At 32.4% G+C, this 140,266-nt stretch overlaps 19 protein-coding genes, 1 long non-coding RNA gene and 1 pseudogene across 29 annotated transcripts; 8 read left to right on the top strand and 13 right to left on the bottom strand.

The window, feature by feature from the left end:
• Window positions 1-2,079: 2,079 nt before the first annotated feature.
• On the top strand, window positions 2,080-7,653 carry LOC100776184 (vacuolar-sorting receptor 1). Its single transcript, XM_003555944.3, has 12 exons — window positions 2,080-2,766; window positions 3,468-4,160; window positions 4,267-4,355; window positions 4,459-4,528; window positions 4,602-4,685; window positions 4,787-4,863; window positions 4,958-5,039; window positions 6,096-6,178; window positions 6,286-6,352; window positions 6,722-6,850; window positions 6,936-7,048; window positions 7,247-7,653. Exons 1-12 carry the CDS (start codon window positions 2,457-2,459, stop codon window positions 7,343-7,345), a joined length of 1,896 nt encoding a protein of 631 aa, XP_003555992.1. The 5' UTR covers window positions 2,080-2,456; the 3' UTR covers window positions 7,346-7,653.
• Window positions 7,654-11,287: 3,634 nt separating this feature from the next.
• Window positions 11,288-14,089, top strand: LOC121174295 (uncharacterized). Of its 2 annotated transcripts, XR_005890284.1 has the most exons (3): window positions 11,288-11,809; window positions 12,725-13,529; window positions 13,656-14,089. It is a non-coding gene; the product is annotated as an uncharacterized lncRNA (long non-coding RNA). The 2 variants fall into 2 exon arrangements; XR_005890283.1 differs by having other exon boundaries at window positions 11,412-11,809; window positions 12,725-14,089.
• Window positions 11,300-12,936, bottom strand: LOC100817334 (transcription factor bHLH84). The gene is made up of 5 exons (XM_003555245.3): window positions 12,306-12,936; window positions 11,870-12,124; window positions 11,683-11,748; window positions 11,530-11,595; window positions 11,300-11,430 (listed from the first exon to the last, which is right to left on the bottom strand). The coding sequence occupies exons 1-5, from the start codon at window positions 12,879-12,881 to the stop codon at window positions 11,332-11,334; spliced, it is 1,062 nt and encodes a 353-aa protein (XP_003555293.1). The 5' UTR covers window positions 12,882-12,936; the 3' UTR covers window positions 11,300-11,331.
• A 1,429-nt stretch (window positions 14,090-15,518) lies between the features above and the next one.
• On the bottom strand, window positions 15,519-17,488 carry LOC100816788 (transcription factor bHLH84). Its single transcript, XM_003555244.4, has 5 exons — window positions 16,814-17,488; window positions 16,373-16,621; window positions 15,982-16,047; window positions 15,824-15,889; window positions 15,519-15,702 (listed from the first exon to the last, which is right to left on the bottom strand). The coding sequence occupies exons 1-5, from the start codon at window positions 17,402-17,404 to the stop codon at window positions 15,598-15,600; spliced, it is 1,077 nt and encodes a 358-aa protein (XP_003555292.1). The 5' UTR covers window positions 17,405-17,488; the 3' UTR covers window positions 15,519-15,597.
• A 10,393-nt stretch (window positions 17,489-27,881) lies between these two features.
• LOC100775639 (uncharacterized) lies at window positions 27,882-32,331 on the bottom strand. The gene is given in 9 exon segments (NM_001255820.2): window positions 27,882-28,306; window positions 28,639-28,828; window positions 28,924-29,032; window positions 29,202-29,444; window positions 30,214-30,285; window positions 31,054-31,148; window positions 31,237-31,357; window positions 31,632-31,712; window positions 32,101-32,331. Coding segments are annotated over 9 exon segments (1,017 nt in total). The 5' UTR covers window positions 32,125-32,331; the 3' UTR covers window positions 27,882-28,224.
• A 1,484-nt stretch (window positions 32,332-33,815) lies between these two features.
• Window positions 33,816-36,715, top strand: LOC100820541 (mitotic checkpoint protein BUB3-like). Its single transcript, NM_001253045.2, is given in 9 exon segments — window positions 33,816-34,016; window positions 34,099-34,229; window positions 34,700-34,782; window positions 34,886-35,152; window positions 35,296-35,371; window positions 35,537-35,617; window positions 36,122-36,200; window positions 36,291-36,403; window positions 36,482-36,715. Coding segments are annotated over 9 exon segments (1,035 nt in total). The 5' UTR covers window positions 33,816-33,899; the 3' UTR covers window positions 36,570-36,715.
• A 248-nt stretch (window positions 36,716-36,963) lies between these two features.
• LOC100820008 (ATP-dependent Clp protease proteolytic subunit-related protein 1, chloroplastic) lies at window positions 36,964-41,291 on the bottom strand. The gene is made up of 9 exons (XM_003555941.5): window positions 40,834-41,291; window positions 39,685-39,800; window positions 39,312-39,512; window positions 39,088-39,192; window positions 38,928-38,990; window positions 38,698-38,809; window positions 37,800-37,861; window positions 37,513-37,701; window positions 36,964-37,420 (listed from the first exon to the last, which is right to left on the bottom strand). Exons 1-9 carry the CDS (start codon window positions 41,015-41,017, stop codon window positions 37,334-37,336), a joined length of 1,119 nt encoding a protein of 372 aa, XP_003555989.1. The 5' UTR covers window positions 41,018-41,291; the 3' UTR covers window positions 36,964-37,333.
• An 8,422-nt stretch (window positions 41,292-49,713) lies between these two features.
• LOC100819484 (zinc finger protein ZAT10) lies at window positions 49,714-51,196 on the top strand. The gene has a single exon (XM_003555940.5). It carries the CDS (start codon window positions 50,182-50,184, stop codon window positions 50,962-50,964), a length of 783 nt encoding a protein of 260 aa, XP_003555988.1. The 5' UTR covers window positions 49,714-50,181; the 3' UTR covers window positions 50,965-51,196.
• Window positions 51,197-68,027: 16,831 nt separating this feature from the next.
• On the top strand, window positions 68,028-74,507 carry LOC100818944 (BTB/POZ domain-containing protein NPY2). Of its 5 annotated transcripts, none has more exons than XM_041013285.1 (6): window positions 68,028-68,249; window positions 68,502-68,690; window positions 69,932-70,047; window positions 71,537-71,606; window positions 72,304-73,476; window positions 73,716-74,507. In XM_041013285.1, exons 3-6 carry the CDS (start codon window positions 69,986-69,988, stop codon window positions 74,280-74,282), a joined length of 1,872 nt encoding a protein of 623 aa, XP_040869219.1. In that variant the 5' UTR covers window positions 68,028-68,249; window positions 68,502-68,690; window positions 69,932-69,985; the 3' UTR covers window positions 74,283-74,507. The 5 variants fall into 5 exon arrangements, with proteins under 5 accessions (XP_040869219.1, XP_040869218.1, XP_003555987.1 ...); XM_041013284.1 differs by having other exon boundaries at window positions 68,028-68,304; window positions 69,273-70,047; XM_003555939.5 differs by having other exon boundaries at window positions 68,028-68,690.
• A 2,607-nt stretch (window positions 74,508-77,114) lies between these two features.
• On the bottom strand, window positions 77,115-83,240 carry LOC100815733 (pentatricopeptide repeat-containing protein At5g43790-like; annotated as a pseudogene).
• LOC100816269 (LOB domain-containing protein 38) lies at window positions 77,248-78,906 on the top strand. The gene is made up of 2 exons (XM_003555243.5): window positions 77,248-77,431; window positions 78,160-78,906. The coding sequence occupies exons 1-2, from the start codon at window positions 77,248-77,250 to the stop codon at window positions 78,489-78,491; spliced, it is 516 nt and encodes a 171-aa protein (XP_003555291.1). The 3' UTR covers window positions 78,492-78,906.
• A 3,593-nt stretch (window positions 83,241-86,833) lies between the features above and the next one.
• LOC100818414 (mitotic checkpoint protein BUB3.1) lies at window positions 86,834-90,456 on the top strand. 2 transcript variants are annotated; one of them, XM_003555938.5, is made up of 9 exons: window positions 86,834-87,104; window positions 87,202-87,332; window positions 88,316-88,398; window positions 88,529-88,795; window positions 88,920-88,995; window positions 89,169-89,249; window positions 89,881-89,959; window positions 90,051-90,151; window positions 90,232-90,456. In XM_003555938.5, the coding sequence occupies exons 1-9, from the start codon at window positions 86,988-86,990 to the stop codon at window positions 90,317-90,319; spliced, it is 1,023 nt and encodes a 340-aa protein (XP_003555986.1). In that variant the 5' UTR covers window positions 86,834-86,987; the 3' UTR covers window positions 90,320-90,456. The 2 variants fall into 2 exon arrangements, with proteins under 2 accessions (XP_003555986.1, XP_040869220.1); XM_041013286.1 differs by having other exon boundaries at window positions 86,837-87,112.
• A 1,175-nt stretch (window positions 90,457-91,631) lies between these two features.
• Window positions 91,632-96,667, bottom strand: LOC100815206 (QWRF motif-containing protein 2). The gene is made up of 6 exons (XM_003555241.4): window positions 94,943-96,667; window positions 93,492-93,611; window positions 93,063-93,179; window positions 92,882-92,971; window positions 92,128-92,235; window positions 91,632-92,042 (listed from the first exon to the last, which is right to left on the bottom strand). The coding sequence occupies exons 1-6, from the start codon at window positions 96,302-96,304 to the stop codon at window positions 91,962-91,964; spliced, it is 1,878 nt and encodes a 625-aa protein (XP_003555289.1). The 5' UTR covers window positions 96,305-96,667; the 3' UTR covers window positions 91,632-91,961.
• Window positions 96,668-103,325: 6,658 nt separating this feature from the next.
• On the bottom strand, window positions 103,326-104,479 carry LOC100817876 (40S ribosomal protein S29). The gene is made up of 3 exons (XM_003555937.5): window positions 104,318-104,479; window positions 103,614-103,713; window positions 103,326-103,494 (listed from the first exon to the last, which is right to left on the bottom strand). The coding sequence occupies exons 1-3, from the start codon at window positions 104,377-104,379 to the stop codon at window positions 103,486-103,488; spliced, it is 171 nt and encodes a 56-aa protein (XP_003555985.1). The 5' UTR covers window positions 104,380-104,479; the 3' UTR covers window positions 103,326-103,485.
• Window positions 104,480-106,524: 2,045 nt separating this feature from the next.
• Window positions 106,525-108,817, top strand: LOC100817344 (uncharacterized). The gene is made up of 2 exons (XM_003555936.5): window positions 106,525-106,980; window positions 107,218-108,817. The coding sequence occupies exon 2, from the start codon at window positions 107,348-107,350 to the stop codon at window positions 108,416-108,418; it is 1,071 nt and encodes a 356-aa protein (XP_003555984.1). The 5' UTR covers window positions 106,525-106,980; window positions 107,218-107,347; the 3' UTR covers window positions 108,419-108,817.
• A 1,330-nt stretch (window positions 108,818-110,147) lies between these two features.
• Window positions 110,148-114,454, bottom strand: LOC100816797 (PXMP2/4 family protein 4). Its single transcript, XM_003555935.5, has 4 exons — window positions 113,864-114,454; window positions 112,151-112,379; window positions 110,642-110,766; window positions 110,148-110,471 (listed from the first exon to the last, which is right to left on the bottom strand). The coding sequence occupies exons 1-4, from the start codon at window positions 114,182-114,184 to the stop codon at window positions 110,394-110,396; spliced, it is 753 nt and encodes a 250-aa protein (XP_003555983.1). The 5' UTR covers window positions 114,185-114,454; the 3' UTR covers window positions 110,148-110,393.
• Window positions 114,455-115,579: 1,125 nt separating this feature from the next.
• On the bottom strand, window positions 115,580-118,375 carry LOC100816279 (somatic embryogenesis receptor kinase 1-like). Its single transcript, NM_001254120.2, has 7 exons — window positions 118,145-118,375; window positions 117,714-117,846; window positions 117,518-117,589; window positions 116,896-117,039; window positions 116,710-116,781; window positions 116,550-116,621; window positions 115,580-115,996 (listed from the first exon to the last, which is right to left on the bottom strand). Exons 1-7 carry the CDS (start codon window positions 118,221-118,223, stop codon window positions 115,930-115,932), a joined length of 639 nt encoding a protein of 212 aa, NP_001241049.1. The 5' UTR covers window positions 118,224-118,375; the 3' UTR covers window positions 115,580-115,929.
• A 2,582-nt stretch (window positions 118,376-120,957) lies between these two features.
• Window positions 120,958-121,708, bottom strand: LOC100527537 (uncharacterized). The gene is made up of 3 exons (NM_001370838.1): window positions 121,495-121,708; window positions 121,372-121,412; window positions 120,958-121,268 (listed from the first exon to the last, which is right to left on the bottom strand). Exons 1-3 carry the CDS (start codon window positions 121,565-121,567, stop codon window positions 121,149-121,151), a joined length of 234 nt encoding a protein of 77 aa, NP_001357767.1. The 5' UTR covers window positions 121,568-121,708; the 3' UTR covers window positions 120,958-121,148.
• A 2,113-nt stretch (window positions 121,709-123,821) lies between these two features.
• Window positions 123,822-127,633, bottom strand: LOC100814684 (uncharacterized). The gene is made up of 5 exons (XM_003555240.5): window positions 127,402-127,633; window positions 126,498-126,647; window positions 126,239-126,411; window positions 124,157-126,071; window positions 123,822-123,979 (listed from the first exon to the last, which is right to left on the bottom strand). The coding sequence occupies exons 1-5, from the start codon at window positions 127,501-127,503 to the stop codon at window positions 123,923-123,925; spliced, it is 2,397 nt and encodes a 798-aa protein (XP_003555288.2). The 5' UTR covers window positions 127,504-127,633; the 3' UTR covers window positions 123,822-123,922.
• Window positions 127,634-129,373: 1,740 nt separating this feature from the next.
• LOC100814153 (protein FAR-RED IMPAIRED RESPONSE 1) lies at window positions 129,374-134,506 on the bottom strand. 3 transcript variants are annotated; one of them, XM_006605933.4, is made up of 8 exons: window positions 134,102-134,506; window positions 131,045-133,182; window positions 130,895-130,951; window positions 130,655-130,723; window positions 130,495-130,563; window positions 130,330-130,398; window positions 130,173-130,223; window positions 129,374-130,074 (listed from the first exon to the last, which is right to left on the bottom strand). In XM_006605933.4, the coding sequence occupies exons 2-8, from the start codon at window positions 133,106-133,108 to the stop codon at window positions 130,027-130,029; spliced, it is 2,427 nt and encodes an 808-aa protein (XP_006605996.1). In that variant the 5' UTR covers window positions 133,109-133,182; window positions 134,102-134,506; the 3' UTR covers window positions 129,374-130,026. The 3 variants fall into 3 exon arrangements, with proteins under 3 accessions (XP_006605996.1, XP_006605993.1, XP_006605994.1); XM_006605930.4 differs by having other exon boundaries at window positions 130,495-130,566; window positions 134,102-134,503; XM_006605931.4 differs by having other exon boundaries at window positions 130,495-130,566; window positions 131,045-133,149; window positions 134,102-134,503.
• Window positions 134,507-136,409: 1,903 nt separating this feature from the next.
• On the bottom strand, window positions 136,410-139,794 carry LOC100813618 (probable prolyl 4-hydroxylase 9). 2 transcript variants are annotated; one of them, XM_003555238.5, is made up of 8 exons: window positions 139,499-139,794; window positions 139,170-139,286; window positions 138,262-138,419; window positions 137,636-137,738; window positions 137,447-137,542; window positions 137,134-137,199; window positions 136,920-137,042; window positions 136,410-136,728 (listed from the first exon to the last, which is right to left on the bottom strand). In XM_003555238.5, exons 1-8 carry the CDS (start codon window positions 139,607-139,609, stop codon window positions 136,630-136,632), a joined length of 873 nt encoding a protein of 290 aa, XP_003555286.1. In that variant the 5' UTR covers window positions 139,610-139,794; the 3' UTR covers window positions 136,410-136,629. The 2 variants fall into 2 exon arrangements, with proteins under 2 accessions (XP_003555286.1, XP_014627826.1); XM_014772340.3 differs by having other exon boundaries at window positions 136,920-136,985.
• Window positions 139,795-140,266: the final 472 nt, after the last annotated feature.

The following is a 140,266-nucleotide window of genomic DNA, read 5'->3' as shown; positions in this document are numbered from 1 at the left end:
TATTAGTCTGAAAAAAAATTCACACTTGTATGTAACTTAAATATATACATAATTTTAACAAGAAATGTTAATAATTAAAAATTACATTAAATTATATTTCATAGTTATTGGTGCTTATTTAAAATATATTTTTCATCATAAAGGAAAAAAGTGAATAACATTTACTAAAAAGTAGACTTTTGGCTATTTGAATTTAAAGATAATAAATAAATAAAAATACAAAATGATGGTGCATAATAACTTTTGTTGATCTTAGTTTAGTTTGACTTATAACCACACACGTGAAATAAAATTCTGTCAACTTTTCTATTGAGTTATATTCTCTTCTATCTCACAGTTATTTATCTTATATTTTCTTTAACTTAATCTATTTTCTTTAGTTATTCACTAGAATAATTATGATCTTAAGTTAAAAAAAGAATTCTCCTACTTAATTATTAAAACAAGTCTCCCAAATAACTTAAAGTGAAGATTTTGTTTTCTTAAACCCTCCATTCTTTATGAAAAATAGACCTTCTGATTAATTTTGAGTTTGGTAAGAAAGTAAATATAGTTCGATTAATATTTATTATTTTTTTTAAATCAAACTCAAATATTATACAAATGATTCAATTTTAACTACTTGTTACTAATTACTTGATTTAAAGTGAAAGGCTTAATTGAATAAATTTAACTATATTGACTTAACTTATATTAAGGTTTATGGTAAAAAATCATACCTGCTAATTTTCTTAGGTTTATTTTTGCCGGAAAGCTTTCTTACAGGGTTTTCCACAATTTATAACTGATTTTATTATCGTTTTTTAACCTTATTTATTCCGATGACCTAGTTAACTATTTTTTACTATCATAATTTGGCGACTCGAATTTACCCAATTCAATATTAATTGGTTTGATGATTTGGATTAATCCAAAAAAATCCAAACCAAAGCAACCTAGCTACTTAAATAGGATTTGTTTTTAATTTTATTTTTTTCTAAATCTGAATCTCATGAACAATCTAATTAAAGGCATTGGCATTCAAGGTTTAAAATTCATATAAGTAAAATTATAAAAACTGACGTTAGATACAAAATTATAAAAAAAATTAAGAGTGTTTTTAAATGAATTTAAAAATTAATGATATATTTTATTTCAAAATTTATTCCTTTCCTCTTAAGGGAAAATAATTATTTTCAAATATTTATTGTTCTTAGAACGGTATATAATTAACATAAAATGATAAAAAAAAATAGTTTTTATCTTATAAAACAACAATTAAATAGACTCTACTTAAGATAAAATTAGGACTAGTGATTTATTTTAGTCATCCTTTCTTTTTATAAATTAGAATAATTATATTGAATTAGAGTGTTTTTGTTAGGAGCTATTTTTCAATGAAAGCGTTTTTAAAAATTTTCTTCAACAAGAAATCAAAAGTATTTTCAGATGTTTTTTAATCTATCATTTTCATCTTTATTTTAAAAATTATCAATAATTAAAAATAACTTTGTATAAGTTGTATGATAATATAAATTATTTATTATAAATCTAAAATAATTTATATATTTAAAATATTTATTTATTATAAATTTTAACTATAACATAATTTACATATTAAAAATATTTATTTTATATTTTAATTATATCAAATAAATAGTTATCATGTGCATTCTAAGATAAAATACTAGTTAAAATAAAATAAGATATAATATGCCTCTAGATAAATAAAAAAGTCTTTGAGTTATTATTTAGGAATTTCACCTTCTTTTTTATATCAAATTATATTAAACCTATTTTTTTTATTATAATTTATCTAATGATGATTAAGTTTATAATCTTATTTTTTGCTATTTTTTTAAGCACAAACAACCTCTTTGGGTGTTGATATACGGGGGTATCTATCCTGTACACGGTATGTTTTCTTTTTTTGAATGGACGCTGTATACGGTACGTAGATAAGATTAATAGTGGAATAAGATTATGTAAAAGAAAAAAAAAAAAAAACAGTGGGATAAGATTTAAGAAAACCTAATCCTCAAAACTTCAACCTCATCAACTCTATATATTTTGTTTATTTTTTCCTTTAATATTCAAGTAAGAAAATAAATAAGTTTAGTATATGCTTAATGGTTAAGACTTAAGAAGAATTGTTGTCTCCTTGGACTCAACACAGAGAGAACGATCTTTGCGTTTCCGAGTCTCCAAGTCCTCTGTTTTACACTGCTGCGCGAGACTTCATTTCATTTTGTGATTATAAATACGCAACTCAATTACCCAACCCAACTTTCTTTTCTTTAACAGCAACAACATCAAAATTCCCACTTCCTTTTTCTTTTTTTTCTTTAATAAGAAACCTCGAGAAGAAAGTAAAAGGTTCGTTTTTACCCTTCTTTCTTCCCAGAAGCGATCTCTAAAGCCGACCCATTTCGGAATTCGGAAAACCCAGTGCTGATCGCTCTCTGGGTGTTCCCAAAATGAAGCTTCGGAGATCTTCGCTGTGCGTCTTTCTAGGGTTTCTGGCGCTGTTCCTTTCGCCGCCGCCGTCAATGGCGAAATTCGTGGTGGAGAAGAACAGCTTGACGGTGACGTCGCCGGACAACATCAAGGGCACGCACGATAGCGCGATTGGGAACTTCGGGATACCCCAATACGGAGGCAGCATGGCTGGGAACGTGTTGTACCCAAAGGACAACAAAAAGGGTTGCAAGGAGTTCGATGAGTATGGGATTTCCTTCAAATCCAAACCCGGTGCTCTTCCCACTATCGTTTTGCTCGATCGAGGAAGTAAGATTCTCTTACCTCTACTCTTTTCGTGTCTGATTTCAAGGTTTCTGGTTCTGCTGGTCTGATTTTAGGTTGTAATTTTGTTTTTGTGGTTGTGAGGTTTTGCAGCTGGTTTTGCTTTGCTTGAGAAGTGTTTTTGGTTCCTTGGTTGCATGTTTCGCTTCTTCTTTTGTCGGCTTAGGTGCACTGCCTTGATGTTTGGTTCATGGGGTTTTGCTATTGCTTGTTCATGTATCTTTGGGTAGAATAATTGATAGATAAACACGGGTCTTAGGTTTTATTTCGGAAGTTTGAATTCATGTTTGATCGTGCAAAATTACGTAAAAATAGCGACTAACGTGATTTTAGGTAAATGCTCATACATTTGGTTCTGTGTTGAGGAATTGATTCTCAGTCTAGAATTGGTTATGAGTTGAAACAATCTAGGTAGCATTATACTGAGTTTTATTGCTAACCTGCTTTTAGAATAAAAACATCCAAACGTTAATCACTTCACCTTAAAATCAATTTTAACCAAAATTAATCACTTCAAAATTAATTCCATTCAAAGGTAATTTTACAAACACTCGTCCCAACACACAGTTATCTATGAGTTCAAATTTGTGGTGTGCTTTTGCACAAGTGACATGCTGTAAGTATGAACAGGTCTCAATATGTTGCTTGGGTGTATTCTAAGTGTTTTTTATGTGTTCCTTTTGCAGATTGCTTCTTTGCTTTGAAGGTATGGAATGCACAGAAGGCTGGAGCTTCTGCTGTTCTTGTTGCGGATGATATTGTGGAAAAGTTGATAACCATGGACACTCCTGAGGAGGATGTGTCATCTGCAAAATACATAGAGAACATAACAATACCTTCTGCTCTCATTGAGAAAAGTTTTGGTGAAAAGTTGAAAGATGCCATAAGTAATGGGGATATGGTCAATGTCAATCTTGATTGGAGAGAGGCTGTCCCCCACCCGGATGACCGTGTGGAGTATGAATTGTGGACCAACAGCAATGACGAGTGTGGAGTTAAATGTGATATGTTGATGGAATTTGTGAAAGATTTTAAAGGTGCAGCACAGATATTGGAGAAAGGTGGTTATACTCAATTCACACCCCATTATATAACTTGGTACTGTCCTCAGGCATTCACAATGAGCAAACAGTGCAAGTCCCAGTGCATAAATCATGGAAGATATTGTGCTCCGGATCCTGAGCAAGATTTCAGCACTGGTTATGATGGGAAAGATGTGGTTATTGAAAATTTAAGGCAGCTATGTGTTTTCAAGGTGGCAAATGAAACCAAAAAGCCTTGGGTGTGGTGGGACTATGTCACTGATTTTCAAATTAGATGCCCAATGAAGGAGAAAAAATATAACAAGAAATGTGCTGATGCTGTCATTGAATCACTTGGCAAGTGAATCTGTTATTTGCTTATTATGTTTTCTGTTAGTAGTTGATGATGACTTCTCAAATATGATTATTCAGTATCTCAAATATGATTATTCAATATCTGCAGGCCTTGATATTAAAAAAATTGAAAGGTGCATGGGAGACCCAAATGCTGATTCTGAAAATCCTGTCTTGAAAGAAGAGCAAGATGCCCAAGTACTCCTCTATTTCATTAATTAGTTTTTTATTTTATGTTACCATTTAATTGGTTGCACATCAGATTGTTATATATAGATTTTTAACAAACTAGTGTTTGTAGGTTGGTAAGGGGTCACGAGGTGATGTTACCATATTGCCTACTCTAGTTGTCAATAATAGACAGTATCGAGGTTTGTACTGTGTGCTTCTCTGATAGATATTGATCTGGATTTCCAATTCTTAAGCATTCATTTTTTGTTCCAGGAAAATTGGAGAAAGGTGCTGTTATGAAAGCTATCTGTGCTGGTTTTGAAGAAACTACTGAACCAGCTGTTTGTTTGAGCAGTGGTAAATGCTGACTTTCTTTTGGTTGTGGGGGGATCTATTTTTGTTTACTTGTTAGTTTTGAACCTGAATTGTTTTTTGGGTTGCAAATCTTCTCTTGGCAGATGTGGAGACAAATGAGTGTTTGGAGAATAATGGTGGTTGTTGGCAGGATAAAGTAGCTAACATCACCGCATGCAAGGTATTTGTACTTCAATAAAATAATTATATAGCAAAAGAGCATTCCTGGTTCCATTTTTCTGTATTTCTGATTATATATGTGAATAATTTCTCAGGATACGTTCCGTGGGAGAGTATGTGAATGCCCCCTGGTGGATGGTGTGCAATTTAAAGGAGATGGTTATACAATCTGTGCAGGTTAAAATATAAACATATCTATTTTCATAAATTTCATTTAAGCTATATCTAATTTCGTGCATGTTATTTGTAATTGAAAAAAAAGGATGAAATTATAAGGATGCATATTTAACATTATGAACAGTAATCCATGATCACCCTGTGCATAAAAGTCACTGTCATAATTTTTTATTTTGAAAATGTTATGCTTAATGAAATTTAGTGGTTCCTGAGTTAAATGTTTACTTATTGCCATCAATTAGGTGCATTGGGTAAAACGGTGTGATGATAATTTAGTTTTAGTAGGGGTTATAAGGTTGGCTTGGTGGTAAAGGGAGAAGGTGGGGTGGTGGGGGGGGAGGTCGTGGTTTCGAATTTTCCCACTAACAAAAAACTAACAATTACTTGTCTTTTAAGCCTGTTCAAATAAGCCCACCTATTAATTGTTGTCGGTTACTTTTTCCAATTTTTTTTAAACTTCTTTTAAACTGTTTTAATCTTTTATGCCTGTTTGATTAAGCCCACTTTTCGCTCACTTTTTCCTATTCTATTTGTTTTTACCTTTATTTTATTTTTTTAATCTTTTAAGCCATTTCAATTAAGTTCCCCATTTGTCGCTAATGCTTTTCCTATTATAAGGGTTTTACTTAACTGCCCCTAATAATGCTTCTTTCTTCCCACTTTAATTCTCCACTTTTTTGCCAAAATGTAATATGTCCCCCCTATTAAGTTCCTCTTTTTTATAAGACATGAAAACTTCGTGTTCCCCTTTCTTCTTTTATATCTTCTTGGTTCTTCACTATGAATATTGTTTTTTAGAGTTCACAATAGCGGCCATCCCACTATCTGCTATAATTTTTGGGGGTGGTTGCTCCACGCTACTATCCAGGATTGACTACTTAGTTTTTACACATGTTGGGATACTGTTGGAAGCTTTTAGCTTTACATTATAGGGACCTGGTTTAAAATTTAATAAAATTATAAGTACCTATAATATAGACTAGAGAATAATTTAACCTTCCTTTTTTTTTTATGTATTCATAGTTTTTATTCAACTAGTGTCTTCTGGGTTTGCAGCTAGTGGACCTGGGCGTTGCAAGATAAACAATGGAGGTTGTTGGCATGAAGCTAGGAATGGACATGCATATTCTGCTTGTTCGGTTAGTAATTACTAAGTTCTTGAAATGTTGACACTTTACTCTGCATGGTTTGTAAATCTATAATGGAAACTGAACTGTGACATAAATTGCCATTGCTTCATGGACAGGATGATGGAGGGGTTAAATGCCAGTGTCCTGCAGGCTTTAAAGGTGATGGTGTCAAAAACTGTGAAGGTGAGATATATTTATGTTGTCTTACATTATTATTTTTTCCCCAGATTGAATCCTGGATCCTGTTTTTAATATTGTTGTACATGCACATACATACATAAACTTCTAGTGTAAAACATTTTGAACTAAATCAAGACCTGAGGATGATAAAAATGTCTCAAAATAGGAAGACGTATAGCTGTCTCAGTAATTGAAACTGGCTTTTATGTAAATTATACTCAGATACTTCATATTTTAACTTCATCTCACTGTTAAAGTAGTTGTGTACTTGTATTAATCCTTTGCCTTGGCATTGTTAATTGATGATATCTTTGAATGTTTTCATCATAACTAAAAGCCAAATATCTGAACTCCTTTTGCTTCACCTTTCAGACATTGATGAATGCAAAGAGAAGAAAGCTTGTCAGTGCCCTGAATGTAGCTGCAAGAATACTTGGGGAAGCTATGACTGCACTTGCAGTGGGGATCTTTTGTATATAAGGGACCACGATACTTGCATAAGTGAGTTAAATACACTTGATATCCTTTTACTTGCATGGCATTTGAATTGCTTGGTTTCATTTATTTCCAACTGGGTATCCTGCAGGTAAAACTGCCAGTCAGGAGGGAAGATCAGCCTGGGCTGCTTTTTGGGTTATTTTAGTTGGCTTAGTTGTGGCTGCTGCAGGGGCATACCTTGTGTACAAATACAGAATAAGGGTAAGCTTTGTCACATTTTCAGTTTGGTGATGCTATTAGATATTTAGATGCCTTTTTTTATTCAATTCTAAATTTTATATAGCATTGTGGCATGCAACGAGAAGCATTAAATTCGGTATCATCTGAGACTTGTTAGAAACTCAAATATGAGAACATGAAATTTGCAATTTACCGGTATTTTTGTTGGTGTTTTTGCAGTCATATATGGATTCTGAAATCAGAGCCATCATGGCACAGTATATGCCCTTGGACAGCCAAGGAGAAGTTGTAAATCACGTGCACGAAGAAAGAGCGTGAATTGTCAGTCTCTTTGGATATTGTGTGTGAAGCCTGGGTGTGGCTTACCCTGTGTACCCTTTTGAGTTCAGATTCTGAGCATTTGAATTTGATAGACTCTGTATCATATGGACAATAAAAGGTTCAGAATTAGATAGTTATCCTACGCTTTTTATTGGGGATGTAGCAAATTGTATACTTAATTTAGGCCAGACTTTTTTAAGTTATTTCATTTCACTAGATTCTAGGATTTCTGTTTATGTGACTTCTTGAGTTCCACACTTGTGATTGTAACCTATCGTGTTTTTTTTAGTACAGGCTTAAGTTAACATTGTTGTTCTTCTTCTCCCATTGATTGGCGGGGTGTTCTTCCTCTCCCCTCTTAATTTGTTTGTTGGTTCTTTCTAATCAGCATGACATCCATGGTCTAAAACTGGGACAAATATGCGCTTGTCATCATTTGATTTGAGTAAATGATGACAAGGAACATAATTAATTCTAGTTTTGTCCTCTAATGTGAGAAGGCTTCATGAAATTGCATTCCCATTATGAGAATGGTAATGAATTTAGGAATTAGTGATTTTATGTCTGGTTTATACATGAACATCAGCTTTGCTGACTTATGCTGAATTTATAGGGAAAAATACTTTTTTTAGTAGGAACGAGCATACTTTCTCTTATTCTTTTACTCTTCTTAATGATTATTAGGTCAAGCTGTAAGATGGAAATGATTTTCGTAGCATGTGGCATGAAATTTGTAGTAGTCGACTAGTCTTACTATTAGTCACGAGACAACTTCCTCCTTTTCTTATTTGGATTAACTTATTTTGCATTTCAGTCTTCGTAGAATATTTTTCAGTAATATATATTTCTGATAATCCAAGTTAAATCAATGGTGCTATAAGACATTAAGACTTGATATTTTCATCCAACTTGTTTTTGGGAATTAAGGTACGCCAAGTATCACTATCAATATCAACTTGACAATGTTTTTTGTTTACTGAAGCAAAATTAGTTATTTGGTTTAAGATTTTTTTTATTTTTTAATTTAAGAATATTCTTACTTTCAGTTTATTTCCTACTTCTATGAATTTGAACAGAAAACAGTAAAAATTATTTTCAAGGTTTTGTATATAATTTTTTAAACGAAAAATAAAATAAAATTGAGAAAAAAATTGTACCTGAAAGAAAAAATAAAATCACAATTAACTTCAAGTGTATATCATGTTAAATTAATTAGATAATGCCTACAACATTCAAGGTACTTTGTTTTAATTGCACAACGGAATTTCAAAGTGAAAACTCAAAGCAAAGAAAAAATAAATAAAGAAAACGAATTGCGCTTTTGTGTTACATAACATTCTTATATAGCCATCTTCTCCTCAATTTGGTCCATAAGAATTTTTCACTATCCAATGGTTTAACCATCTTCAGTTCCATATCCCACTGATGTAATAGCATGGCTGAGTGTCCCATATATTTGTTTTTTGAATATTCCCCGCTAAAATTGAGACAAATATTAGTTAGATTTAGTTTAAATACTAACTTCACTTTTAAAGAAATTGAATTTTAGGAACTTACCGATTTATATCTATCAAACTTCTTTTTCAAGGTTAATCATTGCAAATAGGAACAATCTCATAGTCATTAATGGTAACGACATTAGCATTTTTCTATAAAGAAAAAAATTAACACTAAAACCAGCAATAAGCCAATAATTAAAATTATCTAAAACTGACCTTAGGATTACATGCACGCTAAAGAAGAACTCAGTACGTGTAATCCTTATCCGTGTTGATGTCATTGTTGATTATGTACTCATAAGCGAGCTCTATTAGTCCTCCCTTGCATCCACAACATTCTTTGACAAAATCCACTAACTCTTGGTTTGGTAGCTCAATTAACTTGCCTATTTTTATTTGGGTGATTCCTTACACTGTGCCGTTGTTGTTGCAAATGCCCTACAACTCCCTATGATAATAATAAATTAAAAAAAAAACATAACAATACTTTTAAATAAAGTATTATTTTAAACATAATAATTAGAATTTAATTTTAATATATTATTAATGTTTCAAGGCATGTTAAGCAAAAATGAATTTTGTGATTTGGTTGACATTTGGGACAATTGGAGAATTAGGAATTATGGTATCCAATTTTGAATGTTGTTTTATAGTAAAATGGTAGAAATGTATCAAAACTAGAAAATAGAAAATCACATGAAATAAATACAAGTACTTACAGCAATGGTATCTTTTTCATCTCTGACTCTCGTGACAGCACTAATTTCCTCCTCAAGTCGATGGATTCGAGTATAGAGAAAGGATGACCACTCTATTATAATATGTCCTCCCAAATGAGGAAAAAGAAGCGTGCAAAAAGAATTTGTGGATGCACAAGTTTTACTCATGCATGCAGGTATATCAAAAAGTAACAATAGCATTTTTTTTTTATCGTCTCAGCATAAATCAAAAGGCGCTTTTAATTCCATCATAAAGAACAATATGTCTATTCATATACAGTATCTTAATCCACGTATAATATCTTAATTTTTAATTATAAAAATATTATTTTATTTTCTACTTCTATGAATTTGAACAGAAAATAGTAAAAATTATTTTTAAGGTTTAGTATATAAATTTTTTAAACAAAAAATAAAGTAAAATTGAGAAAATATTTTTGTAACTGAAAGAAAAAATAAACGCACGGTAGAAGATCTCAAGTCACAATTAATTTCTAGTGTACATCATGTTATATTAATTAGATAATGCCAACAACATTCAAGGTTCATTCACAATAAATTAACAAAATCATATACACCTCCAAACCTCAATGTATCGTCTTATTCATTTGCTTGATCTGGCTAGCTACTTATCATGGCTGGAAAAGGAAAATTCCAATCCTTAGTATTTGTTGTTATTATTCTGTGTCATGCTCGTTTTGGCTGAACATCCAAGATGGGATGACACAACCACTTAACACTCTAAAATAAAATCTTAAAAAGTATAAAAATAATTAATCGTGATTTATTAGATGTTAAGGATATAATTTGAAAAATGATTTAATGCATCTAGAAGGAAGGAATAAATCATAAAATGCAGATTAATAAGCCAAAAAATAATAAAAGAAACAAATTAGTTAATTCAATTTTGGAGATTTGGTAAGAAGAGAAGTATTGATACCTTTTAAAATACTATTTTAACATAAAAAAAAATCTGTAAATTTTGAAATTTTTTGTAAGAATAGGATGATTTTTAAGATTTTTTTTTGAAAAAATATGATTAAGATGTTATAATTTGGATTTTTAATGTATTTATAACATAAAATTTGAAAGTATTTTATTGATGTACAAGATTTTTATATAGATTCTTTTAAAAAAAATATTCAAATTTTAACAAATAAATGATAAGTTTTGGAGAATTAATAGATTTTGTTAAAATCTTGTAAATTGATAACATGCTTCCAGATAGCAAGTTAAGTTAAATTTAATGTAACGTAGTGTTTTTTCTTCTTTTTTTTTTTTTTTTGCGTAAAATACATCTCATTCAAGTTGCTTCCAACGTGGAAAAATAAGGAATCGTCTACTTTTATCTGGGACAATCCCTTAATTTTTCCAAACAACTTGCCGTGACAAATACTCCACATTGAAATTCAGTTAACTATCATTCCATTCTGGATGAATGTCATTGCTCTAGAATCTAGATAACTCCAATACACTATAAGGTAAGACCAAGATGAAAATGATTCGAGGAGGCTATTAAAACGGTGGAAACAAACATAATATATATATAATAAAATCATGAGTAAACAGCCAATAAATCAACTGAAATTGATGACTCATAGTTAAAATAATACACAAGGGTTGCTTAATTGATTAATTAATCTCATACTTCCTTACAATTAAATGCCAGTTAATACATAATAGAACATAAACATCACAAAAGGGCACCCTCAGCTCTCAAATTGCTGCATTCCCTTTCATTGCTATGCAGCCAAAGGCAATATATTTATGGTTGTTTGGTTGGGGTAATATTGAGGTCTAGTCCAATGTTCATTCCATTGTAAGCAATGGGAGCGTACATCCAGAGATCATCTGAGCTCAGAAGCTGTTAAATTCGATGAAACATGAATGAGTCTCACAATATTTCTTATAGTATAAAATATATTTTACACTGAACGAAGGAGGATCCTCAAGTTGTTGTTACCTTAATTTGGAGTTGCAAAAACTTCACATATTTGACAGCTTCCTCCAGCATGGTGCTTATATCGACCTGCAATTTCATGAGGAAGCAAAATTCTGCATCTTAACCACTTGTTTGACTTTGACAGTAGTTGGATATTGTTATTGAGAGAGCTACCTTGGTTCCATTGGGGACAAGGTGTTGTAGGATTCTCAACCTTTCATTTATTCTTTCTCTTCTTCTCTGCATTGTACAAAAGGAAAAACCTCTTGAGATCTAATCCTTCCACACTTCACAGTACAAGGTAATCATAAAATTATTGGCAAGGATTAGTTTGATAAAATGCACTTGGCAAAGGACATACCCTTGCATATACACTCTGTGGATCAGTAGCAGAACCTCTATTAGCTGTTGATTTTTTCCCCTTTAACTTAAGAGATGTAGAATCCTCGAGGCTCAAACTTGAAGATCCTCCTCCATTTAGCTCCTGAGAAGCATTGGAGTCATCATCCTCTGAGCAGAAACCCTGAAGATCAGGACTTCTACCCTCCTCAGAGTTACTTATAGAATCAGATTTTGGTTTCTTCATAGATTTAACATTTTTCTTGCTCTTTCGTACCTATGAAATCATTAAATCAAAATTATCAAATCATGATAAGAAGAACCACACAAAATCAAACACATGCCATAAATTCTGCCGAAAAAGGAAATTCTTATGTAACTACATTACTATAGGACTAAGAAACAGGAGTAGTAAGTGATTTACTTAGAAAAGAATATCATAATTTATGTTATTCTACCTGCATTGAGCCCCTAGATCTTTTTCCTGACTTCTCCAGATTGGTGTTTATATCCTCTTGTGCAGCTTCAGAAACTAGTACTTCACATTCCTGGTGATCCTGCAATTTCTTGTCAGCAATAACCTCTAGACCTAACTCTTCATCAGTGTTTTCATTTATCTGTTGGCTGTCACTCCCTTGAACATTATATGGGCTAAACTTGGCATCCCCCAAGGGAAAACCCACAGACATGTAGCCAATGTTGGCTACTGGATCACACTTATTACCACTTGTAGTAGGAAAAATATTGCTACTATCAGCAGTGAAGCTACTTCCTTGTGAAAAACATAAATAATTAGTATTACTATTATCAGCATTTGCATGAAAATATGGACTTTCATTGATTCCTGTCACGCTCACTATTGTTGATTCATGGCCAGGCCATATTGCAGATGGAATTCCCAAATTGAAGTTTCCACACAGGTTCTCAGGGAGTGAACAGTTACCAAGCAACTGGCTCATAAAGTCAGCTTCCTCAGCTGTGTAGAATCCACTAAGAGAACTCCACTCTTCAGAAATTTGCTCAACAGGATCCATTTTTTCTTCTTCTTTGGTGTGGCTCGTCTTTTTCTATTGCTGATGTAGAAGAAGCCCACTTTTAGAATGAGAACAGTGCTCTATTTATACCCAACAAGCAGAAAACCATATACCACTAAGGATTGACTTCATCCATATAAAATGATCTCAATTCATAATTGGCAATAATTAGCATCTGACAAAGTCCTACACCCTTAAATCAATATGCAAAAGTCCTTGGTGGGACCACTTATAACTGAAGAGGTCCCAGTTCCAAGTATTTGGTTTTTATTAGAATATCAACATATCATTATTAACCTGGGGAAATATAAGGTGGGTGGAATGGTGAAGGGAGAAGTGAAGGGAAAAAAGATCATGGATTTGATCTCCTCTGCGAACAAAATTAACATTCTAACAACTAATATTTACCGATAAAAAATCATTATTAACCCCTATACGGATTTCCTAGACCTGAAAACTCCTCCGACAGATGAGAGAGAAGCACAATATTTAAGTATTTGTGAGTGAGAATTAGGAGATTTGGAGGGTTTTATAAATAGAATTACACCTGTTAAATTGTGAGATAGACGTGGTATGATATTTATATGAATTATGTTTTAGACAAAATAAAAATGACGTATGCAAGAAGGACGGCTTGAGATCGTGGGGGTAAGTCTTGACATTCTAAAACTGTTTTCAAATCTAGACAGCATTATCTGCTAACTGTGTTTTTGTTCCCTCTAGAGCTGTTAAAAACCTACCACATTCTGTTCATGATTTCAACTCATTTTTCAGTTACAGATTTTGCATACATTACGTGGATGGATATAATGCGAGATTCTCCTAACCGAGTTTAGCATTTTATGTTAATGCTGAGTTGGGAAGCTGAGATCTAATCCAGAAGTGAAGTAGGCTAGAAAACAAAGGCAAAAATTAAGCATTTATATATGAAGATTAGTTCTGGTTTCAGGGCATTGTTCTATATTCTCGATTGTATTTTATGTTTATGGTATTGGAATGTATGGACAACAATATATTCCTTCTGAGATATCGATTAAGAAGATTTGTTGTATTTTAGTATATCCTTGGTGAGTACGTGAGTGCCCGTTTGATTAGATGAGAGATTCTACCTGCAGTAAGATTCCTCTTACACTCAAATTTAAGAATGTTCTGTGTAAGATCAGTGATGCTACAAGCCTTAGCTAGGAATTACAGTGCTATTACTTCAATGCTAGTACTTTTATTTTGTATTACATTGCTCTATTTTTTTATTTTTTTTACCAGTTGAATCCGGTTCATTATGGAACAGACTTCCATCAACTATCATACGAACCAGGAATCCTACGATTACATTGTTCTAATTTTCACGTATCTTATGTTTTAGGATTTTTTTTATTTAATTGTAATTAATTAATTAATTATGATTTAGTATTAATATGAACAAAGATTAGAGTTTAATGTTTATGTGTATAATACTATTATTCAATTATAAATCATAGTTGATATGATTTTAAAAATTAATAAATAAACTTATCATACATACAGTGAAAAACTATCTTATCTGTGCATAATCTTCTTTTTCTAAATATTAATACATTTTCTTTTTATTTTACAATTAACACATCGTATCATATTAAGTTATCAAATATTTTAGATTCAATGTATATTGTCTCCTCAATATCTCTAAATCTTCAGTAGAACTTGTTGGAACATGTTTGTATATAAGGTTGTCTCAACACCTTCGACGGTTTATCATTCGTAGCCATTAAGTGTAATTATGTAATTTAAATATATTTTTTGTTTTCATAATTTATTTAGTTTAATTATATTTTTAGTCTATAAGTTGTTTTATTTTAACTTTGATCTCAATAGTTTATAGGAACAAAATGTATTTAAATTTAATTTGTTTTTTTTTTGTTAATGAATAAGCTTAATAATATAGTTACATTCCAATAAATGAATAGGGTAGCACGGATGGTACAAGCATAAAAAAAGCATCACCCTATAACGACGTGTGTTTGTATCCTCAAGTAGTTGGTAACTTGGTATAACATTTAATTAAATTACCTGAAAAAAACATTTAATTAAATCTATTCATGGTGGCTAAGTTGTCCTGGAGCCAGGGGATCAATAAATTAATTCTTAAAGTTAAATAAGGGCTGGAGATATATACAGCATGTTTCGATAAATTAGTATTTTAGACAGCTCAATACATAAACTATAAATATGTGCATCTGGTACGTACGCCACAGAAAATAAACATGTAAATAAATCATATACAAGCAAAATTGTCATGATCCCCGTTATTAAATAAAAACGAAATAGAAGTAGACAAATTTTAGTTTCACCATGCCACGTGATCCAAATTTATATTCATCGTTAATACCCAGTTAACTCAAATTATTGATTTATATCTAAACTTTCTCGGCAACTTTGCAGAAAATTTAAGTAAGTGAAAAGTAAATGTAATTAACTTAAAAGTCATTGATATATGACATATTGCGAAAGAAGTAAAAGACTGAAATGTGTGGATATTCTACTCCTCCAAATTGTTTGCTTAAGGAATTACCAAGTTAACTCAAATTAATGTCCCGTTTCTCGAAAGGGCTTGTTTGATTAATTAATCCCGACTACAGTTTGCAGGATTCAACCCTATTATATAAATGAATTAACAAAAACATCATAAAGTGGCAATTTAAGTTAATGAAATATTATATCCTCTTTAATTGCTATGCTATCACATTGATCTTCCTTTGGTTGGAGAAATACCGAGGTCTAGTCCAATGTTTATTCCATTGTAAACAATTGGAGCATACATCCACAAATCTTCAGAGCTCAGAAGCTGTTTCATCCAAATAAAAAATGTTAGAAAAAAAATGAATTAATAATCACTATCTTTTGCAAAATGGAAAATATCTTTGCAATCTGCTAAATTTATATGGGAAGGTTTTCCAAGTTGTTACCTTAATTTGGAGCTGTAAAAACTTAACGTATTGGACAGCTTCTTCAAGCATGGTGCTGATATCCACCTACAATTAACGAAGAAAGAGCTTGAGAATTTGAACACCTTCACCAATTGTTAAGCAATAGTTCAATTGCCACTGACTCCTGAGAGAGTTACCTTAGTTCCGTTGGGGACAAGATTTTGCAGTATTCTCAGCCTTTCATTTATTCTTTCTCTTCTCTTCTGCACAACACGAGAGGAAGAACCCTTTAGGCATAATGAAAGATGTTTATTTGAGGACAAAGACAGTATTGCTATCAAGGTTTTAAATTACGGTCACAATCATGTTGTAGTGTTATTGTAATCTTCGATATTGTGAAAAATTGCTGACAAATAGAACTGATATTGTAAATGTAAAGGTTTTTACAGTAGTGAAAACTCTAAAAACCTTGACCTTCAGCCGAAATCATGGTGGTGGACCATATTTTAAAACCTTATTAAGTGATCATACATGTGCAGTTGTCATTGTGATTTTATTGAAGAAATGTCCTTCAAAAGGGTGACTTACTCTTGCATAGAGGCTCTGTGGATCAGCGGCGGCACTGGTAGTTGCTCTTGATTTTCTATCCAAATTAGGAGGTGCAGGATCTTTTGATGCCCCTCCATTTGGCTCAAGATAAGCATTAGAGTCACTCTGTGAAAAACAGCTATTATTCCTTTGGACTTGGAGGCTCAAGCTTCTATCATCTTCATCGTTGCTAGTTGAAGCAGATTTTGAATTTTTCCTTGATTTAGCATTCCTCGATGTTTTTGGGACCTACATAATAAAATCATGATCATAATCCAACATAAGTAAACAACATAACTCAAACATTCTGAAGAAAAAAAAAAATACATATATATATATATATATATATATATATATATATATATATATATATATATATATAAATACACATAATGATAGCACTAGCTAGCTAGCAGAATTTTTAACTTGGTATCATTCTACCTCTATTGAGCTCTTTAGTCTTTTTGGTAGGTTCTCCAGGTTTCTGCTTCTATCTTCCTCTACAGGTTCAGAAACCATCATTTCATACTCTCTCTTAGCCTGCAAATTGTTGTCAGCAATAGCCAATTTCCATGGGTCAAGACTTGACTCTTCATCAGTGTTTTCATTTATCTGTTGGCTTAAGTAGTCATCACATTGAAAACTATGGGGACTAAATTTGGCATCTCCAAGGCACAAAACCATGGGCACAGAATCAAAGTTTGTTTCTGGATCACAGGAGTAGGTTCCACTACTTGTAGTGGAAAAGATATTATTACCACTATTATCAGTGCTGGAGCTACTCCCTTGTGAGAAACACAAAAAATTAGTATCTGTAAAATTTGGAGGAAGGTATGAGTTGCTATTAGTGTCAGTTATGGCCACTATTGTGGACTCATGGCCAGGCCAAAAGCCAAAAGTGGTATTTCCACTGTGCTTTTCAGTGACTGAAGTGTTACCACCAAACAACTGAACCATGAAGTCGGCTTCTTCAGTTGTGTGAAATCCACAAAGAGAACCCCATTCTTCAGAAACCAATTGAACAGGTTCCATTTTTTTCTTCTTTCTTTTAAAACCTGTGAGAAGAAAGGGTTCTCTTCTTTTAGGGTGATAGTATGTAACTGAACTTAAGAAACTTGGTTTGTTTCTAATGATAGGAAAGTGAGAGCATTACTGGTACATATATACTCAACAACCTAACTACCTAAGGTAATGCCAAAAAGGGATTGGATTCATGTATGGAAAAAGATCCCATTCATCATTGGAAAGAATTAAGCGCTGACAAATTACTAATACCCAAAAATTAATTTCCATTAGCCTTGATGGGACCCGTTATAACTTAGAAGACTCTGCTCATTGACTTTATTTTTGTTAAAATAATAATAAATAATAATCCTCGAATGGGGCTTATAATTCCCCTCTCAGGTGAGAAAGAAATACAATGATCAAGTATTATTGCTGAAAGAGACACTAGTGTGGGACTTGGTACATTATTAGAGACAAATAAAGAGAATGAAAAAATGTCAATTTTGAGACTTTGAGGCTGGCCATGAATATGATATTAATATAACAAGCATTATTTGTGTTAGACAGAACGAACGAAAATGACATTGACATGGAAAATTGAAGGAATTGAGCTCTAGGCGTGGTGGTGTCTCATATCTGTCAGACATTCTAAATACCTAATTTAATTTGAATCGGACAGTGACTGTGTTGTCTGCCAATTTGATTCATGTACCCTCCCAAGCAGTCTAAAACCCATCGAGTTCCCTCAACTCATGACTCTGTTTTGCTAATCTTTTTTAACCTATATTTATCTAACATGTTCTGTGTTGAGGTCATTTTATTGATTTGTCTCAAAGCATTTTTATTTACAAATTTTCCCAGTAATTTTGATAATAAGTCTGTAGATAAGTTATATTTGATAAAAATAGCTGATGAGTTTTTAAGTTGAAAAATCATAGACTAATTTTTAATTATAAGATGTTTAGTTAGTTTTTTGAATTAAACATTATCAATAAAATTAAAATTTAAACCAATTATTAAATAAAAAAAATAACATACAAAGACATGTTTATATAATTTTATATTTGCACCAAAAAAATATAATTTTATATTTTGATGAAATACCTTATAAAATAATCAAATGAATTTTAAGTTGTCTAAAATAACTTGTCGCTCACACTCTAACTCAAAATGTTTTTTTGAAAAAAAAATTGGGGGAATATGCGATGGAAATCGCAATGCCCCTATTTCGAAATAGAATGGACCTACGTACCATGTTAAACGCCTCGCGAAGAACTGCAGATACTAATAGCTATGGAAGAAAAGAAGTTGGCTTTTTGGAATGGCAGATATAGAAAACCGATGGCTATGGAAAGAAAAGTGGTTTTCTGCAGATATAGGATGAAATTGGTATAAAAAAAAAACACTTTTCAATATAGTATTATAAGGTTATCACATTTCCTTTCTATCTTTTTGTTCACATTTTTGTAATCATTTATTTAACCTTGTACTTAAAATTATATTCATCCATCTCTGTCAAATCTTTTACCAATTTTGTACACTTGAACATACATTTTCTATTGGACCAAACCTAGAAACCAATAGAAAACAGTGTTGTAACGTTCAAAGCAATGGTGATAACTTAGACAAAAATTAATTAATATAACTTAAGTAGAAGGTTTGATCAGAGAAATATGGAATAAAAGGGGGGAAAAGGAGTTAGCTTAGCAGAAGAAATTGAATTTTTATTTTATAGGATTAAACAAGAGGTAGACATGTAATTATCTTTAGTTTAGTGATTGTAGCAATGGAAATTGCATTTTCCTTTTGATATACGGCATGTAATATGATGAAATGTAGTTGTTCAGGGTTGATTCTATATTTGGCAATAACTATGTGTTTATAATTTTTCATACTTGATTTTTTTGTCTTTGAATTGATGTAAAAAGTAACCAACTTTTTTATATTTTTTGTTTTACATTCACACACAAGAATAATCTAAAATGTCAAAAATAATTATTCACAAAAAAAATTATACAAGACTGAACTTCAAATGTTACTCTAATTAGAGGGGTTTTTTTTTTTTACAGAACTAATTAAGTTAAAGGTTTTTGTGACGTAAAATTAGGGAAGCACTTGGGTTTGAAATACTAATTACAATAGGTTTGTTGTACTGTAAGGATGACAAATTTTTTGGGATTAAACATGTGTTGAATGTCTGATCTAGGACCCTAAGCTAAGAAAGACAATTTATATAAAAAAAATTAAAAAATAATAATTAATATTATGAAAGGGATAGCAAAATTAGGAGCAAGGTATCAAATACACAAAATCTATAGACTCAACATATTTATATGTAATTTTAAAAAAATAGTAGTGCACTATCATATGGATCCGAAACTGCATGTGCTTATATTTTAAGTGGCAAATAATGGGGAGAAGCTCCAATGATAAGAAAGTAAGGATGTAAAATAAATTGAGAGAAAATTAATTTATACACTTAATTTTTATAGAAGCTTTTTAATTTAACTTCTAGAAAAGATAAGATGAATAAGTTAATTTTAGTTTATATTAGAATTTTAGTTTATTTTATTCATTTTTTTTCCTCCTATAAATACCTGTGGAGAAGTTTATTTAAATAAAGCTTTAATTTATTCGAAAAATAGTTGTGTCGTTATGCCACCAATCACCGTTGTCCCCGCCGGTTTCTACGCTTGAGTTTACGCGTAGTTCATGCATAGGATAGGAGGAAGTGTGACATTGTCCCAAACACATGATACGGACAAATTAATAATTTGGGTCTCATCTAGGAAGTAATACTATATTCAACCAAAAACAAATTGAAAAATATTATGATCATTTAACACTTTGGTACTAGACTTGTGCCATTGAATTCTAAATTATATATCTAAATAAAAATACCTTTTTGTTTCAACAAAATAAAATAATTGGCAATTTTTAACGCAAGTTCGTAAAATTTTTACTCTACAGAATCAGAAATAAAAAAAAAATACACACTACATCTTGCAATTCACAGCTATCACTTACAAATGTGTATTTTTGTTGTATACATACTTTTTCTTTATAAATTCTTCATAAACATTGAGGTGATTACATAATAAATATGACTTTTACGAGAATTTGTGAATAGTTTGTAAACGTAAATTCTATATAATTTACTGCTATATATCCAAATAAAATATTTGGCCATTTTTCCTATTTAATTTTTAAAGTATGCATGATAAATTGGTAATATTACCATTAGGTGTTTAAAACGATATTATGCTACACATTAAAATAATAAAATCTAAACTAAACCCAAATTATATATCTACCAAGAATTGGATGCAATGGCAAGTTAACTTCTCAAGAGGCTGCAAAAGTTTTTGGGCAGAAGATTTGTTAAATTGTACTAACTTATTTTTAGGTTGAGTATTATAGCAAATTATAAATAGATATTATTTTAAAATATATTGACGGTTTAGGTTTAATTTGTTAATGTATTGTAACTAAAAATAAATATGCGTGCGTTAGTAAATATTTGTGAGAATAATATATTTAGGGAGAAATCAAATTATAATAGTATAATTCTAAAATTGTTACAAGTATTTTTCATTTTTTGATTTATTATTATCTATTGACTTTAAACTTTGATACCAAAATTTATTCATATATTTTTATTTAATCTAAAGATTAATATCAATGTTAACTCTTTATTTAATCTATAGATGTTATCATCACGATTATTATCATTATTATAATAATCAATAATATTATCATCGTTGTCATCACTTATACCAATAACTATTTATTGTCGTCGTCATGAAAGTATTATCAATTACGATGACAATAGTGATAAATTAAATAAAGGTTTAAATTTGATATTCTCCTTTGGACTAAATAAAAATAGATGAATAGAATTTGGTGTCAAAGTTTATTAGGATTATTACATGACAAAAAAAAGTCAATAGTGAAAATGAGTGTAACACTACTAAAGTTAGATTAGTCTAATTTGATATTTAATCCTACTCAAACTAAGTAAAATGACTATATATAGCAATTTTTTTCTTGAGTATCAATTCAAAAAACGATATGTATTATAAAATTTATAATAATTTACAAATTCTACTAAACCAATTAAGCTAGAATCCCTTAATATAAAAGATGATAAAATGTGAATTTTATTGATTTAATTGTTGAGTTCTAACTATATATTATATTGATTGTCCTTGTCCAACTCTTTAAAAATCGAACAATAAAAAGTAAATCATTTTTTCCTATTTTTATATTTTAAAAGCATATATTAATCTATTTTTTTGGCATGATAATATTATTTTTGACTCACTCAATACTCCAATAATGTTGTTTCCCAAACGAAGATATTATTCTTCCTGTATCATTAAAATTATCTTTGAATCGGTTGAAGAATAAATTAATACTTTTCTATTCAAATTCATACTATTTTCCTACTAATAATCTGGTTGACAAGGTTGTTCTCAACAAATGATAATAGAAATGGGTATATGTGTCTATTCATTATTGTATTTAGACTCGGCCGTTGGAATATTAGAGTATTAGACAATACACACTCCGTGCAGAAGTACGACCTCAAAGAAAGGAATAAAATCTTGCCACTCCAGGACACCTTCTTATAACCGTTTCTAAAGTTAAAATCAAGTAATATATCTTGGTTTTAGGAGAAGTTAAACCAGAAACTTATATAAAAAAAAATGAAGTATAAAAATTGATTTTAACTAAATAAAAAATTACAGTAAAAAAACTTACAAAAAAAATGATTGATTTTTTGTATATTCTGTGTTCTAATTGAGAAGTGTATTGAAATAAAATATAAATAACTTATCATTGTGAATTTCTTCTGGTTTTATTTATTTATATACATGGATGGCCTTAAAAAATGAGATTCTGTTTCTGGCATTGCATGCGTCTGCATTTTAGATCGAGAAAAAAAATAATAATGTGTATTCGCCTGTATAATTGATCATTTGGGACTACATATATAAATTTTATAAACCAGCAGGCACGACTTTAATTAAAAGGCATTTGTGCGCGTGTATGTGTATTTATTTGTTGCCAGATTGATATTATGAAACAGCTGGCATTTGGTTACTTATTCACCTATTTCTGACCACTACTAGTTTCTCTTTATTATGTGTCCTGTTCCTTCTAAAAAAAATAATATTAGAATTAAAATGCAAATATATGTTATGATCGGTAATTTTTGGGTGAAACAAAGAAAATGAAAGGGATATCCTCCCAACAATAAAGTAATTTTACTTTTATAATAATAATAATTTAATTGATTGACAATGTAAGTTTTTACATAAAAAGTGTATGGTTATTAGATTTATATTTTTAAGTAGGGAATAATTAATGTTGAATCATTGAATTTTTTTTTACATAATGTTATTGGCATATATGTTTAAATTAATAAATAAAATAAAATAAAAATTATCTACAAAAAATTATATGTTTAAGTTAATTCAATTCCAATCGTATATTTATATTTGAACACGTGCTTTTATTAACAAAATTAAGGATCAATTTTCTAACAACTAAACAAATGAAAGTTTGTTTACGGGGTACTGGGTAGTCATATTTTTGTTTAAATTAAATCATATTTGAATTATCATTAGGGCTGAAAATAGTACAAGTGAAGTTAGACTTGATTTATTATCTCTCGTTAATGTCTGATTTGTTAACGTGTTATAGAATTTTTCTTTACATTTAACATCATAAACTTACAGACTAGTACTTTATACAAGTCTGATTTGAGCCGTCATTCGGTGTAAAAGCTTATTTCATATTAAGAATTTAAATAGATGAATTAATGAACCTATCCAAACAAGCCTGGGCTTACGGGCTAATGCGTTTATAAAAAAGGACTAATAGATAATAGATTTATGAGCTAACAAACAAGTCAAATGGTTAAAGAAATTTACTTCAATCGAATAAGATACATGAGTTATTACATATTTTTAACACTATCTTTGATTTCATGAATTAAAAAAAGAAAAGCCAATAAACTTAAAGACTAAGATAAGAGACTATCACACTAAAAATTGTTAAAATCATAAAATAAATTCCATTTGTTAACCATTAAAATAATTCTAAGTCACAAAATAATATTCTAATTGTTAAAATAATAATATAATATTAAATATTAATACTTTTATTAAAATAATATTATATATAAATAAGTTGGTTTGTCTAGTACAATAGGTTCTTCTAAAAGTTACGGACAGTGGTTTATAATTTTCAAAACATATAAATTTTTTACATGTATATGTTACATTATTAATAGTGTGACATAATTGATAAATAAATATGTGTCTATATAATAAAGGTTTAATTCATGATATGTATATATAAAAAATATATTAAAATTTTATTTTTTAAAAGAAATTTTCATACTTTTGAAAGATTAGTCTCTAAGGTTGATCGGAGGATAATGTCCTAGACAATAAAAAATCAAGAGTAATGTCAAACAATATTACAAGTTAAAAATTCTTATTTCTAAATAAAGAGAAACATAATGACTAGACTGAAAATATACAAGCAAAATTTAAATGTAGTTCTTTAAGTATTTTTAGTGGTATTTTCATTTAGATTTAAAGTTTTACTTCAATAGCCTGTGAATAACAAAAGTTTGTATTAAAGGACAATATAAATTGCTGAAGTAAAATGTCAATTTTAAATAGTGAATAACAACAATAACCACTAAGAAACTACTTACAACTCTTGTCTAAATATATGCAATTTAAGATATTTAATCAACTTTCTAGACATAATTCTTTCAAAAAAAATATTATACACATAATTACTTTGAAATATTTTATTTTCAACGATAAAATCATCAAAAGAATTGAAAATTTATATTTTTTTAGTACAACAAAAAATATTTATATTACACTAAAAATTTGTCTATATAAATATTTAATAACTATAAATTAATTAAAAAAACATTTCCTATCATATTCTTCACATATTTAAAATATAATAAATTTCACATATTTTGCCACAAATTAGTCTTATAATATGAAATGTAAATAAACCCGTGTAACATAGGAGCATTTATTTATACTATCATTATTAAATGAAAATTGATTACTATAATAATATTAAATGTTGTATCTATTAAATTTACGATGTAATTAACTTGAAATTTTCTATTTATATTTATTAAATTAAATATAATATTTATCAAATGTATATAGTTTATTAAATGTATATATATAGTAAAATTATATACTTGGTAATAAACCCCAACCTAAATTAGTTTAGCATTGAAAGAAAGCGCGTGGAAACATGGATAAATATGGGAACGTGCTGTCCACTGCTAAGTCGTGGTTTCTCCAAACGATAATCTCGAAGAGACTAGACCACTAAATTATTACTTGATACACCCATTTTTTTTTTTTTTGACAGATGATACACCCATTTTATTATTTAAGCAACTACTAGAATAATGTAATTTGTAATTGTACGGAGACGAGAATCACGTGTGAATATAAATTTTATTGAAAAATTTCACACATTTCCAAACACTAACCGTGACTGTATAAAATTGAAGCTTTTGCATTGAACGGATTCTAACACTTATCCAAACACATCCTTAGCAACTATTCCAAATTTTATTAGTTAATGTATAATAGGCTAGTTTGTCCATTGGATTATATAACAAAATGACAAACGAGGGATAAACATTAAGTTAAAATAAATATTTTCTAAGATTTTTTATCCAATTAATTTTGGGAGAGAAATATTAATAAATTTCTCGGTTTCCACCTCCTATCCTACCATAGCTTCTTTTTTTTCTTTTCTTTTGCTGGAGGCGGTTTCCTTTTTACTGATATACTTGCCCTAATATTACACATTGGCGCCCTTGTTTTTCAAAATTGTAAAGTATGTTCATATTACCCAACTACAAGTGAAAACCAATCCCAATGCAATTTGAATGAACAAACACTTCCTTTGATTTGATCTTTTGTTGGGGTTGAGAGTGAATGGTGCATAATATCAACCAAGAAAAACCTCCTTGCCGAAGGCCATGCATGCAAGTCAATGAAGGCAGAAATTATATTAATTTTGATCTAAATATGATGTTTGACTTCAATAGCTTGAAATAATAGAACTCTTTGTTTTTTTTTAATTGACTTTTGATTTGTCTACCATTTAACTCTAGATAATTGGATGATTTCAACTACTACAATGAACAGTAAGTCAAAAAGGAAGAAGTCTAGCCCGAATATCCAATTTAATATCGGATTGAGTTTGATGAGCTCTTCTCTGCTCCTTTCTTTCTTTCTTTTTATTTGACTTCTGGAATGTAAACTAAGCATCATATTTGGTCGGAATTTTTAAAGGCATTATTGAATTACAAGGCGAAGTAATACTACAATTTAGTATTTGATTTGACTTTTGAAATTGAAGTTCGTAGCTTTGATTATGGATTTTCGCACATGTTATTATACAAGGTATTATGTATGAAACTGAAACGTGATACCAATGGTCCGATCAACAAACATATCTGTTAGTTATCGGTGTGTCAATTTTGAGAGTTTTTTTTTTTAAAAAAAAAAAAAATTGACATCCAAAGAGGTCGAAAGGTTGTACAAAAGTGAGCCAATACTTATTTTAAGATATATAGCATATGACTAAAAGAAACACTTGTTGTAATTTTCCTTGGGTCCTCTCGTATGCACATTATCTTAGCTTTAATACTACCTTATAAAATAAAAAATGTCACGGGCAATATTCTTTCTAAGCCTTTTATTATCCCTTCTGCTAACCGTTAAGAATCAGGAAATAGTTTTTCTTTTGAAGCCTTGAAGTATAAGTATAACACTTATAGTGTGTTTGGATAGAGGATTTTAACTGAGGAAAATAATTTATCAGAGAATTTGAATTTCTGTAATTTAGAATTCATTGTTTGGATACTTTTTATGAAAAATTTAAAATTTTGAAATTTTAAAACAGAATTTTAAACAACTAAAAATTTGGAATTTCAATTTCTTTCTAAAAGGTGAAAAATTAAAATTCTCTTCCTTCTCCAAGAAACACCGTATGAACTTCTAAAATATCGATGTGAGCATAGAGGAACACGTATAACTAATACACCAATCATATTTTTTCTTTTTTTTTCATCCTCATAATTTTAACTTTTTTTTATCCAAACACAAAAATTTTGAAAATAAAAGAATTTTAATTGAAGTATTTAAAATTCTTAAAATTTAAAATTTCTCAAAATTTTAAATTTCTCTATCCAAACACACTTTTAAGAAAAGTAACCTATTAAGGTCGATCTAACGGTGAAAGATTAGAATATATATGACAACTTATATTTTATTATTAGGGTTATTATTGTACACCAGAAAAAACATTAGTATAAAAAGCTTTACTTTAGACTTTAAAAAAAAATATTTTTCATTCGGTAACCATTAGACCGAAACTGTTTCATTATTAGTACTCAGTATGATGCTATTATGATTGTTATAGTTGTTGCTTCAAAAAAGAAAAATGATTGTTATAGTTGTGCTGTAACAACCCCCTACGTCGTTCATTATTAGTATTTTTATGACAAATTCATCCAAATTAAATAACATATTAATTAATCAATTGATTGTATACGAAAAGAAAGAATGCGCGAGATTCCAATAAGCAAAACAAGATTCTAAGCCAGCTTATAAGTTTTAACATGTGGGCTACGATGGTAATATTAGTCGTAGCAAAATAATATTAGAGGACGTACACATATACATTATTTAGTGCGTGTTTGAATCAAAAGATGCATCTTCTGCTGGTTCTACACCAACTAGTAAACCAACGTGTTACCAAACATATGGTTATAGCCAGACTGATTTCCTGGTTATAAACGATACTTGAATGTTGACCTCACAACATTCCTATTCGTATTACTTTATCTCATTGTTTCATATGATTAGGGGGGGCTCAAATGAATCGTCCAACCTAAGCATATTTTAGCAGCAGAGCTTTAGCATTGCTTTGCTTAACCAAATCAAACCAAAAAGTTAAGGTCGTTAGCATCCCATATCCCTGTTGCAGGAACAGTTGTTAAGTAGTTCTAAACTACCATCATCACATTGCAGGGGATCCGAATCCTTTTGTCAAGTCCCTATCAAAAAGATGTTGTAAATGCAAACATAACAACTTGCATGAGCTTGTTTTGTACACCCTTCATTTCATAATGCTTGATGTTTATGGTTTATTTTACACATGATTAAGAAAAACATATATTCAAAGACAATAGTATTTATTAGGAAACAATTTTACTAAAATATCCTTACTCTATTTCAATTTTGATAAATGTATTATTAACTCTTTGAAGACAACAATATTTATTAGAAGATAAAATTGGAATGGATATTTTAATATCTCATTGAAAACTGAAAATATCAGTCACTAGAGTTTTTTTTTTTTATGTTAAAACATCTGTTAATTTGGAATGGAGGGAGAATAAAACAACCACAGATAAACACGGGCCGGCTAACAATGTCTTTAATTGATTTTTGAAATGGTGGAGACAACTAATCCAATTAAGAGAACAATATTAAAATCTGAATATGATGCAATTTCATTCCAAGTGGACACCAAAACTGAGGGCAAAGAGCAAAGATGGCTGACTAGGATTTTATGTAACACGTCACTGTCATAGGCATTCCAGATGAAAAATTATCAACAAACTACTACTTGTATGTTTGCCAAGACTGCGACTGGTCCAAATAAAGAAGGCAAACGGATTTAAGAAGCAACAGTAACCAGCAATATGGAAAATGGGAGCCGCTGAACATCTCCGGACTTTAAGAGCACTCACTCAATGGCAGACAAATTTATTCATCATTAAGAAGCTCATCCCCTGGACCCCGTTGCGCTAGTCTGTAATACAGTATACCCATAGTTGCCATGCAAGCCCTGCAAATGGATCATAATAACTTCATTAGTTAAAAGACTAGCACTATATACCACCACTGGTACTCCATATAATTGAATTTATAAACACGGCAGATGAATTAGAGCAACAACATTAACTTGCCTTAAAACTGACTACAAGTTACTTATATACTTACTACTTGTTGCAATATAATCCCAACTCACTAACCCAGTTGTTCCCCACTTTCCTCATTAGGAACCACCAGTGACTCAAACATAACTTCAATTGCGCAAATTTCACTTCCAACTTTGGTTTGGATTATTATTTTATATATTAATATATAATATATAATGAAGAGAATCAAGAGCTATACATAATTGCAATCAGGAGAAGAATTTTTCTGGGGTCCATCCTTGATGATCTTTGATGCCGTGTACGGCCTTCCGAGGTTTCGGCTGCTGCATTTGATGCATCTTTCCTTGGAGGTGCAGTCACTGGTAGAGTAGGTAAAGCAGTAGACCAGAAAGGAAGCAAAGCTCTAAGAAACTTATGGTGGAATGGACCTACACTTTCAAAGATGAAAGTTTGAATTAACAATATGTCAAGTATTAATCACAATTTTAAAATATTAAAAAACCATTCAAAAAGACAATATCACCTCGTTTTGTGTACTTTTTACGATTTGCATCTTCATCATCAGCATAGTAAGAAATTTCAGAATTCTGTCGTTCAACATGGACTGGGCCCTTCCTTGTGGTGGCACCAGGCTAAATTGTTTGCAATAAGAACAAAACTATATAAGATAAAATACCAAATGCATGAAAGAATATACAACTCGCATTGTAATAAAACAAGAAAAATCAGGCCTGTTTATTAAAGTTTAAGTGGACAGAAAAATCCAAACACAATAAAAGTGCACTGAAAATATCCTCTTACACCAACAGGACTTGAGTTTTTCATGAAATTTCCTGCTGGATTAGCACCATCTATCTCCACAATATCTGTCACTGAAAGTTTAGGTAGTTCTGACCCAGTTGCAGGTGAGTATCCATCAACTGAGTCTGAGTTTCCATGATTTTCCCTAATAATCAATGGGTCTGAAGCAAAAGCAGGTGGAGGACTTCGTGATTCTGTCACTGATACAGGATGATTTCCAAAAACATTCTTCTCCATACCAGACTGCACAAAAACAGATTAAAACTAATTAAAACTTTATATAATGAGAAAACAGACAAGCAAAATAACTTTAGGTGCCAAGATAATATCACCCACAAAAAAAAGAAAAGAAATGGAAGTGTGCATTTATATGATTTTTAAAAAAAGCCTTTTTTTCAGCAGTACCAACGAACAATTTACCACCATCATTATCGATCAGTGGTACAGTGCAAGTATTCAGTACTGTCCATTTAATAAAGAATCAGACATGATGTCTTGAATGAGTTTTCCAGATGGTAGCTCATAACCCTTAGCATCATCCCTTCCACAGTGACCATGAAGTCGCTGAACAAAAATTAGATGGGCATGAAAGAGAAACAAGTAATATTAAAGTATATGCATGCTCAAAGCATTTTACAAGCAACAAATTCTTGTGATTGCCTGATTAGTTCAATTAGTCTTGACACCAAAGAATGTGATATTCCATATAATTTCCGGAGGGTATTTCACTGTCCTCGGCTAAGAATAGACCTAGGACAACAGGGATTCTCTTAACAATAAAGTTTTTACCAATATAATTTTCAAGTCCCAATTCATTCATAATCCAATACTTGATGACCAATAACTGTCACTGTGGCAATGGAACTTTCATTCTCAAAAAAATAGCTATAAAAAAAATTGGTTGATGACAGCAAACTTGTTCTAGTTTTTGTATGTCAAGATATATACCATACTATAATCTCAAACTAGTATAAAAGTGAGCCCACCATATACAGCCCATTTCAAAAATCACCTGCATGATAGCTTCCTTCAACTTGGAATGAAGACGTGATCCTGAATCTTTCACACTTTTAGGAGGCCATATCTGTATGAGGTATTTCATCAAATGAGACAGAAAAAAAAAGGGAGAATTTTTCCATACCAGAGTCTTGAAGAAAGTTTTAAAAGGTAAAACATATTTACAATAATAGTTGAACAAGTCACATGCATGTAGCTAATACATAATAGAGCATCTATTTCCAAAACATATTATAATTCTACTCCACTAAGCAACTACTTTCATGACAACTGACAAGGTCCCTAAGACAAGACACTAAATAGAAATTTTTAAAAAAACTAATAATCGTTACCTTTCTGGAGTTTCTATCTACATCTCAAAAATTAAGAAATTTTGTTCAAAAAAAGAATAAATAACAAGGAGAGAAAAAAAGTTGGGAATAGCATGTCATTTTCTTTTCCCTGTTAGTACACATGGTTCTAGGCATCTAAAACACCATGAATCAAACTCAAATTTTTCACATAGCTCGGCAAAATCAACAGACAATTTCAATTCTAAGATTAGTTTAAGGTTATATAGGAGACACTAACAATCACCTCTATGGAATTCCTATATTCTCTCTGATTATGAAAATCAAAAGGAAAGAAAGAAAAGAAAAACATGTAGCTTTTCTTTCCCTGTTTCTACATAATGCTCACAGAATAGAACACTGAACCATATTTTGAAGTTTGAACATAACTAGACAGAAACCACATGCTGGCTTTCAGTCAAAAACATATACATTAATAAACTACTTTCAATCAAAAATCTTTTTTTTATTATAGAAGAAAGAAATCATTTGAAGGTAAATCTTACCGTAGTAGAACATGAAGGACACACATATCCTGCTGGGGCAGTATGTGGAGGAAAACTCTTGATATGCGAGACCAAGCAATTTGTGTGGATAACATCTATATACAAAATTTAAATTTAAAATATGTAACCAGTGCAAGCTCAGCCGAATTTATTTCAAAGGAATAGATAAGTAAAATCGCATACGCAAACAACCCAGTCGAGTTGTTTGAGATCCATCCCCCTCTTCTAAAACAGACTGGCATTGGCAGCATTTCGGAGGCCAATCATACTCCCCATCTATAACCCATTCGGAATAAGTCCGGACCTGTGATAATGACAAAACAGACAAAACTTAACCCTGGAAACTCTATAGCTTCACACATCAATATTTGGACAAATTACAAAACCGCATGATCCCCAATAAAACTCAAGCCAAAACAAGAATCTGAAGTATCGGACCAAGAAACAATGACAAAAAGTAAGATTAAATGAAAAACAAAAATCAATAACACTGGAAGAGGAAATGAAGAAGGAAAGGTTAGCATCATAAATTGAAAGTGATAATAATAAAAGATACGAATTGAAGAGAAACAAATTACCACGCAGATTTGGTGCTCCGGGAAGCAGATACATTCCCCACAGACAGGAACTTTGTGCACGAAGCAATATAACTTAGTAGCCTAAAACACCATACAAAGCACACAACACAGCATTAGCTCCAATTCAAATCAATAAAATGGGAAACAACTAGCATAGCTCCCCAAGATAATCAAGAAACAAAAATCACATGCAACAACACGCCAAGACTAATAACTTGTATCAATTCTATGCTCAAGTTCAAGAACTTGTTTCCATCACCCATATGCATAAGAAAATGAAAATAAAAAACAAATCAGGCAAAATGCAAGAGCACGTAGATTACCCACGGTTGATCTGAATAGACAAAACCAATCCGATCTACATACCCAGTTAACAAATCAAGCGTGATTGGGCAAACGAAAATCAGGGTTTTGGAAAGAAAAAGAAAAAGGCGCGAACTGTAAGAGAGGAAAGAGAAAAGAGCAGAACCTTGCGACATTTGCAGACCACCATTGCATTGAGGGGGTATAATTCAATTGAATCTGATGTGATTCAGAAAGAAAAAAAATTCAGGGGGATTTGAAAAGGAAAATTGAAGCGAAGAGCATGATCCAAATAATAATAATCACGAAGACAAAAAAAATAAAAAATTGTGCTGATTCACTGAAATTGTTTGTGTTGAATGTTGATGTTGATAATAGGCTCAGCTCACTGCGAAACAAAAACCCCTATCCTACGTTTGCAATTGAGATCCGTTTGAGTTTTTCTTTTTTCTTTTTTTCTTTTTTCTTCTGTTAATTAATTATTTCCAGAACAGTTGTAGAAAAAAAATCCAAAAAAGAAAATCTACGGGCCGGGTTAGAAACATGGGCCGAAGTATTCGCTACTGGGCTAGCAAATTTTTTGCATGTAGACCAACAATGGACGACCACAGAATTTAATTTTAAGATTCGTAGAATAAGACGATAGTTGAGTATGAATTATAAAGAAATGTTTTATTTTTCTATAATTCTTAAACATTGTAGTTACGATTAAAAACTGTTACTATGTTATTCAAAAATGTGAAAATACGTCCAAGCTAATAAGTCTTAATATTACTTTGTGAGGCTTTTTATGTTATAATTATTATTAAAGATTAATTCTAAAACGAGGGAAGAACCAAACTTATCCAAATTTAAAAAACTAAATTAAAACTTTTTATAACATAAAGAACAAAATTAATTTTTTTAAAAATAAGATAAATGGTCAAATGATTTCTATATAAAAAAATATTTATATTGATCATTTATGTTGCACAATATTAAAAAAAATACAGGGTTACACAATATCAAATACTAATTTATAAGATAAGTTAATTAGAATTTTACACGTGTAAATGCATATTCTTTATAAATGTAGGTGGTAAATACCCCTACCCTCCCTTTTACCCAGTAATTCATTGTTAATTTGGTCCATGTATTAAAATTTTAAAAATGTTTTGACCATACAATTTACTATCACTTTTTTTTGGTGAAGTCGAAAACACAAGACAACCTACAAAAACGAAATATCAAAATATAAGGTGAATGTGGTGTTTGACTTGAATATTTTTATTTTTATTTTTAAAGAAAATGGAAAACAATAGTGAAAATACCCTTGTTTGAAATTTAAAAAATATTTTAAAAAACAGAAAAAAACTGAAAATAACAAATCAACCTTTTCTTAATAAATGAAAAATACAATGATATCTTAAACTATTTTTTTCTTGATACATGTTTGTTAAATCTTTAAAATTTAAAAATAAAAATTATTTTCAGAAAATAAAATAAAAAATAATAATCACTTAAATCAAGCCTGACGTGAAAGAGCTAAAACTCCAACATGAATAGTAGCCCAACTACCCAAATTAGGAGGCACCTTTATTGATGCAAATTAGAAGCATAAATTACATTGGTTGCTATGATTTGATCCACTTTATTAGAGAACCTCTCAATCAATCCAACAGTTATTTAAAAAATTAATAGATTTTTGTTAAAGATAACGTATACAAAAATAGTATGTCACATAAACCCAAAATTAATTTAATTAAAGACATTTTTCATTATTATTAGTTAAGAACATTTAATAACAAGAGATAAATTACACTTTAGATAACAAAAATGTAGGTGGGTTAATAACTCCCTCATATTTGTATTTATTTTTTGCTTTAAAATATTTATAAGAATGAGTCACTCCCCTGTTTTGAAATTTGAATATAGGGTTATAGTCTCTGCTCCTCTCTCACTTTCAAATTTCAACAAATCGAAGACATGGCTACGGCGGTGCTCACGACGGGGCGAGAGTTGTCGAACCCTCCATCCGACGGCATCACCAATCTTCGATTCTCCAACCACAGCGATCATCTTTTGGTGTCCTCATGGGACAAGGTATGTATGTATCATATGCTCCTCTTTCTTACTATGCTATGCTATCAATTCCATTCATTGGTGTGATCACGATTCTATTTAGAGCGTGCGCTTGTATGATGCGAGTGCCAATGTGTTGAGAGGAGAGTTTATGCACGCTGGCCCCGTCCTCGATTGCTGCTTCCACGACGATTCCTCCGGCTTCAGTGCCGCCGCCGACAACACTGTTAGACGGTCACTTACTCTACTCCATTTCCTCTTCAAATACTAAGTTGCTTTAGTTCTCTTCTTGTTTAGCCTGTAACCTAGATGTTTTAAGTTCCAGAATTATGTGTGTATAAAACATCATTTTATCTTCTAGATTCCAAAATTCGATGATCCAAAGTTCTAAATTATTTGTTAGCCACATTAGAGGTTGCAGAGAAAAAAAAATGCCCCTTGCCAGAGGCTTGTTTATAGTTGCTGGTTACGTGTAGAAAAAAAAATGGTGGATTATAATGTAACGCATTCTAAGAATGAAGTGTAATTTTCAAAATAAGAGTAGAGAATGTGCTATTTAAGCATTTATGAGCAGAGATATATAGGTCATTCTTTTCTGAGTGGAAGAGGAGAGAGTGTGTTCTCCCTCTCCCCTTTATATTATCATGTTTAAACTTTAAAATACATGATAGAGTAATTCACCCTTTTATATTATCATTCTCCAGGCTTGTCTTCAGCTCTAATAAAGAGGATATTCTGGGAAGGCATGATGCACCCGTTCGTTGCATTGAGTATTCATATGCTGCAGGTCTCTCTTTTCTATCTCATCTTCGTCCCCATGGCACTTAATTCCTGAACTAAAGAAATTACTCTTAAAAGGATATTTACTTCTATCTTGTCTGTCACAATAGGGCAATTGATCACTGGTAGTTGGGACAAAACCCTAAAATGTTGGGACCCTAGAGGTGCAAGTGGCCAAGAGCGCACACTTGTTGGGACATATCCACAACCTGAGCGTGTCTACTCTCTCTCACTGGTTGGACATCGCCTGGTTGTAGCAACAGCTGGAAGACATGTTAATATCTATGATTTGAGAAACATGTCTCAACCGGAACAAAGAAGAGAATCCTCACTGAAATACCAAACCAGATGTGTGCGCTGTTACCCAAATGGAACAGGTGAACTTTAACTAATAGTTATAACTCAACCATTGATTTTCCAAGGATGAGACTCTGAACTTCAACTATAATGATTAACAAGGCATTCTATCATGTTTCTTAGCCAAGATTTCCCTTCATACTTGTATAACTACTTTATGCAGGATATGCACTTAGTTCTGTTGAAGGGCGGGTTGCTATGGAATTCTTCGACCTCTCAGAGGCTAGCCAAGCAAAAAAGTAAAAATTTCTGTCTATCACTATCTCTATGTTTTCCATTCTTAATACTACTGTGATGTGGATATTTGAACTTCTCGTCCATGCATATAACAGTGTTTCAGTCCATATGAAAATAGCATATATTCATCGACTTCTAGCTGTTAATGATTTCTGACCTTTGTGCAGATATGCTTTTAAGTGTCACAGAAAATCAGAGGCTGGAAGGGACATAGTCTATCCTGTGAATGCAATTGCTTTCCACCCCATGTAAGTGTTTTAGAAATGCTGTGTCACCTTGAGTATATCATCTCAAATAAAAAGGCACTCTGTGAAGAAGATTTTGAATTGCTTGCTTAATTGTTTCCCCACGATTTACAGTGTCAATAGCTGTAGTTTGTACCATTCGAGGATCCAGTTGAGAAATATAAATATAAATTATTATTAAGAAAGTTTTCTTGGTAAAGTACATATTGTCATCCAAAATAGAGGAATAGATGTTTTTTCACAGTTTGAGTATATAAACACATGGAGGTTGTAGATGAGGGTTCTGTATTACAACTACCCAGAATTTTAGTAAATTACACTTGTGTTCCCTCTCTATTCCTCGTTTGCTCTTATCCCTACATTTTCAAGAGCTTCAAAGATGAAATGCTATGATTAATTACCTTCTAAATGAAATTTGGAATTAGATGTTGTACATGTTAGGGTTACTAACACATGTCGATGACTTAATTGTGACCATCAAAATGCTTTATAAAAATTTGTCTGCAGATATGGAACATTTGCCACAGGAGGTTGTGACGGGTATGTTAACGTGTGGGACGGAAACAATAAGAAGAGGCTATACCAGGTTTTTATTTCGTTTTTGCATTGAGTAGTGACCAGAATTTTCATATGGTAAATTCAATTGCTAATTTGCCGTTTTCTATCTCTCTTTCAGTACTCAAAATATCCTACCAGCATTGCTGCACTGTCGTTTAGCAGAGATGGACGCCTCTTGGCTGTTGCATCAAGTTACACATTCGAAGAAGGGCCTAAAGCAGGAACTAAAGCGTAAGCTCTCTCTCACTGTTTAGTGTTTATCTGTGGAATACTTGCTAGTTTCATATAACTTGCTCTTTTCTTATACAGCGACGAACAAGATGCTATCTACGTACGCAGTGTAAACGAGATTGAGGTCAAGCCGAAGCCCAAAGTATATCCCAATCCTCCAGCTTGATTCCTGATGGTGGCCTTTTAGAAAATAGGGATTTCTTCGTTTATTGTTTCTACTGTTTCACTTCCTCTCGTGAACACCAAAAACATGTGTACTATTGTTGTGAAGCACTAGCTTATTTTCTAGATAAAAAATGTTAGTTCAGATTTCCTTCAAGTTGTGCACTGCGTGCAAGTAGGTCTATTATTGTAAAGTATAAATGAAACTGATAATATAACATCAAGTGTTGTGCCTCTCCTACAATTTTTCAACTCATCACTGGAAAAAGCTTGTCATCTCATCATCCAGTTAATTTTTTGTAGCTTAAGGGCCATAGTTGCATTCAATTAATTGTAAAACAAGTACTGCATAATTTTAAATGTTAAGGAAAAAAGTCGACTACTGTGCAAACATGATGTTTCTCTGAATAGCATATTTCCATCGGAAGACCATCCAATATTATTGGGTTACAAAGAAAATCTCATTCAAAATGAAATGAAACATTTGAAGAGAATGCAGCCATCAGATTGCTAATGGTTCGATATTTACAACTTAAGAAACCAGGTCATTTTCTTTAGTTGTTGAAACTAAGCTAGGTATTTCAAATATAAGTATTGAACACGTCGCCACACAGCCAAGATACGGATTTCATACACTATCCAGAGAAAATTTCCATATGGCCTTGATGTGAGAAAATTTCCATACTAGGCATCAACTTAAATTTAACCCGCGAGCATCCTTTGAAGGCATTGGATTAGGAGCCGAATAAGTGGCCTTATGCTGTTTGATTACCTAAATCCTGAAGGAGCCGCTTGAGGATTGCCACCACCTTGTCTCCTCTTAGCTCTTGATTGAGCAAGCATTTCATCATAATTCTGATCCATACAGTAATCATAAGTATATTATATATTACGCATGTTTAACGAGAATATCAGAATAACCACTAATAAATAGCACTAATTATTACCCTCTTCTCAAATGCAACATCCCTTGAACTTGAATCAATTATTTTGTCGGCAATTCCATAGTCTATAGCATCCTGTGCTTGAAGATACTTAGGCCTCTGGACATCTTTAGCAATTTCTTCCTTTGATTTCCCTGTCCCTTTTGCCAACAGCTCAATGTAATACTCAGTATTTGCCTCTAGCTCTTTTGCCTGTATGTGTTTTGCCAACATACTTGATATGAATATAATGGCTAAATAATTGAGAGAACATAGAGAACTAGAGTAGAGAACAAACAGGTAGAGAGTACCTTAATCCACATATCTATAACAGCACCACTAGATCTATTGACTTTTGGGAGATATAATTTTGCTGCAATAGTAAAAAGTTTAAAATCCATGTTAAGAGAGAAGGCAATGCTAAAAAATCATAGTTTATGTATCCCTCTATTCCACATAATTTATACAAAACATATGACCAGTTATCTTTCTACCTTTTCAATTGATCAAAACTATCAACTGACAAGGAAGAAATATCCCTAACTATGTAGAAATTTCTGGCCACGAAATAAAAATACCATCAGCAATTCAGCATTGAAGGGGGGCAACCGGGCAAGAAACTCTAGCCAATAAAGAATGCTTAGTAATGCCAATTGCACCAAAAAAAAAATATAATTGTGCTCTGGAAATAAATAATATGAAACCCACACATAAACACAAAAAACCATAACTAATAAGTGGGTCTCATGTGGTTTTTTGTGCATATGTAGGCCATGTTTGTGCACAAAGTATTGCAGAAGCATTCCATAAAGACCAAATTCTTTCATTTGCTCCTTGAAAATTGGGATTTCTTTTAATCAAAACTATGGCTACCCAACAGAGCAATGGTCTCAGTTCACACAGATCATAACTCTACCATCCTTGCCCTAGGGATCAAGAAGAACTAGAATTTGATAAATTGATCTTCCAGAAAATACTTCTTAGCAAGCATATTAGTAGCCATTTGATCAAAAAGTGTAATATGTGATGACAAAAGATATAATTGGAAAATTATAAATCAGTAATTCATTGTCCATTCTTCAAATATACTCATGAATCAGATACTAAGTACAGGCTCTTGAAGGAAGCATTTGTCAGAAGTTCCAAAAAGCCACAAGAAGCAATCAAGCACTTTTTTTCTCCAAAAGTTTGCATAGATATGATTCATACTAGATGAATTTGGCTGTACAGCACGATAGCCCTTTGTTCCAAGCGACAGAAGCATTGCTGCTTGACCAAATGCCATGCCACAATTCACAGTATAGACATCTGCTTTGACATACTTCAGGAAGAAAGAAAAAAGATTAATTAAAAGCAAGAGTTTAAAAAGATTAGTTCAAAGAGATAAGCCATATTCCAGGCTTAAGGTGGGATAGGCAGGATTCATGATAAAAACTTACAGACATCATATCAGCTATGGAATATGCCTCAGTTTCTGAACCCACGGTCTCATTCTTCTCATTCTAAACAACAAAAAAGGGAAAGAAAAGCAATCATATAAATCAACAGCTCATACATTACAAGAGAAAATTTTAGAAAAAAAATTGTCATAACACTTACCAGAGTTCCTGATGAATTAATATACAAGTAAATAGGTTTGGTAGGGTTATCATAATCCAACCACATAAATTGAGCAACAATAAGTTCTGTCACAGCTGGTACAATCTGTACAAATCATAAAGACTTAATAAGGAACATCAAAATTGGGATAAAAGATAGCAGGTAGATACCTATATACAGAAGCTAGTCAGGGGAAAAACATGAGTCATTGGGGTGATGCTTACCGGCATACCCAGATAGCATATTCGAGCATCCAAGAGCAAAGAAGGCAGATCTGGTGGAGCAGTTTTTGGCCTTCCGGTTCCCCTACCTCCTCGATACATACTAACACTCATGCTGTATTTTGAAGCATCATTTTTTCCCATGCCAGATAGACTCCACATTCCACCATTATCCATATAATTCTTGGCAGATGAAATGCTTTCCTGTCACAATGATTAAAATTAAGAGCACTTTTGAACAGTCAAATATGCTGTGATAAAATTTGGGTGCTTTGCAAAATCAACTCCACAATCAATAATTAGATTATAGATAGGCAACTTTGATTTTATAACATCACAACCAGTTAGATAGTAGCAAGGATATATGTGGTGAGACCTCTGTAACTCTTTCAGATTGCTGACGGATAGGATTATCTTCTGTCATGAACATGTCCATTTGTGAAGGAGAAAGGCCATATAGAGATTGAGGTGCATTCTTGTAGTTTTCCATCACTGCATATAATAGAGAAAATAAAAATTGCGGTTAGGCACCCAATTTTTAAACTTTTCAACTGAACTCGAATAAGAACCTTTTTAAGATTTTATATTTGGGAAAGTTGTACTCAACCTCCAAAAACTTTCATCCAAATTAATTTAAGAGCTCCAATCTGAAGCCTTATGTTTCATAAACAACTTTACCCCTTTGTTTTCTTAGAACATTTAGAAACACCAAGAGTGTAAATAAATCAGTCAAAACTGAAAACTAAGATGCATATTGCTATTTTTCTAGTGTTTACTAACAGAATTCATAGTGTCTCTTCATTTTATTTTCCTACAATTTATGCACATAATTCACAATCTCTCCTACTAATACATTTCAAAAGACAAATGTATATGCATCTTGTCAAAAATCATTTCAATTTAGGCGAAAAATAATTCTCACTTGCATTGTTACTCAAAATTGAAGGACCTGAGATATTCATGCTTTTGAAACTTGACCGGCATAAATTATAAAATTCAGACGTTGATGCACTAAATTTGGTTTGGGCTTTGGACAAAAACTTCAAGAAGGTAAAGTGTTACTCAACTTAAGTTTTTAAACCTTTCAAAGGAAGCAAATAACCAAACGCATACACTCACTCAACAAGAAATGCCGGAAAGCAAAACAAGTCCACAACAAAACTCATGGGAACAAAAACAATGATTATGAGAAAAGCAAACAGTAAACAGTAAAAAAAAAACACTACGTATGTTCCATGCCCTTCTTCTGCCACTTCAATTTCAAACATATGAAAAACATAATTGAAAAGACTCTGCAGCCCAAAAAATTAGACAGTATAGTCCTCAATCAAATAAAAAGCACTAAAATCATTCATACCCAGATTACAAAATTTCATCTTGTTTCATTTTTCTGCTCTAAATTTTCACAGAAACCACATAATTAAGTGTTTTTCATTAATTTATTTGGCCTAAACTAAACCGAACAGAGTAAATAAGCATTAGGCAAGACATAAAAGAGAAGGAAGGAAAGGTGAAAAAAACTAACATCCATCTTTGAGATTTTCCTTTCGGAACTGTTTGGGGATGTGGTCGAGGGAGCACTTGGCAGAGAAAGAATTGAAGCGGCGTGGTGCCACTCTTCGAGAAAAGGGAAAGAGCTTTGTTCCATGGAGGAAGGAAGAATCGTGGATGGAGGGAGCAGAGAGCGATAAGGAAAGAGAAGAGGACATGGGTGCACGCAATTGGAAACAAAGTTGCAAAATTTGATGTGAATGGATGAAGGGTACGATACGAGGAATGTGGTTTTGGTTCCTACGGCGAGGAAGATAGGAGTGCAGGAAGCTACTATCCAGTTTCTTGTGGTAAGCGGGTTCGGGTATGGTATGGTATTGGAGCTTATTGAGTTTATATGCACAACAAATTGAAGGATTTAATTAAAATATATTGTTAGGATAAATGCATAATACCAGCAAGCACATGCAGGATACTTGTTGAATGAGCACCAGAAAAGTGTTAGTGACACATTTTTCTTAACATATACTTTATTAAAAATTATAAGAGAAAGTCATTATGTAAGATTTATTATTTTTAATTTTTTTTAATAAATTAATAAAAAAAAATATGTTCAAAATCGTGTTTGGTTATCATTTCTCCTTTTGTGATTATCATTTCTCCTTGTAATATAGACAAAAAAATACATGCATAGGGTAATACATGTATTATGTATGATAAATTTTTTTTATTTATAAATGGGTTCAATTTAATATGAGTCATACAAATGAATAAAAAATAAAAATATCAAATAATATGAAATAATTCTCCTAAAAGCAATATGAAATGATTAAATTTCTTATTTAATTGGATATGATTTTAGAGTTTAATTTTTGTACATTGTTAATGTAAAAAAAAAAACATACACGGTCAATTAATTGGTATGAATTTTAAGATAATTATTATAAAAGTTAACATTATAAATATTTAAATGAATATTTAAGAAAATATTATAAATAAATAATACTTTTTTATTTTTTGTTTTAAATTAATATTATTAATAAAGTATTTAAATGTTAAAAAATGATTTTAAACAATATAACTCTAATAAAGTTTATTAAATTTTATTTCACTTTTCCAAAACAAATGAAATTTTAATTTTATCATTTTTAATATAAAATTTAAAAATTTATTATCCTACTTTTTAATATGATAAGTTATTAGAAATAAAATTCAAAAATTAGAAATATAAAATATATATTTTGATGTCATTTGACGTTTATCAGTTAACTTATCGATTAATCTTATTAAAACACACTTTCAGTTAAATTAATTATCTTTTAACTTTTCAGCTCCTAACTGTTTATGAGTTTTTTGTTTCTAACTGTTTATAAGTTTTTTGTTAGCTTATAAGTTTTCCACTAACTTATTAACTAATTTTATCAAATATTATATTTATGCATAATAATTTGAAGAGTTTAATTAAAATATTATTAGAATGCATGCATAATAATAATGTAGTGTTATACATTATTATGTATAGATAGATAGATTGGCATGTATTATAAATTATTTTTTAATTTTTATTTATAAATGGGTTCGATCAGTTTAATATAAGTCATAAATTTGGATAAGAAATAAAAAAAATAAAAATATCAAACAATATAAAATTATTAAATTTATTATTTAATTGGATATGATTTTAGAGTTTAATTTTTGTACAGTATAAAAAATATACTATCAACTAATTAAAAATCATGATTAAATATAAATTTAAAGATAATTATGATAAAAATTAACAAATTTATTATAAGTGACCATTTGTTACTGAATAATCATGAGAAAACTCTTTGTATTGTGAGTGAGTAAACTATTTTTATCATGCAGCAAAAAGATAAACTTTTTTCTGATGATTTTATATATAATTATGAAATAAATTCAAAATAATCTGAAATAAATTCATATGTACGTATATGTAATTTATGAAATCATTATACTAATCATATTTATTTCACTAAATATTTAAAAGGTGCTATACTATTTTTTATAATCTTAATATTTAAATTACATCTTATTCTTCTACTTTTATAAGCTTATTAATATAGTTAGTTTGAAACTATGTTTATATCTAATTTTTATTATTGTATTTTTTTGTTTTATATCCTAAAATATTTTTTTTAAAATAAAATACACCTCAAGGCTAAGTTTGTGAGGAATTGTAATTTGTTAGAAACTTAGAATTCATATATGAACATGTATTTTTACTTTTAAAAAAAATCAGTACTGTATCCGCTACACCTAGTCTTGAGTTGTTACACATGCCCAAAGTCTATGTGCAAAACCGTTCTAGAGTTGTATAAATGCTTAAATTAAACTTTATAATACAATGAAATTACATTTCACCAAGAATGCTAGAGTAGAGATAAAACCAACATAAATTGCACAACATTGGCCATCAAAGACACAGTTGCATACATGACCATTTCATCAATATAATATTAATTATTCTCATATTCTCACTCCAAAATATATATATATATATATGTTCTAAAATATCTACTGGTATGATTGTTTTTCTTTCTATTTTAAATTTTGTGATAGGGCTGATGATTAGTAGTGACGAACAATAGAAAAGAGGGATAGGCCAGGTTGACCGATAAATGATAATCATCCACTCGAATAAAGAAGAGTCTGAAGCATGTGAAAAACCCTTTCTTTCTTTCCAAACCTTGGTACTGCCAAAGCCATGCATTCTGTTCAAAAGACATAATTTACACGTGTTCCCAATCTTCATTCTGCAAATATCTTCTGCATGCGTGTTTTAAAGGCCAAGACTGAAATATGATATATCATCAATATTATTGTTAACTTTTATTAACAAAAATCATAATCACTCGATTCGGAATTGAATTATACTTAAATAACTCTTCATCTCTCAGAGAATCTTCAAAGAATCTACATGTGAAAATAAAAAATTCTTGTCACAAACTTAAACGTATATTACTAATTGAGTTACATTCGTTAATCTTCATCTTTTCTTTTTCAATGAAAATAAAATACCAAATCAAATATTCCTTGGTTGCATTTCCGTTGGGACCATAACACTCAGGGCTCGTGGCCAACCTTCATGTCAATTCAAGGCACATAACCTGCCAAGTGTAACCAAACCTTTCAGACCCCACCGCTGATAGTTCCACCTGTGCACACACTTGTTCAAACTAGCCTATACAAGACAATATAGGACATTACCTCATTCATAAGCAAATTCTCTACCACTAGCATTTTTTATATCTTAAAAATATAAAATAGATTTATTCTTTTTCCATTCAGTAAGTAAAAAGAAAAATAAGAAGATTTCAAATTACTATTTACTACTCTACCAAAAAAAAATTACTATTTACTATCGATATCTTGCTTAGCTAATGCTGGCTTATTTCAAAGTTTTTGTTTCTTCTTAAAAGCGCATTTAACTATGAATAAAAGAATATAACTTTTGAGCATTTAATTATTAATTTATATATCTTGGTAATAAGCATTCTTGGAACATTAGTTATAAAATTAAATTGAGAAAATATTTATTATATAAATCATAAAAAAATATAAAAAAAGATCACAAGGCAGTATAACTTTTTATCTCCCAATAAAAACATTTATATTTTAAGTTTTTTAATCAATGTCCTTATAATACCTCTTAACATTTTCCTTAATTTATTATAAGTGAAAAACGTACGTAACTTTCAAACTCAAATTCAATTGAAATTTAGTTTGCAAACCAAACAAACTAAAATATTTTAAAGTCAGATGTAGATTTACCCTTTTAACCAAATACAGACACAAAATCTCTATCTCAATTTTATCCAAAAAAAAATCTCTATCTCAGTCTCTCGTAGAAGTCCACCAATGTTTGTCTTATCTTATTGGCAAAATTACATATTTTGTTTCTCAATTTGTCTCCAATTTTAATTTTGGTCCCTTTTTAAAGTTATTGACGAATTTTGTCCTCCTATTTTATGCAATTACGTAATCTTAGTCCTCCAGTCCAGAATTAGACGTTGACTGTTATAAAGGAATGTTGATTGTCATGTGTCACGTTCTTATTGAATGATGACTGACACGTGTCATGTTCTGATTGAATGTTGAATTCATTGAAGATGAAATGGATTGTTGTTGTCATTCGTCAATCAGAATATGACAGGTGTCAATTATCATAACATGACTGACACGTGAACAAAATTCGTCAATAATTTTAAAAGGGGACCAAAATAAAAAATGGAGACAAATTTGGAGACCAAAAATACAATTTTACCTATCTTATTTTTGGTTGGTAGGAATCACCGATGTTGGGTTACATATCAAACGAAGCCCAATGGGATAGGGAGTCTAAGTTTGCAAGCCCATCTAGAATTTTTTTTCCTAATTGATGCATGAGTAATTTAAATCTTGTATAATAAAAAATATATTTTAAAGAGAAAATTAAAATATAAATTATAAATAATTAAGTAACAAAATCTATATATGTATAATAAATTATAGAATTATTTAAATTTTAACTATTACTTCTTACCAAGTGATGTAATTTTGCATTTTTATTCTCATATTTTCTTCAGATAAAAGGTGTTAAAACTTGTATATTTAATATTCATATGTGCTTAATATATATTATGTATATCAATTATTTGATATTACTTTAGTACAAATTAGTGTATGTTAAAAAACTATTGTTATAATCTATTATTATTTGCTATACAGTGACATATTTTTTATTTATTTTAACCGGCCTATTCAAATATTATATTTTATTTTAGCCTTTTTTACTAACTTCATATACTTTAAAATATTTTGTCAAAATTTGTAAAATTATATATTTATGCTTTAATTGTTTTTTTATTATGTGACACTACGAGAAATGTGCATATTAGAGTCAAAAGGTTAGGGTTTACCACAACATTGATTATACTAATGTCGTTCTAGCTGACGCTACGTGGATGCAAACTTTTAAATCTCATTTTATTTAATTTTCTAATATTAAAATACATAGCATTAACTAGGCCGACATTAAATTTGAAAATAGTGTCAGCTCAAAGCCCATGTTGAATCTAATCAAGGTATTTAAGTTAGTGTTGGTCTTGTTCATCATGCTAATTTTAATGGTACAATAAAATGCATTAAAAATAGTAAAGAATATTGAGGTTAATGCTAGAGAGATTCACACTAAGTTGACTCTAACAAAACATTTTGCTTAATATTAATCTTTTTGAGTTAATTATAGTTAATTAGCATTAACTAGACTGACACTAAGTTTGAATATTATGTTTCCCGTGTCAAGTTTTTCCATTTTTTTTATTTCTTTCCTCGACCCTCATCTTTTGTGTACAAAATATTGTCGTCATGATATCTTATTATTAATTCCATTACTATATATAATCCTCTTTGTCTCTCTCATTCTTTGTGTTTCTCTTCTTCTCTCACATTCTTTGTGTCTTTTTTCCTCTTTCCTCATCCCCTTCCTACACATATAGAACCCCCCACCCCTCAATTGCCATGAGTCTTATTATCGTTGTGAGAGTTCACTGCTAAATAAGTAGTTAACAAGTGTTAGATATTAATAGGTATCATTTTTGGAATGTTCACTTAACTTTCTATCAAACACGGAAGTAGTTATATAACAAATGCCACATAATAGTAGAGAAATAGAATAATTATTTTTAATTTTTTATAATTTATAAAGACTATGATTAAATTTATAGCTAGTTTATTTTATAGAGACTTAAAAATATGTTTAAGTTTAAATATCAAAATAAAAAATATGATGTAGTACATTTCTTTTTCGATCGTGATAATACAAGTGTTTGGTTTGGTGTTGTGTTAGGCATGGTATAGTCAATTCTTCTTCATCCCACTTCCACCTGTTTTCAGTACTCAGTGGTTCATATCCGTGGGGTTTAGGAGAGCTTTCAGCAGCTCTTGTCAGTGAACGATGCCAAGTGTAAAAGAACAGTATTGATGCAATACATATGCAATGCAACAAAAGGAAAACAGTATGCCAATGCAAGTAGTAACCATTCATCCATCCCCACTCACGACAATGCATATATTCAATCTAATCTTTAAAAATCGTAAACTGTAACACCCCAATAACAAGTACAACATTAATATTAATATATTATGTGTAACCAAAAACAAAATCTAATCAGTTAGTTATAAATAAATGGTATTATTTTTTTATTTATTCTATATTAGCTCACTCTTCTATGGGCGCAGTTGAAATACATTAAACAACGACAGTGCTTAGTATTTGGTGATTAGTATGAATGATATGATGATGTTTGTCGGTTATCCAGAACACGTGGAAGCAAGCTATTGAGACTTGAAGGTGCAACGTGTCACCAATTGGAAGAACTTATATGCGTTGCGTGTCAATATACCAAACGCTTTTTTGTTGCGTCGGTGAAGCAGCTACTCTCTCTCTCACCATATGCCACACTCCAGTCTTCACTCACTCTCTCGCTTGACACGTTAAAATAAATCACACACACACACGCCTTTCCATATTTTTCCGTTATCGTTCTAGAATGCACACAATCAATTTTATAATGTACGTAAATTCTAATAATGGAAAATATATATGATGTGATATTTTTCTTTTCCAACCTGATGATGTGATAATTGTTTAATCATATGTAGTCATTAGCTACTGGTGAGAACTGAGAATTTAACCGATGCAGTTCATATAGACACGAGTTTTTGTTAAAGTAAACTTATATATATATATAGGAACCAGTATTTAATATTAACTCTCTCATTTGTATTTAATATTAAGAATTATTATTTAATTCTCTTACTTCTCATAATAAAATACTCTTTTTCACCTGATATGTCTATATATATATGACATGAAATTAAATATAACACATTATATAATATATGATATATTTAATTGTTACTAGTAATCATGTTAAAATTAATACCTTATAAAATCTGTATTTATTATTTTAATGATCATTCTAACTTTTAAAATATTAATACTTACCATTTGTTTCAAGTTTTTATCAGTTGAATATATATTTTCATTTTATAAAAAAATGAAAAACATTTTTAAAACGAAAACTCCATCGTTAGTCAAAAGTTTTAAAAACTAAACTCCCATTGAAGTTTAAATTTTAAAACAAGAGTCATTAATAAAAAGTCTAATTATGTTTTCTTCCACGTAAATTTCACTCAAACGGCACTTCTGTTTGTCATGAAAAGGAGTTGCACATATTAATATGCATAAAATGTGTGTCAACTGTAAATATTTTTATAAAATAGTTATTAATTAAAAATCTAAAATATAAAATTGTGATTTGGCAGAATCACGTTGATCTCATTTTGACAAAATCGGTTTCACAACATTTATGATTCTCCTCATCCATAGTAGTTCATTATTAGGAAGTGTTGTATATCTTTTTTAATTTGACTTTAATTATTTAATATTTACAATTAACCTCAAATTAAATGAGACAATAGATAAAATAATTAAGAAAAATAGCAAAGAAAGAATTAAGGTTCTATTATTCTAAAATTACTTTAAATACGTCTTCTAACTGATCTTCTCATCTGTTAATAACAATTTTGATATTTTTTATGAGTTTATTGGAATATACTGTTATTGTAAAATGTTCCCGTATTTTATAATTTTTAGATTAAAATATTTCAGATACCTTCAAAATTTTAATTTTTGAATACTTCCGAAAAAAATATTTTATATATAAAAAATATGTTTCTTATTCTCATTCTTAGTCAATAAAAAAAAGAATTGATAAATATTTCTTCCATCACAAAATAATTAACATTTCATCATACAATAAATAAATAAAAGAGAATGATAATGTTATAAAATTAACTTTACATTATTAATAATTTATTTATAAATTTTATTGTTTATTATTAAAATTATAAGAGATATAAATAAAAAATGATTTATATTATATTAAAAAATTAAAGTGATAATTATTTTAAGATAAATTATTACAAGAGAGTATTAAATTCAAGCGATCACGGAAATAAAAGTACTTGAAAAGTCATAGATAGAGGTGGCACGTGGTGGTGGTGTAGTTGTTTGCTTAGTTGTAGTTGTAGTTGTAGTGTGCCAACTAACGTATAAACGATCACTGATAGCATTAGCATAGCAGTGGAAGTGGTTGCCTAAACCACGAAAGTCTAAAGGCACCACAGTGATCAAAGCCATGACGCCAAGGCCCAAGGGAAGGAGACCTTTCCATTTATCGCCACGAGGCGTCTAAATCTACCTCCCAGTTCACATCTTCAATTTTTCTTTTTCAAAAACAAACAGTTAAATATCTAATTTAGCATGGTTCCTTTATAATGTTCTACCTACATCAAATAGGATATAAGGATGCAAAACTCATGCGTAAAGAGAATTCATACATCAATTTAATAAATATTTTAAACGTTTTCTTAGTTATTGAAAATTGAATATAAAAGGGTTACCAGAATAAAATAAATAATTTTACTGACGGTTACCACTTACCAGAATAATTAAAATCTTAAATGATTCACAATTGACCAAAAACATTATTGTGAATAAAGAAAGATATTGCACGAATAAAATGTCTAAAGAGGTTTAAAAAAACAACAAATTTATTTTTAACAAGATTAAACATGGCCGCGTTACCATTTATGTGCAAATAATAATAATAATATGTTAAAAGAAGTAAATACTAAATCACTAACTAGTATTCTTCTTCTGAATAAGTCATGACGCATTTGGTTGACATTCAAAAGACCAAGCTGGCATTATAATCCCGGACAACTTGGTTTTTTTTTAATAAGAAAAAAAAAGGTACTAATTCCAATCCAAAGCTCCAATCTAAAGAAGGGTAAAAGAGCACGCCCCAAGATTGACACGTTTTATAAATTATAATCCAAATTGAGGGAAGAAAATTCGAGTTACATTACAGCATCTCATAATAAAAATGAATATCGTGTTTTACACGCAGGGCAACGAGAAAACTATGACTGGCACAACCACACCCACACCCACACACACGATGATTTAGATTCCCTCAATTTCAGTCTTCATAACCACAACCATTACCTAGGTGTGGCGTGGGGTTAATTGATGTACATACATATAGAGAGAGAGAGAGAAAAAAAAGGGTAAAGATAGGGCAGACGTACTTACGTAACGTAGTTTTGACTTTTTCTAAGTCATCCATTTCATTCACTCGCTCTTTAGTTGACCGACTTCACTCTTTTCATCATAACATCCCTATATAAAGGCTCTATGCTCACATCCACTAACTCCACACAAGACACTCAAATTACATGGTCATAGTGTACACCTAGTTAGGCAAACACACCAAACACCAAACACCAAACTAGTTGGCTCAATTCTCTTTGAATGGCTTTGGAGGCTTTGAATTCACCAACAGCAGCCACCACTCCGTTCCGTGGCTACCAAGAAGAGGAGGAGGACGAGGAGGCTGACCTTCACTTACGTGAGCCTTGGGCTAAAAGGAAACGCTCCAAACGACCGCGTTTTGAGACGGAGGAAGAGTACCTCGCTCTTTGCCTCATCATGCTCGCACAAAGCGGTAACACCAGAAACATCCACAACAACAACACCCAATTACCGTCTTCTTCACTGTCAGACAAAGAAGCGTCGCCGCCGGTGAAACTAACACACAGGTGCACCGTTTGCAACAAGGCCTTTGGTTCTTATCAAGCACTCGGTGGACACAAGGCCAGCCACCGCAAGGCCTCGTCGGAATCCAACCCCACCGCCTCCGTCTCTGCCCTAGCCAACGACAGCGTTTCTGCTTCCACCGTCGGCGGCGGAAGGATGCACGAGTGTTCCATCTGTCACAAGAGTTTCCCTACCGGTCAGGCCCTGGGTGGCCACAAGCGCTGCCACTACGACGGCGGGAACAACCACAGTAACAGCAACGCCAACGGAAACAACAGCAGCGGCGCCACTACCTCCGACGGCGGCGCTGCCTCCTCCTCCCACACGCTCCGTGGGTTTGACCTGAACCTTCCGGCGCCGCTGACGGAGTTCTGGTCGCCGATGGGGTTTGATTTCGGGAAGAAGAAGGTAGGCGGTGAACAAGAGGTGGAAAGCCCGTTGCCGGTAACCGCCAAGAGGCCGCGTTTGTTTACAGGGGAAGATGATGAAACCGCGTAGATTTGTTTGCAGAATTTTATTTTAAATTGATTGAAATTGAATTTGTTGCTGGTATATCGCGAATATGATTATGAATTCAAACCAGTTAGTTTAATTTTCATTTTATGTTTTTTTTTAGTATATAGGTGGGATTGGGATTTTGTTTCTGCTACTCTGTACAGACAAATTTTGTTCATTGCTTTTGGACTCTTCTTTGTCATTGATTCAATCTAACAATTGCTTTCATCAGTAATGTTTATGCCAAAGATAAATATAAGTTAATTCCCATCATATACAGATTCCTATATAAATTTATTTCTTGGCTTGTTCAGAACTTGGTGCGTGAATTTAATTTATATATTATCTTTAAATTTAAATTGTTTTTTTTTTTTATCAACCATTCAAATATTGATCATTAAAATTTACTGATTTATGGTTTCGGATTTAACTAATGATTTTTTTTACGTGAAAAGGAAAGTATATCTGAAATTAAATATTTTTTATTTCTTGTATTAATTACAAGGAAAATTATTAATCTATTTTTTACTCAATTGAACTTGATTGTCTCTCTTTTACTGGTCATATGTATGTTACTTTGAGTAATAAGAAAATTAATAAGATTCTTCATTAAATTGGTTTCGCTTTCTAGTGGTCAGATTCAAGTACAAGTTGCAGAATACATACAATTCCGAAGGAAATGAGAGAAAGCAAAAAAAAAAACAAATGGAAAACTGAATTTAGACCACGTTAAATGTGGTAAAAGACACGTGTCTGAATTTAAAATTTTGACATCTTCTACACAATTTTTGTTTTTCCAATTCATATATTTAGAATGGATTATGATTATATTACCAATTTGCACCTTAAAAGAGAGTCGAATCTAATACTACCAAATAACCCACCATCATAAAACATATAATTAATATATGAGAAGTCTATTAATAATGGTGGGTGGTATACTGAGACCCAAATTAATTGACCACTTAAGGATGGATTAAGTCAAGGTCTTTCTCCAATAAAAATAATCAGCATGGTGGGGTTTTACTTGGGCCCAAAAACATCCACTGCATGCCGCGTGAACAACGCAGGGACAGCAGGAACAAAATTTGCTTGCTTAATTATTATTGTTTAATTAGGTTATTTTTTGACAGCTTAAATGAACTGTATTCATTAATGGAGTTTATTAAAAAAATTTCAGCATATTTGAAAGTCCCACTGATTGTTATTTTTAATTTTTGATAATTAATCCGTTGCAAGTCCACTATATCTCGCATAAAGATCTAGAATTTAAATGAGAGAAAAAAAAAAGTGCTAATGAAAGGCTACACACAATTAGTTGTGCAATGTCATGTTAGGGCAATGGGTAATTAAGGTGGGTTGAACCGAAATCCTTGCCATGTGGTTCCTGCCTTTAATGCACATGTTGGTATCATTATACCAAATTTGCAACCGCTTTATTTTGTGGCTAAGGACACTTGTTATTGGGTTGGCAAATCTATCTACCCACTAATTAATAACAAGTCTTTGTACGTATCCACTATCCAGAATCTTGTATTAGACAAGAGATGTTAATTTTTACCACAGCCTTGTAAGTAACAGGGAAAAGTACTTACCCCTAAACTCTACTTTCTAATTCTTTTATAATTAATACTATAAGGTTTGAGATATCAAAGTTAGGGTGGATCCAAATACTCCTTTACTTTTTCTTTTTTTTTTAAAAGTCAATGCAAAAATCCCAAATCTTTCTCAGTTTTTTACAGGTCCGTAACTTTTCTTTCATTCTTAAATATAATTTAGTGCTAGTAATAATGTATTAATTAACTAAAAAGTAATCCTAATATTCAACCAAATGTAGCCAGATCACCACTCTTGATCTGTTTGGCCGGGTGGGTACGTTATTAATTAACACTTTACGAAGGAATGAGTACAATAAGCTCTTCTAGCTAAATTGTAAGTAGTTATCTCATGACCGAGTTGCATCTGGCAAGACGTGTGGGGAATGCTTCAACAACGCGCGTGTGGTACAGTGTACTAATAATGCATTCAACTAAGCTACGTTAATTGAGTTGTGAGCAAGTATATATATAATTTTCCAAAGCTTTTGGATGAGAAAGTAGCCTTATGCGTTATTCTATATGCGGTTATAACAGTTTTCAAATATTAGAGTTAAACTTGAATAGAATATGAATCACATCAGAAACAGATTTTTCACATGATACTAACTAAATATTCACATAATAAATTACATATGCTTATTATGAAGACATGGGATACTTATAAAATTGTGAAAAAACTAACATTAAGAAGTTTGTGACTTGAAGGAGTGTGAATCCTATGCCATGCGTGTCGTGTTGTCAAGGTCGGTTCCTCCAAACACGGTCTTCTTTCTCTAACATATTTTATACTGTATGCTAGTCCAGACACATACGTTATTGAGCCTTCCATAAGTAAATTTGCATGCAAATTAATTGAAGTAGAATGTCCTTAATCGTTTATGCGAAGAAGCTTGAGTGCACATTAGTAGTACTGCTTTTGACACTCAATTTTTATTTTATTTTATTGTTCTGAAAGCTTTTGAACGAAGGAAAGGAGATTGAGAGATTAATTGTTTTAATCGAAATTTTAAAAATATAGAGCTACAGAATTATGCTCCTGTTAATCAAAATAATGTAAAAATAAAATAGAAAAGTAATTAAGAAAAAATTACAAAATTAAATCCTTACAATAATTAATTGTTTTATCTATTGTAATTTTATAATGCTTATAAATATAACTTGCAAATTTTAATTTAAAATAAACACGTTCTCTTAATTAGTTTATACCCTTCCAATTGGAATGGGAGAAGACTTTTAAGGGTTGACATAACCCTTCAAAAATCCTAAATAAATTAAATCTCATCCAAATAGCAATTGAAAATAAAATTCAGGAAAACGGAGCAATCTCTTTGTGACGAAATTTTTTAAAAGGTTGCTTTCTTTTTCTTATTTCGTTTCTTTTCTTTTGTTTTAGAATAAAAGAGTAAATAAATAATATATAGGATCATTATAAAGGCTGCCAATGTATTTAAAGGAAGAAAGTTTCAAAAGCAACATGTATAATATTCCTTATCATAGTGGATATACCAGAGGGTATACATGAACATGACAAAACTTGAAGGATAACCTTGTTGCATGGATTAAGTAGCGCATGTTAATTTGAATATTATATATAATTTGCATATCCTGAAATTATTTTGGGGAATAAAAACCGAGTTTCTTGCATAAATAACATATTTGACAAAGTCAAGTTAATTTGCATTTGAAAATGATTTTAATTAAGTCTTAAATCATGATTTGAGTATAAATAAATTAAACTGCTTTCCCATTGTGTGAAGCCACATTAACTACAAGGCATGATCCACGTACACCTTTACAAAATCTGAGGGGAAGAAACTCAAGAAAGATGCAGAGGCTTCGATAAGATCAAAGGAATTTGTGTCCTTTGCGTACGGGAGGTAAATATGGATGAATTAGCTCTTTCTTGCGTTTGCTTTGCCTTTTTAGAATGGAAAAGCAGCATAAGTCAGTTTCTTCAATATTGTACCACTACTACCTTCCCAAGAAACAAACTAATTAATGATTTAAGTAATCTCCAAAGAAAAAACTCATGGGAAATAATTTAAGATGTACGTGGATCTCAAGAAGACTTAAAAACGTTCAAGAAAGGCATGAGAAACGTGAAAGAAACACCATTTTGTTGTGCATTCATTAATTTGTTTCTGTTAGTCCACTTCTTTAGTTCTATCTCAGTCAATTAATTTTATGACAATAACTCAAACAACACTTGTGTATGTTTTTTTTATCAATAAATATTAATTTATTAATTTTGTTAAAAATATCAGTTGAAAAAATTCAAGTTCATAATATCTACTTATGCGTGTTATTAAAAAAATAATATCACTTTTTTGCGGAAAAAAAATCATTCTCTTCGACATTTAGCAATACTTCCAACCCATTAGGATCGGTGTAGTGTGTTGAATACATAAGATCATATATTTAAATCTCAATGCAATCATTATAAAAAAAAATTGAAATACTTTTTATGTATAGTTAATTCATCAATTAATTAGAAGAGACGTTTCTTGATTTTGCATATTAGTATTAATTAATGTTTCTTAATTCTTAAGTGAAGTGAAAACTCTTGTATTAACGGAAGAGGGTCCTTAATTATAATGATGTGTTGCTTTCGTCACTTACTGACTATTATTTAAATTAATTAATGATTAACATGATAATCATGGATATATGTTAGTATGTTTGTAATTGTAGGTGATATGCGTAGTCGGAGTTTTCTGACTATATTGTCACGTATATTGACTTTTGAAATATATAGTGACAGGAGTAAGAAACATTAAATTCAGTGAGCTGCCTCTCCCAAAGTAATACATCTGGTAGCAGCCTAGTAGGTGGCAGACAGAGTGAAGACTGAGGACTGATGAATCAGTGTTGTATTCCGAAATGTTTTTTTTTTAAAAAAAATTTATTTAAGATTTAATAGATTAATCACGATTTAACGATAATAACTAAATAAAATGATGTTATTTTAATTTAAAGCATATATTAAATAAAATTAAATAAAAATAATGTAATATTTTATATTTTCATAATATTAAAAACTAAATTCTTAAAATTTAGTCAAATACAATGTTTTTTTTTCTTTCAAATTTTTAGTGTATTTAACCTTTGACTCTTCGATTAGGATAATTTTGTTTGTAGTTTACATTTATATATATTTTGATCAGATTATTAACTCCTTTAATAGATTTTAAGTTAAAGAGTGTTTTTTTTAAAGAGAAATTAAAGAGTGGTTTAAACTATATTTTAAGGGCTAAAAAATTTATTTTTTAAAGAAAAAATAATTTAGATAAACACACTAAAAAAATATAAAATCATTTATTTTATTAGAATAGACACTTATTTACGGGGCTAGTTTATGTTAATAAATAATATCTATTTTAATAAATAAATTTAAACAAACTGGTTGATATTATGTCTGTCTTTATATGATGTATGGAATTGATATGTTACTTAAGGTCCAACGTCATATTAATTAAATAGGTATATTTGGGAGCATTCTTAAATGTAAATAAAATACTAAAAATGGAAATTTTAAAAATGGTTAATTGAATTGAATTAATAAATATGAGAGAAATCAAAGTTATTTTAAGAGCAATTTTTCCTTTAATGATTCCTTCTACCAATTGAATTTTATTAAAACAGCCATTAAATACTTTGATATTAACTCAACAATAATTTACACAAATTTAAAATAAAATAGATTTAATAATAAAATGCAGATTAAAAAGGTAAAAGTATATGTAGGTAAAATTTTGTTTTAAAATATCTTAAAAGTTGATTTAATTGATAAAGGAATATTTTATATGTAATTTTTCAAATATATCATTATGTTTATTATCATTGAATTAAAAAAAACAAGCATTAACTAAAAAATTAAAGAAAGAAAACTTCTTTTATTAAATTACTATTTAATTAATAAAAAGAATGTTAATTTGATATGAAAGGTAAAGATATGTATCACAAAATAAAAAATAAAATACATCTTTCTACACGAGAAAGAGAACTCAAATATAAACTATCCTTACTTTCAGTTAAGTTTTAAGAACGAGCATGCAAACTTACAGTGAAAGAGTGAATTTATCAGGAAAGCAATGACATAATCTTCAACTTTTTGCTTACTTTTCCAACCTCTACTAAGTTGCCACGGGCAATGGCTTGTTTGGGACGGAGGCGATGATCAAAAATAAAAACACCCATTTGTTCATTCAATCATATGAACCAAATTCTATCCAGGGATTAATTAAATTGAATAACTATATTTGGCCAAATGGCAAAACCAAACGGTTATTAAGTCAAATAAGACGAATATGAGATTTAATAGATTTAGAGTCTATGCCAGACAGTTTAGGTTCATCGTCAATTGCTATGTGCTTAATGACCTTTATTTTCTCTTTTTAACGAAAATACAGATAACACGGTTTTATCAACTAGTGGCTCGATTTGATATGATTTATTAGGGCTTGCTTTTGCTGGAAAGAAGATTATGTGTTTATCATCCTTACGGGGAAAGGGTGTGTCACTGCATTTGGTAATCAGAGAATTTTGAGGCCAATACAATTCAGTTATGCCTACTTATTTCAATTAAATGTCATTAATTCGTTTATGGTTAAGGTCACCAATGCATCCATAAACATTTATTTTACTGGCTGTAAATAATTTATCTAAGGTAGACATTTAACGATGATGCAGTAATAAATATTCCTCAAGCAGATATTTCTTTTTAATTATATTAAACAGTAACATTTTTTTATAAAGGCATATTAAACACTAACTTAAACCGATTAATTATGCAAAGTAACAAATAAAGAATTATTGCATATATATCTCTGTTTGATATAAGTATATATACTTCCTCAAATACTGTTTCTTCTACAATTTTAATTTGATAGTCATCATAGTCTCCGAGCGAGTTTCATACAAAAGGTTAATAGGATTATGAAGTATCATCTGATCTGCATAATTATTTTTGCTATTGAAGTATTGATTAAATAGAGCTCAACACCACATGTACACTTTTATATATGAAATTTTTTGGTTCTTACCAATTCACGTGACAAAACACTATTGGTTACTTGTGTGAAGGTGTTTTTACAATGCACGTGTATTTTTTTCATAGTAACCTATATACACGTACAGTTGTTTTCTATATCATTCCTCTTTTACCTCAATCTTTGCTCGTCTCTGTTTTTTATTTTTCATTCTATGTATCTATCTTTGAAAACTAATTTCCAGTATTTTTTATTTTATTTCATTACAAATTTATTTTTCTTCCTTTTCTTCTTCATAAAAACAATGCCTAATCTAGTATACGAGCATGACTCATAAATTTAAATTTAAAAATTATATTTCTGGAAAAACAAAAGGAGTTCAACAATGAACAAAAGAATTGAAAAAAAATTGTTTTCGGAAGAGAGAGGTTAGAGAAATAGAGGGAAATAAATTTTATGGAAGAAAAAAGGTATCCTGATGAAAAATGGAATTAATTGAAAAATGAATAAAAGAGAAAGATAATTAAGTAAATTTATATACAAAACAAAGGAGAAGAGGAGCTTACTTAGTAATATTAGAGGTTTAGATAACAAAAAGGCTAAGACAGACTGTGTACTTAGCCCACACATGAACATGGAGAGGCAAAGCGTTGATCTTGTTGGGCTTAAGACATAGGCTCGTTAAGAATGTGGAATTGTGTTTTTGTATAATCAATTTCTGCTAGTTATACTGCATTTTAATTTTTTTCTTTTATTTTAAAAGTATTATTATGTATAATAAAATGTTTAAATATAAATAATAGAATTTCAATAATTTAAAAGTACTAAACAAAACATTCTGAAACTACGTTTGCCTAATATATTCAAAATACTTCCAGAAATTTAATTATGCAACAATACATTGAAAAAGTATTTTATAAAACAATTTTTTTTCAATGTATTAATTTTTTTAAAAAAAAATTGGATATATAAAAAATTTAAATTTCTATTTTACAAATTTAATTTTGAAACATGTTAAATACTCTTAAAATAATTTCATTTTATAACATTAAAAATATCTTTAAAAAATTTAATTCCAAAGTAGATTGAACACTCTGTAAGAAATGTAATTTTAAAATATTTTTTAAGAAACATATACACGTATATTTTATTGACAATGTTGAAGTTTTTTTTTACACTGTAATCTTACTAATATAATTGAAAAGTATAAACCTTTATAGTAATTAATTAAAAATTCCTATTTACAGTAATTTGTAACTGATTGATGCTGTAAACTATTTGTATTGGCTATATATCAAAATTAAACTTACTTAAAATGAGATAATTTTGAAAAAAAAAAAGACACCATTAAAATATTTTGTTTTGGGCATAGCCTAGACTAAAATGGAAACAACTTGGAGGCCCAAAATTAAAAGAATTCATAAATTAGTAAGTGGTCAGGGAATTGCTATGTCCACTCACTCTCCTTTTATCGAATACACTCCCCTTTTAATGAAAATATTAGGTTGCGACTGCCTATGATATCGCCGCACATACTTCCGCGGCAAAGACATTGTCATCATCACAAGGATATTCAATGTTTACTGTATTTTATCTTTACAATGTATCAAATTTGCAGCTTAGTTCACCTGTTAGGAATTTTGATTTTGCTTTAGCTTTCATCTTGATTCTCTTGATGGCGGATGCTTCTGGCATAGTCTTCCATGAATAGTTTTGTTTCTATTTTGGCCTACTAGCCCTTTGTTTAACGCATGAAAAATATGAAATTTGCAGCAAGGTAGTGATGTTGAATCAAAACAATGTTTATAAAACAGAACATTGCTTTAAAAGATCGAAGTAACAGGAAAATATATGCTCGCATAACAATCCTCGGTTTAATGGACTTGCAGAGGAATTGGGCACAAATAGAGACTCTCTTCTTGCGAAGATTGAGCCCTCAAAGTCAATGCTATTTGCACCCATGATTCACGAGCTGTGGTATCCTGGTATATGAAGTCAAAAAACAAATGAAGCATTGGGCCTTGTGATGGTGCCAACATCCGTAGAGAAGGCCTAGTCTTTTTTGACAGTGGTGGAGATTGGAGAAGGCAATGGGAGAGATTTGTGGAGAGTGAAAGGGAGTGTGTTTTCAGGGATATTTTTGGAAAATAAAATCAAATGGGGAGTGTACTAATAAAACTAATAAAAAGGATAAGTGTATATAATAATGCCAGTAATTATATGTGAGTATATAAGTAGTTCAGCCTATTTAAGCACCGTACTTAATAGGCTGGGTCACCTTGGTACATAATAAAAATGAGCTCTTATTTTCTTGACTTGCGTATGACTTAGGGCATTTATATCTTGCATTTTCCAAAAGCCTATAGCGGACAAAAATATCTCTTTATTAGACACCTTCATTCCGAAATGCTTATTCCAAAATAGGATACTCTTTAGGAATATAATTTTTATATATTGGAATATTTATTACGAAGTAAGTTTTCAAAGTGTTTATTTTATTATGAAATAATTATTCCAAAATGTAGGTTTGTTTATTTTAGAATAACTATTCTGAAAACATATTCTATTTCAGAATAGACATTCCAAAATAGGTGACAAGACCCCTCTTTTCTTTTTCAAACTTGAATGTGCCAATGTATAAGCCCCCCCCCCCCCCCATTATTGTCCTTCTTCTAACTTTGTTCTCAACAAGTCCAACCACCACCATCGACAAGGCAGCATCACTGCCAAGAGGATGACAGCACATGAATTGGATACCTGAACCTTGGGTGGCGATACGTTCATATTCTAGAAGATAGGTTGCTTGGATGGCGCAGGAAAGAGGGAGAATAGGTGTTAAGGTTGAGGGTATTTTTTATTATTGAGATTTTTGGGGAGGTGTAGGATACTAATGCCCTTGCTTAGCTAGTAGTTAAATAGAGCGACTTGTAAAAATAAGAATAAGAAATTAAAAAAAAACTGAAAAATATATTTTTCTCTTTTGTGGATTTTAACTTGTTAATAATTCATTGCATTTATAATATGATATTACAAAACGAACAATTAATAAAAAAAATAATTGACCACGTATCGTTATGCTAAGTGTTAAACTGCTTACATAACCTGTTTAACTCATTGGTTAAGTTTTATAGATTGATAAAAGTGGTGCATTGAAATGAACTACTTATTTTTGGGGTTCACAACCGGCATGTATTTGTGGTATGTGGAACCACCAAACCACCCTCCGTTTGGTAGGGTAGAAATAAAAGGTGGGGAATGAAAAAGTTACCAATTAGTAACATTTTAAATATTTTATTTTAATTTAAATATTTTATTTTATTTTATTTTTATTTTATCTACCCAACAGAATATAAAATCGAGTCATGTGTAATTTTTTCTTTTAAATTTTTTTCAATGATACTTTTGAAGAGTAACTAAACATGATTTCAAAGACTTAAATTGATTTTAGTCTCAAACATACTTTTTGACTTTTTCACCAAAAATTCAAACATAAGTCTTCAACACTACACTTGAGTTTAACGTCACGGTTGGATGCTTAAATAACACAGTAGGAATTCAAAGGGATACAATAAGAGAATATAAGAAACATTTGTAGCAAAAGAAAGAAGATAAAACACCAAAAAAAGGAAAAAGGTAGCGTACGTAAGAAAGAAAGAGATGAGCGTATAAAATGAGGGCAATTTGATAAGAGATTGACGTGGACGAAAGTTTGTGTGTTTTAATTTGGTAAGTTTCTCTCTTCTATCGCAAGTGATTATTTAGAGAAGCAACTCCAAAAAAGCATAAGCTGATTATTTTCTTATTCTGGTTCTTGAATTATTTTTTTTATACAAACATCTAAAAATTTGCTACAGTTGATTTTTTCATAAAAAAACTGATTCCTTTCAGAAATAATTGTAAACAAACGCAGTCTAAAAAATTGTAACCATATTATCACAATATAATAAAAAGCTGAGAGGAAACGAGTAATTAAAGTTGTTTCATATGCATTGAATCTTGATACCTTTATTTATTGAGAAGTATACTATAAATGGTTTCTAAGCTCTATATTTTATTTTTTTGTTTTATATATTCGACCTCATCAATGCCATGAATCATGATAAACATGGTTCGTAAATTGTACTAACAGCACCATATGCATTCGCAGTTTTTGATATCGTACGACTTTTTTCATTTTCTTATTGCTGTCAAAAGCAGAAATAATTAATGGAGATGGTGCTTAAAGCTAAACTTAATGTAGTGCTCCGTACCACCGCACATATTGACACGTTATACATTCAATTCACTTTGTGCAAACACGTTCAGTGTAGGAACTATCTAGGAACGATGAACGTCATATGCAAAAGGCAACGCATGCTACCATCCAATGATGCTTATAAAGTCATTATGTGGCAAGATCTCTCAACAATTTGAAGATGATACCCATAATTAGAGTATCATTTCATGGCACAAGTTTGTATGATTATGCATATTTTGAAGCTATCTGACATCGTCTAAAACTTTAAAAGCTGTTGCTTTAATTAACATGTCTATTTTATATTAATGCCAAATATATTACTATCTATCATATATGTATTACTCTAAGTCTCTTTCAATACGTGGGATTTAAGTCTAAAGTTTTGTTTTCACTTTTAAGATTATGCTTTAATAAATTTAACATTTATAATTATGTGTTCTACCTAACGGTATGATTCTTCTTATGGTTTTTTTTCCCCTTTCAACTGGCACAGTTGCAGCAAATGTTATTATAAGCCATGTGAATTCTAGTACGCAGAGATCACCAATTAAATTTCCGTACTAATTTCTTTAACTGGCTAGTTTGTGCATGATGAGTTCTGAATGCAATTGTTGTTTTTAATTAGTCTGAAAATAAATCAAGTAGTACCATTTGCATTGCTAGCTATGATCTCAAAGTTTATGCGCAAAATCTGCAGCATTAAACCGTTACAGGTTTCTCACACACTATTATGATTACGCTGTTCCCTACCCTACAAATCCCTTTCTCTCTGTGATATCGTGATCCAAAGAAACTAGAGTAGCTAGGTTGATATAGAAATTGACATTTTCTAGAGATATATAATGGTAGCCCTATATCACAGTCCCAAATCAAGTTATTTTTTCTTTGTTTATTTTGTCTAAACATTAGTCTCAAAGATACAAATTTTGGCAAAGATGGGTGAGCCAAGGTCAACATTAATAGAGATGGACATGCATCATAAGAGGGTTATATTCTTTTGAGATTCTAACGGTGAAAATTAAGCAATGTCGGGTACTTATTTATAGGAACAAAAACTGCTTTGCCGTGACCACTTCTACTGGGTATTATCCAAAATAAAAGGTGTTAGTACCATATATAAAGGCTTAGTAATTCCTAAACCCAAATTAAAGTGAGTAATGTGACTTGATATTATTCCAACACCTTTTTGGCACTCGGCGTGACCACGAGCCGTTGACTAATCCTTATTGGGAATCTCACAAGAATACGATGAGTTTGGACTATTTCACCACAATACCATTTTTGAATTTGAACCAGCTAGAGCTAGCCCAATCTCAAACTCAAAGTTGAAGGAATCAAGTGTTGCCGAAGGAATATACTGAAAAAAAGGATTTGAAGGTGGAATATTTAGTATTTGTAGTCATACAGTCAGCACCATGTGTAAGAGTTTAGGCACCTTATCAAGAGACTTTATGGAAAAACAGGGAATGGGGGGGACCTAAACATGTGCATGAGTGAGGTGAGATAATTGTTTAAACAAATCTGGCAGACTAGCACTATTATGGGGATGTGTTCAAATGGGAATATGATATATTCTTGAGTGGTTCTATAATACAATGTGCTTTCTTAATGTGTCTGTTGGATGGGAAGAGGTTTTTATTAGTAGTAGCATTTATATGGTCAACAGGTTCTGAACTAGGCCACTGTAATATGTTGTAAAGTTAGGTAAATATGTTGGACTCGAAAAATCAATGAGCGAATAATTAATTACTACTAAACAGTTTTCTTAAAGTTTAGTCCTTTAGTATATCAGCATATTGACTTCACTTTTTGAAACCAAAAAAAAGTTTGACTGAACCTTTCAACAATAATTTCTTCATTTACAAGTTACGTGTTGTATCTGTCTGGATCAATATGTGAAATTTTAGCCTTGTGCCATTGGACATTCAATTTTTTCGTAAATAAATTTAAAAAACTTTTTATTAAAAATAAATAAATAAATAAATATAGAGTAAATAATGGGTTGAGTACCCTAGGTATAAATAATCATGTTAAGTCAGGTGTCTATTCTTCGTCTCATTTTCGTTTTTCTCTTTTCTCTTCTCAAAATCTTTTCTTTTTTCCATAGATCATCAAATCTGTCTTAGAAAAACGACGATCTCAGACTCATTCACCGTTGAATCGTCGTGAAATTTAAGCACCAGGTTCACAACCCGATTCCGAGCATCCTCACCATCGTTGAAAAAAAGTGTTGATGCACAATGTTAAAGAGAATTTGTAGGTTTCCTATTTAGGAACCAATGTTAAATTGTAGCGTGATGTGTTAAACGTGTTTGAAAACACGAGTGTGAGTTCGTGGGCATTGTATAATTCATGAGCAGTGTCTATGAATGAAATATGTGATGAATTGTGGAATAACATGTTGCTTTGAGATTATAATATTGTTATTGAGATTATACCATTGTGATTGAGATCAAGTGTATGTGATAAACTGAGTATGCATGTGATTGAGATGTTGTGTGCATTGAATTATGAACTATGAATTGTACAATCGCACAACTATAAGTCTCTTTAAGGGCGATGAGTTAATGTTAAGTTCCTTTTTTAGGGCGACGAGTTAATGTTAAGTCCCTTTTAGGGTGACGAGTTAATGTTAAGTCCCTTTTAGGGCGACGAGTTAAAGTTAAGTCCCTTTAAGGGTGACGAGTTAATGCTAAGACCCTTAAAGGGTGACGAGTTAAAACTATTTTGAGAACAATTGAGGAGTCGTGTGTTTTGTACAGTTCATAGATAGAGGAGTCTGTGTGATAAAATGATTTTAGGGGTTGGACCTGAATCAGGAGGGAGAGGTCCTGACGGACTCTTCGAAATGTAGGCCTTGGGGGTCACCGGGTTTGAGTGCTCCTTTAAGCCTATGCTGATCCCATATGGTTAGAGCATTCTCGCAAAACATCGTGACCTTGACTGATCTCCCTATGATCTTACTTAGTGAGAGTGACCTGACAAATTCATTGTGCGGTGTGTCTTGTTATGTACTCCTAAGCGCTCGAGGGTGATTTTTCACTAACATGGTACCACATTGCATATAGAATTGAGTCTTAGCATAACTGTTGCATACGCTTGTTAATTGTTTATTATAGAATTGATGTGTTATTATGTTTTGATCGGAGTGTGTGATTCTTGTGTAATGTGATTGATGATTGAAAATTGAAAGGTGAATTTTGAATGACAAAGTGGTGGAATTATGTGAGTTATATTTAAGTAAGTTTTATTTTGTTTATATGATATGTGTATTTAGTTGTCTTGCTTCTTTATTAGTTAGGAATGTGATAACTCACTCCCTGTGTGTTATTTGTGTTTGGATCCTGTGATGATTTTGAACTTTGTGTTCGGGGGAACAGATTACTAGGTGAATCGCTTTAAGGAATCTTATGCTGAAGAACGTCGGGACACAATGCTCTTATAGGATGTGACAGTGGGACATAAGTGTTTTTATATTAATTGCATGATGTTAGTCTATTTTATTTTATCTCACTGATTTAACAAAATATTTTTGTAAATTTTGACAGCATTATTTTGAGCCGAGTATGTTTTAATAAATTTTAATTGATAATAGTGAAATGAATGTGAACCTTTTATCCATGTGAACATGGGTGGGAATAGCCTATCAAAAACTTTTATTTTGGCTCGACTTGACCTTTTTAAAAGTCTGGCCTAGCCTGATAGCCTTTTTAAAAGTCTTCTTCACAATAAATATTTAATATTTTATGGAGTATGAACGTAATAGGAGAGTTAAAGAAAAAGAAAAGTCAATCAAAATAATGAGAAATATAAAAAAGCACATGACTCACACCTAAATTGTAATTAAAGTCCTTGATTATAGGAATAAAAGTGATGGAGCAGTAATGTGTAATCAAAGTCTGATAGTTTTAAAAAAAAATTAATTGTATCCAAAAAATAATATTATATATTGGTATATATATATATATATAGGCCGGCCTATCAGACTTATAAGACTTTTTTAATAAGCCTAAGTCTGGTCTATTTAATTTAATAGACTCTTAAAAAAGTCTGAGTCTAACTTTTTAATTAAATAGGTCAGTTCAGACCAGATTTTATGTAGGTCAGGTCGTAGGCCCTTGTAGACCGGCCTAACCTATTCCCACTCCTACATGTGAATTTGATTACTAATATTTTTATATGTTATATATATATATATATATATATATATATATATATATATATATATATATATATTATATCGGGGTAGAGGGTGTCAAAACTTTTGGTAAAAAGAAACTAATTAAAGGCTTTTCAATCCTCCTCGGTAGCATTTATCCTGTATATAATTATATTTACATGTACTATCTTATCACCTTATTCAAGTGGCACAAATCATTAGCAACGCAATTATAATAAAATTGTGATAGTACTCGAGTAATCTTGTAAAGTGTATCCTCACACACACACACAAAATCTTGTAAAGTGTATTACAATTTAATAACATGTTTGATGGGCGCCTTCAAACTGTGAACATACGTCATCTTAAAAATAAACAATTGTTTTTGCGTTATTTAACAAAATTAACGTGATATTAACATCAAGTGATCTTTTGAACGTGGAATCGAACACACGCTAGCAATAGTTGGAATGCTTATCCAATTGTAAATAGTAATTTTAATGTCATCGAAAGTAAGTGGAGGAGTTTATATGTAAGATTTTACACTTCAAGAAAGATATATTCTACAACTCGAGGTTGAAAACAAGCATTTTCCTAGAAAAATGTTTATCACTATTTTTCTTTTTTATATTTCAAAAACAGTTAATTCAGAAATCATCATGTAATCCTTACGCTCTTCAACGAGGAATTAAGGATCTTACCTTAAGTAATATTAACTTTAAATTGATTTTGAATTTAAATTCTATTGAGACTTCTATAACTATTTTCACCATGCATCGATATGTATAACATTTAGTGATGTTTGCTTGCAATTCAAATTTAGTGAAGTTTCGACAAAACAGGAGTTAAGTGAGGACTATAAATTGTTTGTTTTTAAGATTTTGGATGATGCCAAGATCAATATTGTCGTTTGTTGTTTAATTCTTTGATTTGATTTTTCTAAAGTGAATACAACCATTAGTATTTGATTAACTGTTATTATTACATTTTATCCTATATAGTGCACCCCTAAACTAAATCCGAAAAGTTATATAAGTGGACAGTAGAAGTTTATTGTTAATTTGAATTAAAATATTTTATCAACTTAATTTTCTTCAAATTAGCAAGGAATATATTTTAACTTTTTCACTTTAAAAGAACTAAATTTTAAGTCATTAATACAGATAATTTTTATTTTTTTTAAAAAAGACTATAATTCACTAAAATATCGATCAATAACAAAATTTAATTAAGATACTAAGCATAATTTGATGGTTAAGTTATTAAGTAGATTTTTTTTTTATCATATACGGACCATTATTTAATAGTTACTTTTTAACCAAGTCCTTAATTATATAATTTTTTTTATTGAGTTTCTAGGATTTTTAAAATTATCATAAATTGTAAAAATTTTGGTAGTTTCAAATTATTAAAAACTAATTTCAGAGACCTATTTTTTTTAAAAAAAATTTAAGGACCAATTAAATAAATTTAGTCTGAGAACTTATTTGAAAATTGTTAAATTCTACATAGACTTTCTTAATAATGTAACTTAATCTGATTGAAAAGAAGAAGGTTTTGTAATTAGAAGTAAACTGTTGAATCGAAAGTTCTTGCTGCAAATGTTTTGGTATTTGAATTCTTTAACTAAGGTCTGGGATTTAATCCTGACTCTTACATCAACTTACAATCAGAAATATCACTTTCCTTAAAAAATAAGTTCACCCAATAGGAAAAAAATTAGTAAAATATCAAATAAAAAGTCTAAGATATCTACAGGATAAAAACAAAAGTAATCTTTTCATGATTTATTTTTGATCGGTAGGAATGAAAAATATCATCATCTTATTCAATTAACTCAATTGATCCTTGAAAACTGTTCATGGTTTTGAATGGCAAGTTTTGCCCTCTTATAAACCAATCATTAATGTCTAAGACTCCAAAATTTAAATATCGTATTTCCACTATTTTATCAATTGAAAACAACAATAGATAAACTTAGTAATAACCAAAAAGAATAATTCGAAATTGTAAGGATTTTCCTGAGGCAGAAATTAAAAACAAGTCTTGCCAACTGTCCACCAAGGAAAAAGAGGTGAGTGATGATGAAAATGAAAGGGTGTAGTATTAGGACTGAGTTAGCTACACACCACACTACTACATTGCCTTTGATCAGAATTCAGAACTAAGGCATTCATTTAATGAGAGGTTCATTTACTATACTACAGTATAGGAGTCCGCGTTATTGAAGGGAAGATGCAAAAGAGAAAGCTAAGTGTCAGTTTTGGCGTGCACAACTCAGCAACGTGCACCCCAGAAATTGAATGGTCTCCACACACTTTCTCACCTCAAATCAAAGACCAAAATGCATTAGGAAAAAGTGTAACAAAGTGGCAATCTTCTCTTCTTTAAGGCTTGCTAAAACTACTATAACACTTTGGCATTTAGCGTGCTTACAGTGTTACACAGACAGATGCATGAGAAAAAAAGAAAGAAAGAAACCATATCAGCTCATTCTCTGATTAATTGTTCTTTTTCTTTTTTTTTTACTTTTTTCTTTTCTTGTTTTTCTCCTTCAGCTGCTTCTCTGGCTTCCGTGGCTGGCTGCCTCTGTTGAAAGTTGAAACTTGAAACTCAGTTTGGTGCTCCTGACTCCTCCATACACAAAACACACACTGTCATGCACAGCAACAACACCTGTTGCACTGCACCATTTGTCTTGTCCATCTTCTATTGAACTCCCACTGTGTGTGACTCTCTTCGCTCGTGTAAGATCCTGCTTTACCATCATCTTGTTTTACCTTTATTTCTGTTACCTTCAACTTCATGGTTGCTTATGTTGTGTTCTCATATTCTTTTATTGTTTTTCTCTATAAAAATAATATTTTCCCTCTAAATTTAACAAAAGGGGTGTCAACTATGTTTTTTTTTTGTTATTTGCTTTTTTAGCAATGCGTGTGTGTAGTTGTTTATCTCTACATCAAGGGTTTAAAAAATGGGATGTTGGGTGTTGTTGGGAACTACACGGAGAGTGAAGTTTGGTGCTAGTTGATCTAAGGCATATCTCTTCATGTGTGGTTGAGAGTTTCACAGCACCACAGAGGCATAAAGTTATGATCTTGCCTTCATTATTTTACTAGATATCTGCGATACATTCTGGTGGATTCCTCAGATTTCAGTAGCCTAAGTTTGTTTATGATATATTCTTGCAAGTAGCTGATGTATGATTGTTCATTACTATAATAACTCCATATTCGTGATCTTCTTCATTTATTCCATACTTGGCAAAAGATTCTTGCTGTCTACAGTTTTGGTGGTTTTTTCAACTGATACCGAGATGCTGTTTTCAGTTGCAGGTTTTCAAACTTTTCAACCATATATATATATATATATATATACATATATAAAGCATTTTAAGTGTAGATATAGTTATATATATGCACATGCTGGATTTGGAACTTGGAGCTTTAAGGGCACTAGAGGTCTTGGTGGTGTGAATCTTTATTGGTTTTTAAAAACCAAAGAAACAGAAAGTGAAAGATAAAGAAATATGGGAAAGTGAGGTGGAGTCAGATTTGTGTCTCTGGTTTGAGAATTGTTTAGTGTTAACACTCTGTTGGCTATGTCCCCTGAGCTGACTGGGTGCGCCCGGGCTCCGTGGGCTTTGCCGCCAACCAAGGAAACAACCTCTTGTTGGAGTCTCTTCCCATTTAAGAGAACCTTTGCTTAAAAAATTGGACTCTCTCATTATTCATTCACCCTTCTGCCTTGTTTGCTGTCAAGATTCGGTCACACTCTGTTGCACTATTTAACCTTGTTTCTCTATAAACCCCTCTCTTTTCTCTCTTAAAGACAACAACAACAACAATAATCTTGGATAAATCTCAGTGAGTTGGCCCTCAGAGCTGGGGTTGCCTTCTCTTTCCTTTTCTGGGAATGTTTGGTGGGGCTAGCTGCGACTTATTGGATTTAGAAATCGGCTATTGAGTAGTGGTGATTTTTTTTTTAGTTGCTTCAGTTGAGTCGGCATCATCTGAGAAGAAGCAGATCTTATATTGTCAAGATGAAGTTCATGAAGCTTGGTTCTAAGCCAGATACCTTTCAGACTGATGGGAACAATGTTAGGTGAGATTATGTATTCTCTTTGATATACACATTGTTGTTTATTACTAGTTTGATGATATTTTTAGCTGTGATGTGAATTACTTTTGTTGATGTGCTGCTGCTGTTGTTGTTCCTTTTTTTTATTCAAACATTAATAAATTTAAATAATCTGATAAGCATCATGTGCGTTCTTCCAACAAGTTCTTTCATTAGTTCCTATAGTTTGTTTTGAATGTGGTAATTGAAGGAATTTGACAGTTCCTTTTAGTCTTGATTTCCCCTGATGTACTTCATTCTTCAAGGAGCTTTTCTGTGATTAAGGAGACGTTTTTGTTTCATTCCATCTTATTCTTCTTGTTTTTAATTGGAACAACTGTAATCTTTTCCTATTTTTATCTGTGAATGATTTCCATCTTTCATAATGTGTGGCATAAATAAATAAAAAATACTACACAAAAGGATAATGCTGGGTAATGTAGCTTATTAAATATTAGATATATGAATAATAAACATGCCCCGCACCTCATAGCTATTGGCCTATGGCTGCACATTATGCCGCCCTAGCTAGGATTCATACATTCCTTTGATCGTTAAATTGTCTTTTTATTTTATTTTTCTCCATTTACTCTCCTGTAACTACTGTTTCATAAGTGCAGTGTTGTTACACACTACTATTTATCCATTATTTATTCAAATTATTGCCATTCTTTTATATGACTGATGTGAAAGAAATAAACTATATCCACTTGCATTTTCTATATTCTCTAAAACTATTCTTTGGTATTGTCATATGCAAATTATGCTAGTTTTATAACATATTGATACTGGCTACCCATCCCAATTGTCAACATCACTTTTCATCAGTTCTACCTTACACTGTTTCAAATCCCTTTTAAAAAGCAACATTGATTCATATCATCCAAAACTTAGACATTAAATTTTGGCAGAACACAAACAGGCACATATCGTAATAACTACAGCACACAGCATCTTTTGCTATGTAGCTGCATCAAGTATGCAGAAAATTAGCAAAGAAACTGATTAGCTTTCATGCTGAATCCATATTGGGCTTTGAGAAGAAGCTCTTTGGAACGTGTTTGTGGTGTTGTTAAAGCAAACTTTCAAAAGCCATTGTATATTAGTTGAATACTCTCTTTAGAAACAAGGGTTTTAGCATGATAATTATGGTTCATGTAAAACTACATACTATAAGATTTCACATGTTGAGCCTGAAGTTTGAATATTCGAACACATTATTTTCCTATCACTATTTCTCTTCTTTGTCTTCCCCACTCAAATCATTTAATCTGAGTATATTTAGTCCACTTGAGTTGCTGAATAAGACAATTAAAAAGAGGGTAAAAGAAACTTCAGAAGAGGGAAAAGGTTTAAGATTTTCAATCATTTTCTTAAAACCTAGCCACCATACTTTCTGCCTATTTTTTTATGTTTTTCATTTTATGTACCCTATTTTCAGACAATTTTTTCTCAAGATGCATTTCATGTGCAGGTATGTGGCAAGTGAGTTGGCGTCAGATATTGTTGTTAGTGTAGGGGATATAAAGTTTTATCTACACAAGGTATGATTCAGCCCAGTAAACTTGTCTAGTCTCCAGCTGAGAATTTCCATATTGGCACTTAATGATTCTACAAGTCTCAAATCTCAATTATTTATGGCAATTTCTGGAGTTACTGTTAGAAATTCATTTCCCAATATATTAATAATGTATGGTGAGGATGATTCGCTCTTTGATGTTATTTTCCCATAGGACTCATGTTAAACAAAAAAAAAATAGCATTATTTATGGTTTTTGGATTTTCAAGATATTTAGGGGCCGTTTGGTCTTCTTTTATTATGTAATTTCTTCTGTTTTTTATTCCTCAACATTTACTAAAAGGGCACACGGTAACAAAAATTTCAATAGATATAGTATTTGTCTACATGTACATTATTGCTCTGATAAAGTGGGTCATTCATGCATGACCTTAATAGAGAGCAGAGCAATTACTGACCTATGCTAAGTTGTGAACCCCGTTGAGGTTGAATTGAACAGTTTTAAGTTCCATTTGTTGTGAGTTAATACTCAGATTTACAAGCCTTTAAAAAAAAAACTGAGATTTACAAAGAATCTGGTTGGGCCACTATTACTTGAAAATTACTGTAGAGGTTGGGAAACATGGCTCATATTAGTTACAACATCCAAATAAACAGCTAAATTAATTTGGTTTCAAGTTTTCATTTTATGTTACTGATATACCAAATCCTTTGATGTGTAGTTTCCTCTTCTATCGAAGAGTTCTCATATACAGACATTGATCTCCCTCAATAATGAAGAAAATGTAGATGAAGTTCAAATTTCTGACATTCCTGGTGGTGCAAATACCTTTGAGATATGTGCTAAGTTTTGCTATGGCATGACTGTTACCCTCAATGCTTACAACGTAATAGCAACTCGATGTGCAGCAGAGTATCTTGGAATGCATGAGGCCATTGAGAAAGGGAACCTCATTTACAAGATTGATGTTTTCCTTAGCTCTAGCATTTTCCGTAGTTGGAAGGATTCAATCATCCTTCTTCAGACTTCAAAGTCTATGTTACCCTTGGTTGAGGACCTAAAGGTTGTCAGCCATTGCATTGAATCTATAGCAAATAAGGCATGTGTTGATGTATCCAAAGTCGATTGGTCCTACACCTATAACCGGAAGAAGCTTCCAGAGGAAAATGGAATTGAGTCAAACCAGAATGGACTCAGAACTCGACTGGTGCCAAAAGACTGGTGGGTTGAAGATTTATGTGAGCTTGAAGTTGATTTGTACAAGTCTGTGATTACAAATATTAAATCCAAGGCAGTTCAATCTAATGAAGTAATTGGCGAAGCTTTGAAAGCTTATGCTTATAGAAGATTGCCAAATTTCAGCAAGGGTATGATCCAGTGTGGGGATGTGTCAAAGCATCGTTTAATAGTTGAAACTATAGTGTGGTTGCTGCCTACTGAGAAAGGCAGTGTTCCTTGTAGGTTCTTACTCAAGTTATTGAAAGCGGCCATTTTTGTAGAATCAGGAGATAGGACTAAAGAAGAGCTGGTAAAGAGAATTGGGCAGCAACTGGAGGAGGCTTCTGTAAGTGATATTTTGATTCAAGCACCAGATGGGGCTACAATCTATGATGTTAGTATAGTACAGAACATTGTTAGAGAGTTTTTTATGAAGAATGGCAATGCTGAGATTGAGTCAGTTGGGGGTGATGAACTTGAGGGGATAAGAAAACCAGGGATTTTATCAGATGCTTCCAAGCTGATGGTTGCAAAGCTCATAGATGAGTACCTTGCTGAAATAGCAAAAGATCCCAATTTACCTTTGCCAGAGTTTGTTAATCTTGCTGAGTTAGTGTCTAGCATCTCTCGTCCAGCTCATGATGGCCTTTATAGGGCTATTGATACATATCTTAAGGTAACTGTTCTCGAGAAGGGAATTCTTTGATTCAATTTGCATATTTCATTTTAGATTTGTTATAGTGTGCTTTTACACTCTGGTATTTCAATATAGAAAAAACTATGTGCTCAATATACAGTCATATTTTAGCTTCACCACTAGCATTTGCTGTCTGATAGTGACTTCCTTTTAGAAAGTTGTATGTGGAGGTAACTAATTCATTTATTCTACTTTTTCCTTGCTTCCAAACACTATAGGAGCACCCTGCGATCAACAAAGGCGAAAAGAAGAGGATATGCAAGCTGATGGATTGTAGAAAGCTATCAGTTGACGCGTGCTTGCATGCAGTGCAAAACGAGAGACTACCATTGCGTGTAGTCGTGCAGGTACTATACTTTGAGCAGTTAAGGACTGCTGCATCATCAGGTACCAGCACTCCTGACATACCTAGAGGAATCAAAGACTTGAACAATGAATCCAATGGAAGCTCAAGGTCAGGGACAACTAACCCAGAAGACGAGTTGGATGCTGTGGCCACAGCTGAGGAGCTGAAGGCATTAAGAAAGGAACTTGCATCATTGAGGCTGAGCAATGGAGTTGGAAACAATGACAAAGATGGAGACAACAAACCCAGCATGGACAAAGCTGTCATGAGCAAGGTGAAAGGGTTGCTCAAGTCAAAGAAGTCTTTCATTAAGATTTGGGCCAGTAAAGGGGGACAAGGTGAAAATAGTGGCTCAGACTCATCAGAGAGTATGAGTTCTGCTAACCCAGAAGAAGCCAAATCTACTCCATCCAGAAATAGGAGGCATTCAGTTTCTTGAAAGTAGTAGTTTGGTTCATTTTGTTGGCTTTTCTATTATTGTTTCTTTTCTTTCTTTCTTTTTACTAGTTTCACCAAGACAAGATTCCCCAACACTAGTGGTTTATCTTTTCTAAATTGAGTAGAGTACATATAGTTTAAAATAGTAGAATTGTGAAGAATGGAAATCATGTAATCCAAACATCTATTCTATCGAATAGTAGTTCAAACCGCCCTTTGCACTCCATTGGAATTGAAAGCTCACCCCATTTCTTAGTAACCATTCAAGGAACCTGATGGTATAAACAGATAGTTACCACTTACCACTGTAATCATAACAGCAGTTACTTACTGTCATGTGTTTTGGTGAAAATCTGACAAGACCTCAGGGTCTGTTATTTCGTGCCTAATGTTTGAATAACCAAGAGTGTTCTATAAAAGATGTGCGAATAGTAAATTCGTCTGGTGGTTAAAATAAAGCTATTATTGTGGAGGGGTCTGAGAGACTGCCTGATAACACATGCATTAACATTTTGTGGACCATTATTCTAGTTTGCAGTCAAACCAACTGTTTTTGCATCTAATTTAATGTCCACTTGTAGATTTTTTGAAGATTCATTTTCATTTATTTCACTATGGTACAATGGAGAATTAGTTCGACTGTAATCCAAAGTGAGACTTCAACATTCATTACTTTTCATCTTGAATATAAAGAAGAAAAAAAAAACTTATGTTAATTTTAAATATAAGTAAATTTTAACTAATTTTGTCTTATTTAATAAAATTATCATCAAAATATTTATTTAATTGAGATTGTTTTTCTAATGGCTATATCAATTTTTAATGGATGATAATTTAGAAAAAGATTTATTTTTAAATAGATTAATAAAATTAAATGATCTTAACTTTTCTAATTAATTATGATTTTTTTTAAATATTATTAATTCTATTTTTTTAAAAATATTTGAGATCGGAAAGGGTATAGAAAAAAAAATACAGTGAGATTAGGCAGGTGAGTAGTGGTCTGAAATTGTAATTTAACTATCCAATTTGTTTACTATCTAGCAGATATCAGAAGAAACAAACTTGTTCCCCTAAAATCCACAGAAACATGCTTTAAAATGCACGTCACAGCCACTGAAAATTAATTGTAATCCGGCATCCATTAATCGCAAACCAATCTTTCTAGGTTGGATTAATGATAATATATTAATAAAGTCAAGGTTACTCCATAGGCCAGTTAATTGTGCCGCGGCAGCTAGTTCAATCAAACACGAATAAATATTTCTAATGCAACCAATAGTTTCTATGCTATAGTAGCATTTAATAACCTATCTGTTAACTTCAGTTGGTTAATATATATTGTGGATGTTGTACCTTTCTCTACTTCGTTTCTGTCACAAGGTGTGATCAGCTTCATCCGAGCTATACTCCAAAATCTAAAAGCAAGATTCGTTTATTACAAAGGAGTGACCAAATGTTAAAATCGAAGCGGTAGGAATGGTTATTTATTATACACAAAATATTGATCAAGATACGAAAATAGCAAAACTGAAATTATTGTCATAAAAATGGTTATTCAATATTTGTACACAATTATTATTTGCGTATTGAAATTGAAGGGTAGAGGAGGGTATTTTCCAACTTCAACTGAGATTAGATTCAACAAAAGAAAGGTCAAATTAATTGAAAGGCGTCTACAACAAGTAATAATAATAATGCCCAAATTCCATTTGTCTTCCTGATACATTGAAGGGACACAGATACTCCTTTGTGTTTAAAATGAAGATACACCAATAATAGTCCCTCTTTCACAAACTAGTTTTGAAATTTGTATGGCCTAATCTATCTTAATTTATAGTATAGCATAAGCAGGGGATATATTGGGTCCTGCCCCCCCAATTTAAATATAACAGCAATTTTGATACCATGGTGGAGTCGCCTTTAACCACATAAGATGCATGTATATAAGGCCAAAAGTCTTAGCTGCGAAAGTTTAACCTAATTAATTGGAATCCCATTCTCCACGGACATTAATTTGTTGGGAAATACGCCAAACTCTTTTCATGTGGATGTAGATGTGGTCCATTCCGGATAAAGATGCCAATTGCCACGTATCCAACTTCTGATCATAACATCCAATGCTTATATGTAATATGTAGCTTTATACGCCAGCTTAATAATTATCATCCTTGTGTCATGTATGATCAAACATCATACTACATTTTTAATCAATTGGTATCAAGCTCAATTGATTAAGCAAGTTTGGGGTGGAAATTATTGCAAGATTGATTTCTTGCAAATCAGAATATAAAAAAAAAGTATTCAATTACAGCCTCACTAGCTAACTTTGAAAAGCACATGGGAAAGCGTTCACTAATAGAAGATAAAAAATAATCTTGCAACATTATCATATAGTAATAAACTATATGGATCACTATATTCATGAGAACAATAGAGAATTTCATTTACATTGATCTGAATGGAGAATCAAGCGAGAACTTGATGGGTTGGAAAAATAGATATACGTTGATGGGAATCCAACTATAGAGAAATTCCAACATCTGCGGAGAACCTGAGCAGGCCCAGAACACCCGTTTCTTTGGAATACTATCTAGCCGTACATTGTTTCCACATGACCCCTACCCATTAGTAACTCAACCATGGTTGAATTTATTTATATAATATAAAATTATATATGAGTAACGTTATTCTAATACTATTATATTAATAAACAGAGAAGTGAACAAGGGTTTGGTTGATTAATTGATGATGCATGTTCCCACTCTCACTTTATATATTATGCCTAACTCATGACCTTCCTTCCTATAAAACCTGCATCATATCCTTTCTGTTTCTAAGACTAGGTAAGTATATATGACCATTTAATTAAGATATATTGTCCCTATACACTGTTCCAGTCTAGTAGCTAGATGTACAATAATTAAGATTGTTGTGTGGTGTGGATCAAACTTAAGAAGAAAAAGATGAGCTGCAATGGTTGTCGAGTCCTCAGAAAGGGTTGCAGTGACGACTGCATGCTACGACATTGCCTAGTGTGGATAGAGAACCCACAAGCCCAAGCTCACGCCACCCTCTTCGTCGCCAAGTTCTTCGGCCGTGCCACTCTCATGTCTTTCCTTTCCTCCGTACCCTCCAACCAAAGATCTGGTAAGCATGTGATGTGATGCATGAAAAACAGTTACAAAAGTATATACTATAAATGTGGATACATGATTTCTGTTCATTTAATTTTGTTAGCAAAACTTGAAACGAGTTCTACTATTATTTCTCAATTCTTAAGAACTGTTACTTATATAAGCAATTATTAAGATAAGAACTGCAGTAGTTTTTAAGTCTAAGAATCTTATAAGCAATTGCCGCAGGAGATTATATCACTAATCTTTCAAATAGCTAGCTAGCTAGAGATGCTAATCTACATCAAATCATAATAATATTATATGTCAACTGGTCCCATATACGAATTGTTTAATCTTTTTCTAAATTAACAGCATCACAGCCAGAGGTGCCTAGTTGGAGTAATGTTATCTTTACAATATTGAGTTACAAGTACCTTCTATCTGATAAACCTTGTTCCGTTAAATTTGGATGAGGATAATGTTTGTACAATTATATATATAAACTCAAATTTGTGTGTGTATTTCTAGTATGCACAATTGTGACTAAAATTAAGTGAAATATATAAGAAATTCTTCTATAGAGCGGGTGTAGTCTGGTCAATAAATTAGTGACATATCATTGATGAGTAACTAACCACTATAATTAATTAGTATATATCAATAATGAGGAGCTGTATTTATTTATTATTTCTGTGTGTGAAGAAGTTTGGAAATTAAGTTGTGACTTAATTGTGGTATATATGTATGTGGTACTGGCAGCTTTGTTTCAGTCACTGCTTTATGAAGCAGTGGGGCGTACTATAAATCCAGTGAATGGAGCAGTGGGGCTGTTGTGGACTGGGAACTGGCACCTCTGCCAAATGGGCGTGGAGAAAGTGCTCCGAGGTGGTGCTGCATTGACCCCACTCCCTCAAGTAATAACAAGTGTGGAGAGAGTGATGGTTGGAGGTGAAATAATAATGTGTCACCAGCCCAAGAAGCAACATGTGGGGACACCCCCTGAGGAGGAATCCGAGATCTCCACGTTCGGAAGTAGACCACTGGATTCTGCCCCTCAAAGTCAAACCAACCTCCTTACACTATTCTTCTAATCATGTTGTTAATCAATCTTATTAGGATATTGATAAAGAAACTAAAAAAATAATATTTATCCTAAAAATTATAAGAGTAAAAAAAAAAATTATAAACAACATAATTTTTGGTCTCTCAATAAAAAAAACATTTATATTTTTAAGTTTTTTAACCAGTATCCTAAGAACACCGATTAGCATTTATCTTCTTCTAATAGCTTGTTAAGCTTATTGTTTATTATTATTATTATTATTGGATGAGTATCTATTAAATATTACTTTTGTCAATGTTTCTGACTAGCTAGCATAACAACAATAACAGGAGCAAACTTAGGTGTAACTCTTTAATGTTATCTTTTATTTTACTTTCTTATTTACCAATACAATCTGCTGTAAGTAAGGACTAATTAATGGGCATAAGCAAAATCTTTCTTGATTTCTTAGACTTTCCCGGCCATGAATTAGTTAATCCGTTAACATTTGGAGTGTTATGAATACTTTCTCTAACACTTATTAATTGAAATTTATTGAAAATCATAAGTTTTGATGAATCTCACCTCTAAATTAGAAGAGACAATGTTGGAAAAAAAATGTTAAAGAAAGTCTTGCTAGTACTTCTCAATGGATTATTATTGCTTGTCTTAATATTTGATGATAATAATTGATGGGAAAATAGATTTTTACAGCATATGAATACCTTGCTAGATACTAAATCGGCAATGTGTGAGATGAAATGTGACTATGATATCAATACTGGAGTATCATTGTTTGTATAATTTAATTCTTTTAGTTAGTAATAGCAACCGAAACAACGACAGTAAAAATTTAGACTTAAATACACTTTTGTTCCTATGGTAATCAAATGCTAATCACACTATTTTCAAATATTAAAATTCATTCAGGAAAAAGATATATCACCTCTTTTTGAATACTTTTTACAATTTCAATCAGCACCAGCATAGCATGAGATTGCAGAGTTCTGTCGTTCAACATGGAGTGAGCCCTTCCTTGTGGTGTCAACAGGCTGAATTATTGGCAATAAGAACAAAAATAAAGAACTAAAATTAATTTCGTCTAACAGCTTAAATTCATATCATCTGATGGAAGTTTTTCTCATGTCATCTGCTAAATAAAAACTACACTCATTTAAGTTAAACTAAATAAAATGAATTTCACATTAATGTAGCAACTCATACTTTTCTTTCAGGTATTGATTTTGTTGTAAGACGAACAAAGTATCACCAGTAATCTAGACAAGAACAACTCCCATCCTTAAAATGGTGAAACCGATTTCGATCTCTAACTATAATATCTCTTTGATATGCCGCTGATATTAGCTTCGTAAAAACATGGCAATCCCCACAAACTCTAAGGTTTTTTATAATTCTTATAGGCATACTTGAAGGAGAAGCTATTAGTGCAAACGCTATAGCTAGCCTTTCACTGTGGTAAGAGAGGAAATCTTCCTTATCTTCTTCTACATCAAACAAAACTTCTGACGTTCTTGGCTTGTGACCATATTCTTGTAGTCTTCTATTTATCTCCCCAATCTTCAAATGTATTTCTTTTGAAAATGGATGCGCTTTGTCACCTGTGAGAAATTCATGCATGGCACCATTAATCTCCACTAAGCTAAAACCAGGCAACTTGTCAACCCCACGATCTTTCATCAGCATCCTCACTCTCTTCACATCATTCCACCTAGCAATGCTAGCATACATATTAGACAGAAGCACGTAGTTTCCCCTTGTTTCAGGTTCTAGCTCTATTAAGTGTTTGAGAGCAGCTTCCCCCATCTCTAAGTTGCCATGAAGTTTTGCTGCACCAAGTAAAGACCTCCACAAAATTGCATTTGGTTTCATGGGCATATCATGTAGCCTCTCCTCTGCATCCTTTAATCTCCCGGCTCGACCAAGAAGATCAATTAGGCATCTGTAATGCTCAAGTTTTGGCTCCATCCCATGAATCCCCTTCATGGACTCAAAAATTTCCAGGCCCTCCTCTACCAATCCACCATGAGAGCAGGCAAACATAGTAACTACAATAGTTGCACCATCAGGAACTAGGCCCTCAAGTTTCATCTTTCTATACATTTCAAGTGCCTGATTCCCATGACCATGAACTGCAAACCCCCCAATCATGGCATTGTAGCAAAAAGTGTCCCTGTCAGACAACACATCAAACAATTGGCATGCAAGATTAAGATAGCCACATTTGGAATACATATCACCCTGACTAAGTGCACCTAAATTAGAACATGCACTAATCAATGCCACAGGTGTAACTTCATTAGGCTTTATCTGAGACAACTGCACGTCACAGAACAAATGCAATGCCTCTAAGGACATATCAGCATCTTCAAAACTGGTTGAGCAACGAACGTGACTTGCACTTTGTGCTAGGCAGCCAACATGGTATTCCATGTGGCCAAATCAGGTTCACTAATTTGATTGAACAGATATCTAGACACACAATTTTCCATATTTAGCATAGAAATTGAGCAATGAATTTTGGACAAAGGGGTCATAGGGGGGTTGAAGGAATTTCAAAACATGGGCATGGAGTGGAGGACCATGTTGGAGCCATGGATGCGAGGCACAAGCCTTGAAGAGGGAGGGAAAAGTGAAGCTATTGGGTTGCAGGGTGTTGTGGGTGAGAATATGGTTGTAAAGTGAGAGGGCTAGATGAATTTGGTCACTGTGGTGAGTCAGTGAAGAAATGAGTGTATTGTAGAGGAAAAGTGTTGGGCTTGGGATATGGTTAAAGATGGTAAGAGCATAGGTTGAGGCAAATTTGGAGGATGTGTTAAGGAGGTGACTGAGAAAGTATGTCTGAAGTGAAAGACCAGTTGTTAGCATTTGGGCATGGACTTGCTTAAGGGTGTTGAGGTTGTGGCATTTTTGCAACTTTTGGAGAATTGGGTGGTTCAACATGAGGCTACTAGCTTTTGGGTTTCAATTTCATGAAATAAATCAACTTAAAAAGAGACAAGCATTATATTGAGGGGCATAAATATAATCCAATTGGATATGATATGATACGGAAAAATAAGGTGGGCTTAGAAATGGAAAAATTGAAGTGAAGACTGAAGAGTATCATCAAATAACACAAGGCTGATTCAATGAAAATTATTGGTGTTTGTGTTGATAATAGGAACCGTTACATGGGAGTTGGGACCCTCTCCTACATTTTTTTTCCACCTTATTCAAAAGAATGAAGAATCACCAACAAAGATTTATCCAATTAATTCAATTTTCGTTGTCGATTTGAGGATCTTATTGAAAGTAATATTTAAATACCTTTGTAAACACCCTTTAAACTTTGAGACATGCTCTAATCCATGTGAATCTCAAGAATCCAATTCATCTAATTTTCTTGGCATCAAGAAGAATGAAGAATCAGAACACGTGCAGAAAAACAAAACCAAAAATGATTCCACGGGCGGGTTAAGTAGATGGGCTGTTGTCTTCACTGTTGTGTCTATAAATTTTTGCATTAAGAGCTTCTTTCTTAGCAAAATAAGATATCTCCTTAGAGTGTGTTTCTAGGTTTAAAAGATTTGTTTTAATATATAAACTTTAAGGTTTCTCATTTATTATGAGTTATAAAAAAACTACTCATAGGCATTATTCATTTTTAAGAAACTAATAATATTTCGTTTCACTTTATTCTTATTTATGTATATTTAGATTGATGGTAGATGATGAAACAAAGCGGATTGAAATATGATAGGATGGGCTAAGATGTAATAGGATAAAGACTTAAATATGTTAGAAATCCTCCAATGTATTCTAATTTTGCAATTGATCTCTGAATTTTTTTTTTTCTGGTTACTTCCTTAAATCTTTTGTGGAAAATTCTATCCTTAGTCTCCATCCAAATGTGTGAACTACACTGTCGACAACGAGGACTACACCTCCTCCTCCACCAGCCTCCTCGTCGCCATCACTGGCTTCCTCACCTCCCCCTCCTTCCATGACACCACCAACACTGTCCTCCCCTCCTCCATCCCTACCTCCTCAGCTGGTTCTCCTCTCGTCGCTAGTCCAAGATCAAGAAGACTAAGCCATATACACACATGCATACCTGAGCTAGGACCTTGTCATCTTCAGCAACAATTGCACACTCTTCTTCTCTTTCGCCTCCATCTTCTTCGTCTTATTTCATAACTCCATCCCACCAGTGTCTCATCTCTTTCAAACACTCCTTCATCCTTCTCAGCCTCTGCAATTACACACACACCAAAAAAAAAACCCATTACTCCAAACCCAAAAAGATCAAAACTTAATTTCACGTTTCAATTTCTCAACCCTCCATACCACGAAATTACGCGCGGAAATTTCTTCAGAGCTCAGATAGGACAGAGCCTTATCCAGCGAAGGAACAGAGAGGTCCTACACGCTCCGTCGGAATCTCAGCAGTAGAGGAGGCATCCCAGAGCCTCTATTCAGCCGCAGGGATTGCTCCAGCTCCGGTGCCGGCGCTGGAGGGGTGTAGGGGTCAAAGACGCAGCGGTGGAGGACGGGGAAAGAATCGCACTTGTTGACGAGGGAGTTGGTGATGAGGGGAATGGGAACGGTGGAGAAGCCATAGTGAGTGGGATCCTCTTGGTCGCAGAAGAGCTTCTTGGCACAGGGCTTGTCGGAGGAGAAGGAAGACGACGATGATGGCAACGAGAGTATAGGGGAAATGAAGCAAGCCACCGTTAGTTGCACATATTTATCTTTATTTTCTGTTTTTTTAATAAAATAATTTATTAAATTAAATATAAAAAAAAGTTAGGTGACACGTCCTGTCGTTTGATACCTCTCATGTGACTCTATATATGTATATGGCTGATGTGTCCAACTCGTGGGTACATAATAAGTTATGACGAAAAATATAGATTTCCCACCAAATTTTTAAAATTTTAAGGGATTTTTAACATATTTAAATTTAAAATAAATTAAAAATAGAATAAAATATGTTTGGGAATGAGTATAAAATTTAAAAAATATTAATTTGATCTAATCAAACTTGTTGTTGTTTGATATTCTCCCCTAATATCATCAAAAAATGCAAGAAATCACCTAAGAAGTGACAAAATTGTAACTTTTAAGAATTTTTAACCATAAAAAATTATTTAATTCATTTTAAGAGTTATAAATTATTTAATTATTTTATAATCAAATTATACATATAAGTTTGTTTAATCATATCAGATTAGTACAGAAACTAAATTGATACAAATTTTTTTTAAAGATCAAATTAATACTTTTTAAATTTTACAAGAATTCCAAATATATTTTATAATTAAAAATATCATTTTTGTTCAAAATTGAGTGAAAAAATACATAATTACTTTATAAATTGATTTTCTTAAAATATCTCAATCAATCATCTTAAAATAATGTTTTTTTTATCTTTATTTACATATTTAATTTTCTTAAATCTCTTTTTCGTTTCAATTTAAAGATAACTTTATACTACAATTTAAATTATTTATTATAAATTTAAAATACAAATTATACATTTAAAATTATAAAATATAATTATAATACAATTTATAAATTTAAAATAATTATTTATTATTAATTATAATTATATACAATAAATATTTATCTGATGCATTACGATACTAAAATACTAATTTCTAAAGTATCATAATACATTACACTTTTTTTTCATAACCTAATTGAATTTTTTCATATCATACTTGATAATTTATTCATCTTTTGTTTTTTAATCATCTTTTCTTTCTTTTCCTCTATTATATTACTCGTCCTTCTTTCTTTTTACATAAACTTAAAAGAATTAAAAAATAATAATTAATTAAAAGGTCCCCCTTTTGTCTATCATTTTTACATTTGAAAAAGACAAAAAATTCAGTTTAAGATTTTAATGAAGAAAAAAAAAGAGAGTTATTAATAACCATATAGTATAATGAGAGAAAAAAAACTTTTAAAACAACTTTAGAGAGAGAAAGAAAGGAAAAAGTACAAAACAAAGGATGCATAACAGTAGTGATTGGCTATACTGGGTATGCTCCCAACTTCCCTTTCGTATTGTTCCTTGCTTTTTCCTCTTTGGTTTCATACAACGGGTACATGGTACAGGCGCAACGCAGCTAGCACACAAGCAAAAGAACACAGCATGCTGTTGCATTTAGTTAACACTGTGATATTTGTTAACGAGGAATATGGCATGGATGCTCACAAAACAATCTCGGAAGGCACACTAACACTAAGATACGTTAAGGAGGTAACTGAGATAGCATGTCTGGAGTGAAAGACCAGTCGTTACCATTTGGGCATGGACTTGCTTGCTTGAGGCTGTGGCAATTTTTGCAACTTTAATTTTGGAGAATTAGATGGGTGATTCAGCATGAGGCTAGCTTTTGGATTTCAATTTCATGAAATAAATCAAAAGAAACGAGTGAAACCATGCGACATTTGCTGTGACTAGCATTATATTGAGGGGTATAATTCAATTTTATCTCATATGGAAAAATAAGGTGGGCTTAGAAACTAAAAATGGAAGCCAAGAGCTATTAAACTCAGAAATTGGGATGAAAATTATATATTCTCCTTTGGAGAATTCTCATTTAAATAATATGATACAATCTAATTTTTAGGAAATTATGTGGTTGATGTGTCAGAGATCTGGTGAGGACATTGGCTAGTTGAACAAATATTGATACATGAAAATTCTATGGCCACAGGCTTCCTTGATTGAATGAGAATCGACCTGGATGTATGCTATGAACCGAAATTACTCTTATGTTATGTTAACTACATTAAACAAGTGTTTCATAATTCTTCTCTGCATTCTATTCATGCTGGAGTATCTTTATTTACAATTGGGTTCAAGCTGCTACAACCCGTAATTAACTAACAGTTTGTAACTAACTAACGGCCTTGGTAATTAACTAATAGTCATGCATGCATCCGAAGAGTCTTTCTCCTTCTTCTGGCTGCTGATGCTATCAATGTACTTTGTTCTTTCATGATATACAAGATTTGTTGCAATCTATATAGCACTTATATTATCTGCTTACAATAAAGTTGGTATTGTTTGTGAATAATCAAGTTCTGAAAGAAGATTCGGTAATCAAATAATCAGAGAGCATGCGGTCATGGACCATCATAAAATCATAATGACGGAGAAACAACACGAGGCTGATTCAATGAAATTATTATTATTTGTGCTGCTAATAGGAACCGCGGGCTATATTTGGTACCCTCTCCTTAAGGTTATTCTTTTTTTCTCCCCACCTTGCTCAGAAGAATGAAACGTCGTCAGAACAGGTGTAGAAAAATTAGCCAAAGGTGTTTTTTTTTTTTAGTGATTTGTCCAATTATTTATATTTCAATATTGGTTATTATATATTCAAATTAATTAATGCAAGATTCTATCTCGAGATGTAACCAATTATCATTGAGTTGAGATGGCTCATGGCTATATGCATATGCCACCAATTATCCTCCGAAGTCCACGTACTTTAGAGTGAACACTTTTTGTCTTTGTCAATTGAATTTAACTTTTTAAGTATGACCTTGTTTAACTTTATTTTTTTCTTATTAACAAAAAAAAAACAACAACGAATAACTCCATATTTCAGGAGAAAGTATCCTCTAGTAACTCAATGACCATCGTGTTATTCCTCACTTACATTTGAATGTATTAATTGTTAATTTCATTTTATATTCTTAATTTATCGTGGAATCTATTAACTAGATATTCACCCATTATTCATAAAAATGAATGCATTATTCGCCTAATAATAATACTATAAGCTACACTTATTGGTAGAAAATGCTATTCTTTGAATAATTTTATAATGTCAATAAATATAATTACTACTTAAATTATTTAATTTTATAGGTATTTTAGAAATAAAATTCAAATTCTTATTATTAATTAAAACAACTAACTTAATTATTTTTATTAGTTTTGATGACTTAGTTATTCGTTTATCATATAAAAGACCAGAGTCAACATTATACTTTGAAATAAAGGTTATACTATATTTCAAATTGAGCTTCACAGTAGCAAATATATTTGACGATAAATTACTTTATGGATATTCTTTTTCTAACCTTAATTTACCATATTAAGAAAGACTATTCCTTTCATTATATTCAACCTTCATTTGTAATTCTACATATTTTAAACTTTGTTTCATTCTGTATTTGGAGCTACTTCTCAAACCCAAATAATCACATTAAGTAAGTAAAAGAGGTTGAAACTATCCTTGAAAGTTTTTCTGAAGAGATAGAAAATCATATGACATGGAAAAGATCTGGATCGAAATGCTTAACAAAACATGTGTTAAATGATTGATTTATTTAAATAGTTAAAGGAAATAATTAATATATCTTGAATATGAGAAAAAGAAAGGGGGGTGGGGGTTTGTGTTTTGAAAATTGATTAGGTCACGCGCTTCTTCCGGAATTAGTCGGTGTAATTTACATTTATCCATTTTTTGAACCTTCCCTTCCCACCCCAGAACTTTCAAATTTCAACAAAATCGCAGACATGGCTTCTGCGGTGCCCGCGACGGGGCGAGAGTTGTCGAATCCTCCATTGGACGGCATCACCAATCTTCGATTCTCCAATCACAGCGATCATCTCCTTGTGTCCTCATGGGACAAGGTTTGTATGTATGCTCCTCTTTCTCTCTTCTCTCTTTTCATTCAGTTAGTATATGTATACCATTGATTTGTGTGTGTTTGATGATGGTTCTATTTAGAGCGTGAGGTTGTATGATGCCAGTGCCAATGTCTTGAGAGGAGAGTTTATGCACGCTGGTCCCGTCCTCGATTGCTGCTTCCACGATGATTCCTCCGGCTTCAGTGTCGCCGCCGACAACACTGTTAGACGGTCACTTACTCACTCTCTTCTTCAATGTCAAACTTAGCTACTTGTCTTGTTCTTCACCCTGTGACCTAGTTGTGTTGTTCTTTATACCTGGATAACTAAATTACACATTTCTCCTTCATATATCCTTAAATTACATTCTCTTTCCTTTTAATTTGCTTTGTTTACGATGGATTGATATGAGTTATACTACAAATGTTAATTTAATCGCTTGCTCTCAATGTTTCTCTTCTTGTGACTCTCAATACCATTGGTTAGTTTAGATTTGAATCCCTCCTGTTGGCTAAAATACTTCAGAAGATGAAGTGTAAATTATGAGTTATGGCTTTTTAGAACATGATTTTATATTGTGAAGTCCAAAATTCGATTACGTGATGTTCAAAGTTGACTGCCCATGACATTGGAAATTACATTGTCTTTCCTTTTTATTTTTTTTAGGAGAGTCTTTCCTTTTTATTTAAAAATTTAGTGTCTTTTTTTTTTCTCAAGAGATTAATATGCTTCACACTTTATCTCATCTTTGTGTGAATAAATCTTCTCCTTTTGTGACTCTCCTTACTTACCATTAGTTAGTTTTGAATTCCAACTACCCGTTTTCGGACTTAAGAAAATAAGACAAAGATTATGAGTTAAGTTCCTACCCTAAAATTATGTGTATATAAAGCAACATTTTATCTTCTAAATTCCAATATTTGATTGTACAAAGTCCAAAATTAATTGTCAGCAACATTAGAAGTTGCAGCAAGAAAAAACTCCCCTTGGTAGAGGCTTGCTTACCGTTGCTGGTTACCACTTAAAGAGATTTAAGATTAGTTTATATTTAGAATGGATTAAAATGTAACACAATTCATCCCTATGGAAAAGGAAATGTAATTCTTAAATTAAGAGGAGAGAAAGTGTAATTTAAGCATTTCTGAGTGGAGGAGAGAGCATTCATCTCTAAGTGGAGGGGAGAGTAATTAACACTTCATATTATCATGTTCCAGGCTTGTCTTCAGCTCTAACAAAGAGGATATTCTGGGAAGGCATGATGCCCCTGTTCGTTGTGTTGAGTACTCATATGCCGCAGGTCTCTCCTTTCTATCTCTATAATGCTGACCTCATCTCATCTGTGTTACTAATAACTAGGTCACTTAATTCCTGAACTAAAGAAATCACTCTTCAAAGGATATTTACTTCTATCTTGTCTGTCACTATAGGGCAATTGATCACTGGTAGTTGGGACAAGACCCTGAAATGTTGGGACCCTAGAGGTGCAAGTGGCCAAGAGCGCACACTTGTTGGGACATATCCACAAGCCGAGCGTGTCTACTCTCTCTCACTGGTTGGACATCGTCTGGTTGTAGCAACAGCTGGAAGACATGTTAATATCTATGATTTGAGAAACATGTCTCAACCTGAACAAAGAAGAGAATCTTCTTTAAAATATCAAACCAGATGTGTGCACTGTTACCCTAATGGAACAGGTGAACTTTAACTGATGGCTATAACTCAGTCATTGATTTTTCTGAAGATGACACACTGATTTCTGTTATGTTTCTCTGCAAAGATATTTGTTATTCTTTGTACTCAAATAACTGATTTGTGCAGGATATGCACTTAGTTCTGTTGAGGGCCGGGTTGCAATGGAATTCTTTGACCTCTCAGAGGCTAGCCAAGCAAAAAAGTATTTATTTCTCTTTATACAACTTTGTTATCCCTTTCTAATACTACTTGTGATATGAATATTTTGAACTTCTTGTCCATACTTATGTTATGATAGTACAACAGTGCATATGAAGAACAGCATATATGTTCACTAACTTTTACCTGTTAATGACCTGTCTAACCTTCATGCAGATATGCTTTCAAGTGTCACAGGAAATCAGAAGCTGGAAGGGACATTGTCTATCCTGTAAATGCAATTGCATTCCACCCCATGTAAGTGTTTTAGAGTGTTCTGCCACCTGAATTTTATTATTTCCATGAATAACGAACGAGACAATCTAGAAAGGATTTAAATTGCTCGCTTAATTGTTTCTCTAGGATTTACAGTGTCAATAGCTGTAGCTTGTATCTTTAAAGGGTCCTGTAGAGAAATATGAATATAAATTATATTAAGGAAATTTTCTTAATAGCTTCCTTGTGACTTGAAGTTCATGCATTAAAATCTTGCAAGCAATCTTTCCAGTTGTGGTGGTAAGATTGCCTACACATCTACCCTTTCCAAGACTCCAATGGTGGGATCCTAGTACAGAGTCATTGTTCTTGGTTTAGATTTGTTCATCCAAAATAGAGGGACAAATGTTTTTTCACAGATGTAGTTTGAGTATATAAATACATTAAAGTGGTTGATGAGCGTTCTGTTTTACATCCATCCAATACCTTGTATTCACTCTCTATTCCCCCTCTCTAATCCTTAAAATTTCAAGAGCTCCAAAGATAAAACCCTGTGATTACCCTTTAAATGGTGTTTGAAATTAAACGGTGTTATCAGCTGTGCATGTTAGGATTACCAACTTATGTTGACCCAATCGTTATTAACAAAATGCTTGATAAAAAATGTCTGCAGATATGGTACATTTGCCACGGGAGGTTGTGACGGGTATGTTAACGTATGGGACGGAAACAATAAGAAGAGGCTATACCAGGTTTTATTCCTTTTTGCTTTGCATAATTTGAGTGACCAGAATTTTCGTAAGGTAATCGATTCGGTTACTAAATTGCTGTTTTCTCTTCTAGTACTCAAAATATCCAACTAGCGTTGCAGCACTTTCGTTTAGCAGAGATGGACGCCTGTTGGCTGTTGCATCAAGTTACACATTCGAAGATGGACCTAAAAGGTATGCTCTCTCTCACTATGAACTTTCTCTCTTATATTATACGTGCTAGTTTCAAGTAACTTGTTCATTTCTTTTTTCAGCCAAGAACAAGATGCTATCTTTGTTCGTAGTGTAAACGAGATTGAGGTCAAGCCGAAACCCAAAGTCTATCCCAATCCACCAGTTTGATTCCTGATGGCCATTTTGAAAATAGGAATTTCTTCGTTTGTTCTTTTCTACTGTTGCACTTGCTCTTTGTGAACACCAAAAACTACTTGTAAAATGTTGTGAGCGCTAGGTAAATTGTTGGATACAGGTATCTGTCAGAAATGGCTCTCCTATTGTTTTGTCTTTATTCTCGTCAAAAGTAAACTAAAATTGATAGACATCCTTTAAGTTTAGTCGGCTCAGGTGCAAAATATGAATTGTGAGTGTGCAGGATTTTTTTTCTAACAATGCACTTTGCTTTTCTTTTCTTTTTTTCATTTGTTTTTACCTCTCCTTTTTCCTTGGAAGACCTATTACAGTCTCTCGTTCAATTAAAAAAATAAAATAAAATTGAAACTGATGAGACTAGGAATGTTGTACTTCTCCCTCAATTTTGGCACAGTATTAAAAAAGTAACTTGTCCTATTTAGGCCAACATCTGTGGTTGACCAAATAATGGAATCCAGTTAATCCTTTACATCTCAAGATAATATAAGGGGGGACAGATGTATCCAAAAAAAATTATATGAATGTATGAAGAAAAGTTTTTTATGTATTAAAAAAATATAGATACGACTTTACCCTTACTGGGTACATTAAAAAGGACAACGTGTCCTTAGTCAAGCTGCAATATTGGCAGGAAATTGTGGTTGGAGTGTATTCCTAGCTGCTTTGTTTATTCTTTTTCAATCTTAAGTACCGCTCATCACGCTAATTGTTTAAAAGTCGTCTGTTTGATTTTGGTGACAACAACATCTATCTACAAAGACTTCAATTGAGAAACTAAGTTCGTTGGACGATATTACTATCAAACTTAGTTATTTCATGTAAAATATATATCTACACGTTTTCGTGGTTTTCATAATTTTTTTTTCCGGGATGAGGGAAACAATCTCGTTCTCATCACGGTGCCTTACTCCGTACATTTTCATTTTGTTCTATGGCTGAAGAGCTGTCACAATTGTGAAACACAAGAAATTTCGTACAGGAAAGTGAAACAATTGTCCTGAAAGTCTTAATGTGATCATGTTGAAGCAAGCCTATTTTTGCTATCTTCACTTAAACAGACGGTTAGGTACTGCTTTTTGGCTGTGTTATCATGATCACGTTTTCACTTGTTTACAACAACAAAGATCATAAACACATCTTTAAACATCCATTCTCCCACCGACTAGAAATTTGACAGTCCCTCGTGAATAAGTGAAAGTCATGTCTCTGATTGCTAAAGCTATAGTGACAAGATACAATAGACATATACCAGCGATTCAAATGAAGATCTAAGCAACAAACTACCTAACAAACAAATGATTAGTTGATTACATATATAGATATATACATAGCCACTCGCTTTTCCTCAAATGACAAGGTAATTGTATACAGCTAGCTAACTAGTGAGTGAAAAGCCACCTCTTTTCCTTTGTAAATTGTATATTCAGACACAAAGAGATACTACACACGACATACAAGACCGCAACATGTTTCAAAAATGTCAAATGAACACCAAAAGCCAGCGATTAACCCCATTCCATTCTTATTACCTTCTGTGTTATATCTCCACCCTGTGGAAAATAAAAGGCTTGGAGTAGTGTTAGCATTAAGAGTGAGTTGTCAAATAAGATCAGTTCTACACACGTGTTGTCAGGCAGCTGGAAGTTGGCACGCGAGAAAGTTGTAACATATGCGTTCTTAAGCTACAATCCTTGACCTGCCAGAAATATTAGATAAAAAATAGCAATAAGAATACTGATACAACATATTAGTATGAGATAGCTTCAAGCAAACATGATTACCTGCATGGCTGCTAACGAGGACAAAAACTCCTTGCAATGTTCAAGCAAAAGCCTTTCTTTTGATGTCACCTTTAGGATTTCCGCCACCAAGCAGTTAGTTTCTTCCACCTGCTAGAAACTCTATGTTTTTAGATATACTACCAGAAGTGCAAACATGTGCTTATCTGTAACCCAATAGGCCAACCACAGAAAGCAAAACAATATCCTTGATGGTTCCAGAAATGAACCAAGGCAACAATCATGGGTTTATTGCACCTATATTCTTATCCAAGGAACCATATATCAACAAATTCAAAACAGGTTAAAAACACAATTGCCAAGCCACAAAGGAATGAAGAAAAAAAAATTATAACGCATTCGGAACTCCCCCAAAGGAAGTAGAGCTTAAAGCAGACAAAATGGACACTGACATGCAACACAGCAGCACATCAAATACTAAAAAAACAAGGATGAGAATGGCTTACACACACACACACATAGTAGCAAGTATGTATCAAAAAGTTTAGTTCAAAACTACTAATCCTTGATCTTTTACAGCTTCTGCATTTATGAAAGATTCAAAGTTTGTGCTTAAACATCAATTTGAATCAAAACTCTTCAGTTCATTCTTGATTATATTTTTTTAAAAAATAAACATTAAAAGGTAAGATGATTATTTAGTGAATCGGGGATAGGAAACCAACCTGCATGACTAATTAAAAGAGCACTGCACCTTACAAAAAATAAAAAATACAGAAGATATAAAAAAAATCACCTTTGAAGAAAGAGAGTATATTGAGGATGCCATTGCCTGCATCACATCAACTGCAGACCCCAAAGCATCCTTTAGATTTGGTACATCAGCCTGATAAAGAAAAACAGTTTAATATTTAACAGTCTAATTTAGAAAAAGTGCGCAAAGTATAAAAAAATCAAAAAAGAAAAGTAGAACATACTATTGCTTTTTCAACAACTGGAAGACGGAGGGTACTGGCCTTCAAAGCTTCAGTTGCTCCAAGCAAAGAACTGGAGTGATCTCTATCTAGAAGGGCCCATTCCTCCAAATACGAAATCTATTACCAAGCACAATAAACTTCTATTGAATTGATGAATGCTGATTATGACTCTCGAGTAAACATAGCATTTAATCCTTACAAGATATGGTTGGAAGTAACAATATTGAATTGCTAAAATATTGTCAATTCATCAACTTTGCATCAAGTTATAAAGAGGTCATGGACTTCAACAGCAAGCAATTATAAATAAAAACAAAAGCAATACGGATTAAAATGTGAATTTTATCAAGCTAATCACCTTCCACAAGTTACATTCACTGCACAAGACACATTGTTTTAAAATTGAAAGCTCAGAGATCTGAATCATACCTGTCCTTTTAGAATGGAAGTTAACTTCAACTTTTGCCTCAGTAACACAAGCTTGATTCTTTTAAGTATGACTGAATGCCGGAGTTCTGAGATTGTTACCCATGCATTCCACAAATGTCTCTGCCATAATTAAAATAATTTAGGTTAGCCTACAGTATATTAGCTGGTGATGGTATTGTAACTGTTATCACCCAATAGGATCGCCATTGTCATCCTAAACATTGTGGGAGTAAATAATTTCACAACACTAGAAATTAAATGTGCCAGTACAAATCTACATGCAGAAAACACAACTTTTGGATAAAGATTTCAGAAAATTTTAATCCAAAAACAGAAAATAATGAGTGAAATTGTTGAATGTCACTAAGATCTATGGATTTCTGGGGCCTATAAAGTGTTGTAAGATCAAATGGTGTAATGTTCATTAAACACCTGACTCAAGGCCAACAAGATATTAGGTCAAGATATGCTACCAAGAATCTTGCTCAAGAATATACACTTCCACCGACTACTTCTATTTTCTGTACATACACTTACTTAAGTGTGTGAGCATTCACGACACTCCTTATCTCTGTATGTGATATGTTCTTTTTGTCCACGTAGATAGAAGGTTCACAAGTTCACATTTCCATTTGAATCACTCCTTGTAAACTTCTACTTGTAACAAGTTGTGAACTTGAGCCAAACAAGGGAGAAGACTACTTATACATTTCTACACAACAACTTTTTGCTATACAACATCCTCATCAAGTCACTACGAACAAAGATAATTTCTTGGTCATAAAAAAGGAAAAAAAAAAGTTTCTCTAGCACATTCCAGAAGTCAGAAAATTTCTTAAAATAATACATAAAACATGTACATCAATCAAATAGGTTTTCTGAAGACATTTAGAATAGAACATTAGGCTAGAACTTTTGGAGACACCTTGCCAATCTTTATTTAAACTCCACACCTTTCTCTAACGAGCCTGTCCCAATCTATCTGCAATCATAATGATATGGTGCAATTTGAAATCTCCAAGCACTTAAAAGCAAGGAGAATGGATGAGATCACTCCAGTTCTTTGCTTGGAGCAACCGAAGGTTCAAGGAACTTTTTATAAATATACTATCTACATTTTCTAGGTTTTGATAGAAAAGTATAACTATAACAAGTTTCACAATCTTAGTCAATCAGCATTCTTAAACCTAGCATATCTCCTTGAAAATGAAACCTCAAGACCTTAGCAGCCTAAACTTCCAGCACAGTGCTTCTCAAAAGTAGTTTGATAACGCATTCCTAAGACAAAGACCCTATTAATCTAAACCACTCCATAAAACACACTACAACATACAAGCATTAAACAAAAAAATTACTAAAAAAAATATTAACAGACATTCATATCCGAGACAAGTAGCAGCAACCATAATACTTTCTAAATATGGTATGACCTGATACACATTTAACCATACCTCAGCATTCAGTTTCTGCACCATAAATGTAGCATCTGCCCTTGCATTCACGAAACGCCACTGCACATACCGGTTATACAGAAGCCTCAATGTATGCGCATCAAATATCCGATCTTCCCCAATCTTCCCTCTTCGCACATCAGCAGAGAAGCTAAGAATCGAGGGTGTGTTACTTGAACCACTATTGATAGAACTGGCAACCGTGCTCCTCACCCTAGCAGGACTAACCCCCCTAGAGGGGGATGATCCCGCCCAAAGCTTACTCGGCGAAGCAGGTCGAGCATTCACATTCCCCCTGACAGGAGAAGCCATGGTTCGCGGCGACAACATGGGACCATCACTATTATACCTTTTCAACTGAGCATTCCTGTTTGGCACCCCAATTCTAGAAGCAGGGCTAGTTGACAAGGGCGAACCGGGGTCCTGAAGGCGGCGCAGCCGGCTATTAGTTTCCTGCCAAAACCTGGCAGACACAACAATGCCACGAGGCTCCTTAGTGCCCTTGGCAGCCCCAGAAGACTCATGTGCTCCTGAAGTGCTCCCAGAGGAAACACTATCAGTATCAGAAGCAGTGAGATCAGAAGCCAATGAAGACTTATTAACCAAATTCCCACCACCACCACCACCATCATTATTACTATGATTATTAGCATTACTATTACTATTACTATTACCCTTCAACAACTCAGCTTTCCCCAAATCCAAACTCAACCCTCCTAACCCATCAAAAGAAGCTCTCCTCTTCTCACCCTCCACCACCATTGATTGCTGCAAAGCCCTCACCACTTTCCCAAACCCATTCCCAATAACCTTCTTCTTATCACTGACATCCACACTCTTGGAGAGATGATCCACCCGCCGGGTCCTCGCCGGCCACCGGTGCTGATCCACCGGCCTCGAATTCTCCCCCTTCACTGGGGTAGCCCTCCGTCGCTCCGGCGTGGCGGCCTTCCGCGGCGGCGGGGTGGCGGCGGCGGCCTTGGTCTTGCTAACAGGCAGCGAAAAGGCCTCTCCTTGAAAGGAAACCGACAGGCTCCGAGTGGAAGTCACGAGAAGCTTCGCCGCCTCGGGAAGCGGTGTCGCCGGGCGGGGGCGGCGGCGGTCCACCGATTGGGAACGCTTCGGGACTAACGGCGTAGAGGAATTGGAGGAATGCGAGAGAAGAGGGGAAGGGAATCGACGAGAAGAAGAAGTCGTTGTAGATGTTGAAGTTGAAGTAGTTGTTGTTGTGGTTGAAGAAGGTGAAGGTGAAGGAGAAGGTGAGTGAGACATGTACCTTGAAGAAACTTGCCTACCCTTTGGTCTTCTGGGGATGGTGCCATTAGAAGAGGTCAATGGGTCTTCCGAAATGGCAGCCACCATTTCCGAAACCTGAGAAAGAAGAAAAAGAAGGAACCTTCTCCCTCCCTCACATTGCCTCTCTCATGAGGGTTTCCGCTTGCTCTGCTCTTCTTCCGCCAAAGCTGAAATCTTGGGAATGTCTTCCACAGTGTAGATCAGTGGGTGTGGTTCAGATTCAGCATTTGGGGAGGAACAGTGAGGGAGTGAGAGAAATAGAATAGCGATGCACAGAGAGAGAGAGAGAGAGAGACGTAGGTGTTAAAAAGAAAATAAAAATAAAAATAGAAATAGAGAGAATACTGTGTTGTAGAGTGGAGTGTTTTGCAGGTGAGGTGAGTGAGCCTTTGGGGTGGGTTTTGGTTTTGGTGAATCTTTGGAGGAACGTTAATGTGTTAATGTTAATCACATTTATTATTTTCCTAAGCTTCATTTAATTCCTTTTTCTTTCTTAGGCTCCATGTTATTATTCTTTTTCTTTTCCTTACTCTAAATGCAATTTTATTCGGATTATGTAACCTAATAATGCGATGCGTAGTTGCAAGGTGTAAATTTCTCGCTGCCGTTTACTTGTAAGGAAGGGAAAAAGAAAAAAAAAAGTATATACTTATTGAAAAAAAAAAAGTATGAAGAAACTATCATTCAACCTGGAACAAGCTAATAGAATAAAGTGAAAAGTTTCATGGCTAAAACTTCTTCACTACAGTAACAAGTTCAAGTGTAGTTCATTGTAAAAGGCAGTTCTTCAAGATGGTCCCCCCTCCTTTTTGATGAATTTAATTTTAATTTAGAGCACACAAGTATTTTAAAATTAAAGTATAATGTGCAAAGATAACTAAAAAAATAAAATTATTAGCTTGATGTACATAGTAATGTTAATTATTAATAAAGTGAAATTTAAGAAATATATACTGTATGAAAAAATATTTTTAACTATAAAAAAATATATTGAAAATCAATTTACTTTCATATATAATATTATTTTTCCTTTTGAATCATATAATTTTATTTGTTATATTTATAGAAACAAATCAAATTACTACAAACATAACAAAACTTTACATTAAACTTCAGTTATTTACTCTTGTTTCTTTTTATGTTATATTTTGTTCCAAAATTTAGATGATTATATTCTTGAGTTAATTTATTTTAAATTATTTTTTACATTAAATTTGAACTTTTTCTTTAAATCAAAGTTTTTTCATTCTTTTATATTAAATTAAGGTATTACGTACTTTGTGACTGACTTAACTTTTTAGTTTTCTCTCCTTTAAAGAACCCCATGTCATTATTAACTTTTCTTCCTGTAGATTTAAATTCAAATCCTTTTTAATTTTTTTAAGATAGATATGATGCCTAGCTTTTATTCATATTTTTTTAGTTTACTATATAGAGTTTCTTCATTTTTTTATTTTTCTAGTTTGATACCTATAAATTTAAACACTGGTGCAATACATGTAATCATTGTTATTTCAATATTATTTAAAATTTAAAAATAAGTTAAGAATAACAAATATAATTGTTTAAGTAAGAATAGCTAAAAAAATTGTCACACTCAAGAAAATGTAGTTTAATTTACTATGTAAAAGTAGAATAGGGTCAATGCCATCATTTTTGTATCGTCAAAGTATTAAAAGAATTTAATAGCAATAATATGATTTCGTTACTTTATATCAACACATAATTAAATAGTAATTAAAAAATAAACCTTATTTTGGTAACTAATTATGGATTTCATTAAATCTGACCATTAATGGAGTCTTTAACCATTTATTTTATACGCGGGTTAGTGGCCATCCCTTTCATAAACCGATATTGCATCAATTTATGCTTGGTTCAGAGATTCAAAACCCTTTTTATTTTCATGGAATTCTCGGTTCAGTTAGTAGCTTGGCATTTCACAATATTTGGTAGGAGAGATTTGATAACAAAGAAAGCAAGTCGGCCACATATTTAGACTTAAATTAAACTTAAATACAACAGATATTTCATTTTATTTTTTCTTCTATTATTTTTCTTCTTACCAAACATGACATTAATGTTGTTCCCTTCACGTCTTCAACTAAGCGACTGTCATGAATGATACTTTTTCATAGCTAAAAGTACACGAATAAGGAAAAAAAATAGTTATATGTATTTATGTACACACAGATTATTCTCAATATTCATTAGATTATTTCCACTATTTCCTTCTTAGCTTCTATATTAATATGACTTGAGCACTGATTGTGTAGGTAGCTTGCAAAATTAGTCAGTCACAAGATTCAACCCACAACTACATATATTGTGTTGATTTAGCTATTTCTGCCATGAGGACTAGATGGTTGTCTTTTTCACAATGGGGTGAATTGAAGTATTAATTTAATTATAATTAATGAGTAGTGTTTGATTTCGTATACAAGAATACAAAAAGAGCTTCAACCACTGTATGTGATGTTTCCTGCTTTCACGTGTGTATATAGTATGTATAAAATAATATAATATGTATATAATATACACTGAGATTTGCCACAAGGAGTGACGTGAGATAGAAAGATCACTTCACTTCATTGAGAAAGAGATGAATGAGCTACCCATAATGAAAGGAGCTCTAAATCAAATACAGTGGTTGATGCTATCAATGAAATGCCCAAAAAGCTTAGGCATTATCAACCAGAAAGGCAATGTTGCCTAATTGTGATTTTTGCAAGCTAAGCTATAATCAATTTATTATTATAACTAGATTAAGATGCCACATCCCTTTCTGTCCCTCTCCATCTACGCCACTCATTGCAGCCATTGAACGCATCTTATTTCTAATTAATATCAACATCCTCCAGTTTCTTCTTTGTTTTCTCCAACCCTTTGGTTCTTCATGTACTTGTTTGTCCCTCTGTATCTTCTACTGCCTTTTCATTAATAATATCTTCATTGGAATAAAAAATATGTATAAACAAACATAAAATATCTTCCAAATATTTGATACTACTATATAACTTCCTTTATTTTTCCCTTCCACTCGAATGTGTTTACTTCTTGTTTGATCTGAAAGCATCTTGTGTTTTATTAATATTTAAGATGGTGACTATTTCCTATACTGAGGGCGTGGTTCTTTAGTTATTTAATTAAGGGGCTCGATTAAAATGATTATTTTCTGTTGTCACGGGTTCACAGTTATTCTACCTGGGGTGTATTTATAAATTAAGTAGTTTAAAAACCAAGATGGAACAAGGTTGAGCTCAGGAGCTAATTAAACTATTAAAGTAATATACTCAAGATTTGTGAAACTTGTAAGGTAATGGTTTGACAAAAACTTTAATCTGAGTAATTGCATATAATTCCAAATCTTCACTACTATTGAAGCAACCCTTTTCCTTTGTAGTATAATTTTACTCAAAAATTCCCTTCTCTTCATTTATGTGAAAAATGTGTTCCATATTGTGATAATGTGGTATCAGAACCGATAATTACTTTAACATCTCTATCCAAAATAGTTTTTCCAGGTGATCCTATAAGCAATAGAACTTACAACAAACATAGGGCTGGGGTTGGCTGAATTCTTTCTTTTTTTGCTGTTAACCAATAATTAGTTAGACCAACATATGATTATCCACCACAACTAGCTATTTCAACAGAGAAGGACATTGATTGCTTAGTCCTGAGTTTCTTAACTTTGGCTTCAGATTGTTCATTGCCAAATAATATTAACTATAAAACTACAGGTTCATATTCTTGATCATAAATAGTTTATGAAGCCCCCACTTCAAGTTGACATTCATTCATTTATTGATTGTAAATTCCATTCAGCATTAGAAAACACTTAAAACAGAAGATATGGTTATGTTATTTGGTTAACGAATCCATGGAAAATGAATGTATCATGGAATGATGAGAAAGGCATAATTCTTTAGAGACATGTAACTTAAGTTACACTCAATGGAATAATTGGATAAAAGTAAACACACACTCAAAGATGTCCGTTTATAGGGTATTAATTAACTTTGCTTCGAAAGTTATTATGGGCTTAAGGAAATAATTCATCCTCTCTGTCCCATAGCTTTCCAACTTTGCTTCTCCTTTCCACCTCAACCCCACCAAGGAAAGTGTGTGATTATTTTATCAATGGGAAGGGGGGGTGATAAGCAACTTTGGGGCTCAAAGTTGGTGTAGTATTGGCGGCTATTCTGCATGTTCAAAAATGTGGTTATTATTGTTATAATACGCTGAGGTTAATAAACCTTGAAGCAAAAGATTCAAGATTCCTGGTATTTAATTTGTTGAGCTAATTCTTTGAGTACTTAAAGAACCCCATTCTATGCAATTTCCTATTTTAATGCTTAACATTTTGGTTTTCATTCTAACTTTGGAGGATGTCTACATTTGACAACATAATCAAAACAAAAGCAAAAAGGAGCCTTAACATTTCGTACCACCCTACCCTAATAGATAAATTAAATACTCTTAGACTCTAAGTTTCTATAAAATCAACTATTTTCATATATCATAATATACTATATGATACATTCATAAAGTAAAAACTCCAAGAGATCATCGCTGAGAGATTTTCTCTTTCTTCCTTAATTACTATGTAATGATTAATTAACAACTGAGATTTTACTGAATGTTGATTAAAAAAGTTCAATTGAAGGAGAAATTATTAGAGATCATTACATGTCTATAGTCTTAACCAATCATGATACATAAATAAGTTAGAAATGTTTCTAAATGTTAATGTCATCTCTGGTAATAAATATATTAATCTCCCCTCAAAATAAGCAACTAATACAGGGAGCCTTGCCTTCCTCATTTATTCCTTTCTTAAAGTGCAGAAAAAAGACTGGGCCATAATTATCAACGCTGCACAAACTTCAGTGAAAAGTTCAATCATCATAATCTGTAAAACAGTACAAAGTTTTTGTTAGGAGAAAGAGATCTCGAAAATGACAGCTTACTTGTATAACGAAATATTCTTTTCACAGGTCATGCACTATACGATTTAAGAGATCACCTCTTGTACGATTGTCACTTGCTTATAACGTATATAGCAAAGCCATGTATATTCTTGCATTTCTTCTAATTCCTCTATCCTTTTTATTCTAGTACTAGAAATTGTGGTTAATTATCACTCTAATTGATACTCTTAATAAGCTATGTTCGGAAGCTGCGATACAAAATAATAGGTACTAGTGGAATGAATAGGATCAGGGATAAGATCTTCGTTTGAAACATTTTTGGGTGATACAGTAAGTTTAGTTAGAAGGGGACCTTTTGCACGGCTTTAGAACTAACTTTCCATGCTCTTAAATTAGGTGATTCGCAGTGGGGAACAAAATAAAAAGTAATTTTTTTATTCTTTTATGTTAGTTATTACAAGGACCACATAAATCTATTAAAAATTGTATTTAATTTCTGAAGAAAAAAAAAGAATGTAACCAAAAAAAACTCAATTAGGAATAATGATTGACATGACTCTTAAAATAATTAAGGTAAAAATTGTCAAACTTATCATATAATATACACACCAAATTGTAATTTGGAGAATAATGTTAAAAAAAAATACACTATCAATACATATATACTATTTACTCTTCTAAAGATTTAATCACTTCACCCCTCACTATCTTTTTAACAGCATCTTACCAATAAAAAAAATACAGCTAGCAGTCACTCTTTTATTTAGGATCAGTCTACTTTAACGGATCCTTATCCCTTGCAATTTTTTAAAGTTGCAGTTTTCCATCAAAATCCGAAGTTGTTTACAAATATATCTTATTGAAATTTAATAATGTAACATAACATAATTTGCATACTTCAAGTTACAACCTATTTACCCAAATGGAGATTCGTTAAACCTAAGCCCTATTCTATTTATTTTAGTTACAATGCAGTGATGCTTGGTAACATTAAGAAAACAACTCTTCATTATCTTCGTTGGGTGGGCAGTAAAAGTTATTATGGTGATGGATAAGGTCCAAATCCAGAAATGATAAAAATATTGGAGGAATGGCAGGTGAGGGATTCATATTCATGCATGAAAAGAATTATTAAAGAAAAAAGTTAAGATGCTAAGTTGCCTTCAAGAGGAAGGAAATTAGAGCTCCACATTTAGTAGTTGGTACAACTTATAATGCAGGTAACTTAAGCGTTTATGTGCTTTCATTCTCTCTGGCTGACTGGATGTCTGTGGGTCGACACGTACATTAAAACCACGGCAACGGGCTCAGTATCAAGTATTTATCCACTTTACAACCATGGTTAGCAACTGCTTCTGCCCTTATCCAATTGAAACACCCTTTATATAAATTTTTTGAGTTGGGCAGGCACATACAAATTTTATTCAGCTGTTCGGAATTAGTTAATAAATACGAGTTTCAACTTTAAAAAAATGACTAAATTTCAAGATGGGGGGATGCCCCTACCCCGTTGTCCAAATAACGTTCCTTCAAAATCACAAAACAAGTGAGTTCCTATTTGTACATGCACCTTGACCCAATAGATAGTTGGTATTTGTACAAGGTCCAGGGAATACATCGAAGCAGAATGTATCGTTGTAGTTTAGCAGCTAGTTGAATTTCTTCTTTTGATTTCTCCATTGAGAGAAAAAATCCAAAGACTACTTGCAAAAATAAAAATTAATGCTATTTCTCAGTTTTTTTTTAACTTATTTCTTCGAGATATATTCCAAGAAAGCATGGAATTATGACAATAACTTTCTCCGCCTATTATTTCAGTATTTATCACTCATCGTTTACCAAAAACTACGTATCAGTTGATTAGACGTCCTACAACGACTTTATACACTAAATACAGTAGCTTACGAATTTTATTACGGAACTAGAAACCTACTATATAACTTTCATGGCTTCCAAATTCAAATGTTGACCATTGCAATAACAAGATCAAAAAAGCTTTTGCCGTAGGCCAAAATTTTGTTTTGAGCCGTAAATTCAACTAAAATGCCCAGAAAAAAATGACAAAGGGTTGCGAATGCAAGATTGCACAAGCATGTACCTGTATGATACGCATGCACTGCAGAATTGTTAAAGGATCAGACGGGAAGTCAATATGGTTCAAAACAATTTATATAAAAGTATTCTTAGTACCACAAATTACGTCTGATAATTAATTAGATGAAAAAAGAAAGTCTCAAGTTTCTTCAAACATAACATCCTCAAAACATCCTAGTGCCAGAACACAATATTGGTCCGTAGTTGACAACTGCTCTTTTAGCGATACTACAACAACAGCAAAAAATGTAATAAGAACTCATGGCACGACAATAGATTGATACAGGTAAATTCACATTAAATTAGTAAGAAGAATAAAATTAAAAATAGCACATCCAAGTGTGTACCTTGATGAAGCCAATTTCCTTGGCATTGCTACGGAAGCACTGCCTGCAGCACATAAGGCCATACTTCCTGATCAGTCCATGTGGATTCCCACACACACGGCTGCAAGAGAAAGGGAGAACAAGAAACCAACAATCACAATTAGCAAGGCCATCAAAACAATAGAACTACGAAAGGGTAAATGTAACAAAGCATACACCAAATTCACCCAACAACTATAAACAAACCTAAAATCTAATATTCAAGCAACAACAACAACATCCAAAACAATTCACACTGGGTTGGATCAGTATACATGGATCAAACCAATACATTTTTCAATCAATAACAATGAGAACTTAAACTACACCAAATTTATAGACACCGTAAAATCAAAAGGGTAGGCTTTTGATATAGTCAGCCAAATCCACCTACTCATAAGCTATAAAGTTATCCCTCAAGTTATATGGTGCAACCAAACATATGATGTTAAAATAACGGCAGCAAATATGTAATCTAATCTAAATTAAAAATATCAAAAACACATGCTAATGTTAACATGACTCCTCGAACCTACCCAACATGATTACACAATCAAAAACAAGAGAAATCAAATAGAACATAAAACATTAAAAGCAACTAGTTAGGGTTATTACATTAGGGATCAAAGAAAACATTGAGAATAAAAAGCAAATGACTTAACGATGGGAGTGAAAGAGTGACATACCAAGTGCGAGAACCAGGACCGTAGTTTTTTGGGTGAGAGTTCCAAACGTTGGAGTGTCCCATTGCTACGCCGCAGAAGAGGTTCCGATCCAAAAACGCAGTCGCTGAAGAATGTGTCCAATAACCCTCGTCGCCCTCTCTGCCGATACCAATTTATAGACAAATACTCAAATTAGGGTTTTCTTGAAGTCAAATCTCAATTGGGCTAAACCTTAGCCCAACTCCCATCTTGCCGCTGGGACATGCTAGGTGCACCCAGCAACATTGCTGGTGCACCCAGCAATTAGGTGAATGGGCAAAATTGCCCTTGTATTAAAAAAATAATTCCTTCTTTCGAAAGAAGATTCTTCCGATAGAATAATTTATTCTATCAGAAGAACATTCTTCTGGAGAAGTTATCGAAAGAAGTTCTTCCGGTAACTTCTCCGGAAGAAGGTTCTTTCGGATGAACAATTTGTTCTACTGGAAGAACCTTCTTCCGAAGAAGCTACTGGAAGAAGGTTCTTTCGGTAGAACAAATTGTTCATCCGGAAGAACCTTCTTCCAGAAGAATAAATTGTTCTACCGGAAGAACCTTCTTCTGGAAACTATCCGGAAGAACCTTCTTCCGGAAGAACAACAATTTGTTCTTCCGGAAAGCTTCCGGAAAAAAGTTCTTCCGGTAGAACACAAATTGTTCTTCCGGAAGAAGGTTCTTCCGGAAGATTTTCGAAAGAACCTCTTCCGGAATATTTTCGGAAGAACCTTCTTCCGGAAGAAGAAATTATTTTTTTTAACGCAAGGGCAATTTTGCCCATTCATCTAATTGCTGGGTGCACCAGCAATGTTGCTGGGTGCACCTAGTCCCCTTGCTGCTTTTGATGGTCTTATCACTCCCTGGACTGGGCCTTTGAATTCACACTCTCTCAAAATATTATTTCGATTTCGAGCTCTTTAAATTTAATTAAAAATGTTTTTAAAATACTTAACGAAAACCAAGTTCAAAGAATTGATATGGAAAAAAAATATTGTTAATGAGTATTTTATAAATTACATGAACATTTATAAATATAGATAATAAAAATATTTAGTCATAATATATATATATATATATATATATATATATATATTTGAGAATATGAATTGAAATTTTAAAAATACATATTTAAAACCGATTTAGAAAAAATTATGTGAGGGATCCAAATTTTCATATTGCTAATTTCTTAAAAATATGCGACACCATTCATATTTATGGATTAGGTGATGATGCCATAAAATTACGAATGTTCTCATTTTGAAAGACACAAAACAGAAGTTGTAATATCAAGATGAGATGCAATCAATTTTTTGGAAAAACTTAAAGTCATGTTAGAATTTTATAATTTAGAATAAATATTGTTCTAGAATGACCTTTAAGGTTGGAACAATCTTACTCCTTTCATATTTCAATATAAGTAAAAAACAACAATGGAGAAAGCATGTTAAATACATCCACCATAGATCATTTAATAATAAGACAATCAAATGAGCTAAAGAAATAATTGAGTTTATAGGTTATGCATGTTCGCGGATTGAACGCTTAAACTCCTATATTTCTTGGTCAAAAACCAATTTATGTATTAAGTGATGTCAAGTAAATGCTAGCTATCATATATATTTTTTTCAACCTAAAGTCATTTTTGATCAAAAACTAATTCATGCATTTAGGGAATAAGATATTACTTCTTGAGAAAAAGGATTATTCACAAATAGTTTTACATTATCATCCAATTACAACTGATCATATATGTGAATTTGTTGACTTTTATGATAATTATTTTAAAAATCATATTAACAAACAAATTATGATTAAATGATGGTATGAAAAATATTTTACTATGACTATTAAATTCTTGTGCATTCATGTAAGGAGTGAATGTTATTTTTTTTTCAACCTAAAGTTTTTTTGTCAAAAACTAATTCATGTATTAAATGAAAGTCATATTTTTTTTTATCACAGAGTATTATTTCTTTGTTGATAAAAAAAATACATTCATATACACATGAATGTTATCTTTATTTTCAACCTAAAGTATTTTTCTAGTCAAAAATTAATTACTCAAGATATTAAGATTCATTTGAATGTAAATTTTTTTCGAAAGATGCTCTCAAATATATAACCTCAATGATTAAATCCAAGATCATATCTAACATACATAGTTATATGCTAAGCTGGGCGAATGCTGGTTTAGCAAAAGTCATTTGGGTTCAAATCCTACTACTAATTTGGAGACTTGATTAATAGATAATTTATAAATATTTTTTATAAGCATTGTCTTTTAGGCATTCTTGACTTGGTTAAATTTTAAGACCCACGAAACCTAAAATTTCTGAGATTAAAAAAAAAAAAGGGAATTGTATTTTCTTCTTCTTACATGTATTCTATTTTTATATATTTTTTTTAATTTAGCTTAATTTTGCAGCTTGGAAAGGGAACGAACGACAAACTTAACAACAAAAGAGCGCCGGTTGGGAACAGGGTGCTGGAAAAGCACAAGACTTTTCAATAATCCATTTGTGTTAGGGTTTGGTCTCTCTCATCTCATCTAAACCACCGCGATCAGAAGAAACACACACCTGAATAGCAATTGCGACACGCCGAAGCATCATTCATAGTCAATTCCCCACCTCCGGCGACCCATTTCGGTACGAATCTTTATTTCCCCTAACTTCATTGAATTTCCCAACTTTCTTCAAAATCTTGCAAGGGGTTTTCTTTCTTCTCTGATAATCGTGCTTATATTTCTCAAATTTGTTCGTTTTACAATTTCCCCCAATCGCGTGCCCTGTCTTTCTCAGCAATTGTCCCCTGATTTGGTATTTCTAATCAGTGAATGGTTGAATTCGATTATGGTTTCTGATTGAAAACTTAATGAATTACAGATGGAGACATTGTTTGGAAACTAGGGTTAGAGGGAGCTTTTGCTTTGGATCATATAGGGGGTCTGCTGGAGCAAATGAGATTATGATTTTGTAGTTTTGCTCAGTGATTGTGAGAAGGTTCTTGGGCAAAATGACAATATCCAAACACAGCTTTTCTCGAATTGACACATTGGAGCTGAAAGCTCTGATTGTTAGGAAGGTTGGTCATCAAAGAGCTGACAAGTACTTTGATCAGCTTCGAAGATTATTGAGTTCAAAGATAAGCAAGTCAGAGTTTGACAGGATTTGCACTGTGATAATTGGGAGGGAAAATATCCCTCTTCACAATCGACTCATTAGAGCAATTTTGAAGAATGCTTGTCTGGCTAAAGTCCCACCTGTGAGAGGCTCTGCAAGAGTTGGGAGTGCCACCAGTGTAAAAGATTCAAATGGGTCGCAGAGAGGCTCTGCTCAATCGCTGTTTGGGGAAGCATTTCCTCCTTCCATGCGGAGGATCAGCTCTTTGGCTGCTCGAGACTGTAGGTTCAAGGGACGCCATAATGCTTTTGGGCCGCTGGGCAAGCCTCATTTTGGTCTTGCGTCTGAAGAATTGGTATATAAGACACTGGAGCAGCAGAGTGCAACAGAACTGAATTCCCTTGGCAGTAGACCTCCGATTTCTGTTGAAGAGGGAGAAGAGGTTGAACAGATGGCTGGAAGCCCCAGCATTCAAAGTAGGAGCCCAGTTACAGCTCCTCTCGGTGTATCCATGAATTTTGGTCGTGGTCGTAGACTTCATTCTAATGTATCATTATGTAGCAAAGATTATCCAGAGACCTGTCACAGCAATGGATATCTCCCTGACACTAGATCTTTGAGGAATTGTTTGGAGCAAAAGTTGGAGAAGGAGGGTTTAACTGCAACAGTGGATTGTGTAAATCTATTGAATAATGCACTGGATTCGTATCTGAAGAGGTTGATTGAGTCCTTTATGGATTTAGCTGGATCAAGATTTGGAAATGAGCATCTAAGACAGCAAAACAGACAGTTGGTAACCAGTTCAAATGTATTGCTACCTGGAAGATGTATGCAGACAGCAACAAGATCTGCCAGTGCATCTGTTTTAGATTTTCGTCTTGCAATGGAGTTAAATCCACAAGTTCTTGGACCAGATTGGCCCATACAACTAGAGAAGATTTGCATACGTGCCTCTGAAGAGTGAAGCCCCCTTTGTTAGCTGTAGATCAGAAATTTACCGGTAGATGAGATCAAAAGGCAGGAGTTAGTCATCTGCGATTGTTGTAAGCTAGGAATGTTGAAGCGTTTACTTCAGCTGACATAAATTTGGGTTTCTCTTTTCCTGAAGCTGCACAATTTACCAAAACAGAATAAACTATAGCATTTTACATATAAAGATTGATGATTGCCAGGGAGTGAGTCATGTTAATAAAAAAAACATGTGAACCTCTAGATAGGATTAAGTTCATTGTTTCATACTTTCATGAGGGTCACCATTCTTCGATAGTATCCAGTTCTTCTTGTTTCTATCTTTATTTCTTTTCTGCTGTGCTTGTTTTAGTTCAACAAATTTTCAATGAAATATAACAATGTTGAATTCCAAGTTCTAAATCTCAACTGTGGCCGGTCAACTGTATTTGACAACAGGTTTTGGACTTGATCTTCGACTACTGCGACAACTGTCCTTACTCCATACTCTTAATTCTCATGGTTAATTTCAAATAAATAAGACAATGAATCAAAGGGCTAAAGGTATGAGCAAGTTCAAGATATTGTATATTACTGACTGTTTATTTTTTGCATCTTTTTTGCTGCTCGTGTTTCACACTGAAGTCTACAACGGTAGTGCTTCATCATTATTCCACCAAACTAAGCCATATCAGAGGATTTTCTGGACAATGTTGTTGATTCATGTTAGTCTTATGGTATCTACCTTCCATGCCAGGCAATTCTATTTCTGATTCAGAGATAATTTTTCTCGGGGTTAACTTGCTTGATGGCTTTACCAACATAGTGTGTCATAATTGATAGATAATCTTGTTATTTAAGCATGTGGTTATCAGTTCGATCCTTGACTCTTGCATATGGAAAAATATTTATTGGGACAGATCAATCCTTTAAATCGATCTCAGTACCTTGAGGGATTAGCTTTCGGTTGAGAGATATCTTGGTTCACATCAAAACTTGTTTGTTGGTTTCAAAAAGGTGTTGGATGCTTTGCAACAGATATCATTAATAATCCTTTAAAACTAGATTAAGCTTTACTATTGAGTAATGAAACGACATTGGCTTTGTTGATGAAACCAGTATATCATGTGGGGTGCGCAACTCCATTAGGTCTAACAAGTGTTACACATAATAAAGTGATGCTAACAATATTAGCAAAAAGAAAAAGAAAAACCTGCCACAGCACAAGTGTTGCACAGCTCAACAATAGCACCCTATTTGGTTGGATAGAAATAGGATGAAGAGAATAGAAATAAGATTGATTGTTTCATAACATGCAATTTAATTTAGTTCAATGTGGCAGTTTCAAAATATTTCCTAACTTATTAGAACAACTCATTAAATTTTCATAATTATTATGCTCTATTGTTTTAGAAAAATAAATAATTTTCCCTTTATGTTTTTATGAAAGAATCATTATAGTTATGGATGTTGTAGGCATTAGTCTTTTAACTATTTTTTTTTATATATAATGATACTCTTAATACTAGGCTCAGTCCTTTAAGTAAAGTCCTTTCTGGTTAAAAAAAGTATCAACTGATTTTTTTTTCATTGGTACTTTCTAGTTCAATAATTACGAGTATGTTATCGTACAAAAAAAAAAATACGAGAATGGTATTTGTAAGAATGCAGTGTTACTCGAGAAGGAACTCCTTCTCGCAAGAATGATTCAAAAATGCATTTCGTGAAAAAGAAAAGGTCTTCAATTAACAAAAATAAACATAGCTTTTACAAATTGGTTCCATACATATAAAAGGATTACATTACAAAAGCAAATAAAGAGGAATACAGGTTAAAAAAATGGATAAAACTGAGTGTCCTGGTCAGTAGCATAGCCATGGACAACGTGAGATCAGAACTCCCTGGAGACACCCAAAAGTTTTGACTCTATCCCACAGCTTGCTTCCAATCTCAATCATGAAACAAAAATTGGCATTGCTGATACTGAGTGATCAAGTTGCTTTCTCTAGGCTTGCCATATAGGTTATATAAACGGTCCACAAGTACGAAAATGAATTGCTGACTAATGGCTGCCAAAATGAAACAATGCAGAAAATCATGAGTCAACAACAAAAAGTAGAATGAAAATCTTTTTGGGCTGTTTATTGCAGCACATGTTAATCATCTCATGCACGATCCGAACTTAATTTTCATAGCATGCATGCTGAAGAGACAAGAAAGACAAGAAATAAACTAGTACCTGTAAATGGACAGGAATGAACCTAAATGTTATAAAATCACATATAGGCCAGTACATAATTCCACTTAACATCGTAGGAAGCAAATCGCGTTTTAAGCGTGCAGCAATCTCTGAGCCGGTTTCACCTGGCAACCAAAAGAAACTGTTTAGCACATCATAAAGAATTAATCAGAAAATAAAATGTGAAATGGTCTTGACTCTTGATACACTACTTTATTTTTTTCATAAATTTTGGACTCATACATATTGTTTGGTTCTAAGAAAGGTCAGGATATGGGAAATAAAATAATTTATTATTATACACTTATTGTAGACAAATAAAGCCATAAAATTCAAGCATTCAAATTAAAGATAATTTAGTCAACACAATTTAAGTGATTTAAGTATTTTTCCGTCCACCCAAATCCTCAAATATTGGAAGGGAGTAAATAGCGAGGGGAGGGATTTTAGCCCCTTCACTTCCCCTTCCCTGCCAAACGTTGAACCAAACAAGCTATTCTTAAGAAGATCTCTCCTCTTCCCTCCTCTCCAACCAAACACTATGGTAAAGTGCAACACATGCTAATCCAATATAGACAAAAAAAAAAAGTTGTAGACACAACAATATCCGGATATCAACAATCCACTTCACTCCCACTCCCACCTTATTTGTCAAACTTCTCTTCCCTTCTTCAGTTATGCCATGTATGAGTGATCGGATATGAGGATAAGAAAAAGAAAGGGAAAAGATAAGTGGCTCAAAACCTTCGTTTGGAGGGGAAGGGATGGAGTACAAGAGAGAAGTGTTTACCCTATTTCCTGGTCAAATTAAGGAGTAAAATACAGAGAATGACTCTTATTCCCTACTTCTCTCACTTTAACATCCAAACAAGGGGAAATGAGTAATAACTCCCCCATCTCCTTGTTTCCTTTCCATTGGTCCCCTCTCACTTAAGTAGAGACTTTTTCATACTAAATGCTTAATACACAAACACAGACAAACAACTGTTGCATAAAATTGGAAACATTGATATACACAAAATACATGTTAGAAAAAAATCTGCAAGGTAAAGTGCAATTCAATAACACCACATGGACACTTTGCAACATAACATTAATCAAGATGCATGTACAAGGCATTTTCCCTGCATCTTGAAAGCCAGCCTTTTGAAGGAAGTCCAAAATTTCATAACATTGAACATTTAAAAAGAAATAAGTCACAGGGCCCATAAAAATGCAGTCACATTGTAAACTTGCAATAACAGGTGTATTTTATAGTGTTTTAGAGATGGCAGTAAGAACTTCAGGATTCAAAAAAAGAGAACATACTAATAAAGCCCAGAGATTACTCAAGTTGCCTGGTTCAATTTTTTTGGTTTTAAAATGACATCATTAATTAAAGAATTATTAGCATCCTTAATCTTTAGCCTTTTTTGTGTTGTAAGCCAGACTTGTTAGCATGATAATTTGAAATACATGGCCAAGCAAATAGAAGCATGATAAATATTATGCTAAGAGAATTGAACATACCCTGCAAACGTGCATTCAAGGAGAAGAAAATAACAGTCATGGCAGGTCCATAAAGTGTCTGACCCATGACCATTTTCTTCAATGTAGAAAAAAGATCCCTCCTTGGGAAAAGCTTTGACACAAAATTGAACCAGAAATGCAGCGATGGTCCTAAAATGACAATCCCATATCCTGCCATGCGTGAAGTCCTTACAAAATCAAAAGGTTCTGATGATTCTCGCACAATAGTCTGAACAAATAACAAAATAAATACCATGAGTATGTCTGACAACAAAATGAACATTAAGTACACAGTATAAACCAAGTGAAGCCACTGAATGAGTTGACAATATCTATTCAATAGAATAAAAAAAGCATCATGTCTGCACAAGAATGTGAACCAATATAAGAGTATGTTTGGTAAGTCACTCCAGTAGCTTATATAACTTGTAAATTCTAGCCCAGCAAAATCCCTAGAAGCAAAATATGTACAGATGATCCATAGTGATTGTGCAGTATGTTGAAAGATGGCCCAAGCTAGAGTAAACATGGAAAATCAACAAACTTTACATGAAAGTGAATGATGTGATAGAATACAAAGTAAGTGGGAACAAGGCCACGACCAAGGATCTATCTATCAAGAGAAAACAAAAGACAAGGTTCTCTACATCCAATGCACTGCTAGGTGAATGAGAAAACAAAAAGAACTTATTCATTCAAGTATTCACCAAATATTAAAGAGGTGCACACTGGCATCTCTTTAGGATAACAATTAACTATCTATGTGTCCAAAAGAAATATCAATTAGACAATTGGAGACTACAACTTTTTATTTCTGGTTTCTCTCAAGTATCCTCCATGAGGCAATCTTACTTAAGTCATGGTCAATCACTAAATGTGGGTATCTCTTTTAGTAGGGATTTGAACCGTAACTCATCACTTTGAGGGGGACTAGCCCCATCCATTAGACCCAAACCCTGTTGGTATTAATAACTACAAATTAAATATTGGACAACAGGAAATTTCAAACAATGATTTTAGCGTTTCAAGAGAGAGAGAGAAAAAAAGAAGAAGAAGCATTTGAACTGCTAAAAGTTAGCATACATCTAAAACATCCCTTGGCAGAGTGACAAACCCAACCACGTGTGTACTAGAGCAACAATGAAAATCATGGAGAGACAGATTAACACACAATGACCAAATAGAATAAAAACAATTTCTTTCGAGGTCTCTTTAAATGCATCTCCACAATTCATGCTATTACTTCTCACCAGATGACGACAGTTTTATAATTTCCCAGTTCCATAACTTTCATTCCACATATCATGTCCAAGTCCAACTAATGAAACAATCGTAACTGTAAGCAGAAGAAGAAAGGGCAAGGAGAACCAAGAACTCTCGGAATCATGGTTTCACAGCTAAGGAGTTGCAAAGTTCCATATTATAATGACAATCTAATCTACAGACCACAGTTTAGTCAATTCGAATTTACAACAGCATTAGACAAGGCAATACCAGAAGTCGCATATTAAACCCTACAGGTTTAACAAGAAATGTAACGCAAAAAATCAACAACCATGGCCTCAACTGAAAACAGTTTCCTTTTCAACATAAACCTAAAGCATTTTCCTTTTTCTTTTATCAGTTACCAATCTTCACATAACAAAATCTCAGAGGCCAAAGAAAAAAAAAACAATTACAAAAGAGACTGGCTTAAAAAAACACTAGGGGTACCTGAGAGGATAAATCAGCAGCGATGTAAATAAGGGAAGAAGTAACACTTTTTGTCAAAATTGGCCACGACTTGATCATCCCCAAATACCAACTCACAAAGCCAACCTTGGAAATGGAAGTTGCAGTAGATGAAGAAGAAGAAGAAGAAAAAGATGAAGAGATTACATATTGTCTGGGTTTCCTCATCAGGAAATGAAAAGAAGGTCTAGAGTGGATTTTGTTGGAGAGAAAAGAAGGCGTTTTGATGGGATGAATGACACGGTTCACCAACATCAACTGCCTCTGAATCATGGCAGGGTTCATTAGAAAAGCACTGCTCATTTTTCTTTCTCTCTCTCTCTCTCTCTCTCTGGGGTTTGGGGTTTTGGAGAAGCCTTCAGCAACCAGAAAATGTATGAACCTTTATTTCAAGTGATCAATTCTCAACACTTCCCAGTTCATGGGAATTTTCTAGAGTGTGGAAAGGAAAAAGAGAAAGAGAAAAAGGGTTAATTTTGCGGCTTTAAACACCCCAACTTGTTCAGCTCTAAGCAAATGTAAACATAAACATACCCAGCTTCTTCAACCTCGTGAGTCTGTGAACCTTGTAATTAAGGGTTTAATTACTTTTTAATTCTCTCATAATATAGGACACAAACCCAAAACGATTTATTAAGATAAAATAATCTCACACTAATTCATTTACGAGTTCAGTAATATTTAATTAATTATTTGCGTGTTTAGTAATATTTAATTATTTAATTATAACTAGCAATTGAAAATAATCTTTTTTAATTGAAATTGTATTTTGAAATTTGATTAAGTTTTACAATCAACATTCAACACCAATAATATGATTAAAAACATAACACATGTAAAACCAAGTTTCATTAGAACTAACAATAAATTAACGTAGGTCTTACGTAAATAAATTGTTAATTATTAAGGAAATGGGGCCAAGGATGCATGCTATTTTTGTGCCACATTTCTAACACCCAACTTTCTTTTTGTGCCACGTATATGTTCAACCTAACGCGTTGTCCTCAAGTGTTTTACCTGATTTCATCTTTGATTTTGAACAATATGGTCGCCAAAGTTGAAAAACAAGATTTTGCAATTGGCAGTAAAGCCCCTCCCCATGCACGATATATTTCTCATTACTCGATTTTTTAAATATAAATATCATAAAAAAACTTTTTGCTAATACCAAAAAGAATTATGTTTTTCTATGCTAGTACCATAAAAATTTATGATATTATTCCGAGAGAGAAATACATTGTTTTTTAAGGGCAAACTAAGTTTTTATTCCTTTAAAACTTTTTATGGTTTTTTTTTATAATTTTTATCATTTTTTTATCTCATTAATTTTTGTGCTGTTGCACCGGTCACGTTAATTTTTGTGCAATATTACATGTGTATACAGTTAAGTTAAAATAAAAACACATATTATCTCATTCTTATTTATTTATTTTACATGCTATCACACTATTGCATGTCTTTTATAACCATATCTCATTCAACTAAAAATAATTATCCTAAATATAATAATTTAACAATGTTAATGTAAAAGATTGAAGTAAAAAAAAACAAAATATATAATATTCTACGCAAAACATTAAATTTTATTTTGATATATTTTTTTAAGAAAAAATATAATTATATTATTTACTTGTAATGATGTGAGAGAGATGGATATTTTAGTTTCACTTATATCTTACTACAAAACTATGCCATGCTACAAACAATCAAAGAGAGGCGGTACAATCATGTTATTATATAAATAGACATGCAAATCTGACATTTTTAGATTCATATTCGGGTTACATCAATAATGTTATTTACATACAATTGTTTTGAGAGCATTCTTACATAGCTTCCTTTTTATAATAAAATATGAAAAACATAGATTTCAATTCACACTTCCTTTTCTTTTCTTTTTTTTTAATTAAGAAAAGTGTAAAAATGGTGAGGAAATATTGATGTGAAAATAACACCAGCTTTTCCCTTTGTGATACTCCCTCCCTACGTAAACTAAGCCTCTTCATTGTAGTCTGTTTAGATGATAATAATGCGATTTCTATCTTTCTTCAGCATCCAAAATCATATGGAACAAGTCCTTTCAGCTCGGGACCACTAAACCTGTTGTTTTCAAAACTGAAACAAGAGTAGGAGAAATATATCGTAAATATAACAATAGCAACATGTTGAAATCTAAATTGCTCCTGCTTCAAATTTAACATGTGAAGATTTTGTGCTGCCATATTGATTATCAATCAAGTTTCTTACTGGCTATTCTAACAAGTAACAAGTAAGACAGTTTGCAAATATATTAGTGTATTTTATCTTTTGGATATTTCATTCAAATCAATTATATCTCATGCATGCATGTCAAATGTGGTCATCTATCCAGTAGAGGAATAAGCTAGACACTCTACCAAATTAATGCTACTTGTTAGGATGCATAATTAGGTACTGCTTCATGAAAGTTACACAAATGAAGTGCGAGAAAGCCCTTGATATTTTCTGGTATGACTCTTAAGTATCCAACAGAAGAACGACCACGACTATGAGTCTTGGTATTGGCATTTTTACATGTTTGGTGCAAGTAAATGACTAGGTTTTGCATATTTGTCAAAACATGTTTGAACTGTTAAGCCACTATTAGTTGTTAAGAATATGGAATAACAATAAAAAACGGTTGTTATACCTTTCCATTGGAAAAGATTCAAAGTTGCCTTCAACTGGTATTGTTCCACAGAGATCATTATTGGAAACATCACTGCAAAATTGGGGTTTAAAATTAGTTGATAAACCAATCAGTTAAATAAAAGAACAAGAATAGAACATGAGAAGAAAAGAAAACTCACAAGATTTTGAGATTAGTGAGACGAGTAAGTTCTCTTGGGATGGATCCTGTCAACTTGTTGTTGTTCAGCCGCCTAATTCATCAATGCAAATGGGTTAGTAAAACAGGCAGCAATTTATACATCACTGAAGAATAAAAATCAAGAACAAAATAAAAGATTTTGGCAAAACAACATAGACATGCTTACAGGAATTTAAGTGACTTCAACTTTCCAAATGACTTTGGAATCTTCCCCTCCAACTTGTTATCATACAAATCCATGCTAATAAGTGATTTCAAGTTACCAAGTTCCTTAGGAATCTTCCCTGTTAACTCATTCCTGTAGAGCTCCCTGTAACCAAGAAATTGCAGAATCTCTTATCGATAATATGTTTTTGCAAAACTAACTCCCCCACCCCCACTCCCACCCCTCCAAAAAAAAAATTAAATACATTTTTTATTAGGCACAAATATAGCATCTATTTGCTCCTGTGTGCGTTTGGTTCAGCTTAATTTAAAGAAATAATGGCTTGATTTTTATCAGATACTAGAGAGAACTTCAGAAAAATAAGTGATTATTTCCTCATAAATAATCTCCAAACATGTGTGAGATAGGTTTAAGTTGTATGAATAGTTCATAATTTGGTACTCTCCAAACTCTAGCCCGGGACAAAAAATAACGGTGACAAGTACAAAATAAAATCCAAAAACTAGCATGTTCAATTTCACTGTTTGAATAATGTCAGAAGGCACATGTTTTTAAATCAAAGAACAGATAAAACAAAGAAGCTCATATCTGAACTTCTCAGGGCAAGGGAAAAAAATCATACAAGTACTGCAGATGCTGTAGCTGGCCAAGTTCCGGGCCCAGAGTTCCAGAAACGTTAGAGTTGCCCAAGTCTCTGAAATCCAAAGATTACACAACAGATTAGAAAGCCCAAACCCAATTACTGAAACAAAAAGACTAAAAAAAAGTCTGAAGAATAAACTAACAGAAAGAAAAGAAAAGAACAAAGGGATCCTTACAAGCGAATCACATGATTGTTGGAGTCACAAGTAACATGGAACCAAGTACAGGGATTAACCAGTGTTGGGTCCCAACTCTGCAACACATTGTTGGGATCAGAAATCCTGCTTCTCAAAGCATGCAGAGCGTTCCCTACACAATTATTTGGATCAAATCAAAACTATTAAGGCCAGGCTAAAGTCTGTTTGCTAGCTAAGAAGAGGCCAAAGAAAATTGCTAATTTTTGAAACACAATATGTATTTAATTATTTTCATTCCCAAAACAAAAATAAGAAAACCAAACAATTGAAACAAAAACAACATATGATCTATACTTAAGAAGAGCTTCGATTGTAAGTTCCTCAGATGCTATGAATTTTGAGAAACCAAATTGACCATACACAATTGAAAAGCAAAGGGAAAGGCAGAGAAATGAAGCAGTAGGACATACCTTCAGGGTTGGTTGAGAGGGAAAGGAAGGGGTAATTGAGAAAGAGAAGCAACAAAGAGAGTGAAATGAAAGATGCCATTCTTCCTCCTTTGTGAGAAAACTATTTGGTGAGTGAGAGAAAGTAAGAAAGAAAGAAGCAAAACTTTAGAAAGAGGAAGGAAGGTGAAGAGTTAGGACTAGAGAAGAGAGAAGAGAAGAAAAGTGGACCAAGTTGGCAGTGGTTGGAAAAAAGAAGAGTGAGTCATGGTCAAATTATTATTATATTACGGTTCAAATTGGAGATGAGTGGAAAAGTCACGCATTGGTTGTGAATTTAGTACTGTTGTAAGTAGTGAGATAGAGTCTTCTTAGCGCGTTTTGTGGGGTACCCACACCATCTTTGGGAACTTGGTTAATCTACTTATGAGTTAGTAGCACTTATTGTTGTTTTTTACTTGTTACATGGTTACTTGAGAAGGAAACAGTATTGACTGCATACCTGAATGGGAGCACTAAGTACTAACATGTCTGGAATTATGGACAGTCATAAACGTGATTACTGATTAGTGTCTTCTTCTCACCTAACATCTCCACTAAATTGAAATAAAAATTGTGAATCTTTTTTTTTTCTCTTTTTTTACCGTGAATGAACACATAGGATGTTGTGTATCAATGCAGTCTGCAATGGCTAAATTGGACTATTCATTTTTTTATTATTATTTTTAATCAACTTTCTTTCTTTCGGAACATGTACCAATTATTTTATCATTTAAATGTTTCGTGGAACTTGCAAAACTTAAAATCATAAATTCTTTTGGATTGTATCATAATTTTGATAGGAGATTAAGTGACTATAAGTTGATGTGATCACACATCATAGATCTCAAAGATCATAACAGGGGTTTCATATAAGTAAGATATTGCATTGATTCAATATAAAAAAGATACAGAATGAGACAGGATTTAGGTTGTATTTATAGAGCTCATTAGAGAGCCTAACAATCTAACTAATTTTTAACTAACCAATTTTCAACTCAGTGAACAAGCTAAACAAAACATGTAGAAAATAGTTTTTCTTTTCTAGATTTGAGAGCTGAAAATGTCCGCGCTAGAATAGGAGGTGCTATCTCTTTCTCATTCTTCTTTAGCTTGCCAGACTCTTCATCTATAAAAAAGTTGGGTATAAATCTTAAAAAAATTTCAAAAGGTACATGTTTGGAAACAACTTCAATTGAGTAGGCAGGCACAGGTTAGGAAGGGAAGTCAGAAATTTCCTAGGTAATTTTATCACAAGAGAACTTGTGATTATCTTCTTTTATTGACCACCAATTCCATAGTCAATCCAATCTTCTCCTTTTACACAAGAATTGGGGAGAAGCCTCGAGTCGTGACTTCCAAAGAAAAGGTTGGGTTGAGTATGAAATTGATGGTCGATTAAAAAGACAATCAGAAGCTCCTAGTGTTAAATTAACTTCAGGGTTGTTTAAGAGGGGTAGGAGGGGTTAATTGGGAAGGAGAAGCAACAAAGAGAGGGAAATGAAAGGTGTCATTCTTCCTCCTTTGTGAGCAAATTTTTTGGTGAGTGGGAGAAAGTAAAAAAGAAAAAAAAAAGCAAAACTTTATAAAGAGGAAGGAAGAAGAAAAAAAGGTGAAGAGTTAGGACTAAAGAAGAGAGAAGAGAAGAAAAAGTGGACTAAGTTGGCAGCAGTCGGAAAAGGAAGAGTGAGTCATGGTCAAATTGTTATGGTTCAATTGGAGATGAGTGGAAAAGTCACGCTTTGGTTGTGAGTTTAGTACTGTTGTAAGTGGTGAGATAGAGTGTTCTCGGCTCGTTTTGGGGGGTACTTCACCCACACCATCTTCGGGAACTTGGTTACTCTACTTATGAGTTAGGAGTACTTATTGTTTATTGTTGTTACTTGTTAGTTGTTACATGATTACAAAAGGAAACAGTATTGACTGCATACCTGAATGGGAGCACCAACTACTAACATGTCTGGAATTATGGACATAGTCATAAACGTGATTACTGATTAATGTCTTCTTCTCACCTTATGAAAAATAAAAATTGTGGACTTTGTTTTTTTACTGTGAATGAACGCATAAGATGCTGTGCATCAATGGCAGTCTGCATGGGCAAGATTGGATCATTCCTCTTTTGGGTTGATCAACTTTCTTTAGGAACATGTACGTACCAACTTTCTCTCTTGTGGGCTAAATGTTGGTGGAACTTGCAAACTTATACTGTACTTTAGTATGATATTTCAGGGCCAGATTCGTTATTTTGAAGAATAATATTAATAATTCAATTTATTATACTTGAAGTTGATGAACTTTCTTAAAGTGGTTTATGGGAAAATGGAGGAAAAATCTGTGAATAGTTCACTTGTAGAAAGTGTCAGAGTTTGGTTAAATTGGTTGTATGCAATTAGTCATGAACTTGGCTAGGAAATATTGATCTTTTTTTTTTATATTGTTAAGCAGCCTTATTTGTACTTACTTTTATATGCAACAGGTTTTATATAAGAACTCCAACTCAATTCAATGGAAAACTCAAGTTAAACAACGTTAGTTAACTTTAATAAGCCAATTATGCAATTGCATTGGTACTAGCTAGCTGTGGAAAGAACCTCCATATTTTCCCTGTTCCATTTTTAGCCTTCTTACCCTCCGTCCCTCCTAGTCTCCCCACCAAATTCATGATGGAAAGAGATTGGTGATCATTGATAAGAAAAACAAAATAGTAAAAAAAAAAAAAAAAGTGATTGCATCATTGATAGTGTGATGCAATAAAATGAGAAAAATAAAAAGAATTGAGAAGATTGCAAGGGCAGTTGGGGGGTAAGGGAATCAAACTCATTCATAATCATAATCATAATCATAATCCCAAATCAACTTCCGAAGGTAACATTTGAGGACTTTTTGATAGATAGTTTCATATATCAGTATTAAATAGAGTGGTTTTACAATGAAATGTGCATCTACAAGTACAAGTTATGGTTTTGCAATGTAATATAATAAGTAGTCAGTTTTTAAGATGCGGAAAGCAAGTGTAGAGATGAGCCTTGGGATGCTTGGCTTCAGCATGTTCTCGACACTTAACTTCCGATGTGGTACATATGAATGTCTGCATGCACACCTTGCACTGCACTCATTTCCAACAAGGCAAGAGATCGAAGTCAAAACTTATGTAAACCGAATGATTGTAAATAGAAAAAAGAAAAACAAATTAAGAATCAGAAGTGCACCTGGATGTTCATGGCCTTCTTGTTGGCCTCTAACTGGCTACCTAAAAAGTGAGAAAAATGAAAAGAGAGAGATTGCGGAGAAAAAGAAAAGGAAAAGATGAGACGAGAAGGAATTTATAGTACCTTTGGCAGGTTTATTTTTCTCCATGTTTCTCTCACGAGCCATCTTGGCCTTCTGTCCATTTCCTCCTCCCATGGCTGGGGTTGTTCAGAGAGAACGATCAAACCGAATGGAAGCTAGCTTAACTGTGCAGCTTTCTTCTCTCCCTGTCAACACGGCGAGCTAGAATTTAAATCATTGACGTTTCTTTCTTCCAGTGCCACCTCACCTATCATTCTAGAACCATCCCCATTAATTTAATACAGTACACATCATGAATGCGGTTTGTCTGTCAAGGCACCTTATTTATATTTTATAGTGTTGATGGGTGGATTTGGGTTAATTTTGGTTAAATTTAGAATTTAATTTAATTAAATTTAATTATTTGATTTGGTTTTTATATTTTTTTAATTTAATTTAATTCAATTTATTCATAAATGATTTGATTTGATTCAAATTATCAAGTTATTCATTTTAATTTGATCTTTCTTTTCTCTTAGAATTATTATTTTATATCATGATTTATTTAAATATTAATAGAATTAACACATTATTTTCAAATGTTTGAAATTAATAAAATTGATTTATTTAATACTATCAATATAATATTTTAAAATAAATTAATACAAATTAAAACAAAAATATTCTTTAACTAGATTTATTATAGTAGTCTGAATTATAATTATTTCTCATAATCTATTCCTTGAATAAGCTTTATTAAAACCAAATTTGCTGAAACTAATAAACAAAATATGATCCATTAATATTATAAACATGACATAAAGAAAAAATAAATATGAAAAAAGATAAAACAAATAACAATGTACTTGTAAGTAACTTAAGAAGTTTCAATATTATCGTCCCAACACTTGTTGTTCTAACACTTGGCATCCTAATTCCAATATTGACCGTATTTAAAGTCAAAACAAACAATTCTAAAAATTTAAGCACAACCTGTTAGCACAAAAAATAATTAATATTTTTTATATAAATATAAAAAATGATATAAGAGATCACACATTTGATTCAATCTTTTGCACTTCATTTATTTCAACGTGCAAGTTAATAACATTTTGCTTAACAGATCTAAATCAACCTTGGGCACGGATGAGAGCTTCAACTTTTTTTAGTTTTTAATATATATATATATATATATATATATATATATATATATATATATATATAATAAAATTTATATTTTAATTATGGGTTCACGGATCGAATCAATGAATCTATACATCTAAATGTGTAACCAACCCTTACATACACGATTTTTATTAGTTTAATTTTGACCCAAATATACAAATGACTCAATCCAAATTGTTCGGATTGATTTAAATCAATTTGGGTTCGTGAGTGATCCATACCCATAAACACCTCTATTATGTTATGACCAAAGAAATGTTTCCTTACTGCTTAGTTTTATAGACGAGAAACATCAAATTAAACCAACATCATTTTAATAATTATTATATTATTTTATAATTTTTAAAGTTCATTTTACATCAATTACACACTTAAAATTTCCTATTAATCTAAAATAGTTTGTTGCCTAATTTATATAGATTAAAATTGATGTAATATAAATATTTCAAAACATATTAAAATATGAATTATTTGATTATTTTATTATTATTTAGTTTTGACAAAATTTGACATAAATCATCTTAATAATATATAGATATATTTTAACAGGTAAATTAATAGAAATCAATATATTATATATCAGTTATAAAATAATATAATTATTATGAAAATTATACTAATGCAATATACCAATCATAACTTGTAAAGCACATCTCAGGTCGGACGAAAGATGAGGGAATCATAACTCATTCATAATCATTTGAATCTTTTTAACTGTCTTCTTGTTAGCTCTTTCTTATTTTCTGTTTTCCATCAAATATTAAAAGTTCTAACATTTAAAAAAAAAATCGCTCCATTTAAATTTAAATGCATAAATAAAAATGAGAGGAATAGATTATAAGTATAAGTGATAAGCAATAAAATGTGTGCATATATAATATAAAGTGCATTTAATTTAGCTAACAGTGAATTGAATTGAATAGAACAAAGAGAAAAAATGAAGGGAGGAGTTAAAATATCTTTCCTCCTCTTTTTGTCTTTCCTTTTAATATTTGAAAATTTGGGAGAAAATAAAAATTCTTTATAATAACATTTATGCAGTTATATCGACGAAGTTGCTGATTTTTTCTAATAACATTGTGTTGATTGCTCTGTCAATTCAGAGGACAGACAAAATCAAACAAAAAAGGGCATAAATAAACCGATGACTATGAGATTGGCCCAGGCCAGTATAATAATATGGAAGCAAATTCATCAGAAGCTGAAGTACAATCAAGAAGCCAATGTTATTACATTGTAATCGATATATGTAAGCACATTTTTATCAACAAAGGATGAATGAATGAATTGTACGGAAAATTACAATCAAATTGCTTTCTTTGCTTGCTTCCTTTCCTCCTCTTCAGCTTTAATCCAGGCAGCCTAGATAAAAGAAAACCAAGCATAGCATATTGAGCAGTGTCAATAACTTTTTGCAACTTCAATTTAAAAGAGAAAAATTATGAAAGCAATACGAGAGTAAAAATTTATTGTGTTCAAGTCTTGGCAAAAGCTTTTGTAGTTCTAAAAGGTAAATCAGACATGCGATATAAGACAGACCTTTTCTCGTTCAAGCTTAGAGAGACAAGGTTTAATGGAGTTTCCTAAGCCCTGTCCTCCCCAAGCTTCTTGCAACTCTCTCTCCCTTGCTTCACGGCGAGTCATTGAAAAACTAACTGAGTTATCTGGCTGCTGAGCAACAACCATCTTTTCTTGCTCAAGTCTGGATTTATGTTTAACCAACACTTGATCCAGACCAGCTTCATTTGTTTCCAAATGAATGTTTCCTAAGCTCAGTCCTCCCCAAGTTTTTTGCAACTCTTTCTCCCTTGCTTCACGACGAGTTGTTGAAAGACTAACTGAGTTCTCTGGCTGCTGAGCAGCAACCATCTTTTCTCGCTCAAGTCTGGATTTATGTTTAACCAACACTTGGTCCAGGCCACCTTCATTTGTTTCCGAATGGATGTTTCTGGGACTTCTCTTAACTGGGCCCCATTCTTCCCCCGAATTGATCCTCATTTTCTCCTTCTCCAGCCTAGAGACGTGCTTTACTAAAACTTTATCCAAGCTCTCACAATCCGCAACATTGGTTGCTCCATGATTCATTCTTTGTTTATAGTTTTCAACATGGCTTCCCAGTGACTGGGCATGCAGCTTCTCTCTTTCTAATCTGTGCACTGGCTTTATTAGTATTTTCTCCAGCCCATCATCTTTGCTTTCCCCCGAATTGATCTCTGTATTTGAATTTATGTTTTCTTTCCTGTCTAATGCTTCTTCATCAGAATAGAAAGTTGAGTCCAGTCCACCTGTTGTATCTAGATCAGCTTTTTTCTTCAAGCTTCTGTTCTCCTTGATTGTTCTGTTTTTTGCTTCTTGAACTTCCTTTTCTAGTCTTGAGACATGTTTCACTAAGACCTTATCTAAGCTTGGTACTTCTATGTGATCCTTTTGACTGTTTGGCATGCCTCTTGGAACTGCTGGTGTTTCCTTTCCTGACTTAATTTTTGCCTCCTTGATGTCTTTCTCTAATTTTGAATAATTCTTCACTAGAATACTTCCCAAATCAGGTACCATCTCCGGTGGAGTTTCATCAACAGATTTACGAGAGCTATCCCTGACTGATTCTGTCTCATTCTTTCGGGCTTTTTTAGCTTCCCAAACCTCTCTTTCAAGTTTTGTCATGTGCTTAACTAAAAACTTATCGAGGCTTGGCAGTTCTGGCTCATCCTGCTTCTTTCTCATCACATCCAAGGCTGATTTTCCCAATCCCAATGATGACATTCTTCTAGATGGAAAATTAGTTGCTGAAGAGGATGAATACTCAATAGCAGAGCCTGGATTGTGCGGTTTGGAATTCTGTACTTCAGCCAAGGCAGCGTTCAAACCATAAGTTGCAACTATAGTGGCAAGAGAAGAGAGTTCATCTTCTTGCAAACATTTTAACCTCTCAATCATCATATCCACAAGTTTTATTCTGTTTTCAAGAGACTGACTCCTCCTGTTTTTCCTCTGACTTACCCCAAGAAATGATATTTTGGAATCTAAGTCTTGGCAGTTTAAGTCACTCTTCTGAGAGACTGAATCAAGCTCTGACCCAGACTCGGATTCATACCCTGAAGAGAACTCAGACAAGTCCAGATTACTTTCATCTGTATCAGGATTTTCACTAATTTTTCTTAGCAGTTCTTTGAATTCACCTTTACTAAATGAATGGCAGTTTGCAAGTCTAATAAATGCAGTTTTGACTGCAGCAGCTACTTCTCTGTCCACCTCAAAGGCAGTTTCAAAAGATGCAGTAACAGTATGGGTAGATGATCCTTCTCCATTAACAGAGGATGTCTCTATTTGACAATGCTTCTTAGGGCAATTTGGCAAGTCAAACATAATAACACCCATAGCCTGGGCTGTCTCAAAAGCTTCTACTGCACTTTTTTCTGCCTTTAAGAGTTGGGCCTCTGCATCATCACCGGGAATCCTGAAAACACCAATATGAAAGACGAATATAAAACACAATTAGAAATCAACAATGCCACCAAGCATAGTTGTTGTTGTTTGCAGAAAAATTTACCTGGAAGCATGTAAAATCCATTACACAATTAGAAATCAACAATGCCAAGTACAGTTGTTTGCGGAAAACATTACCTGGCAGCACGTAAAATACGACACCAAGAGGCTTCCACTAATGCTGCTCTTCTAGCCTCGATTGCCTTATGTGCCGCTTCTCTAGCTGCCATTTTCTCTCTCAGCACTCTTGAGTAATGTGGGTTAGAACTGCCAAGAGTCTGATCAAGCGTCAAATTCATACCATCTACTTCCTGAAAAGGTCGAATGTGTGTTAGCATTGGAATTCAGAAGTAATCAACTAAATACTAGTGACAAACATATGTGTGTATGGCAAAACCTGAAGCATCTTAATTTTCCTATTCATATAGGTATCCCCTTTTTTACGTGGGAACCAGTTAATAGGAGAGGTTTTACGACGAGGAGGCTTTCTAATTTGTGATTTGAACTTGTTAAGAGCACTTGATGTAGAATCCTTGGTCAATTTATTCTGCATCATTGAATAAAAGAAAGCACAGAATTGTTATAGATTCAGCCAAACAATTTATTTACAGAACAACTAGATAAATAATAAATAAATAGAACTGCAAAGCATAGAAAAAATTATTTGGTAAAACTCTTGAAGATAATAATATCATAATCAGCCTGAACTCTCAAATTATTTGATGATTGCTGCTTGTACTTCTCAAATTATTCCATGGTAGTGTTACTTCTCTTTAACAATTGACTTCTCCCAGCTATCCAGAATCATGTTGTGCTATCCAAAATCACGTTAGCTGACATTTCAACGTGATTTTGGATGATACAACGTGAATCCTGGTTAATGCAATTGTTATTTTTACATGAATTCGCAAGATATTGTCAGACCCTGGGGTTCGTTCTGTCACATCCTTATCACATCTTAACTATCCTAATTCCAAAACATGATTCTAAACTGGATAAGAGAAACTCCTGATTAAGACCACATCTAAAACAGCACTCATCTCTCGAATTTTTTGAGTCTAAATTGCAAGTTTCTGCTTGGATCTTGAGTAATTCTACGACCAACAAGACCTTCTCTATTCCTAGTTTTCGTCAATAATTAGGGTTTCGGATACAGAAGAAGTAGTGGATCAGTGGCTCACCAGGTTAGGGTTTTGAATCAGTAAACAAGGATTGCAGAAAATTTTATAAACAAACGGCAAACGATTTGAATATCGAAATTGAGGGCAAAAAACGATTGGAAATAAAAAAAAAATGCTTGCCTTTCCGATCTTGGAATTGACGGAGGCGGTAGGAGATTGAAGAGGAGAAGCAGAGGCAACGGGGGAGCGATTATCTGACCCAGAGTTGCACGCAACATCCATCGTCACCGAACTCTTGAACAATATCTGTTTAGTGTTTGTTTAGTCTCAGTCTCAGTCTCAGATTCAGAGAACTTCTCAGTTTCAGATTCAACAAAACAAAGAGTAAGATAATGTACCGTTTGGTTTTCGTGGAGTGAAACCCTCCTTTTAGTTGCGAAAATGGTACCTTGAAACTAGCCGTTGCCGGACCTTGTAACGGATATTTAAATTATTAACTATTTCTCCTTATTTCTTTTACAAATATTTCAATATATTTATATTTAATTAATTTGGTAATTATATTCATGAATTATATTATGCGATATTTTTATATGGTATAAATGACTTTAATTATATATTATTTTCTATTTTATAAACTTTATTTTTATAAATTTAGCTAAACACGGAAAAACTAATTGATAGTTGTAGGAAACTTCAAAAGAAAAGAAATAATTGCATTTATTTTATTCTAGTTTTGAAACAGAAATAAATGTACCCAACGTTGAACTGAATTTTTTATATCATTATTACAAATAAATTCGTGGCAACTTGCTGCAATATTTGGTAGTTTTAAAAGATATGCAGGTAGTATTACTCAATTATTGTGTCACATCTTTGCTTGAACGATAATTAAGTGTAACGTTTCCCTCCGATATTATTTGTTTATTTTATGAAAATGAAAAAAAACTCGTGATACAAATTCTATAACTTTTATATTAAATTAATTTTTTTACTGAGAAGTTTAACATTAATTGAACAACATGTGTGAATGAGTTATTAAATTTTCTAATACATTTGTTCGATTCTTATGAATAAAAAAATTAATATATATTTTTCTTAATTAATTATCAAATAAAAAATATTTATATAACTATTTTAATTAACATTTAAATTTCTTCAAATAATATTAAATATAAAAACATTAACAAATCATAATTAAAATGAGATTCTATTAATTAAATTTTTAAAATAATTTTTCTAATCATTTGTATATTTTAATAGATATTTTTATTACTAATAAAACAATATTTCCTTAACTATATTTTAAATTTATATTTTTTTTGCATTTTACTTATATTTACGGATACATCTATGTAACGCATAGCGTATTTGATAGTTCTAACAAACTTTTTTTGGGTGAGTTTTTTAATCATATTTATGTAACACAGATATATTTATGGATATACCTGTGCAACGCATTATGAGTTAGTTTCTTGAAGCTTAATTTTTTAATATAAATATTTTTATTTTCAAAATAAAATAAATATTTTTATAATTTTCTGATAAGTTTATTTAATTTTTATTACTAAAAATAAATAATTCTATTTTATTTAGAAGAAAATCCTATCTATTTATATATAAAAAAAAACTTATTTTAAAGTTGATTTTTTTTAAAAAGTTTAAATAAATTCATCCTATATCATTAAACTCAATTAAATGAACGATAAGGTGAATTAGAGTTCATTGAGCCAACTTTTGTTCCTAATTTCACAATGAATTTTAAAAAATTACACTACATTGACTTTTGTTATACCTAAAAAACATTCTTAATATAAATTCTAATTGATTGACAGTATAATATCTTTTATACTAACTAGGGGAATCTATTTTTTAAATAAAAAAGGAAGAAAAAAAAAGAAGAAAGAATCATCGGGAGGTCAAATGACGAAATAAGGGTGACAAAAAACAAAATGGTAGTTATTGTAGTTTAAAAAGTAATGCAGGGGTAAACTTGTCTACTGAATCATGTACACTAAAAGTGGATATTCTTTTTATTTTATTATTAATATAGACAATGTATAAAAATTAAACTCTTATTTAAGCTGAATAACGCATTGCACCACTCCTCTATTGTAATTATAGGTACACATTTCAGCTAAACTACACGAAATCCCTCCAAACCAGAAATCATATTAACATGAATCAGTTAAAGAAACTTTAACACTAATATGCCACAACTATAAATACAACATGAATACTACAACAGTTAGAATGATCTTCAGAAAAGGATCTGTGATGGCATTAGACTTCTAGCCGGAAATCTAATCAGCTATTGTATAAAAGTTCGCTCCATCTGTTTCACTATCTAAACGTATACCCGATTATACAAATCGTTCCAATGAACACCTCCTATAATTACCATGAAAAGTGGTGTTCTTGTATTTGTTCCGATCACAAGCACAACTTCTGCATCTCACATGTGTGAAACTGAATATCTTCTTTCTCAGCATACTAGCACAGGTTTGGTGGCATTCTATCACTACAATTTGGGAACAGTTAATTCCCAATTTTTATGCCACCAGAAACAAAGGACAACGCAGAAAGCAAGATAGTTTTTGACTCATTCATATAAATTCATTTTGAAGTTCACCACAACGAAAGCAAGGCAAGTGGAGACAGACTTTGGAGCTCACATACCTAACCTAGATTGCAATGGGCAGACAACTTCCATGTACAGTATAGGAAGGTGAAATGTTGTCAAGATGTGAGGTAAACAAAACTTGACAGCCTCTAAGGAAACTACCATATCAGAGAGGAGAACTTCTAAGTATTTCTCGAACTGTTGCCATGAAACTGGGGATCAGGTTCATCCTGCAAACAAGGTTATGTGCTGAAGAGAGTAAAAACCAAGCATAAATTCTTTTATTCCAAGTTCATATGCTAGTATATGGCCCATTTCATTCACAAACCTGAAGGCTATATCCAAAAGTAGTTGCTCGACGAAATTCCAACTGCCCTCCCTACGTGATCCAACATAAATTAGCAAAGTTTCATCATGTTAAAGTTAGTTAAGTAATCTGACTTCACAACATTTCATAGGAAAAGAAAAAGTTAAAACTACTCTACCAGCCCATGAATGCCTTGCTGTGTTCCAAAAAACCCATCATGGCTTGGACCCATAGAATTCAATGGACCCTAAAAAGATACCGATATCAATTTATAATCCTGTTCCAATACTGTTATTTAACACAATCATATATGCTAATTATAATCATGATTAGGACAATTTACCAGGCCTTGCATGCTGTGTTGATTAACATAGTAACCATCCTGAGGTGGCTCCATTAAGTTCAACTGTACCTGCTACAAAAACCAACATTATTAAGCAATGCATTGACTCTTAAAATACAGGATATATGTAAGCATTTATCTGTCGACATGTATAGCATACCAGTCCTTGCACATTCTGCTGGGTACCATAATATCCATTAAGGGTTATTGCATCTGTGCTAAGATTATCCTAAAAGAATGAAAGCACAAGTTACAGGAAGCATAGGCTATAGAACTTTCCAGTCTTGATATAATGCAGTAGATATTCATGAAAATAGTGATGCAATTCTCAAGGTATTAAATCCATTCTGGTTTTGTAAAAAGTAAAATATAACAGGATTGAAACAGAGATAACACAAACCATTTGCTGCAGGCTATCTTGAGCATCAACAAGTATAACATCCTGCTCTAATTGTCCCTATAAAAGAGATGTTCAAATCAGTTTCCTGATTTTAATAAAAGCCAAATAACTTAACAAATAAGTAGATCAACCACAAAACTTAGAACGTACCTTTCTTTTCCTGGCTGCATTCCTCTTTTTATTTGGTTTCAAAGCAAGAGGAACCTGATTTTCTTCTGCTTCACGAAGGCCATAGGCATTGCTGCTAGTTTCTGCACCATTGTTATTAGAATTATTCACAAGTACACAGTTCTTCAAGGCATCGACAAGTGTACGAAAAACAACATTGTAACTCTCTTCAGATAACGATCCTTTTTCACTCAAATCAATAGCTCGTTTACACAAGTCATTATAACGTTGTACCCTAGTTTGTGTCCTTCTCGTCCTATCTGCCATCAATTCCTTAATTTTGGCATCTTTGGTCCACCTCTTCAAGATATAATGGGATGGAACACAAGAACAACCACAACGTTGGAGAACACTCAATGCATGCCTGCAAAGGAAACCTTTATATTCAAACAATCGACAAAAGCAAGAGACCTCTGAGCTCAACTCATTCCAAGTTACCAAAAACTCTTCATCCTTCTCGTAATCTTGAACTATAAATTTTGCAATAGTGCCATCTCCAGCCTCTATCCTAGATTGACAGCCAGCTACACCCAAAACTTCAACTTGAAATTTCTTAAATATTGCATGTGTATAAACTGTTGACATTTGTTTTTCCCAAGGTGAAGGAGATTTAAGTGCTGGCTGTTTGTGCAATGTATCAAAATCTGCAATGGCTTCCTCGTCATACCTATTCTGAAGAATTATCCCATATTGTTTCACAAACTCTTTAAGGGTAATTTTCTTATGAATATATTTGTCAAAGAAAAAGTTCATACTTTCAGAGCGCTGAGGTGTAGACATTCCAGCTAAAAAGGCATCCCCCATGTAAGTTGGCACCCATTTTTTCCGGTCCTCATACAGTGACTGAAACCATAGATCATCTTGCAGTTCACATATACTGACCATTTTCCACCATCTCATGTCAAACTGTTCATCTGTCCATGATTTAAAAATGCACTTGTTAAATTTTGGCAAGAAGTTCTGATGCTTTTTTATCACAAAAGAGAGATTTTCAGGTATGCTCTCCAGTATGTGCCAAAGAGAAAAACAATGCCGGACATTTGGAAAGACTTCTTCAATTGCAGTCTTCAAGGCTTTGTCTTGATCAGTGATTATAACTTTGGGAGCTTGCCCACCCATAGCTCTAAGCCATGTCTTCATTAACCAAACAAATGTTGGTTTAGTCTCATCTGCAAGCAATGCACATCCAAGCAATATAGGTTGAGAGTGGTGGTTCACTCCAACAAAAGGTGCAAATGGAAGCTTGTCATTGCTCTTTATGTAAGTGGTATCAAATGAAACTACATCGTTAAAGCTGAGATAATCATTGATACTTTTTGCATCAATCCAAAATAGATTTCTTAAGCGCTGCTCTTCATTTAAATCTATAGAATAGAAGAAGTTGGGACTCTCCTTTTGTACATGCTTAAAATACTCAAGCATAACTTGGGCATCTCCCTCATCCAAAGCCAAATACTGGCCTCTGTCAAACTGATAGTTTATGTCACCCAAGAAAGACCCAATGTTTTGACAGCTGCTAGATTGCCTAGACATTTCAACATACATCTTTCTGGTTCGTTCACTAACAGCATGCAAGATATCAATATTATTCTTTTCAGCTAATTTCATATTTCTATGAATCCGAAAATGATATGCCAGAGCTGGTACAAGTTCATGATTATGTTCCTTTATAAACTCATGAATGATCCACTTTCCATCTGGCTTTCTCTTCACATGCATGCAAGCTTTGCAATCTGTTTTCTTTACACTAGGTCTTCGACTGCTGCCACTGTCAGACTCAGGTGTAACTCCATACCTAGAGCATGCAAACTTGGCATCAATAAATTCTTTTGTTTTCTTTGAGCGTCTGCTGTTTTTTATTGAAGTGGTGAATCCCATAGATTTGGCATATTCCTGATAAAATGAATATGCTGCTTCATGGGATTCAAATTCAATGCCATTGTGCAGCTCAAAATCTTTGTCTCCCTCAAGCAATGTAATGTCCCTCTTGGGAGAAGCAGCAGGTGCACCACCCATGTGCTGCACTTCATTTAGTGCATCACCCATATTTCCACTCACTGCACCACTATGCACTGCTTTCTGAATACCTGCTACAATATAAATTGCACTTCATGAGCAACCTGTCACCGAAAAATACAACAAACGAAAGTCTCTAATAAGTGCAACAGTCAAATGTAGTCAACCAAATATTGATTCATGAAGAAAAAATAAAGTGCACACCTTGCAATTTAAAAATGTAACACAAAATTGTAGAGTAACTTGGGATAGCTCTCATAAAGTTAGACAGCCCCCAATTCAAGGACTGATGTTATCCAATAACAATTGACTTCAGACAATTAAGAAATACAAGGGTTATAGATGTTTCCAAATCTGGGCAGCCCAACCAAAAAGTGTGCTAAATCAGAGAACAAGTATAATCCTTTGGAAACAATTATGTTTGAGGCACTGTCATGCACTTAATGAAGATATCTCTCCCAACAAATATTCGAACCTTGTTCACCAAACTGTGGGGCACTAGTCCTTTCTGCTAGACTCTACCCAGTTGGTATCAGAGAACAAAATGTCGAAACAAGTCAATTATACAAAAATCCACTACTAAGCAAGCAATCTAAAAGAGAGCCACTCTAACAGTAAATATTAAGAAAACACGCAGCCTTATGAAATTAGCTCAAAGAAGTAGCTTGATACTGCTGAGGGTAAACTTAAAAACTTGTTGATCAGTGTACCCAAAATGATGATTCAACGAAAAACAAACGAAGCTTTGAGTAAGTAGAGTTTCATAGTAACTACTAATTTTACTAAAGTTTCTAAGTTTTGGGTCCTAAAAATACTGGCGCTCCTTTTCTTAGAGTACAAGTATTTTTATTTCCCAGTGAATTTAAAACCTTTACGTGACAAATGTGTTTGAGGTGGATAGAATTATAAAACCCACATGGTGTTTCAGCAAGTAGGTTCACTTTCTCAACATTCACGGAGCATAATGAATATTTAGTTGCTACAAAAAATCGCAGAAAATTGAAGAAAGGGAGGGAAGAAAACCTTCAAGGGCGGGAGATCACGAGGCGCGAGTGGGGAAAAGCGCGAGTGGGAAAGCTAGGGTTTGGAAAATTGGGGGAAACATTTCAATTATGGATGGGATCGAAGAACAACTCGACTCGCTTGGCTCACTCGCTCCTATCTAACTCTGCACTCGCGGCGCGTCTTATTCATACTTCCTCTTTTTCTTTTATTTTTTTTTTATTTTTTTATTTTGCCTTCAATCCCCACACGCGTCCTTTACTCTTCATTTATCCTCCGTACGACGACGTAGCGCGTGACAGACGTTCCCTTCATAAGATGTATACTAATTTCTCCTACGACTTCATACCCCACTCTGCACGACATTGCGTTTAGTTCACTCACCTTTTATCCTCCATCCACTCTCCTTCATTTATCTCTATTAATAATACTTAAACCAATTTTATTTTTAAGAACAAAACAAGGTACTTTAAAAAATAGTTTAATGAATATTGAAGCACAATAGTGTTTTTTTATTTCGTAAATAGTTTTAAGAGAATATATTTCTATTTAATTTTAAATTTTGTATAAAACTTTAAAATAAACTAAAACTTATAAAGTGTATGTTGACTCTAGAAATGGGAAGTGCTTAAGAATTATTAGATAAAGCACCTTTGAGTTTTATCCCTAAACAAGCAAATTGAGTCACTCATAATCTTCTTAGGACATCTAAATGGTATGTTAATCCATATTTCTTTGATGTTGTTTTTTATTGTATTAATGTTTTGCTTATTAATGAAATGATATAAGCATTTTGTGTTACAAAAATTATTAGATAAATAACTGTGTTGCTTCATTCTAACATTCACCTGAATTGTAAAAGATATAAGCCTAATTTTATCCAATTCCGCGCATGTTTGAACATGTGCTAATAGAATTGATTTTCAAAAAATGAGTTTGTAGTAATGTGATTTTTATTTGGAAAATAGATATTAAAAAAAACATTTTGACATGTGATGTTATTTGGAAACTAGCCATTGATGAAAATTGAAGATCCTTCAACTGGATATTCTTATTTTTTTTTTATTTAATTTTTTCATAATGTCATTGTATCTTTTGATCGAGAATTGTCTTGTTTTTTAATTTTTATCGGCTCTAAATTCTTTATTAACAAACCCTTTAGATTTTTTTTGAGAGAACAAACCCTTTAGATGTCGTCACGTATTTAGTACTTCAATAAACGAATTTTGATTTGTTTATCTATTTACGTTAATGCTTTTATTAGTTTGATTAACCAATAATTGCATTGGATTGAGTAAATCTTTTGATTTAGGTAGGGGTGAGAATAGGTTAGGTCAGCCTACAGGATATATACACTTATATTATTTTTTTTAAACTAGCATATTCCAGTCTTATAATTAAGTAAAATTTTAATTAAAAGGTGTGAGTGAGGTGTTGCTTTATATTTCTCATTATTTTTATTAGTTTTCTTATTTCTCTTAATAGTTCCTTTTTGATAGAGGTAATTAACATTTTGTGTTTAGCCTATTACAAAAGGTGTGTCATTTTTTTTTTGGTAAAAACAACTAGAAATATTAAAGATTTAATGTGAAGAAGACTTTTAAATAGACTTTTAAATAAGCTACCAGGTCAGGCTAGGCTTTTAAAAGGACCAGACCGAGCCAAAATAAAAGTCTTTGATAGACTATATAGGTCAGACTCAGGCCTTAAAAATTAATCGTAGACTAGGTTCAGACTTTTTAAAGTCTGACTTGGCCTATTCCCCGCCCCTAATTCTAGGCATGGACAATAGGATTTATATCATGATTGTGATTTGTGAACAATGCTTATTCATGTACATTTGATGTTGGATGTGCTATATTTTACTAATAGGACAAACATAGATCGTTGGCCTTGCACGACTAATAAAACTATGTTTAAATGAGGGGATCTTTGGTTAATGAACATGGAAACATAATGTATTAAATATGAGGAAACACCTAATTTGCGTGTAATGATTCACTAACACCTAATTTGGGGTACTGTAAAAATAAAAAAAAGACACGAGCTTGTAGGGCTAGCTCAACATATTGGAAGGCGTAAGACAAACTTCGAAATTAGATTTTTTTTAAGCTAATAAAATATTTAATGAAATTATTCATATTTTATTTAAAATTAATTTTTCAGTTTTTTTGACCATTTTGGAACAAAATCATTTATTAAATTATTGCAATGGATCGTAACAATTAATATGTAGGTGTGAGAGAGTAAAACAACGGAAAAAAATATTTGTGGCCATAGGATTTCACACGTAACAGCGTGGAGTGCTATCACTTAGTCGTGGTCTTTGATAGTACATATGCTTAATATACATATATTAATAACAAAAAACTTATTTTTTGGTACGCCTAAAGTAAGGACTTGGACCCTCTTGAGCAGGTCCTGCCAGCTTGGTCATTTGAGCGTATATAAGTTTTCATAACATTGAAAACTTGCAGCCTATTTGGATATATATACAAAGGCAGCATATCTTCATTATGCATAAATATGATCACATAATTGAAGACTCCTTATAAAGAAAGCAAGTGGTGTTGCTCTCTATCATCAATCCACTTCGTTGCGACCCATTTCTCCCCCTTAATCACTGGACAACTTCCATGAAGAGAAGTCTGCAGAAATATTAAGTGGGGTGACAAACAAAATGACTTGTTCCAAAAATGATCACTTTGAACCAAGTTCTGAATGTTACATTTTTCTAAGTTTTTGCATGCATTTTATTTCCCTTTAGCTTAACTGAAAATTTCTCTATCCATGTTCACCGTAAAAGGAATGGCAAATATATTTGAAACTGAAAGATTACCTTATCAATTTTCCCGTTTGGTAACAATGAATAAAATAAAAGTCCATCGCCCTGTCGTGGCTTCACCTTCAAACCAATACATTTTTTGTAATCATAATAACCCTTATCAATATTCAAACCACCCTGCAAATTGGAATACTTAAATGACTACTTACACGCATCAAGATTCACGATGTAAAGTATCAGACAAAAGACAGTAAATTCCCTAATCTACCTCATAAGGGAACATTGTTTCTCCTCCTGCTTCTACATTTGATAGGTATAACAAGAAGGAAGCAATCTGCACGATAAACAAGCAAAGACACTAAGAAAACAATGAAACATCCAGACAAAACTACTAAACAAGTTCCACAAATTGGTTCCAAATGAAGCATTTTGAATGAAAACTTATCATACAGAGATCTTGCATACAAAGGAAATGTTGAAATGACATGGTAAATTTTATTAAACTATGCTACTTGCATATTCCTAGTAAAATATACAAAGAAAGTGTTTGATAATTTGTACTTATTAATAATTTAAAATACCCTTTGGCTCTCAACAGTGCCGTATTCATCTGGGTTGAACGCATCATAATGAGAATCATATTTCTGGGCAACCTCATACTTCAATATATTGAATTTCTGCAAAATAGTGACAGCATTCCCGCTTTACTAATACATGAACACTTACACTGTGGTAGAAGGTCATAATAGATAACTAAAAAAGAGACATACTTCCCCATGGGTCCTTGGAATCATTGTAACTTTAGCAATTTTCCTCTCAACGAAGTCTAAGATGCCAGATTTGTCTTCTGATGCGCTGATGAATGTACCTGAACTGTTGCCAGCTTAAAATTAGCATTGAACTTCATATATGACAGCAGCACAAATGGCTCTCGATCACCGTCAATCACTATATGCTCTTACATATGCAACATCTCTTCTATCTTTTAAAATAAAAAAACTGAGCGTATGTCTGAGTGAACGTTTGCAAAATTCATTTTGAAATAATTAGATTTATGTTTTGATATTTTTATTCTAAAAGCAAGTTGATAGTAAATTTCAATATAATTTTTTTTACCTAGCGCAAAAGTTACCTTAAGTTTCTTTAACTCAACATTAACTCTACTCAAAATCAATTCCTCGATATGTAACTAAATATGTGAATATTACCTAAAATCACATTAGCTTGTATTTCAACGTGATTCTGGATGATTCTAAGTAAATCTAAACACGCATTGATTCATTTTGTAAAAATGTGAGGTGAAACCCATCATGTGACACCGTAATCTAACCTTTTTTCTTACTGTGAGAGGTCCGAAAGTCCAGTATGTTACACAAGAGACATTGCTCATTAGTACCTTGTTCTAGTGTCTTTTGTGCTCTCAGCGGTTTCTCCTTTCCGCAAAGCCAGTTTTGATGGTTCAAGTTTTGGCTTTGCCATTTCAATTATTTGTTGGCATACTTCCACACTAGTGAAGTTTGGAAAGTAAACCGCTCGTGGTCTCCAACTTAAAATCTGCAAAAAGAACGGGATCAAACTGAAACAAATGAAGGATAAATCATATGTACTTATGTAGTACTATTAAGTACTAACTAAAAAACTACAATTCCTATTTGGAGTCTTCATTTCAACCCGATGCTATCCATTTTTAAACCAATGCTACATGAGTTAATTAATCAAATGTATCTACTTTTATTGGTTCTTGCTCACGCCAAGTACCCAGCAATTGCAAATCATATTCCACAGAGCCAATATCTCTTAACATTTGCAAACTTATAAGATCCCATGTTGGACAACAATGAACATATCTTCCTATTTGCATTAGAGATTTAAAAAATAAATAAAAAATACTCAACCTTCCCCAAAAGAAGTGCATGATATGTGATCCCGGTCCTCCAACAACCAATGAGTTACTGTTAAATTGTTAATGATATCACTGAAGCAGGACAATTGACAAACAAAGGATACTAATGACAACCCAAAAATATCAACTATTAATGACCAAATTTTATCCAACAAAAAAATATGAATTATGAAATACCATGCATCAGTTAAATTCAAAGATGAATTTTGTATCCATATCTGAGTGAAAGATTCACATCATACCAAATTAAGCATTACTCTAGGATCATCAATACCTTAATCCAAGTAAATATGACCACATTTGAGTCATCAGATAATAAACATAAGATTTGTACCCAATTAAAACTCATTGATCCAACCCCACAGGAAAGAAAAAAAGAAAGAAAGAGAGAGAGAATTCACCTGAAATGGGATTGAGTTAAGAAAGGGTTCCCCGGATTCACCATGCTCAAGAGGTTCATATGCTTTCTTCACTGATTCTTGGAGTATTCTAGACCGTGGTCCCACATCACCCAAATCCTGCAATCATTCATTTCTAATGAGTTTTTTTTTTTTCTATCAAAAAATGTTAGTTGCTAGTTTTTGTTAGAATGTTAGTGGGAGAGATTCGAACTCAAACCTCTCCCTCCCCTTTTTCCCTTCAACCACCAAGTCAATCTTATATCTCAAATTCGTTTAATGAGCTCGATCAATGAAAGTGCAAGAACCAAGAAAGGAAGCAATTTAGAAACCTGAAAGAGGAGCGGAGATACAAAGAAGCCAACAAAGAAGAAAAGGGCGCAAAGGAAGAAGAATGTAGGTACACCCAACTTCAGTTTAGAGCGCCTCACTTTGCCTTTCATTGTTTCTTGTTAGAGAAAAAACAATGCAACCTTTTTTTTTGTTTACTTTCTCTCTATGGTGTTTCTCCGCCAAGCTATTCTGCAACAACCGATATGGGAAGTGAATAATATCAAAGATTTTGGCTTTTGGGTTTTGGTAGCAGGTCTCTGTTTCTACGGAACTTATCACCAAATGCAGCAATGCCGGGAGCTTTTTGTTTTGCTATGTTTCAAGCGTGTCCAGCCATTAAATTGTTACTTTTTTTTCAATGTGATGACTGTTGAACAAAGTTTTTTTTTTTATTGAAAAGCTTTTTTAATCCATATAAATCAAATATATAAAATTTATAACAACACACAATGTACTCAACTAAACTAAAAATCCTTATTAATGAACAAAACTTTGAATTCTCGCCGCAAAATATGTCCATATTTTGTAATTGTCCGTGTTTCGGTATGTAATGTCTTTTATTTGTAATCGACCGTGTTTCGGTATGTAATGTCCTTTATATCTAACTAATAATGTTTATTTTAAGTTTTTAAAAGTAAATTGACTCAATGTTGCTCATTTGTTTATCAAAATATGTCATGTAAAATACTTATTTTCATAAATAAAATACTTAAATGATTTTCTTGTAAAAAAAATCTCATCTAATACATTTCTATAAATGATAGACT

This window comes from Glycine max, chromosome 20 (genome assembly GCF_000004515.6).
Source record: "Glycine max cultivar Williams 82 chromosome 20, Glycine_max_v4.0, whole genome shotgun sequence".
NCBI lineage: Eukaryota > Viridiplantae > Streptophyta > Magnoliopsida > Fabales > Fabaceae > Glycine > Glycine max.
The sequence above is the reverse complement of the archived record's forward strand: the minus strand, read 5'-3'. Positions and strand labels throughout refer to the sequence as shown.

Bases quoted from the DNA above. Each gene is read 5' to 3' on its own strand.
- LOC100776184 (XM_003555944.3), top strand. From the start codon at position 2,457: ATGAAGCTTCGGAGATCTTCGCTGTGCGTCTTTCTAGGGTTTCTGGCG. The intron at 2,767-3,467 runs GTAAGATTCTCT...TTCCTTTTGCAG, and splicing joins CGTTTTGCTCGATCGAGGAA to ATTGCTTCTTTGCTTTGAAG. The intron at 6,851-6,935 runs GTGAGTTAAATA...GGTATCCTGCAG, and splicing joins GGACCACGATACTTGCATAA to GTAAAACTGCCAGTCAGGAG.
- LOC100817334 (XM_003555245.3), bottom strand. From the start codon at position 12,881: ATGGATCCTGTTGAGCAAATTTCTGAAGAGTGGAGTTCTCTTAGTGGA. The intron at 12,125-12,305 runs GTAGAATAACAT...ATGATTTCATAG, and splicing joins GATCTAGGGGCTCAATGCAG to GTACGAAAGAGCAAGAAAAA. The intron at 11,749-11,869 runs GTATGTCCTTTG...TGTACAATGCAG, and splicing joins CACAGAGTGTATATGCAAGG to AGAAGAAGAGAAAGAATAAA.
- LOC100816788 (XM_003555244.4), bottom strand. From the start codon at position 17,404: ATGGAACCTGTTCAATTGGTTTCTGAAGAATGGGGTTCTCTTTGTGGA. The intron at 16,048-16,372 runs GTAAGTCACCCT...CGTGTTGTGCAG, and splicing joins CACAGAGCCTCTATGCAAGA to AAGAGAAGAGAAAGAATAAA. The intron at 15,703-15,823 runs GTAACAACTTGG...TGGATGAAACAG, and splicing joins TTTTACAGCTCCAAATTAAG to CTTCTGAGCTCTGAAGATTT.
- LOC100820008 (XM_003555941.5), bottom strand. From the start codon at position 41,017: ATGTCCTCTTCTCTTTCCTTATCGCTCTCTGCTCCCTCCATCCACGAT. The intron at 39,193-39,311 runs GTAAGCATCACC...TGATTTGTACAG, and splicing joins TATGCTATCTGGGTATGCCG to ATTGTACCAGCTGTGACAGA. The intron at 37,421-37,512 runs GTAATAATTAGT...TGTATGGATCAG, and splicing joins ATGTTGCATTTGAGAAGAGG to AATTATGATGAAATGCTTGC.
- LOC100819484 (XM_003555940.5), top strand. From the start codon at position 50,182: ATGGCTTTGGAGGCTTTGAATTCACCAACAGCAGCCACCACTCCGTTC.
- LOC100818944 (XM_014772889.3), top strand. From the start codon at position 71,077: ATGCTGAATCCATATTGGGCTTTGAGAAGAAGCTCTTTGGAACGTGTT. The intron at 71,160-71,536 runs GTATATTAGTTG...TTTCATGTGCAG, and splicing joins GCAAACTTTCAAAAGCCATT to GTATGTGGCAAGTGAGTTGG. The intron at 71,607-72,303 runs GTATGATTCAGC...TTTGATGTGTAG, and splicing joins TAAAGTTTTATCTACACAAG to TTTCCTCTTCTATCGAAGAG.
- LOC100816269 (XM_003555243.5), top strand. From the start codon at position 77,248: ATGAGCTGCAATGGTTGTCGAGTCCTCAGAAAGGGTTGCAGTGACGAC. The intron at 77,432-78,159 runs GTAAGCATGTGA...TGGTACTGGCAG, and splicing joins ACCCTCCAACCAAAGATCTG to CTTTGTTTCAGTCACTGCTT.
- LOC100818414 (XM_003555938.5), top strand. From the start codon at position 86,988: ATGGCTTCTGCGGTGCCCGCGACGGGGCGAGAGTTGTCGAATCCTCCA. The intron at 88,796-88,919 runs GTGAACTTTAAC...TGATTTGTGCAG, and splicing joins CTGTTACCCTAATGGAACAG to GATATGCACTTAGTTCTGTT. The intron at 90,152-90,231 runs GTATGCTCTCTC...TTCTTTTTTCAG, and splicing joins TTCGAAGATGGACCTAAAAG to CCAAGAACAAGATGCTATCT.
- LOC100815206 (XM_003555241.4), bottom strand. From the start codon at position 96,304: ATGGTGGCTGCCATTTCGGAAGACCCATTGACCTCTTCTAATGGCACC. The intron at 93,180-93,491 runs GTATGATTCAGA...GCTTGGTAATAG, and splicing joins CTTCCATTCTAAAAGGACAG to ATTTCGTATTTGGAGGAATG. The intron at 92,043-92,127 runs GTAATCATGTTT...TATTTCTGGCAG, and splicing joins CCTCGTTAGCAGCCATGCAG to GTCAAGGATTGTAGCTTAAG.
- LOC100817876 (XM_003555937.5), bottom strand. From the start codon at position 104,379: ATGGGACACTCCAACGTTTGGAACTCTCACCCAAAAAACTACGGTCCT. The intron at 103,714-104,317 runs GTATGTCACTCT...TTTCTCTTGCAG, and splicing joins GGTCCTGGTTCTCGCACTTG to CCGTGTGTGTGGGAATCCAC.
- LOC100817344 (XM_003555936.5), top strand. From the start codon at position 107,348: ATGACAATATCCAAACACAGCTTTTCTCGAATTGACACATTGGAGCTG.
- LOC100816797 (XM_003555935.5), bottom strand. From the start codon at position 114,184: ATGAGCAGTGCTTTTCTAATGAACCCTGCCATGATTCAGAGGCAGTTG. The intron at 112,380-113,863 runs GTACCCCTAGTG...TTATTTGTTCAG, and splicing joins CTGCTGATTTATCCTCTCAG to ACTATTGTGCGAGAATCATC. The intron at 110,767-112,150 runs GTATGTTCAATT...TTTGGTTGCCAG, and splicing joins CTTGAATGCACGTTTGCAGG to GTGAAACCGGCTCAGAGATT.
- LOC100816279 (NM_001254120.2), bottom strand. From the start codon at position 118,223: ATGGCATCTTTCATTTCACTCTCTTTGTTGCTTCTCTTTCTCAATTAC. The intron at 117,590-117,713 runs GTAAGGATCCCT...TTTGGATTTCAG, and splicing joins AACAATCATGTGATTCGCTT to AGACTTGGGCAACTCTAACG. The intron at 116,782-116,895 runs GTAAGCATGTCT...TTGATGAATTAG, and splicing joins TTGAAGTCACTTAAATTCCT to GCGGCTGAACAACAACAAGT.
- LOC100527537 (NM_001370838.1), bottom strand. From the start codon at position 121,567: ATGGGAGGAGGAAATGGACAGAAGGCCAAGATGGCTCGTGAGAGAAAC. The intron at 121,413-121,494 runs GTACTATAAATT...CTCACTTTTTAG, and splicing joins GAAAAATAAACCTGCCAAAG to GTAGCCAGTTAGAGGCCAAC. The intron at 121,269-121,371 runs GTGCACTTCTGA...AAATGAGTGCAG, and splicing joins AGAAGGCCATGAACATCCAG to TGCAAGGTGTGCATGCAGAC.
- LOC100814684 (XM_003555240.5), bottom strand. From the start codon at position 127,503: ATGGATGTTGCGTGCAACTCTGGGTCAGATAATCGCTCCCCCGTTGCC. The intron at 126,648-127,401 runs GCAAGCATTTTT...TCAATGATGCAG, and splicing joins TCAATTCCAAGATCGGAAAG to AATAAATTGACCAAGGATTC. The intron at 126,072-126,238 runs GTAATGTTTTCC...TGGTGTTTTCAG, and splicing joins CGTATTTTACGTGCTGCCAG to GATTCCCGGTGATGATGCAG.
- LOC100814153 (XM_006605930.4), bottom strand. From the start codon at position 133,108: ATGGGTGATGCACTAAATGAAGTGCAGCACATGGGTGGTGCACCTGCT. The intron at 130,567-130,654 runs GTATGCTATACA...TGGTTTTTGTAG, and splicing joins AGCAGAATGTGCAAGGACTG to CAGGTACAGTTGAACTTAAT. The intron at 130,075-130,172 runs GTTTGTGAATGA...CCTTGTTTGCAG, and splicing joins CTTTTGGATATAGCCTTCAG to GATGAACCTGATCCCCAGTT.
- LOC100813618 (XM_003555238.5), bottom strand. From the start codon at position 139,609: ATGAAAGGCAAAGTGAGGCGCTCTAAACTGAAGTTGGGTGTACCTACA. The intron at 138,420-139,169 runs GTGAATTCTCTC...TTCTTTTTGCAG, and splicing joins TTAACTCAATCCCATTTCAG to ATTTTAAGTTGGAGACCACG. The intron at 137,200-137,446 runs GTATTTTAAATT...TTTATCGTGCAG, and splicing joins GCACTGTTGAGAGCCAAAGG to ATTGCTTCCTTCTTGTTATA.